Source organism: Phyllostomus hastatus, unplaced genomic scaffold (genome assembly GCF_019186645.2).
Source record: "Phyllostomus hastatus isolate PE091 unplaced genomic scaffold, TTU_PhHast_1.1 phas_scaffold_1066, whole genome shotgun sequence".
Taxonomy (NCBI): domain Eukaryota; kingdom Metazoa; phylum Chordata; class Mammalia; order Chiroptera; family Phyllostomidae; genus Phyllostomus; species Phyllostomus hastatus.
In genome coordinates, this window is record NW_025334004.1 from 28,028,682 (window position 1) to 28,171,469 (window position 142,788).

Sequence of the window (142,788 nt, forward strand, 5' to 3'; positions counted from 1 at the left end):
GAAAAGCTTAATGGGTATTATAAAGCAGTTCATAACACTTCAAGTGACACAGAGCAAATGCATGCAGAAGAACGAAGGCTTGTGTTGAAGAATTTATTCACGTTTATGCTCTGCAGCCAACATAAATCTGAAAAAGACCCTAAATATTTCTGCCACATTTGGCAAAAGTGAGTAAGAGAGGACAGGCCTCCAGTGCATTTGCGTTGTGCTTCTTGCTACGCAGGTGGGCGGGAGCAGCATGGAGTTACGGCAAATAAAAATTATAGGGGAAGCGACCAGTTAAAGAGTGTGTACGAATGACCCATGGACACGGGCAGCAGTGTGGGGAGGGACTGTGGGAGTGGGGGTGGGATGGACCGAGAGGGCAAAGGGGGAAATATTGGGACAACTGTAGTAGGATAGCAATAAAAAAACTTTTAAAAAATTTGCAGGCAGCTATGATGCGAACGTGATTTGCATTAAGGAGATTTGCTCTTGTCATTAGCTCCAATAGCTCCATAGCTGCCACGTCAACCAGCAGATCTTTTGTAAAAATATTAAATGTGTATTAATCTTCTCTAAGCCATTATCCAACACTGCACTTTATGTGGCCATATGGACTCAGCAGAAAAATTCTAGGGGCGCCTTTGTGTTTTTAAATTGACATTTGGGAGCCATTTTTTAAAGTTTTTAAAAGTTTAATTTTACAAGTAATCTATGTTCACTAGAAAAGTTGGAACTTATAACTAACAAAAGATAACAAAAAGCTCTTCTGCTGACACACAGATTTAACTGTTTTACGAAAATGAAGTTAAATCCTTTTGTCACTTGCTTTCTATCACCTAACAATATATTGTCAGTATTTTGTCATTGTCAGGAAACAATTCTTCATGAGTCTCTCATGTTTTTGCACTTTTTACCTTAGTCTCAGGTTATCTGTTCAAGAAAGTTTATAAACAGCCTCGGAGGATAGAAAGAGAGTGTCTCCCTTTGGAGCAAAGAGCAGGAGTGCTTATTGTCCGTTATAAAAGATTTGGGTTCCCTAAGTCCAGAATTTCCCTCCTAAAATGCGGTCCACTTTTGATGGCAATGAGGTGTCTTCTGGGCCTTTTCCTGTCATCCTGCGGAAACTGGGGCTTCGGAAACCGGCAGGGGAATAAAAGTCCTGGTGTTCTGGCTCCTGCTACTGCCGTGAATAAGAATGTCCTCGGTCTCTGAGCCAGGAGCCTTGTATCTTCTGCTGGTGTCCATGAAAACGTGGCTGGCTTGTTAACTTACAAAGGGCATAAAATCTCAAACTCTTTATGATTCTCGACAGTTATACTGCTAAACCATTACTCAAGGTTATCATTTTGATAGTTGCATTTTAATGAATGTACCATGATGTCTTTATTCATTCCCTTATTATTGGATTCTTAAGCTGAATATAATATTTGAATGTAATACTTGTGTATAATACATTGAATATAGTGTTTGTATATAATACTTGAATATACTTGAATACAATACATTTATGTACCCATCATTATAAATAACTATATTTTGGGTGCAGATTCCATAACCTTTTACTTCTGATGAAATGAAGACACAGTGGCATTGGAGATTTTCTGAGCACTGAATAGTTCACTTCTACTGAGTGCTCATCTCTCACGGGCCCGAGAGGTCAGGCTACAAGGGAAGACAGCTGGATGCCAGAGCAACCGACAGTCCAAGAGCACCAGGAAAGGGGGACAACCCAGGGTCAGAGAGCACTCGGGCAGCCTGGGGCTTGGATGGCGGAGTGCAGGTGGAGATGCTGAGAACTGCAGTGTGGACTCAGAGCTCACGTCTGGGAGGGAGGGTTTGGGATGGAAGGAGCAGCATCAGCAGGGTGGGGGATCCTCCTAACTCCCCCACCTCTCCCTTCTCCCCCTCCCCCGGCATGTTTTCAGTCTGGTGCTTTCAGTCCCCCTCATGCCATCCTTTCGGCCTGGCTGGGACCTGTCACTGGTTTCCGTCTTCCCTAGGCAGACCCTGGGTCTGTTCTCCTTTCTGAGTCAACTGTGAGGGGACCGGGTTGACCGAGCCAAGGCCATTGTCTATTGAAAGTCTCCACGGTGGCTCTGAAAACAAACACCGTCTTTTGCGAGAACAAAATGGCATCGGTGGTGGAATTTGAGACAATCGCTGTCATTTTGCTTCGAGTTCCTCTTCTGCAGATGGCAGCAGGATGTTTTCCTGATTATCAAAAGTGACAGCCTGCCTGTGGGTCCTCCCCAGTATCGTATTGGGTTGGTAGAAGATGGGGGAGACAGTAAATCACCCCTCTCCTCTCCCACCTGCCCCAAAGATTTCACCGTGCAGACACAACGTGGCATGGGAACTTGAGATTCTCCCACGGAGAATTTGGAGTTGGGCGGATGAGTGGTTATGAGCCGTAACTCTTCCTCTGCAGTAGCTTTTATAACCTTGGCCTTTTAGTACCTCTGTGTCCTCATGAACAAATGGGGATAATAAGGGGGACCTGCCTCCCAGGGCCATGGGACAGATTTAATGCAACAATGTACCCAGAGAGTTTATTAGCATGAGGCCCATAGCAGGAAGTCATGGTGGCTGCTTTCATTCCCGTTTTTAAATCTGCGGTCCACACATACGCCCTGCTAATACTGGGCAGGCTGTGACAACGGCTATTGTGCAATAAAGGTATGGTTACCATTATTATTTTTGGGGCAGGCTTTGCCCTTGGGGAACCCAGCTTGTATCCACATCTCCAGCATTAAAAGGGCCACTCCTGTGATGGAGAGCAGTAATACTGAGAACTTTATGTTTTCACGCCCCGGGATCATGGTTAAGGATATGCGATGGTTCTTTACCGCTGGCAATAAGCTTTAAAAATGAATGAGCTGAATCTATGGACCGAGGAATGAGAACTCTCTGTCTTTGCCTGTAACCTGCACAAGGATGACACCCAGACCTCTAGATCTGAGCCTTATGCCGGGATAAAGAGGACTCAACAACGGTAATGACCCCAGAGAAGCTCACGTAGACAGCGACCGACAAAGTCACAACCCTCGTACCTTCTCCCAGGGTAGCCTGTGCCGCTCCAAACCCAGAGACCGAGCTCTGGGCGGCATCGATTTTGCTCCCTCGGCCCCCACGCGAATACCCTGAAACCCTGGGATTCACTGAACGGCTAAACTGAATGGAGTTATATACACCAGCTAATTCTCCAATGGTCCGCGTGACCTTGTGTAAAAGCGTCTGTTCAGCATTTGAAAGTGTACGTTTCCCAACAACACCTCACAACAAAATACATATCAGGAAGCAACACTTTCCGCTGTGTTTCCTTTTGTGCTGACAGACGGAGAGGTGTGAGCTGTTCATGGGCCCCCAAGTCAGAGAAAGCACAGCGGATGGTGAAGTCTGAGCATATCCGAATGGACTTACAACAGCCAACGGTCATGCCTATATAATCCCATTTAGCTGGCTACTCAGCTCTTTTGGAAAGGCGTTATTAAGCTTGTTAGAGAATCTCAGAGGGAATTGGTTTCATTAAGCAGCTAAACAATTAGACCTCGGAGTGCTGGAGAAGATTACAGGCAGATGGATCGCGCTGCAAAGTAGCCTGGAATGCATCTGAGAACTCAACAGGCAGAAATAAATGCTCATTTAAAGTCCCTCCCCAGGTTGTATTCTTCCTCCCATCAGACATTCACTGTATAAATATATTATATGCGTATATAATTTTTACAATACATAGTGCAGATAAGCTAAAAGAAGACAAGGACTGATTTCAAAAGGTAACCAATCTGAATCTTGCTGTAAACTTTCCATAGGTTTATACCTATGTGCAGCCTGGGGGCCGCGAGCACAGGGGTCCAGAGTCACGTGGCTGGACTTACAGCCTGCCTCTGTCGCCCAGTGGCTGTGTTTGACGTTCAGTGTAACGGTGTCATTTTCCCATCCGTGTAATCGGGGGAAAAGGGGTACCTTCCTTACAGTGTTTAAGGAGGAACAAATGAGATAATATGTATAAAGCCTTAAGTTGGTGCCTGGTACCTTAGTAAACATTCAGCACATTTTAGCTATTTTACATACCTTATATAGACAGCACACAATTAAAATGGCATTTTATTGTAAATACTGTTTTATTGCCAGCTTTTTACTTAAAAGCATATTGCAACTATTTTTTCTATATAAATGCATGCATGCACTCCATCACTTTTAATGGCCATATAGTATTCCGTCACGAGTGTTTGATACATTACTGGGGGGAGCTAAGCATTCAACTGCCTGATAACCGCCAGTTGGATCTGGGGGCTGTCTTTCTACATCAGTGTGTACTTATACCAGTTATTGTATTTTAAAATTCTTACACAGCCCTGGTTGGGTAGCTCAGCTGGTTAGAGCATCAGCCTGATACGCCAAGGTTGTGGGTTCCGTTCCTGGTCAGGGCGCGTACAAGACTCAACCAATGAATAAATAAATGAGTGGAATAACAAATTGATGTCTCTCTCTCTCTCTCTCTCCCCTTCCCTACCCTCTTCTCTCTCTTGCTCTAAAATCAATAAATTAAATTTCAATTGTTATATAAAAATAAGTATAAATAAATGACTAAAGGTCTGACATTAATGGTAAGACTTATTGATCTTATAAGTGTATACACTGAACAAAGAGAATTTGAAGAGCATGTACAAAGTGGAGGGAAAATATTGTCAGTATTTTTCTATGCCTAAAAGGCAAGTCTAGGTAGAGGTTGCATCGTTCATTTTCCTCTCCTGGGGACCAGGAGCCATCTTCCAGAACGAAAGTGTCCTCAGCTTTCACGCATTTCTCTGACGTCCAAGAGGAAGTTCCCGAGCACAGGCACCCCAACAGCTTCTGGAGGAAGCGTGCTCTGCGTGCAGAGGGCTCGGCTCCTGGGGCTGCCTTGACGCTGAGGTTCTGTGGCTCTAAGGACTCAGCGACCCAGAGCCTGTCGCCACCAAATACCAAGGGACTGTTCCCTGAGGACCCACAGAGCGGGCACACGGTGGGGGACTGGAGTGAGATCTGGGGCGGAAGCACAGACTAGGAGTTTGAGAAGAGACCCCTTGAAGCCAGCGGCATGCTCGTGGGTGTGGATAGCTTTTTGTTTTCATTCTGCAATGAGGACACAGGGGGAAAGGGTGTAAAAAGCCCTACTCTGCAGAAATGAGATGGAAATACTTATTGTGGGCCCAGCATGCCTAGAACACAGCAAGTGTTCACCGAATTCTGTTCAAAATTCAATGTCAAGAAAAGGCAGCCGAAGAGTAGCACTTACTGCCTTAACACGTCGATGCTGGTTGTATCACTGTATCTCTTACTTTCTCTCATTTAGAGGAAAGGGGGACAAAAGGACTGACCTTTGGGGGTGAAGCTCCTGTAGATGATGCTGCAGAGACTGTGCGGGGGGCACCCCTAGCACTGCACGGTGGCGTTCCACAGCGGTGCCTCTGCAGAAAGTGGGGGGGGAGGGTGCCAGCTGAGGCCATCTGCGACTCCCAGAGAGTGACCCGGAGACAGAGAGAGATCAGAGACAAGTGGAAGGGTCGAGGAGTGAGTGAGCGGCGGACAAGCAGATGCAGCGCGTGTGGCCTGTCCGCGTCAGCCTGGCCCGCCTCCTCGGACTTCGGAGACGGTACTCCATCCCCACTCGCCGTCGCTCGTTCCGGTGGGTGCTCTCCCCCAGTGCCACACCCGGCCGTCCGCAGCCTCTTCCTCCCCACGGTTCAAGGCTTTGACCAGGGGGCAAAAAAAAGGAGGCATCTCAGTTGGGATCTTCTTTATAAATTTTCATCAAGAAGAGAAAGACAGCCAAACTGCTGAGTTTATTCCAAGTGCTGTGGCGAAGGGTCCAGTCATGAAAATGCGCCCTGGCTGGGTCGCTGGTGGCCGAGGGAGAGATGCGGCTTTGGTCCCTCAGTGTGAGGCTCTCCCCAGGTTTGCAGGGTGGACGGTGACCCGCTGGTGTCCACCCCCACCCCCCACCCCGACGGCTGCACTCTTTCCTGAGCACTGCAAAGAATGATCGTCTTCTTTCCTTCGCATCGTTTCCTTTCCCCAGTGCCGCTCCTGGAGAGATGCCGCCCCAACACCTTACTCACTACCGTAGGCTGGGACAGAGCAGTCCAGAGGGGTGGCGGGACTGACCGGCAGCCCCAGCCTAGGGCCCCAGCAGCCTTGGGCTGCTCCAGGAAGCGAGTGTGTCAGGGACACCGACGCAGGCCCATTTGTGTGAGCTACCTTCCCTTCACGGGTGTGTCCTGCACAGCTAATCCCATCTTGCCGTCTGCTTTTGGAGGAACTGAACTAACACCAACATTTGGTAGAAGTGAAGAATTAGCCCTTAGAAGTCAGGGTGATATTTCAGGAGAGCAACCCTAGGAGAAGAATAATAGGTTTAGAGTCACAGACCCTGGACTAAACCACCGACCAGCGGCACAAACCTGAGCCGATGAAGTGGAGAGGAAAACGGCAACACTAACAGGTACTTATAACACAACCACCGAGCCTTACCAGCAGCAGACGACATTGCCTGTTTAGATACACGTCGTACACAATAAAAAAACTTTACAGTTGCTGCTTGTTCATCATGACACATGATGAGGATGGTAACACTGTTGTTGGAAACTCTGGACTATCCTGACCCACAAACAGGCAAGACAACTGACATGCAAGACACGTGTGTCCTGCGAGTGAGTTCAGCTCCCACACTCCCTCCCCGGAGTGAGCGAGGAGCCCGCGGGCGGGGCCAGGCTCCAGTCCCCCACAGGGCCCTCCCTTCACACGGCAGCTGCAAAGTCCGGGCCTTCTCTGCCCTGACCAAACGGCTCTAAATCGGGGGGGTTCCCCCAACTCCTTCGTGGGGTTTGGTGCTTTTCTTGAGCAGCTCATAGAATTCAGGAACGTGGTTTATGGGAAGGGAGGTAACTCGGGAACTGCCACAGGGAAGAGATGCACAGGCCAAAGCAGGGGTGGGGGGTGGGGGGGGCGCTGGGGCTCCCAGGCCCTCTGTGGGTGCACCACCCTGCCCGCACCTCAGTGTGCTCACCAGCCTGGAAGCTCTCCAAACCCCGTAATCCAACAAGTCTTTTAGATATATATGCAAGGTCTGTCTGGAAAGTATCCAGCCACACACTATGCAAAACAGAGACATTTACTGAAGAAGATACAAGATGCAAGAAACATTGTACATGGGACAAGGACACCTCAGTCCCCTTCCAAGTAAGCACCTTGGGACCTCACACAGTTCTCCCAAACGCCATCAGCTGCCCTGTCATGTTTTTCTGAATCTTGTCGATGGGCTGAAATCTCTTCCCTTTCCAAGGTGATGTTAGTTTTGGGAAAAGCCAGATGTTGCAGGGCACCAAATCTGGACTGTGAGGGGCTGAGTCACCTGGGTGATTCGTTGTTTCACCAAAAATCTCTGCATGAGACGTGATGCATGAGTGGGTGCACTGTCGTGATGAAGCTGCCAACCACCGGTTGCCCACAGCTGCAGCCTTCTGAATCATCCGAATAGTTTCCAAAAAGGAATGTTTGAGTTTAACACAAAATTTGATGCAGATTCATTGCTCTGCTTGCCCAGTCATTTTGAATGTGACGGCCACACAGGACACGTGCTCACTCAATGGCATCTGTTGTCCCCACTGAGTAGTACAGTGAGGTCGCCATGGTTCACAGATGTGCATTCCAGCCCTTGGCTGCCAGGTTACATTGATGTTGCACAAACCGTCCTCGTCATATTAACAATGGCTGGGCTCTTTTTGGACAGAGAGAGAGAGAGGGGTAAGCATGATTAATTGAGTCTTTGGTGATTAAACTCCATCAGCCTCCAGCCCTTCCCCTCTCTCCAGTGTAACACTCTGGTGGAGTGAAACTCGTGCAGGTGAGCATTGGTCACACGTGTGTGACAGCTGTAACACCACTGAGGACCGAGTCCCACTCAGGCTCCAAAGGCCCTGCAGCTCCCTGTCCCCCCACCCATCCCTCTGTAGAGGCCCCAGCCCCGCTGCACACCCGGGCGTCCCCCTCCCGTGCAGCCGCCTCCTCCCGTCTCACCACACGGCTGCCTGCGGCCTCTGCTCAGCCTGCGGCTCCGCGCTGCCTCCCAGAAGCCTCTGCTGGGCCCTCGCGCTGGGTCCATCGCTCTCGGCTCCTTTCCCGAGAGGAAGTGGCAGGTTCTTGGCCGAAGAACCCTGGGCTCCTTCTGATCTTCAGTCTGGAGCTTTTAGAGGACAAATCAATTTACCTGCTCGACTCTAATGTGCTTTTATGCTGCCTGCTCCACCCCCACCAAAAAAAAAATAAGTTTTTGCTCTTTTCATTATCTTGCCAAAGACCCCCGGAGCTGTGCCAGGGGCGATGGAGGTGCGCAGGAAAGGGCCGGGGAGGGAGGCAAACCCGTCTCACCACATGTAGAAAGTTCTAAGCACTGGCGGATAATGAACTCATGTTACAGAATTTATTTAAGCGTTTCTTCATCTGAGAGAGAGCCTAAAACCCCCAAGAGGCTGCTCTGACCGGCACGGGGTGGGGGGGTGGGATGAAGGATGTTCTGATTTAATTCCTGCATTATAATGGAAGCCACTGTTCTGTGTGTGCCATCATTTTTCCATTATCTTAATGCCTCGGTTAATGAAGATCTTCAGAGCCCACTCACGCGGCTCCGGGAGCCGAGCCGTTAGATTGTATCGTCCACCCTGCAGATACGGACGCAGCCCCACCGCACACGCGACTGTCCGCTCCTTCCCACGTCACGGTCTCGCCGGTGCTGGCCGTGGATGGGGCTGCACACGCGAGCCTGAGAGGGGACAGAGCAACCTCCCTGTCATCCGTGTGGGGGCGTGTCCCTGCGTCCCTTCCGTGTGCCCTGTCGCTGCACAGCAGAAGGCACCCGCTGTGCTGACGACGGCAGATGGGCAGCTCCTGGGTCCCGGGCCGCTCAGGGCTGCTCGACCGTTCACCCTGGATGCGGGACAACGGGCAGCACTGCCCTCCGTGGGAGAGGACGCCGCGTGTGGAACGTGCGCACGTTTCAGACTTGGTTCCTCCCCTGCACACAGCAGTGTCAGGACTGCCCGCTCGGCTCTGTCTCTTCTCACCCCCCCCCCCGCCCCGATTCCTGACAGCAGGAGGGCAACGTCTCTGCAAACCCTCTTGGGCAAAGAGGCCAGACAGGACACGCTCCCCGGGCGGCTGCGTGGGGAAGGAGGAGAGGTAGCTGGCCAGGCGGCCCCTGAGCGGGGCAGGGGTGCATTATGGGGGAGGGGGAGGCACCCAGCGAACAGCAGAGGGAGCGAGCCCCCAGCGTTTGGGGGCAGCAGGGGAGAGGGCAAGGCAGGGTGGGAAGAGCTGGGATGGGCCCTGCCCTCGGAGCCCTGCAGATGGTTGGAGGAGATCTAAATAGAATTCGGTCCTACGTGGGTTGCTGCAGTTTGGGTGGCCCAGATGCGACACTCCTCTGAAACTGGGCTGCCCGGCTCCCGGCTGTGTCAGCAGAACAGCTTGTTTCTAGGCGACACCCCGCCCATCTGGCACCCCTGCCCCAGGACTAATTAGGAGGGGTGAGACCATGGAATTGCAGGTTTTCAGGGGAGGAAGGCCCATTAGAGGTCATCGCGTCTGACCTCCCACATAATTCGAGAAACCTCCCTCTGCCCCCTGGCCTGGCCTCTGCTGCAGGGGTCGCACTCACAGAGCCACGGGCTCCATCAGGAGCCGCTCTCATGATCGCAAAGCTCCGACGTGTACAATCGATGAATGATTGCTCCCCGAGTTCAAGGTCCCTCTTCTGCAGAGGTCACAACATCCCTCTCCCAGAGTGTCTGGGAGGGGACTGGATGGCACCGTGGGTGGGCGTGGGTGGGCTCCAGAGAGGGCAACGCAGGTCCCGATTCTGAGCATCCCCTCGGGACTCGGGGCGCCTGGATCGAGTGTTGACCAGACACCCTGCCAGTTCCACGGGGGAAAGAGGCCCAGTGTGGGGATAGAAACAAAATAAGGGACCTAATGGAGTCTGGCTTTTAAAATACGTTCCGGCGACATGCTAATACCCAGCTTTGTGTCATTGATTCGGGGAAAGCGTTTTCAAAAGAGTCCACCAGGTAGAGAGAGAGCCTGGGGAGTCCAGTGTTATCCCCATCAAAGCCAATCTGTTTACAGCCCTTCTTAGTACCTACTCTAGGCACCCTTATATTTAATGAGCTTGGAACCTGAGTACGAATATATTGAAGGAATTGGGAATCTTAGAACATCTGAGAGCGAACATAGAAAAAAAGAATTGCAAAAACAAATCCAAAGTAATGACTTAGGGATGGAGCAATTAAAGGGAGTTTATCTTTCTTTTTTCTACACGTCAACATTCCCTACAGTCCAGTTATGACGTCTTGACAGCAACAGTTGCGCCACGACAGGGGGACAGTTGGACTTCCGGCTCTGAGTGTGTTCCCACATGAGTGGGTTCACCTCTCCCTGCCTCGGTGTCGGCCCCTGCAGAGCAAGGCCACTCAGACGGGTGCCGCCCACGGCCCTCTCTCAGGACACGCTCTTCCTCCAGCAGGTGAAAACCACTTCCGAGCAGAAGGTTGCCCCCCATTCGAAAAAGCTATCAGCTTCACAGCCAGACGATTACCCACAGGGGGGACGAATCACACCTTGTGTTAACAGCTGTGTGCGTCTTGCCTCGGAGGTCGGAAAAGAGTGGCGGAGAGATGTGCCGAGTCTCGGGCATCTGGGACGGAGGGGAGAGCTGTCAGACTGGGACGTGGCCACGAGAGGATGGGTGTTCCGCACCGCACGCGCACCCCTGCCGGCCGAGGGAGGACGGGCGCGTCTCGGAGGAGTTAGCGTCCTTGGAGTCTGTCCCCGGTGCGGGCACCAGACTCACCGCCGTTCCTTGGACACACAACCTGCGGGTTCGTTCGCCCCAAGGTGCTGCCGTCGCTGGAGCCTGACCCAACCATCCAGAAAGCCGTTGTGGGGCCGGAGACGCAGTTTCCAAGCCCTACAGTGCCCTTGCAAATTGCCTACTCCATAAACATCAGACTGCACCTCACACACAGAACATGAGAGAATAAAGAGAAATCCATGTGAAAGTACAACCATAAAATCCAATATTCCCTATTCGCTTGAAGAACTGAAAGGAAATCCGTATTCATTCCTAGAGTGCTGGGTTTTTGTTGGGGGATGCGATAAAAATGCATTACGTGGAGCCAGACAGCCCAGCTCGCTCGCTGGCTCTGCGGCTACACATCCCTCTCTCTGCATTTCGGGTAGTTAGTTCGCCGGTGAAACAGGCATGCCACAGGGTCCTTGCTCCTCCCGTGCACATCCTTAGGTGTGTTTGATTCGGTGGTGCGGTTTATCGAATCTCGGAAACAGTTTCTGTCCTTTAGCTATTTCTCTGTTTCCTTTCAAACATTCTCTGGGGCACATGATGACGGCCGGTTTCCCTCACAAACTGTGCTCCCTGCCGGATGGAAAAAGGAACTGGGGAGGGACACCAGGCTTTCTCACCACTCTGATGGCTGATTTGCTAAAGCGTTTACATGAGGAGCCGATCCCAGGCCCGATCCCTGGATTCCATAAAGGGATAAAGGCATTTATGTTCTTGTGATTCATGCCATTACCTTGTTGCATCTTTGAAGATGAAGCTCATTCTGGTTCTTCCATGTGAGTGTAGCCTGCACTGGACACAGAATTTTCAGACGTGCACAGGCAGACTGTGCCTCATGGTTAAAGACACACCATCCCTAGTGGGGGACAGGCAGTCTGCGTGTGTCCCTGCTGGTGGAGCCGGGACCGATGACACAGAGAGACCGGAAAGGCCAGACACTCACTGTGCAGCTGCCCTTCGTCCCCCCACCAGCAGCTCTGGGACCCGGTCCGGCCCGGAGACGTCAGGGGAAGTACATTGAGGGTCCTCCCGGGAAGAGCGTCCTCCCTGAGAGACGGGGGACGACGCCTCCCACTTCCTTTCAGATTTTGGGACTCACCAAAGAGCAGAGGCACCAGTGGTTGCACTGAGTGGTCCCGACACCGCTGAGTTGCTGAGCAGCCCAATAAGCGATTCTTTTCAGAATTTTTGTGTGGGAAAGAAGTGGCCCTTGCTGTTTAGAGTTCCGTCGCTCTGTTCCCCTTAGGCAAAGCATCTCCCAGAGCAGGAAATGGGGCCCGTAAAGTTGCGATTACGTTGTACAGTGGCAGATGGTAACTAGACACACTGTGGAGGTCGTTTCGTAATGTCCGTCAATATCGAATCCCGAGGATATACACCTGAAACTAACAGGGTACTGTATGCCAATCATACTGCAGTTAAAACGAGAAGCATCCTTTTAGGGCCCCCCCCCCAACCCTTCCACTCCTGCTTTGAGCCTTCCTGCTCCTCCCCCTTTGTCCTGGTGTAATCCCGACACTTCCCAGAATACTGTCAAGAAAAATGATAAAAAGGTGACCTTTTCTCAGACCTCCCGAGTGAACTGCTCCCACGTGACCTACCAGGGTACATGAGGGCAGGAGGTCAAATCCCCCTGGGACCCCAGGAGGGGAGAGGTGGAGGAGGGGCGTCCTGACCAAGTCGGTGTGGCTTCGGGGCAGAGCAAGAAGGCATGGCAGGTACCAGTGGGTTGCAGACTCCATAGAGCTGCCTAGAGAGCGATCCAGTTCCTTGAAGGAGCTGTGGGGTCCCCTGACCCTCAGCAAGAACCCTGTGGTGAGCAGAGGTGGCCAGAGCAAGGCTGAGCTGTCCGGTGGTCTGAACCCCGAGAGACGGCAGCAGAGAGAAATGCCATCAATGACCGCTGTTCACGGTGGCTGTCATGGAGGGTAGTAATGGCTGCAAAAAAGCAAGCCTGCAGCCTTTGCCTTGATGAGTCTGCAGCCTTTGCCTTGACGAGTGAGGCTCTCTCTGCAGGGCCCCTCGGAGACATGGGAGCCACTCCAGGAGCTGCTGAGCTGCCCGCTGGGACACCCTGTGGCTCATGTCCCCAGCTCTCTAACATTCCCCCTTGTGATTCACCCTGACACCTGTGCAGCAGAGAAGGAATTTGTTTCTCTGTTTTATTCACCCCTCACCGTGCAAGGAACACAGCTTTCTCTCACTGGGAGATGAGACAAGAGGGAGGCACCAAAATCTAGAGTCGATCAGGCTACAAAGGACCAAGATCCCAGCCCAGCCTGCAGAGAGTGGGCAGTGCCTGCTGCCCGGCGTGGATGCTTACCCTGCATCGACCCGCAGACGGCCCCTGGCCGAGGACGTCACTGACCGGCTGCTTTTGCCAAGAAGTGGAACTCTTCAAATGCTGGGCATCCTTTGCGGACACTGGCAATCACAGGTTTTCTGAAAGGCTTGGGACCACGTTCAGACATTGAACAAGTCACAGCCTTCCCAGCTCTGTGTGCGAAAGTGCATCTATGCAGCACGGAGTAAAGTGGACATTGGGCGAGAGAGGGTCAAGTTGAGTACAAACCAGTTGAATTGGCCAACGTGCCTGTGGACGTTGCTAAGATCGGGCCGTGGCTACGGAGCCGTGCCCACGTAAACGTCACGGCTTTATTGATGGTGATAACAGCCAACGCGGTGAAATGTGCCAGACGCTAAGAACCGGTGCCACTTACTCCTCACTACCCTGTAAGGTAGGTACTTCCTATCTGTGCAGCTTTGGACGAGCTAAGCCCTCCAAGGTGGTCCACAGCGGGAGCCGGGCCTCCAGCAAAATCTGTCAGACTCCACGCAGGGCCTGGGTGTGAGGCCACCGTACCACCCATCCCACAAGCCAGACAAGTCACCCAAAGACCTGGTCTTTGCTGGGGCTCCCAAGCCAGCAAACAAACATGAGGAACTCTCCAAAATAACCCTGGAATCCAACCTAACTTTCTAGGCTCTGAAGGAAGGAGGGGTGTGTGTGTGTGTGTGTGTGTGTGTGTGTGTGTGTGAACCTAACAAGGACACTCCAGGCTATTAGGCCAGAAAAATATCTTTTAATGACTTTAATTTTGTTTTGGGTACTGCGTCAAAGAGAAGAGCCAACTACTCACGTAAACTCTAAAAGAGCCTGCAAGGCCAAACCTTAGTAACTCAATAATTTGGATAGAAATTTCTATTCCTTCTGCAGTTGAGCACCACAAGCCAATAATTTATCATAAAATGTCCTAGGTTGTTAGCAATGCAGAGGTTGAGAAGTGTGTTTTAAACACACATGCATGCCCGAAGCCTAAAAAACATAAATAAATCCCACCTTATTTCGCCTTGCCTTTTGGCTGAATGTCACCAATGCGATTTCATGTTATTTAATCTAAAGTAAAAGATGTACGAACTCCATTCACTAAGTGAGGGAGCGACCAGCTCTAAATCGTTGGTGATTATGAAGACGACACGTTCCACTGCGCGGGACTGCCTGTGAATCTGCGTTTCGTTCGGCCCATCCATCAGTGAGAAGTACTGGCTGTGCGTCGCTGTGGCTGCGTCCAACAAATGATTCATAGTTAAAAACTCATTTTCGCTTCTCAGCAGCACATTGGAAGTGATGGTTTTGTTTATGCCGAAAACCGCTGATGGCTTGTGCGCCTGTGAATGCTCCAGGCGGATGCACCGGGCTGGGCTGTTGTGTGGGCCCATGCCTCGTGTGCACTTCGGGGAGCCCCGGCTTTGTCCCTGCACAGGCGGTACAAGCCACTGTAGTGACAGGAGAGTGGAAAACAGAACTCAGCCCTTGTGGGCTCATTGCGTCCCCCTAAGATTCGCATGTTGATGTCCCGACTTCCCAGACCTCGGCATGTGACTGCACGTGACGATCGGATCCTTCAAGAGGTGATGGAGTCAAAATGAGGCCCTCAGGCTGGGCCCTGGTCCCATCTGACTGGTGTCTTTATAGGAAGAGATTAGGTCACAGCCTGTACTCACTCAGGGGAAAGACCAGACAGGGCACGGGTCGGGGTGGGGGGCGTCTCTAGGCCAAAGAGAGGGGCCTTGGGAGTAGCCAAACCGGTGGGCACCTTGATCTTGGATGTGTAGCTCCAGAGCTGTTAGCAAACTCAGTTCTGTTGTTCAGGCCTGTGGTGTTTTTATAGAGCAGCCCCAGCAGACTAAGGCATCAGCCCATCACCCCTTAGGTGCGAAGTTAAGCTGGACCTAGATTGGATCCAGAGTGAAGCTGATGTCCCTGAAAACATGGTGAGCGGAGAGGTCAGTGTCCGCTGCGTCGTGGAGAGTCCCCTTTTGTGAGCAGTGACCTCAATGAGCACTTCCCTTAGTGTTTGGGGAGAGGGAGGATGGACTAGGGAGCAGCCGATCTGCCCTCGGTCAGCAGTGACAGCAGTGGCCATCGGCAGCATCTCTCAGGGGCTCTGTACGTTCCGGGCCCTGAACTGCACGCTCCGTGGGTGTCACCGGTCACATCACCGCCGTCAGCGTGGGCAGGTCTCGTTGGTCTTCCCCGGTCCCAGAACCGGGAAGCCCAATTTGGGCGCAGGTGGCTCGTCCCAGAAGCTTGTGCCCTTCGCCTGTGAGCTTCCTTCACAGGTCATGTCTGTGGCCTTAAAGCACGTGAGTCGGAAGGTGAAGGGACACCTCTATTCTTCTTTATTCCAAATGAATGACTGTGGTGATGGGGGGTCCCTTCTCCTCTGAGCAGCGCCTGCCCTCTCCTCTCCACTTCGCCTCCTCCAGGAAGCCTTCCAGGCCCCGCCCATCCCTCCAGGCTCGGTGTCTTCTTGACCCCTACCTTGCTGATTAGTGAAACCCTTTTCTGGCACTCGGTATAAACAATCTGACTGTACTGAGTCTGTTCTCATGAGCGTTATCGTATTTTACCCACTTCCATCCCAGACGTGGGGTGTAGCAGGCACCCTCTGTGGCTTTCACTTCTTCACGCAGGACAGCGTGGGGCGACAAGCTACTTTGTCTGAAAACACCCACAGGCGCGCCTCTGGGGCTGCCCAGACTAGGAGCCAGCGGGACCAGGGGCTCCCCCTTTTCTGTGATGGGCTGCCTGTCACGATTGTTCTGTGTGAACGGTCCCCACGTTGCGGTGTCAGTCAGGCAAATCCTCTCTGTCACACGCCAACTGGACTGACTCACAGAGTTTTGCATCGAGAAACATAGAGGTCTGGTTTGACATCCTGGAAAACCGTACCCAGGGTCACTCGGGAGCAGTTCTTAAAAATAAGAATGTTTCACTGCGCATGCTGGACTGATGGCATCAGAAGCTCCTGGGAAGAAGATGTTGGAATTGTTGTGTTTAAGAGCTCCCCAGGTAGCTCTAGCATCCAGGCAGGAGGCTGGCTAGCGGACGGGAGAGAGCCACCCTGTCTGTGAATCACGGGCCATGAGGCAGGCTGCCCAGATGCCGCCCCCGCCCCCTGCTGTGCACAACCCCCACCCCCACCCCGTTTTCCACCACAAGCATAAGAGGGCCCAGCAAACGCTGCTGGGGGGTGGGGCGTCAGTCCAAACGAGAGGGAAGAGCTTCACCAAGAGGGACGGATGGGAGGCCCTCAGAGAACAGAGGGACCAACTCGTCCTGTTCATGTTTCCTCAACCCCACGGAGACCAGGACAGTCAGTCACTCTACTGGGGAGCAGGGGACGTTTCAGCAGCCACTGCACCTCCAGCCTAGAGTGCTGGTTCCAAATTGGCGGCCCTGGCCCTTCTCCCCATGGCAGTCAGAGCTAGGAATGGGGGGCGCTGCCCACCTTTCCAGTTGACACTGCACTGTGACCTGGAGTGTCCACCCCAGGAGAACGCTCTGTCCCTCCAGCGGTGGGCGGAGTTGGATGGCAGTACCAGCTACAGTAGGTAGAAGCCCAGGCGGAAATCCGCCGCTGGGTCTTAAGTGTTGTTTAGTCTATGCATGCGGCATGCAGAGCCACCGCCTGATTGTAGGTTTGTTTGTCCTGCATGTGGCGATGCGCTTTGGTTTTATTCTGTTTGGGCGATGGAGCTTTCGTTGCGGTCCCCCAAGGCTCCTCTGAGCTCCCACGTGGGGATGTGCCCCCTACAGGCCAGTGTGCAGACACAACCAGCCATGTCCTCCCGTGGACAGGAATCCAAAAGAGAACTCCATCAGCTCTAACAGACGTTTCTGGGCTAACAGGGGGCATGTGACTACAGACAGGCTGTCAGATGGCACTCGTTGTGGTAGGTGTGACCGTGGGGTGCGCTCAGAGAGGAGAATGCCCTGGTTTTTCAGGGGTAGGTACTGAAATATGTAGGGATACTTATCACGTTATCTGTAATTTATAATAATTCTGCAGAAATCGATAAAATAATGTAGAGGCAAAAGTGTTCAAAGGCGTAACCATCAGAACTCTGTGTGTCGAAGGGGGTCCCCCCGCCTGCACACGTGAAGGACGATGAAGGTTTGGCATGATCATCTGGGAACATGAAGAAATGGTTCGTGTTTGGCCTGTTCACAATGAAGGGCCAGGAAAGTGTCTGATTTTTAATGTTCCAAAACTTTCATCCAAAAGGCAGTTTAAATGTTAAAGTTTTTACAATTGTTTGAAGCCCAAAGGCTTCTAAAACTTACCTACGCGCAGTACCTTTTAGGGAGCGCAGACCTGGGAGTGGGTGGGGGCTGGGAGCCCGGTGCCATCACGCACCGGCCGTGTGACCTTGAGCAGGCCACGGACCCTCGTGGAGACTCGGGCTTCCCCCCGCCGGTGAAGTGGAGTTAATAACACCTCCTTGCAAAGCTGTGATGGGGAGACGCTATGAACAGGGAGCTTGCCTGGACATGTTATGACCAATAAATGGAACAGCCTCTTGTGGAGAAGGAGGAAGGAAATTTGATTGTGTTCAATGTCCAAAACTTCCAAACAGAGAGCCCCCAGAGAGACCTGACAAGCAAGTTTAGTACTGACCTGCCGTGCCCATGCACTTGGGGTACACGCGTCGACACGTGGAACTGACAGCTAGGGAAACCCAGAGCTGGCCTGGGGGCTCCGTGTCATGGGAAACAGTTCAGGGACATTCACCTTAGGAAAAACATGGTGTTTAAGGGGAAATCAATATAAGCAGGTTTCCATTGTTCAGTTCGTCCAACTCGTGTTTATATACAAAGGAAATTAAACCTAATGTAAGTTGACATTCATGTTTCTCCCATTCTAATCTTTAGCCTAATAAAAGTGACTCCATTTATCAAACAGATACTATAGGCCAAGCATGACAGATGTAACTAATTTTTATCTTCAGCACAGGCTAACGAAGTAGCTATTATTATTGAATCACCCCCACTTAACAAAAAATAATAGGCGCCAGAGGGGAAGTCTCGTGCCTGGAGGTTGTAGTCGCAAAGGCAACACCGCCTTCGATGAGCAGCCCTACAGTCTCGCCGTGACCAGCTTGTTCCGCTGCCCCCCATGGCCCCACACGCCACAGGGACAGGGACCCCAGTCTTCCTGGTCACGTGGGAGGGATGATGGGAACGAGCTCACTGGATCCCGAGGATTACATGAGCGAATGCACGAATACGCGCAAAACATTCAGAACAGCTTCCGGCCAGTATGACGTGACGTAAGGGTGGCATGTTCAACTAGTTCGACCTAGCCGGCTGACACTTCAGTAGCGTCCCTTTAGTAGTGTCACTAGTGCCACTGCCTCACTAGTGAATACACTCAGCCAGTGGACCCTCTCCTTGCTCACCAGATGCCACTCTCAAGAGAGGGCTGGACATGGGCTGCTGGCCCCAGAGGCCGCCTCTCGGCCCCAGCGTGCCCCCCGGGTGGCCTCATGGCAGGCCGGTCTCCGCACACCGGGATGCTCGGGACCTGCCGCGTCCCTCTGTCTGTGCGCCAGCTGCCGGCTCCTCAGCTCCACGGTGCTCGTCAGGCCAGGAGTTGCAAACGCTGACTTTTGGGATTGATCGTGTTTTGTGATCCAGAGAGTGGACTTCATTACCTGTGAGGAGGGAATTTCCGTGGCTGAGAGTACTTTGCAAGGTGGAGTTCAGCCAGAAACTCCTAAGGATAAACCAGGGTTGAAATGTGACGTCGTAGGCACATAAACACACATCAGTCCCCTCCCACACACATGCCGGACATGCCTCGCTGGATGGACTTCTGTTGGCCTAGGATCTGTGTGTTTTTTAATGCTTGTTTATTTGTGCACGGCACCAATATTTCCGGCTGGGTTGGAATGCAGGGTGTGAGGGCGGTTGTGCGTTGCAATGTCACAAAATGCAGAGGAAACACAAAGAGAAAACGATTTCTAAAGTAGAAAGGGGGGCTTTCTTCTAACACAGACGTAAGAACACAGCTCATTCAGTTATTCATTCATTCATTCACTTGCTCCTCTGTGTATTCAGCAAAGGGTCACGGGCTCCTACACTGCACCGGGCTCTGTGGGATGCATGAGGATGGACGGATGAGCAAGACAGGGTCCCTGCACTCCATGGGTGGGGACGGTTGACCAGAGATCGTGCTTGACCTTGGGTGGGTGCCACCTCCATGTTCTGGACTTGCTTCCAGCCCTGGGTGGATGGAACGGGGGCCTGCCCCCAGGGCTGGTGGTTATACATCCCTTGGAGCTGGTGAGGCAGTTGAGACCTTCCTGAGAGCAGAATGTCTCCCCGACCGACTCCCGCGGTTCTGCAACGCCCCCTCCCAGCTCCTCCTTGCTGATGGATGCTCCGGGGAGTGGCAAGACCATGCACTCCTAGACATTCACAGTCTCACTCCTATCCTCTCTCTCTCTGCCCCCTCTCCCACTAAAGAATGAATGATATATCCCACAGGCACATAGAATTACAGAAAGAAAATTAAACCTAATCCATCCTCGCTCTGTTACGTTTGTGCTTATTTACTCCCTGTGCTCATGGTTCGCTATTAACACTGTTATTCATTATCGCTCATACCATGAAGAAGGGGGAGAAATGTGAGTTGCTGCTGCTGAGGGAAACGTGGCCCTTTTCCTTAGCTTGCCACGCGATCACGTAACGAGCATCCGTGGTGCGCCTGCTCCTCCCGCTCTCACCCAGTGCTGGGAAGGGCACAGATCAGAGTCAGCCCTGTGCTCTGGTCGCGCTGGCTGGCGGAGCACCAGCCAACTGCCCTGGGCTGAGGGATAAGCTAGCCCTCAGTCAGAGCAGGTCCCCAGCGCTCTCCGCACCCACCCTTTCTGTCCCCATCTATCCCCCTGTCCCATCTCACCTGCGCTTTCTGCTCAGTCCCTGGCCCAAAGCTGAACCTTGTAACACAGCCGCGTGGGGCGGCTATTTTGCCTTGGCGTGTGTGTGTGTGTGTGTGTGTGTGAGAGAGAGAGAGAGAGACGTGGCTGTATCAGTGACCCCGTCAACATGGAAAGCGATTGCTGTGCACTACCCAGGATTATGCACAGCACCCATTTCCAGTCTTTATTTCTTGTCCATGCCCCGCCCCCTTCTGCTTCATCCCCCTTCATCAGGAGGACAGCGTAGTTTTTTTTTTTTCTTTTCTGTCTTGTCTAAACTGCTTTGAAAGTATGCTCTTTTATGGAGTGGGTTTTCTGCCAATCTATTAGAGCGGGGTTTGTCTCTGCAGATGTGTTCTCTGCTTCAGGAAAGCCATTCTAAAGTAGGTTAGCACCATTAAACGTGATCTCTGTGCTGTACACTACCCGGTACTGAGAGGACGACCGGGAACTCATCTCGGGCGTCCCTCTGCAGCTGGAGAGGAGAGGGTGAGTGGGACTGCTGGGGCGGGGCGAGCTGCTCCCGTCTGGCGGGTGGGGGGTGGGGGAATGGTTTTTACTTTAGGCGGTCTGAGTTTGTAGGATGGCAGAAGTTTCCAGCACTTACTGAGGTGTGGCCCTAACTTCTCTGAGCCTCGGTTTTCTTATCTGTAGACTGAGTGTGGCTATTCTTGTTACAACCAGGAGACCTTAGCAGACAGTGGGCAGGACACCAAGGCCTGTTTAAACCTGAGTGAGAAGAGCCTGCAAAGCAATTGGACTGAACTGGGCCCAGCCTCACCTCTCCTGGGTGGACAGTGTCCCACTGCGGTATCACTCGAGGCCGGATAACGGAGACGGGAGCATGCATCATGTGGGAACATTGTCCGAGAGTCTCCAGGCGGCCATGGGATCGGGCCTGCACCCCCTGGGGGTGGGGCTGAGGTTCCTCCCACTGTCAGTCGTTTTAAAAAGAGGCCGGTTCAGATCAGTCCAGGTTGGTCCAGGAAATGAACAGTCAGGAAAGGAGGCTTAGACACGGCTAAAAGAAGGAAGGAAACCCCAACTTTTCATCTCCATCCATCCAGGGCCCACTTTGGGACATCGGGGAGCTTCCAGGTTGTCAGAGGGTTAGGGGTCACCATGGAGGGGCAGACTGATGAGAGCTATTCTCTGTGCTGTGACCACGCCCCGCCCCTCCATTGACCACAAGCCTCCCCTGCGTCTCCTGCCTGGTGCAAACAAGGAGTGTAATTGCGGGGAATCGCAGGGAAGAGTTTTCTCCAAGGACCGTCCCCCTGTGCCTCACTGAGCGCCCCCTTCCCTGCTCACTGTCAGCCACTTCCTTTTCTTCATTCATGGTTATAATGGAATCCATTCATAGCCCTGGCTGGCGCAGCTCAGTGGATTGAGAGCAGACTGCGAACCAAAGTGTCACAGGTTCGATTCCCAGCCAGGGCACATGCCTGGGTTGCAGGCCATGACCCCCAGCAACCACACATCGATGTTTCTCTCTCTCTCTCTTTCTCCCTCCCTTCCCTCTCTAAAAATAAAATAATAATGTAATCCACTCTTGAAAGGTAGTGTCCGTCACTTTCATTTAAAATGCCTCTCCCTGCCCACGTTTGAAGGTCAGTCTCCTCCTCCTATGAGAACCCTTGAAGCTGCTGGAGCAGAAGGAGGGAGGACTCCCGGATTTCTTCCTTGTGCACAACACTCCTCCTTGCCCTAGTGTGGGGGTGGGGTGGGGTGGGCATGAGGGGGGGTTCGGGAGACTGGAGAAAGGACACCCCCCTAAAGTGACTGTCCCTGGGGTGGTGGCTCCCTCCTTCCCTCAGTCATTTCTGCTGATTCTGCCTGTGTCCCTTTACCCCTAAATACTTTCCTGCGCATTCCCTCAGAACTGACACATCCCCGGCTTGGCCAAAATGCCGTGATCAAACTCCAGACATTTAACGGGGACCCGATATCGTTACCTAACTCTAGTCCACGTTCAGATTTCACCCACCGTCTCCACGGCGCCTTTTCTCCTTCGGTCTGCAACTACCCTTCAGCTTTGTGTGCTACTGGACGTTGACATTCTTGAAGAACACAGGCCGGTTATTTAGGAGAACGTCGCTCGGGGTGGTTGGGTATTCCCTCGTGATTAGATTCAGGTGGTGCACGTTCAGCAGGACACCACGGAACGGCCCCGGCCTCTCAGCACATACTCGCCAGCTGTTTGCAAATGCTGTCTATACGAATTTGGCCAAATGTGCTAAGCGTATATAAGCAATAAGTGTTTCAAAAATACCTCCAGACTTCAAATCGACCCCAACACCTATTCTGAAAACTGAGCGTAAACCTTAGATGCAAAGCAGTGCAGATATAAATGCAGAGTGGAGTAATCATCGTGATAATGGTCATTTCAATTTCCGTTACTTGTCTAAGGCAAGAATTTTCATTCGGTCTAGTAATTTGAGAGGTTAGAACGTTCACACTGGTGGCAGACAGGAGAAGAGTAGGAGAACATAATGTCCTTTAAGTGCTCAAGACGCTGGTTTCAAGGCCCTCGCCGCCTGGAGCGGAGGAGTCACCGTGATCTTCAACCTCTGTCTGCTCATCTCGGTTCCCAGGGCGAGTGTTCCGGCGAGCGTCCTGAGCTGCCACCGGCCGGCCCCCTGGGAGGCAGGGGGCTTGTTCGGGCTTAGCAGCAGACCGTCACGACCTCTTTCAACGAAAGGATGTTCCTGTGGCAAGACGTGACACCGGAAACCCAATCCGTCTCTGACATTCTCGCGCTTCTCTCGCAGAAGGAACAGCTGTCCACAGGATCCGGGGCGGCTGAGCAACGGACGCATTGTGAGCAACTACGCTTTTCATCCATCACTGGCCTCAAGCATGAAAGCTATTATTTGGTTTGTAGTTACCCAGACATAACACCGTTTAGAAGTCTGCTTTCATCCCAGGCATCTAGTAATGTGTACGTTTTTTCTTCTTATGTATAGTACAAAAAATGTCTAAAAATGATTCACTTTAAATATAGATTCCCAGACAGGCTTGAAGAAAAAGGATAGAAAAAGATAATCAGGCAACGCACGAGCCTAAGAAAGCAGGTGTGGCTACATTAACACCAGTCAAAATAAATTTCAAGGGGAAGCCCTTAAGCAGAGATAAAAATAATAATAAAGGGGCATTTTATAGTGATAAACGTGTCAAATGATCTGGATGAATAACAACACAAAATGAATATGGTCTTCAAAATCAAATCAAAATATTTAGAGAATTTCAAAGTTTATGAAGAAAAAAAGCAACAGTGTTCAAGAGAGAACGACAGAGCTGTTGAAGATTTTCAACACCTTTCTTTCAGTAACTGACAAAAAAGTAGGCCAAAAGTATCACGAAGATGTCGAAGATCTGACTAACATTCTCCACAAACCTGACCTCCTTGGCATGTGCTGGTCAATGGTGGACGACACACCCACTTTTCAAGAACACGTGGGGCATTCACCAAGAGAGACAATACGCTAAGCCACAAAGTATATCAGTAAATTTCAAAATGTTGAAATCTTTAAAAATGTGTCATTGAATCACAGCAAGGTTAACTTGGAACAATAAGATATCTAGAAAGACTCCAAGTGTTTAGAAATCAAACAACACACTTATTTTTTTAATCCTCACCCAAGGATTATATTTATTGATTTATAGAGAGAGAGAGGAAGGGGAGGGAGAGAGCAAGAAGAGAGGAACATCAGTGTGAGAGAGACACATCAATTGGTTACCTCCCGTATATGCCCAGACGGGGGATTGAACTCGCAACCCAAGTATACTCCCTGACTGGGATCACACCCACAACTTTTCTGGTGTACAGGACAGCGCTACAACCTACTGAGCCACCAGCCAGGACAACAACTGGTTCTAAATGGCGTGTATGTCAGAGAAGAAGTCATGAGCGATAGGAAAACACTTGCACAGAAAACTAGCAACAAAAACACAGCAATGACAAGAGAAATTTATCACTGTAAATCTCAGATCGTTGACTTAAAATCTTCTCGTTGAACACAAGTTTGCACATTATGAGACTAGAAAAATGTGGGTAAGTTAAAGCCAAAATATATAGATAAGAGGAAAGAAACCAAGATCAGAGCCCAAATCGAAGAAATAGAAAGCAGAGGGATGATGGGGAAGATGAACAAGGGCAATAGCCCATTCTTTGAAGAAATTGGTAACACTGAATCCCTTAGCAATAGTGATTTTATCAGTGGAGGGTGGATCAGAGAATCCGATCCAATAGGAGTGACATGGAATATGGGGTACAGAAATTTGACCGCATGCCGTTGCAGGGTTTGGTTAAACAGTCCGTGTGAAGCAGTTGCTTCAGCGATGGGGCCCTCCGTCGGGAACGATCGGGGGGGAACAAAATGGGAGAAACCAGGACGCACGAGAAGGGCCAGCGGGGATGCAGGAGGCCGGTCTGGAACCTGTGCTGGTCTTTCACCGCCACTAAGCACCCAACCTCAGAGTCTCAAAAGTTACCTGCCGGTGCACTTGCCAAGGAGCCACAAAAAAACTTGGACCTGCAGGCCTGGCCGCTGCCCCCTCCCATAAGGGCAGCCCGCAGAGCATGAGGGTGTTTATCGTGCTCTCAGGCTCTTCGGGCAATGCCTGCCCACCCCCAAGCTGGGCACCACTTCCTTCGTCCAACTCTCCTGTTCTGGTCTGTTGGGCCCAACCAACAGAGAAGGGACTGCTGGGAAATGTAGTTTTGCTTGGGCAGGAAGCTGCAGTACATGTCCTCACCCACTGAGAAAACAGAGAAGACACAAATTACCAGTACAGGATTGAAGGAGGGGCTATCCCTACAGATTTAACAGGCATGTTTTAAACAGCCCAGGTCTCTTTGTTGCTTACCCTCGCATTTCTTGGCTGTGTGTACTCCCAGGAAAAAGAGGTACGTTAAAAAAGAAAAAAAAAAGACATAATATTATCCACCCTTCCCATTTCCTTGCTGAGTGAAATACGTCAATGTATTAAAGCAAAAAGTTACGCTCTGGATCAGTGAGAGCCCCAGGATTGACTTTGCAAAGGAATTATTCAGGCAGCAGAACATGGACTTGTTTCATGGAAGATCATTTCATCGACAAGTTCAAGGATGAGCACAAAGCAAGTGGAAATCGTTAGTGGCTACACAGTAAAGATGTGTGAGAAGTGGAGAGAAGTTTTCTGAAAGGAAAACGGATAAGCAGAGCTGCGCGTCCCCTGAAGACCCATTTACTGCCCACAGTGGGCATCTTCGTACATGTTCCAGCTCCTTCGTTTTCCTGCCGTGCTGGCTCTAGGCTGTTCATGGTCAGGAGTGCATGACAGGACATTAGTCACTATCAGCTTTTTGCGAACAGCAATGGTGAAACGGGGCCCACGAACTGGGTTTCTGCTTCCTCTCCCGCACAGGGAGGACAGAGCCCGCAGAGGCTGGCTTTCCCAGAAGCAGAGGAGAAGCCCATCGGGACGTGGTTCGCCCACTACTCAGCATGTGCTGGAAGGCCGGAAGGAGAAGGGCGAACAAAGGCTCGATTGGGGTCCCACTGCCTCTGCCTCTGCCTCTGCTGCAGGCGAGAACCTGCATCTGGTCAATTAATTCACACTGGACTATGGAGGTGCCTTCTCCAAGTTCTCACCTTTTAAAATAGATACCTGGATTTGTGAGGAAATTCCATACTGTTTTCCACAGCCGCTGCACCACCCTGCATTCCCACCAGCAGTGCACGAGGGTTCCCTTTTCTCCACAACCTCACTAGCACTTGTTGTTTGTTGATTTGTTTGTTGATAGTTTTATGATGGCCATTCTGACCAATGAGAAGGGGTATCTCATTGTGGTTTTATTTTGCATCTCTCTGATGGCTAGTGATGCTGTGGACAGCATGGATGGATCTGGAGAGCATTATGCTAAGTGAAATAAGCCAGGCACTGAAAGACAAATACCTTATGATCTCACCTATAAGTGGAACCTAATCAACAAAACAAACAAGCTAACAAAATATAATCAGAGGCACTGAAATAAAGAACAAAGTAACCAGTAACCGGACAGTAACCAGAGGGGAGGTAGGAGGGGATTGTGGGGGGAAAAGGGGGAAGGGTCATCAAGGAACATGTATGAAGGACACATGGACAAAGCCAAAGGGGGGTAGGATTGAGGGTGGGAGTTGGGGATGACTGGGGTGGTGGGGAAATGGAGGTAACTGTAGTTGAACCACAATAAAAGAAAAGAGAGAGAAAATACAATACAATACAATGTAATACAAAATAATAATTGGTGATAACTGCAACAAAAAAAATGAAAAAATGCCTGGAGAAATCAACCACAGTACGACTTTGTAATGGAGAGATTTCAGACCCTGGGGAGGCTGGGTTGGGAGAGATCTGGGCACTGCGGGGAGAATTTCCAGACTGAACCCTTACCGTCTCCCTCCAGATTAGTGGAGTGAGTCTACTGAGTGCCAACTCTCTCGTGGGCAGGTGGGTTAATACCTGTCCCGACTGGAAGCTTGGTATCGTTGGCTGCCTGGTTGTCAGCTGATTTTTTCATAATTTCCAACAAAGCCCTGGCTGCTGAGCCCAGAGAGACCCGGATGCTAGCCACCAGCCCGACCTCGGCTGCTGGTGCATCCCCCGGCCTCCGGCAGAACTCACGGGAGGGCACTGTTCACAGAGAGAGTTCTGAGGATGTGTCCAGAGGGAGGAGCTTCCTTGCGGCCACTGTGGCCTCAGGTCATCATCCTGAGAAGAGAGTTCATCACAGATCTAAAGACGCCGGAGAGATGCCCCAGAAGGACCAGCAGGGAGAGACGGGCGAGGGTGCGGACACTACCGAGAACGCCGCAGACAGGACCTGCAGTTTTCAAGCCTGGCAGCGTGATTTTCGGTTGAGACTTTATGCAGTGAAATCTGCATTTTTGGGGTCTTTCTTCATGTCATTCCAGTCATTGGTTGTAGCGCCTACTTGGGCCAATTGCTACCACTATACTGTAGAAGAAAAAAAAGGCTGTTCTACTAAAAGGATTGTATAATGTAGACGTATCTTATCTCATATTGTCTCTTCATTCCTTCTGGGGAGATGGGCGCCGGGAAGGAGGGTGAAGCAACTAGTTGGCGGAACCCAGCGATGCCCAGGCCGGGAGCGGATTTGAGCAGTGAGCTGGGGAGCATTATCCAGCCGTCTATACTCACGCGGCCAGCGCGCATGCTCAGCAGCCTCCAAGTGCCGCCCCTTCTAGACGCTCCACAGCCTAAGCCGGATCTCCCGCGTGTCCAGGAGAGCAGCCCCCAGCTTCCCAAAGACAGCAGAGCCGCCAACTCACTCAAAACTCTGTGCTTCTGCGGCTTTTCCCAGACAGTCACAGTCACGACAGCCTCAGGTGAACCATTATTTCCCGAAGTTCTTTCCGTAAATGCTGGTAACTATTATCATCTCCTCCACGGCATTCTATTTTGAAAATAATGGTCAAAGAAAAGCATCAGATGCAAAATAAAGCAAAACTGTTCTCATTAAATGTGATTAAAGGACTCGGGTGAAGAGCAAAGACTGTGTATGCTCAGGTGGTTCTGCAGACCAAGCTGGCAGGGAAGCGCCTCCTATTTCTTGGGGTGCACCGGGGCGAGTCCAAGGTGTGCAGGCAAGGGCTGTTCAAACAAGAAAGGGATTTGAAATGGCTGTGCCCACTGGTGACCCATCTGGATTTTTAGGCCTCCAAGCCACTAGGTGGGGCTGTGTTGGGAGGCCCAGGGGGCGGACAGACCCCAGAGCTCCAGTTCCCCACACTAACTTCAACTAAATGGGGCTTCTGTTTCATTTGTGTTACGAATCTGTACCCCCCTGGGAAATACTTTGTGTGGAAAGGGCTCCATAACTTTGAAAGTAATTGCGAACCCCTCGCCTGGCTGATGGAGTATTTTCTTTGGGGACAAAACAGTTTGAAATAGCAAACATTTTGATGAATAGCAAAGTAAGACCTAGGTTGCGAACAACGCTATTATTTTATGTTGGCCCCTTTTTTAAAAAAAAATCCTCACCTGAGGATAGGTTTATTGATGAGAGAGAGGGAGATAGAGGGGGAGAGACATTGATGTGAGACAGAAGCAACAATTGGTCGCCTCCCATACACACCTCAACCGGGGATCGGACCACAACCTAGGTATGTGCCCGGAGTGGGGGACTTAACCCGCACCCTTTTGGTGTAAGGGACGATGCTCCAACCACATGAGCCACCCGGTCAGGGCTATGTTGGTTCCTTTGTTAGGGCACCTGGTGCCGCTTCTCAGCCCTGAAGGGTTGTGCAGAGGTGACAGGCCCCAACAATGGTTGGGGGAAGGGCATTTTCTCCTTGCCTGCCATTCCTCACCCTCCCCCACCTGGCATCCCGTGCTGGGGGAGCGGAGCCAGCGACGCCTCGCCTGGAGAGACTCTCAGACACTCGAGGCCGCATTTCCATGCAGGTCCGTAAGCTTAGCTTACTGAAAAACAGGCACTCCTCTGGTTGGGTAGCGCACTGCTTTTATTGTTGCCATAAACCAGGATTCTGTGGATGGAGGCTCTTAACAATTTTTGTTCTCATTCTTTTTCTCAATTCATGAAACAGGAAAGGATAGTTTAGGGAAAAGCTGGTAAGAATATGCATCGAATGGATATTGCAAGATATTTTCTTTATGAATAGATAAGGCCATTTTGGAGCACATAGCCACGGTGCCTGGGTGTCTACCAGGATGGGGCGATGCCTAGGATTGAGAGACGGAGCTGCCCAACCCTCCAGAAGACGCCGGGGCCTATGCAGAAATTAGGGACAAGCTGCCATTTACTGAATATTTAGCAAAAGATAGGGCTTCTGTAAATGGCATCTCTAATTCTCAAAAGAATCTTTTGTGTTAAGTATTCTCATTTTATACATAGGAGGCTGAGGCTCAGTGAAGTTAATTTCCAAGCTACTAAGCTTTCAAATCCAGTTCTGCCTGACCCGCTCTTTTCCTACTTTCCATACAGCTCTGTTTGCATACCTCCAGTGACAGGGAACTCACTGCCTCCCTTCCACACAGCTGTGCACTGGGCGGCACTGACAAGTAAGAAGCACTTGAGCTGTTCTGCCCTCCCTTTCCTATTTATGCCTCTTTACCCAGAGCCTTACCTCCCTATTTCCCCACCATAAATGATTCCTTTATTTCAAAGTATATAAAAGAAAATTAGTAGAATGATCAAAATTTCAGAGTAATCGGGCTGATGTATATCAAACACACTTATTACACAACCAAAGATGCCAACCCTGGTTTGTTTGCTCACTTCCCAGTTCTAAGACCTCTCAAAGAAACCTCTCTGGAAGAAAACATGTTTTATAGCTAAGACGGATGCCACTGTGGTTGGTATTGATTCTGGAAAGGCAACCAGGTAAGAGCATCTTTAATTACCTGGTCCCAGGAGTTATGTTTGAATTAACTAGGGTTTTGGTTTCTCTTCTGGGACACGTTCTCAGCTGATTTCTACTGATGATATGAGGCTCAATAGACAAATGTGCTTCTAAATAATTACTAACGCATCTTCAGTGTAGAGGGTTCGATCAGAAGAGAACAAAATGTTTCTGTGGCCTGTAGCTTTGACAGCAGTGGTTCCCAGAAAGGATGGCTGTGTCGCAGGGGATATTTGGCAATTTGTGGAGACATTTTTGGACATTTTTGGCTGTCACAGTTGGGAAGGTGGGGCGCTCTTGGCATCTAATAGGTAAGAGGCCAGGGATGATGCTAAATGTCCATAGTCCTCAGAACAGAGCAACATCTGCTTCGATATGGTAGTAGTGCCGAGGTTGGAAACCCCCAATGTATAACAATACCCCCCAAAATGCAAACAGTAAGAGGCAAAACATGGTTATTGCTTTTGCAACACAGAAAACAATTTATAGTAATTTCACAGTGGCGCCCGCCATAATGTCAAGAATCACTTGAAATGAACGGGTCATAACTTAGTCAAAAGCCACAACTTCCACAATATAGTTAGTATTCACTGGAAACATTTCCAGCCCTCCTTTTCCTGTAGAAACTGCTGAACAGTAACCAACTGTGCCATGTTTCTGGGAGGCAGAGAGCTTCATTCGCAGATTTCTCGAAGGCAAATGGAGAAACAAATTCGGGGATAACATGGTTCCTGTCGTCTTGGCATCCCCATGACAACAGTGGAAGGAGACTTGACCTCTGACCCGGAAGCCAGGTGGAGCCACCCACTGCTGGCAAGCTCTGCGCAGGGCATTCAAGTCTCAGGCTCCAGCTCCCATTTCTCCAACCTTCAAGTGAAAACAATGCAAAAGCATCTGAAACATTGAGGTGACTATATCAAATAAAACATGCCAGCCCCTGTCAAGTGTAAAAGGCTATCCTGTTCGAGGGTTTTGCAAGGAGATTCGTTATTGTAAGTGAAAACAGACACCTCAAACAGACCTCAGAAAGTGCCCAATTATATTTAAACCCTTAATAACAAGCCCTAAAATAGTTATGCCCCAGTCAATCCAACCCCGGATTTAGTCATTCTTTTCTAATCAAACACAATTATGTGAATGAAACGCTCTTAATAATATCCCCAAATTAGACTGCGGTATTGCACCTGGAGCTTTCTCTCTTACCAGCAGAAGAGCAACTCCGAGAAGCAGAATCGTTGAGTGAGTTCTGAAATGAGACTAGAGAGAATGAAAATAGGCGTGGAGGAAAGAAAAATGGACCAAACAGTCTTCAATGAAGTAAAACCAAGTGGGAGAAAAGAGACGTGGAGATCAAAATCTAGGGCAGGGAGGTCTCCTCCCTTCCGGTTTTGACTCGAGACAACTTTTTCAGAGTTCAAAAGGACAGCAAGGTGACTTTGCTAAAAATTAACCTCCATTGAATAATTAGAGATAAGGAGGGCAAGTAATTTTTTTTAAAAAGGCAGGCGCAATGTCCCCAAGAATTTCTCTGATAGATTTATTTTTCTGAGGCACATGGACGCAAGACCAGCTAGAACTCCATGCCTCTGTAAAACTAAGTTAAAAATTATACACACACACACACACACACACACACACACACACGCGTTTCGGGAGCAAAGGACCTCTCTGAGTTTACAGTGTAAGGAGATGCACTTTAAGAATTGAATACAATGCTGGTCCAAGAGTGATTTTCCACATCGAATAAAATGAAATTCAAGGGGAAATGATACCAAATTAATCTTCTTAAAGCACACATCTGATTTACTCCCTTCCTGCATCACCACAAATTCAAAAGCCAGCACAGACTCCCCATGAAGCAAAGGTCCGCCCTCCTGTCCCTCCCTGCCTGTCCCCTCCCCACCTCTCATCCGCTGGCCTGTAGGTGCTCTCCCACAAAACTGTATCCCTGGACTGTGGCCACGCTTGCTCTGGTCCTGTGCTTTCCTCTCTTGATAGATGCTCTTGAGGTTCTTCCGTCTAGATGGCCAGGAGGGCCATCTACAGGTCCTTCGAGCACCCCTAAAACACCACCCGAGGCTACTGGGTAAACCCAGGCTGGACAGCAGTCCCCACAGCACCCGAGTCCCCTCGCAGAAATGGACTCGCTCTCTCCCACTGAGCCCAGGCCCCGGGCCAACGGACAACATCTTGCTACACGCCTGGCCTCTGAACTCTCTCGGAAATGAAACATGGCAAAGACAGCTAAACCCCACGGGCGCCTCTCACTTCTTTCTTCCCCACCCTTCCTTCAAGGGACCCACTGTTCCGAAGTCAGGAAGAACGATCTAGAACCTGGTTTTCCCTCGCTTACCCTGGGCTTTAACGTCTCCCTCTTTCTGGGCTCTTAATGGATAGTGGCAGTGGACCCTATCAGCACGGACTTAGTAGCAAAATACCCAAATCCACGGAGACAGAACGTTGATTAATGGTTTTCAGGGATCGGGGGAAGGCGGTAGTGCAGAGTGACTGCTAATGGGGATGGAGTTCCTTCGGGAGGATGAAAATGTCCCGGAACTAGCGGCAATGCTGGCACGTCTCCACAAACACACTAAAACCCGCTGAACTGTACGCTTTAAAGGGCTGGATCTTATGGCATGAAAATTATCTTTTAATAAAAATAGAAATAGAAGTTAGGTATAGATGGTAGATAGAGAAATGGCAGGTGGGTAGGTGGGTAGGTAGGTAAATAGACACAGATGATAGGCGGGCAGTTAGATGATAATAGATGGATGGATAGATGGATGGATGGATAGAGAGATGAAAAGCCCAGCGCCCAAGTGGCTTTATATGATGCAGCAGAACCAAAGAGTAATGTGATGCCTCCAAGTCGACTGTGTTCCTTCTCACATGCGGCTCTTAGCTGTCTCTGCTCCTGGCCCTTCTCAGAGTTCCCTCAGTGACTCTCTCCTCCATGGAGGAGAGGAAAGTGAACAGGGAGACGGGGAGAGATGCGTCACCTGGAGAATGTGGTGGAGGTGTTTCTGCCGGGTTGACTTCCAACAGAGGGTGGCGGTCGCTAACGGGAAAGAAAGGCGTGTGGTAGTGGTTTCGAAAGCAGAGAATGCCAAGGCGAACATTTGTTAACAATCGCTCACCGCGTGCAGCTGGTGCAGGGTGATATCTCTGAAGACTCCCGCCAGGGGGTGAACGTGAAGGCCCCACAGAAAATGCCTGATGGGACACCCCTTTAAATATCCACAGACAGATGTGGCTGGGGTCCCCAGAACTCAGGAGCTGAGTTCAGAGCTGACTTCGCGTCTGCCTGGTTCTCTAATCCCGCCTCCACAAGGCACCACAGACCTCAGTTTTTCCACCCATGCATTAAGCTTCTTGGCTGCCACAGACCGATTCTGATGTTCTCATTAAAACCAGAGAGATTGTCATTAAGGACTGGGCTTGAATTTCCCACCAGTGGAGCTGGTGGGAGCTCAGAGCTGACTACAGTTGATATAGAAAAACAAACCACTGTGGCGTCCCTTACGCGCACGCATGCAGGGTAACACTCATATCCACCACGGCACATGCCTGGATTCAGACACCATGTGCTTTCAGCTCCTGCACGCTGAGGCCCAGCAGGCTGGTGTCCGGGCCCCCTCCTTCCTCAGCTTCCATGTCTCTGCCGACCAGCAGGTCCTGTGGGGAGGTCCATAAACCACGCACAAGTCACTTTGGAGGATGCCTACCGTGTTACACGTATGCTCTGAATCAGAGGGACAGCGCCTCCTGGGGCAGGGGACAAAGATGAAAAGGAGACAGAGTTGCCCCAAGAAGGGGCGACAAAGGGAAGAAAGCTGCCTTGCACACCAGCCCTCCAGGGTCCTCCAGGGCCTCTCTAGCACTCCGGGAGGCCAGCTCAGCTCCATGGTTTCCGTTTCTGCCCCAGCCGTTTCTGGCTGCACCGCAGACCAGCGTGCCCATCAGATGGGGTTATAGCCCCCCCCCCGCCCCCTCCCCCATCGCTGCGCTGTCCCAGGTGCCATCCGCGCACAGGAGTGAGTGCGTTTCCGCGGGGGAGAGGGGGAGCTCAGCATCCGTGGCCGGAGAAATGGAAGGCAGCGGAGGAGAAAACTCCATTACAGACTCTCGGAGGAGCGGGGCTCATCCATCTTCCTGTTCTGGCTGCCCAGGAGCGGCGCTGGCGCACCGCCCCCACCTTCTCCGAAGGCGGAACAGACACAGGGCACGCATTTCCCTCTTTTAATCACAGGAGTAAGGGGATGGGTGGCAAAGCGCTACATCCGTCCGTCCGGCTCACGACCTAACTTTTCTCACTTTATCAGCGTCATGCCCTCCGGGCTGGGGGCTGGGGGCGGCACGATTCCTCCCCGAGGCCTCACCCCTGGTTGCAGCCCCTGTCCCTCTCGGGAGCGTGTTCGATCCCCCTGGCCGTCTTTCCATCATCAGTCTAAACACTTGAGTGCTTCGGACTGCTCCACCGCCCACAGGCCGGCCATCGTCATCCTGAAGCCCACGAGCTTTAAGCAGGGGATTTGATTCTGAGGTCAAGTGAGGAAGCAAGAAGCACAATCCCGAGACGAGAACCAAGCCAGTGACAGCGTCTGGTTTTACGGCGGGCCGTTGGTGTTTATTTCCCCGGAGAGCGAGCGCTGCGCGGCGACCCCCTTAGGCACGCTGCGCGGTCCGCTGGTGAGTCGCGGTGGATGGCGAGAGGGGTCACAGGCAATTACTGCCACTAATTAAAGTCTGTGAGTAAATCTCTTTTCTATTAAAATAGGGTGTATCCAAGGCACACTTATAAGGATATTACTTTCACTCACTCACATTCCCACATGCTCTCTCTCGGGTGGAAGAAAAAGAGGGTGAAAAGCGGACAGGACTCCCAGAACCCACCCACCGCCTTGACCCCATCTCTGCCCAGGGCGCCCCTGGACCGGTGCCCTGCTCAGCGTTTCGACAGTTAGACATGGTTGTAGTGAAGACGTTCTTTAGGGGTTCCTGGATATCTGGTTACCCCCACGGGGCTGTATTTAGAGTGTGACACCACCTGTCTCCTGTCTTAGGGGCAGAAAGAGTCGGGCTCTAATTCCCTATAGACGCAGATTCCAGGCCTCCTGACTGGCTTTGCTCCCCAGAGACACCCGCCTCTCTGTCTCAATTTACACCCCCAAAGCGACAGGACACGGGGCCTCCCTCACGGGGTGCTCGCCAAATGAAATGAACTATAGGAGCGTCCCAACTTGCCAGAGTTCAATTGATGGACGCTCAAAACCAGCCTGAAATCCGGCTGCGGAGCGGAAGGTTTTTAGTTCTACCCCACACCAACAGATGGCGCTAGGTGCCCCTGGCGTGGAGGACAGAGGGGCCAGGAACAGCCCCCGGTAACCTAAATGTCTGGAGCTCTTGGAGGACAGTGCCCCTCTGCCTGGGGCGAGTTCAAAGCCATGGCCAAGACGTATGCAGCAGCCTGTCACCTGTCACCTGCGCTGGCCACTGGCGTGAGCACGTTTTTGCCAGTGAACTCACTAGTAGGGGTACTGTTCATCCAAGGTTTATGCTTGTTGTGGTATAATAATTGTCTCCTTTCACAGGGTCTTGGTTTGTAGAAAAAAAAATATCTGGGCACCCTACTCAGTGGGACCCTGGAGAAGCCATTCACTTCGGAGTCCGCATGTGATGGCTGGTGCCAGGACCGCACTTGGCATTCTTGGCCAACGCCACGCTGTGTCACAAGGGAGCAGAACAGCATGATCGCTCTGTCCTGACCCAGAATCTGAGTAGCAGTTTGTGCAGTGCAGGGGATCTCACACTCAGCACTGCTGACATCCGGGGCTGAGAGTTTTTTGTCAGGTAGATGCTCAGCAGCATCCCTGGCCTCTGTGCCCTAGATGCCCACAGCAACCTCCCCCTGCCCCTCTGCCCGATTTCTGACAGCCACAACCATCTCCAGAGATTGTCAAATGTCTTCGGGAGGTAAAATTGCTTCTGTTTGGGAGCCACTGACATGGTCCTTCTTGCAGAAGGATTTAGTATACAAATATAGATAGATTCAGCCTCTGGCAGTGCGGGTACCTGAAATAGCACCTGAAATCAAGGGGGTGAGAAACACTTACCTTTAGGGGTTGGAAGAACACGGTGGTGGTCATGAACTCAAAATTTAGAGTCAGAAAGATTTGGATTCACATGTGGCTCTGTCACTTCTTTGCGTAGCCTTGTGCGAGCTACTCCACCTTTCTGAGCCTCAGTTTTCTCATCTGTAAAATGGGTAAAAAAATTATTCCTACCTCCCAAGGCAGTTATGAGTATTGAGACAAGACATAGAAAGCATTTTAACGTGGTTGGAGCATGCAATAGGTACCCAGTAATAGTGTAACAATGATGATGGTGGTTGATGGTGTCGTTGTTCGTTAGACTTCAGGCAGAACCACGTGATGGCTGAATGGGCCGCTATGTTTTGAAAGTTACTCTGGGCAAGTCGAGTTGCTCCAGAACAGGACTATTGAAAAATCATGGTGCATTGCCTATAAACATTTGGAGCTGTCCTATGGTTCTACTGGAAGTCTGCCTCCCTGGTATCTGATTTGGTAAACAAGTGGGCACACGTTTACCATATTACAGATCCTTGAGATCCGTGGTGCTGGTGGTTTTTATGGCGCCAGAGAGCCTGGCCTCTGTGGCACAACCCGCCTCTCCCAGTGTCTAACCTAGGCTCCGCCCAGGGGGATAGATGGTCACGGCCTGACTCAGGAGCCCAGGACTAAAATGGGTCAACATGTTGTCACCACACACGATGCTGACCCATGCTCCAACTGATGGTCCCTTGGTGTCAAAGTCTCCTCCAGACTGAAATGCCAAGGGGACATGAGCCATCATGGTCCTGGGCTGTTCCCTGAAACTCGGCTTATAAGGATTAAGCAAGAGCTAAACTTTTCTTCAAGAGGAGATGGAAGTAGTCTGTTGGGGCTGTGTGGGGAGGGGCCGGGGGGCTTGGAGATGTGGAAGGGGAGGAGATGGCCAGAGAGAGGCGTGGAGACCAGGGCAGGGAGGGAAGGCAGGGAGAGGGCGTGGGGCTGGGGACGACGAGTGAAGGTGGAGCCTGAGGACGGCCCCTGGTGGAGTGACCGCTTTAGGGAAGCTTGATGTCAACTTTCGAGTTACTCTCCTTGTCAGCCCCTGACTTTATCAGTCAAGTTGATTCTAGTAAATTCCGTGCAAGTGGAGTTCGAGTGGAAGAATAAAATAAAACAGGAACCGCTGTGTTGCAAGTGGACCCACGTGGGAAGATCGGTGCGCTGTCAGCAGGAGCCCAGGGCAGCGTGGCAGCCCGGGCCCCCAAGCCCATCACTGATTCGCGGTGATCGTGGGAAAGACTTTGAATTTGGGGACTCAGGGATGATCTCATCTCGACCACAAGGAGTGGCAAGGTCCCACTGGCCATCAGAGGCACATGTCACAGCCACCCTGTCACCCTACACCTCTTTACTGTCACTTTCACAGTGGACTCTCTGATTCCTTTGTTTACATGTAACAGAGAAGGCCCCTGGGTGTGAACTGTCTTCAGTGGATGCCCTCCATGATCTTCCCGACATCCAGCCATCTCCCGGAGCAGAGCCGGGCAGACGCCCGGGAGAGGACGCACTGACACCTGAGTGGGCGGTGATTTGTCTCAGGTCGTGGGAACCGCAGCACTGAAGTGTAGTTGCCAAGGCTGCTGGGAGAGGGGAGATTGGAGGGAGACTAATGAGTTTTGGGGGGAGGAGGGCTGATGACATTCTTCTGGAAAGAGAAGATCTTTTTTTCTTAACCATGCACAGAAGTTTTCAGCTTGGCTGTGTCCATGGCCGCACCTGACCCTGACACTGTGGCCAGGAGGTGGAGTGTGCTGATTGGCCGAGGCCTGAGTCACATACCCACCCACCCCAGTCACTCTGGGGGTTACAGGCAGAGGGGGCTGGCAACCTCAGGCAAGCCACAGCAGTGAGATTGGGAGGGGGTGGGGTGTGGGGGTTCCCAAGGAGGAGAAATAAGAAGCTGGAATGGTTATCAACGAAGCAAAAACCACACAGATTGGGTTAACTAGCTCGAGTAAGTCTCTGTGCCTTAATTTCCTCATCTGTCAAATGAGAGTAACATTCATATACATTTTCATCTTCTTTAGTTTCAGTTACCTGCCATCACCTGAGGTCAGAATATATTGAATAGAAAATTCCAGAAAGAAACAATTCACAAATTTTAAATTGCACGCCATTCTGAGTAGCGTGACGGAATCATGTGCCGCCCAGCTCCATCCCACCCGGGACATGAACCGTCCCTGTGACCAGCATCTCCGGGCTCTGCCCACTCCCTGCTCTTAGTCACTTAGTAGCCGTTTCACACCGCTTGAGTTCAAACAACCCTTCGGTTACTTAATAATGCCCCGAAGCAGAAACGCTGATGCTGGCAATTCAGATACACCAAAGAGGAGCCATACAGTGCTTCCTTTATGTGAAAAGGTGTGTGTGTATAGGAAATGAGATGGTATAGGTGGGGTTTGGTGCTCTCCGCCGTTTCAGGCACCCACCCACAGGGGGTCTGGGAACAAGCCCTCTGTGGATGAGGAGCACTACCCCCGCCTTCCCAGGTGGTCGCAAGGCTGATGTGAGCTACAAGATATCAACCACTTACAACCTAGCAAGCACAGCGCGGCATTGACCACCATTATTATCATTTGCAGCAGCACCTGTGCTTCGATTTCTCCATTAGCCTCTTCGGCCATGCACCTCCTCACCCGAGTGAGCCCTTCTTTCATCGGCAGCGATTCTTGAACGCTCGTTGGCAGCCGTCCGTCAGCTCCTGCTTTGCTGCCCAACGGGACGGTAGAGCACTTTGTAAATTTCTACAGATGACTGAAGTAATAATAACAGCAGCCCCAGTCATTGCTATAAGATCACTAGAACGGAGCGATACTCCCAGCCAGCCTTTCTCCTAAGTCTAAATGTCAGGCGTTCTTGCTGTTGAAGCGTTCTTGACACCAGAATCCAGAACCACCCAGAAGGGAATGTTTCTGATGGGGCATCGAAGGGCCTGGATGGAGAGGATGCACGGTCTGGCCGTCCCCGCCGTCTCCTGGAGATTTGTACCGTCCCTGAGAACAGGGGTCGTTGGCGGTTCTCTCAGACGCCAAAGCCCCTTTTCCGCAGTGGGGGCTTGTGCCGGAGAGAAAAGGCAGAGCCCCAGGTGTATACATGTCGCATTGTGTTAGTGCTCATTTCCGGAGACAAATGGCTCCGTTAAACACCCGGAAAGCCTTCTGATACCGAGACAGCCAGCCGAAAACATGTAAATTGAATTTCACATTCATAGCAGAAATCCATCTTTATAATGCTGTCCCAGAGGGATCCAGGTGATTGTGCGTGAATAGTCTCTGAGCCATGATTATGATTGCTTTGGCGGAAGGGGCGACGGGGAGGACGGTTTTATTAGCTTTGTCAGCTTGGGCGCAGGTGAGGTGGTGACGGAAATTAGCCACCCTGTGGACTATTAAGGGAATAAGTAAATAATGTAATATAATATGGAAGCCCTTTCAATAAGACCCAGCGTGAATAATCCACTACTTTCATTATGATGTGCTTATGGTTGCAAGTCAAATCTCTGAAAAAAAAATAGCCCTACGTATTATTAAGAGAGAAAAACCTATGTATCAAATTTCCAAAGTCTGGTGTGTGCAGGTGCTGCTCACCTCAAGACCCAGGCTGTGTGGTGGGCTTCGTTAGAGCCTTCTCAGGCAGATTCTGGGGGCTGGGGCAGAAGTGGCTTCCAGTTCCCTAGGCAACGAGAGAGGAAGCCCCAGTACTTACCCTCTGCCCAGATCCGCTGTCTCTCCTAGTGGTGCAGGGAGGGCAGGAGGCAAGAGACTCCCAGTCTGTAAATATACCCTCATAGACCCGTTAGGAAGCCACGGCAGGGTTTGCAGAAAGGAGTGTGTTTGCACCACATCAGGGCTGAGCGGGTTCTCAGCCCGCTACCCCCATCACCCCCCACATGCAGGGAGAGGGTCTCTAACCTGCTGCCAGCCAGCAAGCTCCGTTTCTTGTCCCTTGCCTACTAGGGGATGTTAGGCAAGTGATGTTATTTTAACATAACAACCGAGCCTCAGTTGCCTGTTCTGTAAAACCGGGATGCCTGCTCTCATGCGCTGTGAGGATCAAATGGAGTGACAAGCTGGAGGCACGGAGTACGGCACCTCGCTCCTGAGAACTGGCCTCCACCCCTCTCCTCCCTTCTTCTCACATAGAAGGAGGAGATTCTCGGTTCCTCTTTAAACAGCAGTAACAAACTGCCAAACACTACAAATTCCTATTTGTTGAGGGATGTATAAAATGCTGAGAAGAACAATCCTTTTTCAAGAGAACCACACTCCATTTTCCTTACCTCTGATTTTCTGTGTGACCTTCCGTAAGCCTCTCAGCTGGTCTGGTTCGAGGTTATCTGGACAAGTTGGTCCTCGCAGTGGCTTCGAACTCTGTGGTTTGCTGAGTGATTTTCCCACACAGCTGAGGCCATGGGGAGTGGATCTTTCAGGGATTGCTTGCCTGAACCCCTTCTTTTTTTCCAGAAATATCTCCCTTACCCACATTACTACACAGCCTGGCTACCACTGGCCAGAGGCAATTTTTCCAGGTGCTTGACCCGAATGACTGAATCAGAGTTCTTCTCCGTGAGTAGTTTTGGGATTGGGAAACAGTGAAGAATAGGTCCCAAAAGCTTCTGCCAGGTGTCTCACCAGCCGTGTGGTGGCGGACAGGCTATCAGGGGAGAGAGAAAGCCAACACACACACACACACACACACAGAGAAGCAGAGAACAAAGATTCAGGGAGAGTCGGGAGTCCAGTCTGTACTTTCTAATTTCAGTTGTCTCCGGTGCCCGCACCCGTCTCCCCCTGCAGCGTGGATGTCTCATTCCTTGGACTCCGTGAGCCAACGAATCTTCTTTTGGCCAAAGCTGGCTGGAGCTGTGTTTCTGTCACTTGCGACCAAGAATCCTGACTTGGCGTACAATTTTTATTTAGTCCAAACATCCCTCATGTTTATTTGGAATGACATGGCTGTCTGTATTATTATTGTTGTTATTAATATTAATTAATATAATTATTAATTATTAATATTAATAACAATATTAATATATTATTGATTTAATTTAATTATTATTTATTTAATTATTAATTTAATTATTATTGATATAATATTAATACACAATATTAATTAATAATATTAATTATTAATATAATTATTGATTATTATTATCAGAACATTTAACATGCTATCTGTCCGCTGAACAAATTTTAAGCACACAATGCAGTTAACTGTAGACAGAATGTTGTACAACAGATCTCTAGAACTTATCTTGCATAATGAAAACCTCATGCAACTCCCCTTTTTCCTCAACCCCCAGTCCCTGACAATCAGCATTCCACCCTTGGGTTCTATGAGTCTGACTACGTTAGATTCCTCATAAAAGTAGAATCACGCAGTATTTGTCCTCCTGTGACTCTAGTAAAGTTTCAGGATACAAAATTAACTCACAAAAAACAGTTGCATTTCTATACACTAACAATAAACAATCTGAAAAGAAAATGAGAAAAGAAATCACATTTATAATAGCACCAAAAAGAAGGAAATCCTGAGGAATAAATTTAACTAAGGATGTGAAAGTTTTGGTATACTGAACACTACAAAATATTGCTAAAAAAATGAAAGAAGACACAAACAAATGGGAAGACATCCCATATTCATGGATTGGAAGAATTAATACAGCTAAAATGTTCATACTACTTAAAGTGATCTACAGAGTTAATGTAATTCCTACCATAGTATTAATAGCATTTTTTACAGAAATAGAAAAAAAATCTAAATTTCATATGGAACCATAAAGGATCCCGAATAGCCAAATCGGTCCTGAGAAAGAACAAAAATGGATCATCACACTTCCTGATTTCAAAATCTATTGCAAAGCTACAGTAATTATAACAGTATAGCACAGGAGTAAAGACATAGTTAGACAAGTAGGACAGAATAGAGAGGCCCAGAAGTAAACCCACATGTATACAGCCAACTGATCTTTGACAGGTTTGCCAAGAATACACAATGGATAGTCTCCTCAGTAAGTGCTGTTGGGAAAACTGGATATCCACGTGCAAAGCAATGAAACTGTACTCTTATCTTATACCATACATAAATATTAATTCAAAATAGATGAGAGATTTAGATGGAAGGCCTGAAACTATAAAAATCTTAGAAAAAACACGGGGAGAAACCTTCATAACATTGGTCTTGGCGATTATTTTATGGATATGATACCAAAGCATAGGTAACGGAAGTTAAAATAGCCAAATGGAACTATGTCAAACTAAAGATCTTCTGCACAGCAAAAGAAACAAACAGCAGAGTGGAAAAAAAAAACACTTATGGAATGGGAGAAAATATTTGAAAACTGTATATCTAATAAAGGGTTAAATTCCAAAATATGTAAGGATCTCTTATAACTCAATAACAACAATATTAATAACCTGATTTCAAAAATGGGCTAAAGACTCAACTAGACATTTTGCCAAAGAAAGCATCCAATGGCCAACATGTGTATGAAAATATGGTCCACATTATAAATCACTGCAAATCAAAACCACAATGAGATATCATCTCACACATGGTAGGATGACTTAATAGTCATTTTTATTTTACTAAATAACATAGTCATTTTTAATTTTACTACAATTAAAAGAAAAGACAACTAGTGTGGCTGAGGGTGTGCAGCAATCAGGATCCTTGGAAACCTTTGTAACACTGCTGGTGGGACGGCATAGTTCTGAATATTTCATTGAACATATGATTTTGCTACCCTTGAAATCCAGCTTCTGTTGCAACATGCTGTTGCCCCGGGAGGGAAACTAGGAGTTCCTCGATAGTATGTAATCCGGAAATTTCAGGCCCAGGAGACGTTCTGTCCATGAGGGTCTGAAAGAGAAGACCGCCTTAGAGAGCAAGTCATCACCGGCGCAGCAGGGCGGAGAGACGGACTGCCTGGAGTCCCTCGGAATTTGTTGTTCTCCGTCGTTGTCCATAAGCGTACAGTTTATTAGAGGGCAGCGTGAAAAGCTGGTGCTGACTTCGGGCTCTGGAGTTCTGCATTTCAGCATGGCCAGGCAGGGGTGGCTCAGCCCTGAGATGAAAATCGAGTGTTTTGTGAAGCATGGAAGACTCGACATTTCTCAAAAAAAAAAAAATACCAAGAGGAGTCTTGTTTCCCAGGCAACAGCTTTGAAATTGCTGTCTTCCAGCTGGCTCCTCACAAATTAACCACGAATATAAATAAATGAAAGTGCTTCTCAAGGTAAGTGTGGCTGTCCTGTGCTGCCCATTGGGACAACCGTAGAGAAATCAAAAACAGAATGACGTCTTAAGAAAATCAATGGCACAACTCGATGCTAAGTGTCCAGACTGTGGCTGAGTGGTGGTCATTCCGGTCAAAACTGAGTCTGCCAAGCCGGCTCTGCAGAAACACAAACCACCTACATGGGAGCCTGGTGCTTTCTGATAGGGGTCAGTGTGTGGCTCCCGCGTTGGATGCGATCCTGACAGGGAGCCTGGACTGAGGCTCACTGGCTCTTAACAAAGAATACCTTCAGACGCTGCTTGAACAATATTTGTTATGCTGTTGAAGTGTGTATTATGTTCAGTGTTGAAGCAAATCAATTTGCACGCTCTAGGCTGCAGTAATAGAAAACCAACTCAAATTGGATGAAACAAGAAGCCCGTTGCTCACAAAAGCGGAAGTCCAGGGACACGGTGGGCTTTGGGCTGGTTGATGTCATCGGGCTCTTGCTATGATTGAGGTTCAGGCTCTTTCCCTGACTCTGCTCTGCTGTTCAGAGCCAACTGCATTCTCAATCTGGTTTTCCTCCTGGCCATGTTGGGCGGGGGGGGACTCTAGCAGCAATCGGGGGCTATATTCTCCCTTGTTCCCACACAGCGGGAGAAAGGGAGAGTTACTTCTGGAGGGCTTGCAGAGCAAGGGAAGACGTTCCCAGAAATTTTCAGCAACACACTTCTCATGTTTCATTAGCCAGAAGCGTATCTCATGTCAATTCCTGAACCAACCCCTGGCGAAGAGGAAAGGACCTCACCTGGACCAATTAAGGTCATGCCTAGAGCCAAGGGTGGTAAAGACAACTTCTGCTGAGGTCTAAGAGTTATTTGGGAAGAGGGAGTTAGCAGAGTCAAGCCTGAGCTTGAGACACAGGGAAAGACACAGGGAAATCCATGGCTAAGCAGACAAGTATGTAGCTAATGGTACCCAGCTAAAAGTTTGAATAGCCCCCTTTCCTTTCTAGGTTGCATTTTCAACACGAATACTCTTTCTGATTCAATTCTTCAACTTCCACATCTCTAACTACTGTAGATGAAATGTTTGCATCCCCTCAAAATTCGTATGTGCAACCCTAACCCCCAAATTGTTGGTGTTAGGAGGTCGGGTCTTTGGGACGTGATTGGGTCACGAGGGTGGGGCCCTCACAAATGGGATTAGTGCCCACGTGAGAAGAGACACAAGAGCGCTTGCCCACTTTCTGCTCTCAGCCCCGTGAGCACACAGCGAGACAGCTACAACCCAGGACTTCTTCTCTCTAGAGATGACCTTGGCACTGCCCTTGCTGACTGCACAATTGGATAGCAGCAGCAACCGAACCTAAAACCCCCATAAGGGTCTAATAATCTGGCAGTAGGTTGACTACACCACACTCTTCCCAGCATGGAAGGGCAGAGATGTTTCCTTCCCTGGAATAGACCTCTTCCTGGGTTTGGGCTTGCACTCCCTGCCTGTCCTGCTTCTGTCCGCACCAGCTTCCATGACTGGCCAGATGCCTCGGGTGGCCCCCAGAGCATCACTTCTATTCCAGGAGCTTCCTTCCTGGTGAGGTAAGTGTCCCTTGGAGACACGGCTCTTAAGAGCCTGTCATCCCGTTACAACCCAGGGTTCCGCTAGTTTAGAGAGATCGCAGCGGGGAACGATATCAGGCTGAAACATATGAAAATTATGATGCCCAGCCACTTTTGACCTACCTAAATGGCAATTTCACATGGTTCAACCCAGCAACTGGTGGGCTTTTGGTGTGCCTTTTCTGCAAGCGTGCAGTACTGCCTTTTTTTTTTTTTTTTTTTTTTTCATCATGAGAGGGACTAGAAGTGTTAGGCAGGAGCTATTCTTTTATGTGGAAGCAGGGGAGAAGCATGCAGGGGCACCCAAAGAACAGATCCTAGTAGATAGTCACCATTGTTTCCCGTCTAGCACCCAAACACACTTTGTGTTGGGAATACCAAGCTCACGACCAAGGACAGCCAAGCGGATGTTTCTATCTGGGACTTTGAACCTTGACAGAGTTAGGCATTCAGAGAATTTTTTTCATGGTGGTTGTTGGGGGGCCCACGGGTGAGTCTAGAGCAGGGGCCAGGATGTCCAGAGGTGGCGGGGCCAGAAGCAAGGAGGGTCCGGCTGGGAGCAGTGCAGGGCTGAGCAGGTTCCTGGCGTCATCCTGGGGAAGCTTCACGTCACTTTCGTTCCTGCGCCATCGTGGCTTTCCACTCTCCCCACTGAGTGTCAGTTTCCAGGCAGCATTAGCGCAAACCCCTTTTCTGGTTAAGTTAACCAGAGTAGGGCCTGTTGTTTGCACCTCAAAATGTTAGTAAGGACATTGTCTTTGGCCAAAGGCCTTTCAGTGGCTTCTAGATAATAGTATTTGTCAGGTTCGTGGTTTTTTGGATAGTAAAAGACTTTACCTATAAAATAGTCCAGGTCAGCAGTGGGCAAGAAGGTAAAGAAGGGCATATGTATTTCTTTGATAGAGTCCTCCTTCGTTATTTGTGTTTTTAGATTATGTTTAAATGTATTGTGGTATCAATGTATATGTTTCAGAAAAAATCCATTTCATTTAGCCTTTCAAATTTATAATATACAAATAATGCTTTAAATTAAAAAAAATATTTTATTGCCATAACTCCATGTTTCTAATATTGTGGATTTAAAAAAGTATTTTTTTAAAAAAAGATTTACCAGGGGGGTAATCCATATGGCGGATTTGAAAAGAAGAGTGCTTTGATGTATTAACTGCACTCTTGTTTTCTGCTATTTTTCTTCTGCCTTCATTTACATCCCTTTACTTAGTGGGATGAATTTGTGTTTCTTTTCTAATGTCCTAAACAAAATGTTTGATTTGCTTGTTTTTCTTTTTTTTTGTATCAATAAAAGCTTTTAAGGGAATTAATCTGGTTCAGTTCAACGAACAGGCATTGAGGGCCTGCTGGGTGACAGGCTGGGTGACAGGCTGGGTGCTGGGCTGGGTGACAGGCAGAAGAGGGCACAAGGTGTGTGAGGCGTGGTTCTGTGTCCCCACAAAGTCTGGAGAAGCAGATGGGCACAGTTAGAGATACTTTTAAACAATATGAACGTCATAGTTATCTTTAGATGAAACTAATACTGACTGTTTGTCTCATACATTTTTGTATCTACACTATTTTAATGACATATATTCAATTTTACCCACAAACACATGTTATTTATATAATCAGAACACAGGAAATAAATGTTTTTTTAAGAAAAAATATGACATAATAGAAGTACTGCTTATTTAGCCTTGAATCTGGAGTTTCTAGAAAGACCTCCCAGAGCTGACACCAGATCTGACTTTGAATGGAGAGGAAGAGCCAGCCAAAGAAAGAAAGGAAAAAGAATCCAGGTAGAGGAAACAGCGTAAACAAAGGCCCAGCAGTGGGAGGAAAGAGCCATCCCCCGCTGACTGGTCTCCAGGAAGCCCGCCTGCGTCATTGCCGGAGTCTCAGAACCCCCCAGGCAGGTGGACTCGGGCGGAGTCCCCAGCACCAGCCTAGCTGGTGCTCTGTGAACGCGTGTGACATTGAATGAGGCTGAAGTCAGGGTCGAGGAGAAGGGCAGTCGTCGGGAGAGCACCGTCGCCTGGAAGACAGATTCGATCCAGGTGGTTTTAAAAGCATAAGGGAAATTTTTACTGCACCTGACATGCTCTGTTCTAGAAAAATAGGTACTGTTCAGGGACGGACAATTTCCCCATGGTTTAAAAATTGATGTGTTATTATCTCTTTCTTAAATCACTGACATTTGCAGTAAGGCACCCACTATTAGCTCCTGTTGTAGGTTAATGGGCCCTGATGCAAATTCTCCAGCACCAGTGAAGCCCTGACACAAAAATATCACCACGTGAAGACTGTTCTCACGGACTAAATAAAGCAGAGAAACAATGGACCCTGAAATCACAGACACCACAAAGGCCTTTGATAACGGCAGCTCCGCCGGCCCTCTCTGCCCTGGCTTTTAGCAGTGACACAGCTTCTACTTCCCGAGCCCCAGTGAGTGCTCAGCCGGGACACACAAGATGCAAAAGGGGAACATGTTAACACCGCTGCCATTTTACTGGATGGCAAGGTATGGTAGGAACTAAAGTACTTTTTATATACATTTTTTATTTGGGATGTGATATATTTATAGACACATATAAATCATATACATTGCATATATGATCAGAAATGTGAATTTCCATGTATTGCACTGTGTCTCAATGTGCAGCTTTGTTATTCAGCTCACCAAGTTCTACAGAAGGCCCCTTTCTGCAACTCTGCAAGGATCCAAGTTTCCCTTTTAAACTATTTAAAAGTGAGTCTTTCACTTAAGTGAAATCTAAGTCTGATCCCTTTAGGGAATTCACTTTTATAACCACTGTGTTCTGACATGAGGGAGATTAATGACATGTTTTCTTTCTCTACTTTCTATCGCAACCCTTCATGCAAATGAGACGGATGTGAGGAACTTGGCACATAGCGAAGTCAGGTATGACTTTCTTAATTAATTTGGCTGGAACACCCTGGGCATTAACTTCACCCTTAAAAGAGCATCCTTCAGAGGTAGGAGCCAAGTTCCCAGTAATCAGCTTATCTGGCAACTACAGACTGGATCTGGCTTGAACAGGGGCGTGAGTCTGGTTGCAGCCCCTGGCCACCCGGAACAGCCTCCCAGGCGTGGGACTGAATGAACTGCAATGGACCAGACAAGAGGGAGGCTGGGAAACCCAGGCTCCTTCCAGGGGCCATGTAGTCAGTGAGGACAGATTTTGTGAGGCAGCTGTTGCCGCAGCCCAGGCCCCTGTGGGAATGGGAGTAGGCCAGTGAGAGGAGGAGGAGGAGCAAAGGAAAGGGGGCATGAGGCCTCCCAGGCCTGGCACCTGGCTCAGCTCCAGATTTGGAATGACCTGGGGATTTCAGAAAGGGCTCCTTTTTTTCAGCTTCTGTGCCTGACATCCGGCCTAGAGGCAGATGTTGTCTGACTAATACAGGACGTCATGATGTTGGATGGTATTCTGGCAGGCAAGGGGTGAAAGATGCTTTTATTGTATGGAACGGGAATAGAGTGGGCAGTGCTTTTTAGTCCATTAAAAGTGTTAAATTTCTGTACTTCCAAAAATTCACAAAGTAAAGGGTATATTAAGTTAGGAGAATATTTGCAAATGCTTACATCTAATTACTGAGTGGGGAAGTGGAGAATAAAAATAGTTCTTATAGTATGACCTCGTTTATAAAAAAATAAAACAGATACATTTTTAAAAGGAAGACGGTCATTTGGAAGATGGTGGAGGAGTAAATGGAAGCTACACTGACCTCCTCCCAGGACCAATCTGGAATTACAACTAAATTGTAGGGAAGTCATCCTGAATAACCAACTGAGTGGTGCTCAAGCTGGGCTGCTGATTGCAGACTGAGGCTACATTACTGGTTAGTTTAACAACTAAGGCAGAAGATGCAAAGAGGCAGCCAAACTGGGAGGACAAAGGAATAGACCTCAACTGAAAGGACAAGAGAATTCTCCAGAAAAAGGAAGAAATAGATGAAATGGAGGCAAGCAACTTCTCAGAGAGAGGGTTTAGAGTAAAGACTATAAGGATACTCAGCAGCATGAAAAAAGACATAGAAATGACAAAAAAAAAACAAGTCAGACATAAAGAATGTGATATCTGCAATCAATAATACACTGAAAAAATACACAGTAGGTTAGATGAAGCAGAGGTCTGAATGAGTGATTTGGAAGACAAGGTAGAAAGAAACACTCCAGCAGAGCAGCAAAAAGAAAAAAAAAAGAATTTAAAAGATGAGGAGAGCTTAAGAAACGTTTTTGGACAACATGAAGTGTAACAACATCTGCATCATGGGAATACCAGAAGGAGAAAGGAGTGAGCAAGAAATCGAGAACCTATTTGAAGAAATAATGACTGAAAACTTCCCTAATCTGGTGAAGGAAAAAGGTACACAAGTCCAGGAAGCACAGAGAGTCCCAAACAAGTTGGACCCAAAGAGGCCCACAGCAAGACACATCATAATTAAAATGACAAGACTTGCTCTTGCTGGTGTGGCTCAGTCCACTGAGCACCGGCCTGCGGTTGCCAGTTCCATTCCCAATAAGGGCACATGCCTGAGTTGCGGTCCAGGTCCCCAGTGGGGGCCATGTGAGAGGCAACCATACATTGATGTTTCTCTCCTTCTCTTTCTCCCTCACTTCCCCCTCTCTAAAAATAATTAAATAAATGAGACCTTTTAAAAAATGACAAGACTTAATGACAAGGAGAAAATCCTGAAGCCACAAGAGAAAGCAGGGAGTTACCTACAAGGGGGCACCAATTAGACTGGCATCTGATTACTCAACAGAAACATTTCAGGCCAGAATGTAGTGGCATGAAGTATTCAAGGTGATGAAAAGCAAGGACCTATGGCCAAGGCTACTTTGCCCAACAAGGCTATCATTTAAAATCAAAGGAGAAATAAGAAGCTTCCCAGACAAGAAAAACCTGAAGGAGTTTGTTAACACCAAACCAGTACTGCAACAAGTGTTAAAGGGCTTGCTTGAAGGAAAAGAAGAAGAAAAAGAAGGGAAAAAAATCAGAGGAAAATAGTCTAAGAATAAAAGGGCACTAAATACGTATCTATCAATAATCACCTTAAATGTAAATGACTTAAATGCTCCAAACAAGAGACATAGGGCAGCTAAATGGATAAGAAAACAAGACCCATTTATATACTTCCCCCAAGAGACCCATCTCAGATCAAAAGATACACACAGACTAAAAGTAAAGGGATGGAAAAAAGTATTTTATGCAAATGGAAAGGAAAGAAAAGCTGGGGTAGCAGTATTTATATTTGACAAAATAGACGTTAAACCAAGGCTATAGTAAGAGACAAAGAAGGACCCTGCATAATGATAAAGGGAGTAATCCCAACAAGGTGATACAGCCCCAGTGAACATTTATGCACCCAACATAGCAGCACCTAAATATGTGAAGCAAATCTTGATGGACATACAGGGAGAGATCAACAGAAATACAGTCACAGTTGGGGATTTTAACACCACATTGACTTTAGTGGATAGATCTTCCAGACAGAGAATCAATAAGGAGACAGTGGCCTTAACCGACACACTGGATTAAATGGATTTAATTGATGTCTTCAGAGCATTTCATCCCAAAGCAACAGAACACACATACTTTTCAAGTGCACATGGGAGGTTTTATAGGAGAGACCTATGTTAGGACACAAAACAAATCTCAATAAATTTAAGAAGATTGAAATCATACCAAGCATCTTCTCCGACCACAATGCTATGATACTAGAAGTCAATCACAAGGCAAACACTGAAAAGCATGCAAAGACATGGAAGCTAAATAACATGTTATTAAACAATGAATGGATCAACAAGAAGAAAGAAATAGAAGAAGATACAAATGAGTGGAAGCACATACTGTGTTCATGGGTAGGAAGAACTAACCTCATTAAAATGTCCATGCTACCCAAGGCAATCTATAGATTCAATGCAATTCCTATCAAGATTCCAATAATGTATTTCACAGAACTAGAACAAATATTTCAAAAATTTACGTGGAACCACAAAAGGCCCTGCATAGCAACAGCGATCCTGAGAGATGAAGTTGGAGGAATCATGTTAATATCAAATTATACCATAATAATCAAACCAGCATGGTGCTGGCATAAAAGCAGACACATAGATCAATGTAACAGAATAGAGAGCCCAAAAATAAACCCACACCTTTATAGCCAATTAATATTTGATAGAGGAAGCAAGCACGTACAATGGGCTAAAGAGAGTTTATTCAATAAATGGTGTTGGGAAAATTGGACAGATATGTGCAGACAAATGAAACTTCTTACACCTTCTTACACCACACGGAAGAATAAATTCAAAATGGATCCAAGACTTAAATGTTAGACCCCAAACCATAAAAATCAGAGAAGAACATGTAGGCAGCAAAATCTTGGATATTGCTCGTAGCAACTTTTTATCGGATATATCTCCCCAGGCAAGGAAACAAAAATAAATAAATAAATAAGACTACATCAAACTAAAAATGCTTTTGCATAGCAAGGAAATCATCAACAAAATGAAGAGACAACCCACAGAGTGGGAGAACATATTCACTGGTACATCTGATAAGGGGTTAATATCCAAAATTTATAAGGAACTTATAAAACTCAACACCAAAACACCAAACCATCCAAATAAAAAATGGGCAAAGGACCTGAATAGACACTGCTCCAAAGAGGACATGCGGAGGGCCAATAGACATATGAAAAGATGCTCAATATCACTGATCATCAGAGAGATGCAAATTAAAACCACAGTGAGATATCATCTCACACCGGTCAGAATGGCCATCATCAATAAATCAACAAACAACAAGTGCTGGTGAGGATGTGGAGAAAGGGGAACACTCTTGCACTGTTGGTGGGAATGTAGACTGGTTCAGCCACTATAGAAAGCAGTATGGAGATACCTCAAAAAATTAAAAATGGATCTGCCTTTTGACCCAGAGGTCCTATTTCTGGGAGTATATCCAAAGGAACCCAAAACACTAATTCAAAAGAACATAAGCATCCCTATGTTCATTGCAGCATTGTTCACAATTGCCAAGATATGGAAACAACCCATGTTTATCAGTAGATGTTTATTTATCAGTAGATGAGTGGGTAAAACAACCATGGGATATTTACACAATGAAATACTACATGGCCATAAAAAATAAGAAAATTTTACCTTTTGTGACCTGGAGAACATCATGCTAAGTGAACTAGGCCAGTCAGAGAAGGACAAGCACCATATAATTTCAGTCATACGTGGAATCTAAGGAACAAACTGAACCAACAATTAAAACGAGGACAGACTCGTACGCAGAGAGCAGAATGACAGCTGGGAGGAGGGAAGGGGTAGAGGGATTGAACAAAAAGGAAAAAGGACTCGTGGGCCTGGACAACAGTGTGGTGATTGCTGGGGGGAAACGGGCATAAGGGGACTGAATGTTAATGGGAAAAAATGCAATAAAGATTATATTTGAAAAAATAAAAAGAAGACATTCATTTAAAAGAAGCCAATTTTACTAGTCATCATGTAATTACATTTTTCAATATTCATGCTTTTCTGAAACCTCCATATTTCTGCAATAAGTATTCATTTATTTTGTAATTTAAAAAATTAATAAAAGAGTTATACTCCTGCAAATTATTTCTAATAAATAACTTTACAGAATTAAAAACAACTATAAGCACAAGGATATTTACTATATAGCTTTATCTTTGTTATTTAAGAAAATTGAAATTAGCTTAAATATCAGGCAATAGTGGAATAGCTAAATAACTTATATATCTTCCCTCTACCAAACATCATGAAGTCATTCAAATGATAATTATGATGGCTATATAACTATTATAAATGTGATTATGACAGAATGTTCAAAGACAAGATGAACGAGATGTATGTGTGTTATGCAGCTATGTAAAATATATCTTCACTTGGCAAGAACTGGGAGAAATGTGTAACTATAAAAATAATTACATCAGCCAATGAAGAGTATGGATAGATTTTTAAAATTCTTATATTATTCTTCATATTTCTTTTTTTAAGCTTTTTTATTTTTTAATCCCCACCCAACTTTTTTTTTTATTGATTTTAGAGAGGAATGGGAGAGAGAGAGAGAGAGAGACAAACACCAATGTGAGAGAGAAACATTGATTGGTTCCTTCATATATGTACCCTGACTAGAGTTTGAACCCAAAACCTAGGTTTGTGCCCTGACCAGGAATCGAACCAGCAACCTTTTGGTGTATAGGACGATGCTCCAAACAACTGAGCCACCAGGCTGGGCTCTTCATATTTCAAAAAAGTCAAATGAGATGGTCCTGAGCATGCACTTGGAGCATAGGTCAAGGGCACTGTGAGCTCCCTGCTCTGTCTTATGCTGGTGTCTGGGCCTCTGGATTCAGTCCGTCCACACTCAAGCCTTGTTGTAGGGCAGGTCTGAATTACAGGTCAGTAATCTTGAGTTATGTCTTAAATTATGAGTCAGTCATCTACCCCGGGTGGAAACACCAGTATGGCACTCAGAGATTCAAAGTAACAGCGGAGAACTGGCATTTATTTTTAATCGCCACCACTGGAAGATCCCGTGAAAAACCAGACAGTGGAGTCTTTAAACCCATTAGAATGTCTCACAGTCTATTTCCATCAAAATCCAAGCTTGTTAAGAAAGAGAAATCAATAGAATCATTTCTCCCTAAGACATCCTGATCGTGTACCAGATATGACCTGGTTAGGTTCATCTAATTTATGAGGTGCTGTCCATGAGTGCAATATGAAGACACTGTTTATTTGGACGAATACAATTCTGAAGAAGGAACCAACTAAGAAAATCCTCTAGTTTATTCTTCCTTGAGAAAACGGTCATTGGAGAAGCACACGCTGACCGAAGCCAAGTGGCCCCGGGAATGAGATAGGCTGGCAGGCCAATCGTGGGGGCCATCTGGAAGGAGAGAAAGGACCAGAAGGGGAGACTGAGAGGTGAAGGAGCTGACCTGACTCCTCGTCCTTGACACCGAGGACAACGACTACATTGGAGAGTCTTACTACATACCATGGTTTTACCCCTAAATTTGTACAAAGTCACAGAGTTCGGGGCGGCAGAGCCAGAGCAGGACCCTTGCCTGCCTGTCCAACGGCAAAGCCCTCACCGTTTCTAGCAACACCTCACTGTCTCTCTGTGCACGGAGGGTGTAAGGGGGGCACATCCTCCACTTGCCCTGCTCCGGAGAAATCCATTTCATCGTGGCTACTTTTCTCAGAAACGTCCTTTAGCCTAACAGACCTCAATTACCATGTCATACTGTGCAGAGACTGAGCCATTGTAATATCATAATTACCTAAGATAAGGAGAGACATAAGAGTAGCCAATAGTAACTCTGGCTGATGGTTATCTACAAGGAATCAGGTGTGGGCGGAAGGTGCTTAAGGAAAAACCCAGGAAGGTTAAGTAGGTGCCGAGTCTAGGTCGTCCACCCAGGCCTCCTTCACCAGCCACCCCCTGCACTGCCGGCTTCGCCTTCCACGTTTCTGGGTGCATGTCCTTTACAGTGTTCTGACTCCACGAAGCGTGCATCCTGATCCCCGTTTCATCCTCTGTGGGGGCTCCCCAACCACTCCTCAGTCTCACGTGAGAGAAGCCTCTGTCCTGGACGGAGCCCTGGCTTTGGCGTGAGAAACCCCAGCGGAGGTTCCTCTCCGCCACTGGCTAGAAGTGTGACCTTGGCCAAGTCGCCGACCCCTTGTGAGGTTGAATTCCTTCACCTAGAACGTGGGTTTGGCAGCAACCCTCCACCTCGACAAAAAGAGGGTTGGTTTGAACTTCAAATGCTCCTGTTTACATCACTGAGGACTGACCCATTTAAAATACTGAGGTTATATGGAAACTAATCTAACAAATGAGGCAAATATCTTGGTACGTATCGATGCTGAAGGGGTGGGAGGCTGAGCAATCAGCATCAGGACAAGGTTTTGGGTGAAGACACAGCCTGAGAAGCAAGGCTCAGGGACCCAAGCCTGGGAGCAACAGGAGACCACACCGTCCTGGAAGGTGCACACACACACGCAGCAGCCCCTGTCCCTGAAACGCTGACCCCGCCGCCCCAGAGGGGAGCCCCACACCGCATCTGCTGACATAAGCAGGATGCGACCGGCAGGGTGGCAGAGCTTCCCCCCAGCTCCTGGTTGGGGCCTGCCTGGTTGGTAGTCAGACAGCCCGTGCTTTTGGCTGTGTGAGGGCAGCCTAACTTTTTAAAACATATATTTTCATGTTCCTTGCACAGTTAAAACAGATATTTAAGCACACAGATTGTTGTAACAGTTATGTTACACCTAACAAAATAGCAAGTCTCAGGAATAACATAATAACATCACTTCTATTCAGATGATAGGCTTTTACTGCCACGTCGAAACAAGCAGGCAAGTTTAGTCTCATCACAGTTAGTTCCTCTTCCGTTCACACTGCAGGATTCCTGTCTGGTATTGGCCCATCCCTCTGGCCACATAAGTCCTCTCAGGTTTCCTATTTCCTGTCAGAACCGCAGCAAAGGTGGATCCATGCACTGTCCCTCCTTCTGGTCGGAGAGACTGTGTTCCACAACAGGGACGGGGAACGCTACAGCCACTTCCTGGGTGGCTTCAGGGAGACTGGTTATTTCTGGCACGACTGGTAGCTCTAAGTTGCAGTAAAAACGCAGATAATTTCTCTAAGTCAGGCCTCTTATTTTTGGAGAAATCACTTTCATGGTTATTCTTTTTAGATTGTAGTTGACATACGATACTATGTTAGCTTCAGAGGTGCAGCATAGTGATTCAACATTTATATTATGACCCCTGGCTGGCGTAGCTCAGTGGATTGAGCGCGGGCTGCGAACCAAAGTGTCACAGGTTCGATTCCCAGTCAGGGCACATGCCTGGGTTGCAGGCCATGGCCCCCAGCAACCGCACATTGATGTTTCTCTCTCTTTCTCTTTCTCCCTCCCTTCCCTCTCTAAAAATAAATAAATAAAATTTAAAAAAAACACATTTATATTATGATGTGAGCATCCATATAATTCTAGTAACATCTGCCACCACACAAGGTTATTGTGATACTGTTGACTGCTTTCCCTAGGCCGTCCATCACATCCCTGTAAAGTGAAGGGCAATAAGAGCTACAAACCTCCAGTTATTTAAAAAAAGAAAAGTCAGCCTGACTTTTTAGAACGAGCCGAGTTAGCCTCTCCGGGACAAGCCCAGCACGGTGGGCCCAGAACTGTGATTCCCCAACCCTGCCTGGTCATCCTGGTTGTGGCCCTTCACTTAAGCCTTTGTTTTAAAGCTGGCGCTGCAGTTTTAGTATCCCGGTGACTGACGCAGCAAATGCAACTGCACTTTCACCCCAATCCTCACCACTTCTTCTCCTGTGGGCCACACCTCCAAGAGGGAAGGTCCTTCTTCATGTTCCAGGTGGGATAGCTTAGGGAGGCCAGTGCCGTTCATGAGCACAGGAGGTCTGGATTTATGCCTCAGTTCTGCTGCTGAATAATAAGGCCTTGTAGTACCAACCCAGGAAGCTGCTTAAGTGTTCATGGTACTCAAAACAAACAAACAAACAAACAAACAAAAAACAGCCCACCTGGTAGACTAGCTGATGTGGACATGCTATTTACTGTTCACATTACAGGAGAGTGCACCCATGGGGGTGGGATGGGTTGGTGAGAGAGAGAGAGAGAGATTGCATCTCCTTCAGTCTGAGGACCTTATAAGGGGGTCCCAGACAAAGGGGGCAAGTGTCTTATGTGTGACTCTAAGATACATACTTCGGCGTGTGCGTGCAGCAAGAAGCAGTCACAGGAGAAGAAGTTGCTCCCAAAAGGAGATAAGGAGGGAGTTACAATTCATCTCCAAAACAATACACGTTCCTTCTGGCCAGTGGCCATGTGCCTTGACCCCACAGGGGCTTAGGAATCTAAGCGCTGTGTTATGCTCTGCCTATATATTGTCTAATGTGATGCATTGAGTTGTCCAGATTGCTGTCCCAACCCCTGCTAGTCATCCCTCATTGCCTTGAACATTAAACATCCATGTCCTCAAGGTAGCTTGCAGATTTACGCTAATTAATCCTTCTTCCTCCAAGGGGGTTAGCTTCTGCCCTTCTGCTTCTGTGAGCTTCTGTGCTGACTCGTCATTGTCACCTTGTGCTTGGTTGAGCTTATTCGTATGGCCATTTAAAACTCCTACACCATCAATCATTTACTGAGGGTCAGAAGGGGTGCTAGATGTTGGGGAGAAAGGAAGATTGGCCTTTCCCCCCCCCAACAGGAGTTCTAAGCCTCCTACAGTATTTATTCTCCTATATCACAGCTGCCTAAAATGTGTTAGTTTCCCCTGCTAGACAGGAATATCTTCAGATAACATAATATCTGAACATAACAGATACTAAGGTAGGGTTTAAATATCAAAATAGCTCAGAACAGCACAGGCGAATGATTTCCCAGAGGTCACTACGCCACACTTCCACTTACATCTCGTCGGTCAGCATTTAGTCTCATGGCCTGATCTAGTTGGGAGGGAAACTGGGATATCTATTCATTTAATGATGTGACAATGTGCTCAGATACAAATCGTGGTTATGTTCTGATGAAGAAGGGGAGGATGAATTTTGGGAGCCAATTAGCAATTGTTGTCAAAAGAGACATCAAAGGTTTTTATTGAGTGAGAGATGAATTTAGACCTGTGGATACGCGCATCTCTGGTGGCCCCGAAAGCAACAGTTGGGAGGGACGCGGTGCAGGGAAGGTGGCACCACAGGGGCAGGGAAGCAACACCGTGTGTGGTTGCCAGAGAGCAAGTAAGAGCCAAAACATGCCCGTTGCCTTTAACAACTAGGTGGATGTTGCAAGTGATCGTTGAGAAAGCTGTTTCATAAGGGTGATAAGGTGGACACAAAGACCCGGGGTGACAAAATTACCAATATTTCGTCCCTTTTGTTGATAAAGGAACTGAATGTATTAGAGGAGAAACAGACACCTGCAGGAATCAGTGTTGGAAGGCACGGGGAGGGAGGGATTGAGTCTGACTGAGCAGAGCCGCAGAGGAGAAACTGCAAAAGAAAACGATTCCAACAGGCAAACGGGCCCTTGGCCTTGGGAATATCACTATTTTTCCCCAAGTATTTCCCAAACCGGATATGGAGTGTTCTCATACTGGAAAATCTTTATAGTCGCGCCATTAATCTCATTCGCTTTCTCATTTCATCCAATTAATCCCGTTTATTTATTTACTCTATGGAGTGAATGAGGGCAGAGACTTATGTCTTCTTCATTGCTACACCCCGATGCCAGCAAGGGTGCCTGGCATTGGTAGTTGCCCTAAGTTAATTGACTAAAGAGAGAAAGGCTAATAGAGACTTTTTAGCGCTTATTTTCAGGATTTCCAGCGAGGTACAGAGGCCTGCGCAGTCTCAGTCTGAAGGAAACAGACACGACTGGAGGGGAGCACGGGCCTGCAGACACCATAGCGGAGCCAACGGGGCGGCGGAACTCCGAAGGAGGCGGGACCGGGAGTGGCGGAACAAGGTCAGGGAACTCCTGGAGCGGTGGAACTTTGAATGCCGCGGAACCAAACGGCGGTGCGCACGGAGCCGCCCGGACTGTGTTTGGAACGGAAGTGCAGTGGCCGCTACTTCCGGTTTGCCCGTCGGTTTCAAGGGTCGGGTTTAGCCGCAGCGATGTTGCCTTTCACCGTGAATTTCAAGGTGTCGGCCCGCACCCTCACCGGGGCCCTGAACGCCCACAACAAGGCAGCGGTGGACTGGTGAGGGCGCCGGGCTGCGAGGCCGCCAGGCTCGGCCAGGAGTGTGCGAGGGGACGGGGGAACAAGAGGTTTCACCCCCTGATTAGTTTGGTCTCGCCAAGGCTGGGTGCCGCCCTCCCATTGTAGAGATGTTCTTTTAAATGCTGGGTTTTTGCTGTTGCTATAAAAGTAGCAAATACCCTGTGTGGGAACGTGCCGTGTGTCAATATATTTGCCCTCTTTCTTGGCATCTTTGCTTCTCTTTGCTCCTTTCCCCACACCTTCCCCAAACATCCTACTTCGACCTCTGCCTGTGCGGCAGTGTCCAGGCTTCTCTGCCTCCGCTGTCAGTGCCCGTGACCGCTCTGTCTTCCCCCTTCGGCCTTTCTCTTCGCTCTTACCTCTGTCCCTTACCATGACTCATTCAACAGTGTGCCGGCCTGGGCCAGGCACCTGTGCTCTCACCTTCATTTCACTTTCATCTCTTTACTGTAAAAAAAACACCACTGCAGCTTTGGAAATGAATAATTGGACTGATGGGGAGCAGAAATCTGTAGCTGTGGCTGCTGGGAGTTCTGGCAAGAGGACTGACGCCTCCTGTCCAGTGTTTGCCTTGTTGCCTGGTTGGAAGGACCAGGGCTGATCGTAGACGTTATGCAGCATGATCCCAGGCGCTTGGTGGATGCTCAGGAATCCAAGTGGAGCAACTCAAGGAGGAGGCCCTCAAAGACAAAGAGAGGACAGGAGATGCTTTATACTTTCTCACGGCCCTGTATGCGTATCTCTTACAACCTTTTTGACCCAAATGAAAAATGAATTTCAACAAGCATTTTCAAGCATAACTACACCCTTTATTATTTAAATGAGATCATGTAAAATGCTGATCTTTGGGCTTCAGGTTAATTTTACTAATGGTAGTACATATTAGGTAGACGTATCATTTATTTAGGATGCCTCTTGGCAAGAGGCCTCTTGCTTTGTTTTGCTTAAATTTTAACATTGCTGTTTTGCTAGGGGCTGGCAAGGTTTAATTGCTTATGGATGTCATTCGCTCGTGGTAGTGATTGATTCCAGTACTGCCCAAACTCTTCAAGTTTTAGAAAAGCATAAAGCTGATGTTGTCAAGGTAAGTCAGATTCCACTTTGGCCCAATAACATACTGTCTGTTCTAAAGTAGCCCTAGAATCTCATTAAGTCTTGTGTATAAATGTCGGATAGCTTATACATATAACAGTATCTCTTTGGGTTGACCTAGTATTTCTATGCACGTGACTTAACATAGATCCAGGACGAGTAGTTAAGTGTTAGTTCTTAGGTTAGTTTAAAGCTGATAGAAGAACACCGATGCTGTATTATTTGCTGGACCATTCATTCATTGTTCGTTTTGAGCACTTAGCATGTTCTGAGGAGAGAGAGTCGAAAGCCGTCAAGCAAGTCATTGTTTAGTGAGGAGACCGGAAACACAAATGCAGTGTGGGAAGTGGGACTTGCGTAATGTGCTGTGGGAAGTCAAAGGGGCTACCTGTCACCTAGTTGCAGGGATCTGGGGGGATCACAGAAGTTTTCGTTGTAGGGACCGGTCAACTGTGGGTAGCTAAATGAAAGACTGCAGGGAGCAGCCCGGGAGCAAGGAAGGATACACACAAAGGTGAGCGGTGTGTGTAAGGTGGCTAAAAGACAGGGTTCACCTGCAGGGCTGATAAAGAAGGAGGCAGCCAGAGACATTTACCTGCCCTGAAAGTTTTATAAGAGTATGAAAAAAGTGGGTTTTTAAGTAGGAGATTGATATGTATTTGCATTTTAGGAAAACTAGCAGCAGTGGAGGATGTGTTGGAGAAAGGCAGTTCTAGGCAGTGAGAACATTCAACAGACGTTTGCAGTCACTTTGGCAGGAAATTCTAAGGGCCCAAAATGAAGCTGAGGCTTGAAGGAGTCTTATTTAGGAGCTGCTTAAAGAGGTAAACCTGATAGCTTTATAGTAATCACTTTTAAGGGGAAGTCAGAGAATAGAATGAGTCCAGAGTTTCTGAGATAAGCTGAGTGTGTGTAAAATCAGTGAATTTAAATTTTTAACACAAAACCGGAGCTGCTTCCGGCAACTGAATTACAGTGATCTGAAAATTTTTTTTAAGATTTTATTTATTTATTTTTAGAGAGGGAAGGGGGAGAGAGAGAGAGAGAGAGAGAGAGAAAGAAAAACATCAATGTGCGATTGCTGGGGGCCATGGCCTGCAACCCAGGCATGTACCCTGACTGGGAATCGAACCTGCGACACTTTGGTTTGCAGCCTGCGCTCAATCCACTGAGCTACGCCAGCCAGGGCTTGTGATCTGAAATTTTAGGAGAGTGGAAACAGAGCTTTGGACTCTTCATTTATTTATTTTTGATGACGGCTTTGACAGATTCCTATCATAAAATCAACTCATTTAAAGGGTGGAATTCCATGGTTTTTAGTGTAGTCACAGAGCTGTGCAGCCACCACCGCAGTCTCCTGACCCCACAGAGAAACCTGTACCCTCGGACAGTTGTCGCCTGCCCCCGCCACCCCAGCCTTGCCCCGCCCCCTTCGTCCTTCGGCAGCCACCGGTCTACCTTCTGTCCAGTAGACTTGCTTGCTCGGCACATTTCATGGAAATAAAATCATGCAGTGTGTGCCCAGCTCGTCCAGCTGGTGTAATGTTTTCAGAGTTCAGCCACCATTGTGTCGTGTGTCAGTACTTTGTTACTTTGTATTGTTGAATAATATTCCACTTTATGGGTAAACCATGTTTCTTTATTGATGGACTTTTTAGGTATTATGAATAGTAGTGCTGTTTGGAAAAGGACACTTCTGTCCTTTTTTGTGTGTGAACCCGTGCTTTCATTTCTCTTGGGTATAGAATTGCTGACTCATGTGGAAACTGTGTCTAACTTTTGAGGAACTGCTGGACTGTTTTCCAAAGAGGCCTCACCATTTTACATCCCTGTTAGCTGTGTGTGAAGATTCCAGTTTGTCCGTACCCTCCCCAGCACTCGTCATGACCTGTCCTGTTGATTATAGCCATTCTGGTGGCTGTGAAGTGGTTCTCACTGTGCTCTGGTTTGCATTTTCCCGGTGGCTAACGATGTTGCACATCTTTTCATGTGCTTATTGGCCATTTGTATATCTTCTTTGGGAAATGTCTTGTCAGTCCTTTGCCTGTTTCTGAATTTCATTGTCTTTTTTATTATTGAGTTGTGAGGGTCCTTCATGTCTTCTAGATATAAGGTTCTTATCAGACACGTGGTTAGAAAATATTTTCTTTCATTCTGTGAGTTGTCTTTCACTTTTTTAAAGATGTCCTATGAAACACAAAAGTTTTAAATTTTGAATATATTTCATTTTATCTATTTTTTTCCTATATTCAAGGAACCATTGCTTTTTACAATGTCAGGAAGATTTATACCTTTGTTTTCCTCTAAGAATTTCATAGTTTTAGTACCTACATTTGGGTTCCTGATCCATTTTGAGGACACACACACACACACACACACACAGTGAACTAATGAACTAAGGAAAAATACTATTGATTTTTGCATGTGGACCTGTATCCTGTAATCTTGATAGACTGATTAGATCTAGTAGTTTGGGGAGGAGTTTTTATGTATACAATCATGTGATCTTCAGGTAACAGTTTCATTTTTTCATTGATAATCTGTGTCTTCTATTTTTCTTTTTCTTGCCTTAGTGCATTGTCTAGGACCTCTACTGCACAGACTAGGAGCGGTGACAGGATATTTGTGCCCTATTCCGGAGCCTAGGAGGAAAACATTCAGTCTTTTCCTGTTAAGTCTGATGTTAGGGTTAAGTTTTTTGTTTTTTAGAAAAATATCATATACTTTCTTTTTTGCTCTCCTCCTCCCTCCTTTATGTCTTTTTGGCATTTCTGGAGTTTTTATTTGTGTAGATCCAAGTTTTGGTCTGGTATTATATTCCCTTTTCGTGAAAAATATCCTTAAAGTTCTTGAGGTATATATCTAATAATGGTTGATTCTGTAAGCTTTTATGTGCCTGAGAATGTATTTCACTAGTTGTTTTCTATGTGCTACTTTAAAGATATGTTCTGCTGTCTTCCAGTTTGCATAATTTGTGGTGAGAGATTTTTTTCTTTATTCTCTGTATGTAGTGTATCTGTACTCAGCTGCTGCCTTTAGGATTTTCTCCTGATTTTTGGTTTTCAGCAGTTTGATTGTGATGTATCTAGGTGATTTTTTAAAAAATGTATACACTGCTTGGAGTTTAACACTATTCAAGCACTATATGATTATACACATATGTAAATATACATATGCAAAGGTATAACATTGAAGAAGGCAGTGGTTTCTTAAATACAGCAAAAAAGAAAAAAAATTGATAAATTGGAGTGCATCAAAATTTAAAACTTCCGTGCTTCACAGGACACCAAAAAAGTGAGGCATGGGGCGCCGAAGTGCGCCCAAGGCCTGCATGACCTTGCCCTGCGGAGCCTGTGATTCATGGCTTGGTGTTAGGTCAGCACAAAGTAAATAAAGTAATCACACATCCTGTGTGGTAAATGCTTTGGAGCAAACGATCAGGATGCTGAGCCAGGGGAGAGTGGAGGTCGTGGCCAGGGAAGGCCGTGGTCCAGGGTGTTTTATTCCTGACTCTGTCTTATTCCTGACTCCGTGTTTGGTGCTTAGGATTAACCTGATTTGCACTGGAATTTTTACGTTTTTTATTTTGAAGATTCTGTTCTTATGATGTTGCTGGAGGTATAAAGCATACTTTTTTTTAAGAGAAAAAAAACCTTAATATTGTTTCCAATTTTATGAAAGAGGGACAGCTAGAGTTTTTTGTTTGATTTTGTTTTTTCCTACTTTTCTCTCTGCAAGGTTTTTACAGCTCTTAGTTGTCTCCTGTAGAGAATAGAATACAGAAAACACTGTACTTAGCAACTTGGGACTTGAGATGTTCTGTCACAATTAGATTTCATTATTGTAACATTAGCATGATCAAGTGGTATACGGGTGATCATTACTATTTCATGATATGGTGCTCTGGGGTTTTTACCAGAATATTAAGGCTGTGCATCATTTTTCATACTTTAAAAGCAGGAACATGGTGATGTGTTAAAAATATTTTCATTGCAACTTTAAAATCATAAATAATAAACATGTCTAACTTTCAAGTTGGAAACCATTTTCCTGTTTTTTAAAAAAATATTTTTGTAATGTAAATATAGAATGTAGTATGGGTTCGGGTTGATGTTTTATGAAAATTATGTTCAGTTGCATTCAGTACAAGTAGTTACCTGATTTGATCTCTTCCTGTTACTAGGTTAAGTGGGCCAGAGAAAATTACCACCATAACCTTGGCTCCCCGTACTCCTTGCGCCTGGCCTCTGCCGACGTCAGTGGGAAGATCATTGTCTGGGACGTGGCCGCAGGAGTAGCTCAGTGTGAGATCCAGGAACATGCCAAGCCTATTCAGGGTGAGGGAAGCCTGTGCTCCATTGTTTATAGGAATACACACTCTCAGAGTGGGGTTTTCCCCATTCACTTAATTTCATTACTTCCCGGTTAACTCTCGATTCTGTTTAGCCTGTTCGACTGGTCTGAATCTAGTTTTTGTTTTTCAATCCTTATTAATATACTTCTGGGCATATTTCCTCATTTCTCAGCTGATTTGAGTTTTGGTAAAATGCATTAATTTCAACATCAGCCTTGGTGAAGCTTGATGAGAAAAATTAAGCTGCTATAAACAATCTTGTAAATTAAGCTAAAATATAAGTAAACCTGGCCAAACTGCTGTTTTGTATTAGGTCTCAGTGCTTACTTTCCATTAATAGAGATGATCAAAATTTTGTCTTGTTTTTATATGGATCACTTGTTTACATGTTTATTGACCTAAAACCAATACAGTATTTTTTTGGACTCAAAGCTTTGGCTGAATGGCTATTTTGAATTAGTGAAGTTTTAAAATGACTGTTTAAAAAGTATTTATTATTGCCTGGCTGGCGTAGCTCAGTGGATTGAGTGCGGGCTGTGAACCAAAGCATCACAGGTTCGATTCCCAGTCAGGGCACATGCCTGGGTTGCAGGCCACAGCCCCCAGCAACCGCACATTGATGTTTCTCTCTCTCTCTCTTTCTCCCTCCCTTCCCTCTCTAAAAATAAATTAAATAAATTAAAATTTTTAAAAAGTATTTATTATTTACTATGTACTAGGCACTGAACTAGATCTTTATCCTGTTTATTAAATGAAATAAAACGAAATTACAAAGTCCCATTAGGTAATTCCACAAAAACACTGGGATAGTCTTTGACATAAAATTTTAAGTATTGATTACTGCAAATAGCCTTGTATTTACTTTTCTTTTAAATTTTATTTATATATTTTTAGAGAGAGGGGGAGGGAAGGAGAGAGGGAGAGAAATATCCATGTGTGGTTGCCTCTTGAGCGCCCCCTGCTGGGGACCTGGCTCACAACCCAGGCATGTGCCCTGACTGGGAATTGAACACTTGACCCTTTGGTTTGCAGGCCGTATTCAGTCCACTGGGCCACACCAGTGCCACACTGTGCCTTGTATTTTCTTTGAAGTAATATTTTAGATTTCTTGCAAATTTTGACCTTGAGATTCTAATGTCTACAGAGCTCATTTTTATATAAAATTAACTTCCTCTGCAGTCGTGACACATATATGCAACTTTGAGGGGGAGAGGAACAGACTTTAAGGATTGTGTAAAAAGAAAAAAAAAGAAAAAGAAAAAACCCCAAACAACTAAATACCAAGGACATGTTATCCAAGCCGCTGTGACGTGGATGGTCTCTGAATTTTGTCGGTCTCTGGCCATGACAGATGTCCAGTGGCTGTGGAGTCAGGATGCTTCCCGGGACCTGCTGCTCGCCATCCACCCGCCAAACTACATCGTGCTCTGGAACGCGGACACCGGCACCAAGCTGTGGAAGAAGAGCTATGCCGACAACATCCTGTCTTTCTCCTTCGACCCTTTTGATCCCTCGCATCTAACCTGTGAGTCATGGTTTCTTGTGGAACGTGAGTTGAGGTATTTATAATGCAGTTAACGCTGTGTACGTAAGTCACATGTACAGCATACATCTATAATGCTAAAACAACTGAGCAGAGTGGAGAGGCACACCTTTAAGCTCCTAATTCAGCTTTTGCAGCTCCTCATACGGACAATAAATCATAACCTTCAGCTCCTAATGCAGACACTAAATCATAGCCCGTAGCGTTGGCAAGTATTTTGGTCCTTAGAAACTTGAATCAGCAAGCTGGACCTGCACGGAGTTGAGTTTGTGAGCAGAATTAGATTAGCAGGGGGAGAGCGTTGCTGTGCTATTCTAGCTCAGACTTAATTAAATTTGGCTTTCTGGAACATTCAGACACCCTCAGTTAAGGGTTTCATTCAATCTGGCCAGATTCAGTTTTTCCTTTTTAAAAGAAGACGCCCTAACCCGTGCCGCGTGGTCTGGGCGCCGCAGCCAGATGTGCGTGAGGAGCAGACGGGCCGAGGGGGCTTGTCCCGCAGAGGTCGTTCCCGCCGCTGCTCTGCTGAGCCGCTCCTCGAAAGCTCGTGTTGCCTTTACACAGGCATTTTTACGGCTGCGTTGTTCAGAAAACACCTTTGTTCAGTCATCCAGCAGATGCTTCTTGAACTGTTACTGCTGTACGTCAGGCGTGTCCGGGGGCCCAGCCTGGACCCATGAAACGGGACAGGGATCCCCGCCCTCGTCCCCTGTGCCTTCCCGTGACGGGGAGTCAGACCCTGCTCGGAGCTCAGTGAGCAGTGAGTTCTAGAGCAGGAGGGCGTCGTCAGGGGCCTGAGGGAGGTACAGCAGGGTGGAGAGACGGGGGAACGGGCGCGGGGGACAGCGGGCAGGTGGTGTGGCAGCAGGCGGCCGTGGGAGCGCTGGCGTGTGGCAGGGGGAGAGCGAGCGAGCAGACCCTGAGCGTCCGAGGGCCCGAGTGGGTGCTCGGGAGGGAACTGGAAGTGTGTTTGGACTGAGTGGCTCTTGATAGTCATAAAAAATTCATATCGTCAAATCCAATATTTGAACTTAGCTAAGTGTGATATGCAGAGCTTATGTATGTATGGGATTGTTTTTCTTCTGTGAACTTTATATTCGGTGAAGTATTTAGATTTTGAAGTTATGGGACATAACGAGGGAAGGTTTTTTTCGTGGAAGTCCGTGCACTGAATTATTTGGAAGAGCAAACATTTGTTCTTCCTGCCAGTACCCTTCTGGCATCTCTGTAATATTAAACATTAATTTAGAATGCTGAGCTTGAAGGCCTCTGATGAATTACAATGGACCACCTGTTTCGCTTCAGTTTGGAGAACATTCCCATTATGTCACTACCGCCTAACACCGCCAGTTTGATATTATCCTTAAAATCATCATTACCTTGCTGTCAAAATTGTATTGGAAGAAACTGCTAAACCTGATTAAACTTAATTAGCGGTTTGCTTCTCTCCACGCAGTGCTCACCAGCGAGGGCATCGTGTTCATCTCAGACTTCTCCCCGTCCAAGCCCCCCTCGGGCCCGGGGAAGAAGGTCTACATCTCCAGCCCGCACTCGAGCCCAGCCCACAGCAAGCTGGCCGCGGCCACGGGCGCGAAAAAGGCTCTCAATAAAGTCAGAGTCTTGATCACTCAGGAGAAACCGAGGTAAGTCCGAGTGTAACACTGACGACGTTCGACTGCTGATCGTGTGTTCTTGGGGAAAAAATCAGTTCTGAACGTGTGCTAAGGTTGATTTTCTCCTTCTTCTCACCCTTTCTCATCTCTGCTTTTGAATTTCTAAGAGGGAAACTGCCCTTTTGCCGCCTCCCGTGGAGGGAAACACAGCATTTACACGGCTCCTTCGTGTCCACTGACTGTGCCAAGGACCCCCCCCCCCCACCCCGCCACTGACTTCTGCAGATTAAAAATTTTGATTTTGGATTTTTACTTTTGAAAATATGAGATGACATTCTAATATTGCGGCTACTGGATATATTCAGAACTTGAGGACAGAATCTAGATTTTCATTTTAAATACGTACCTTTCCCTGACTTCAGTGCTGTACAGTCCCTCTACCTGTAAAATAGGGGTATTTTCCTTATGCACGTAAAGATGTTTCTCATACGGGTAAGGGCCAGCGCTGCAGGGGACATTGTAGCTGGGTGATTCAGAAAATTCTTTAATCTTGCTCAGATTTTACTCTCCCATAGTCTTTTTCAGTCCTCATATGGTTTTATACATTTTATTTACGCAGAAGAAAATACTACAGTAAATGAGCAAAGTACCCCCCTTTGTTCCGAAAGCGGTTCGGACAGCCTAGAGGGAAACGAAGGCGGGTGGGGGAGGTGCCTGCCGCAGTGCCACCCAGGTGGCCCCGTGGTTCCCCATCCGGGGCCCCACGCACCCTGGACGCGGGGGGTTAACCCGGAGGCCTGATGTCAGCAATCTGTGTAGCATCTCTAGTTGCAAAATAAGGGCAAAATTACTATCTTATGAATGTCTAGTGTATCATAGACTTGTCGTTCATTTTATCCTATCCATCGTCTCTTACTATTTTACTTTAAATTTCTCAGAAATTCAGAAACACCATCTCACTCAACCTATATGATTTGATTGTCGTACTTTAGGTTCGGGCGTGTAGAAGAGGCCCGAGTTTTAAACAGTAGCCCTTGTTGCTCAGTTCATAGACAGTTACACATTCTCACGGACTGTTTCTATGTGGGAGGTATAAAACTCAAGTCTTTATTAGCTTTTTCTGATATGAAGAAAATCTTTGTCTCACTTCTCAATACCTAAAGTAAATGTTTGCTTTTTTCCAGTGCTGAATTCATAACGCTCAATGATTGCCTTCAGTTGGCGTACCTGCCTTCCAAAAGGAATCACATGTTGTTGCTCTATCCTCGAGAGATTTTAATCCTTGACCTTGAGGTGAATCAGACAGTGGGTGTGATTGCAATAGAACGAACAGGAATTCCGTTTCTGCAGGTATCGGCAATTTATACGTGCCATCCCAGCAGTTAATTATGAATGTTATAGAGAGAAAGCTATAATCATGCAGAAGTCCTTAGTTTGACTTTCTCTTTTTTATTTATTTAAAAATTAACAATGTTATTTTATGTATATATGTATTTTTTTTCACACTCTTGTTTGGTTTAATTTACCCTAGAAATTCTTCTGACTGATCTGGATATATATACCAAACTACTTAAGTTACATGGATAAAGACAATTTTTTTTATTATAAATGGATTTTTTAAATGTTTATTTAGTTTTAAAACTTGGGTATTATGTGATATATTTTTGTGTTTTTTTGTTTTGTCTGTTTTGCTCATATTCTCTGAATAAGAGCTTATGAGTTTCACCGTATATACTCTTCAATCTATTGTGTTTTTAAAAATAAATGGATCATCTTTTTGAAGGTAATACCCTGCTTCCAGCGTGACGGTCTGTTCTGCCTGCATGAGAACGGGTGTATAACTTTGCGTGTTCGGAGATCTTATAATAGTGTTTTCAGCACTTCCAATGAGGAATTAGGTGAGTTTATGTCTCACAAAAATGCTAATTATATTTTCTTCAGAATTATCTTATAAAGCAAACACCAGCCAAATCATAGAGTCCGTGATAATCCAGGCCCTGAGAAAGTAGAATATGGTTGTAATATGGGGCATTAAAAACACGCACACACACAAGCCCAGGAATAATCTCTTGGTGTTACAGTAGTGCCCCTCTTATATACAGCAAAGGAAGTAATATGTTGTAATTCCTTCTTGATTGTTTCCAGGGGCTGAGTAGGTGCTATACCTTTTGTCAATTTTCTGCAGTGCAAGCCCGGCCTTATATGTGCATTCATTATTACTCCTGCTGGACTCTCCCTCTGCGTTAGGGGTTTCCACTGGAGAGTGACCTCGGTGAATGAGTCTCCGGGTCGCTCTGTCGTCAGTGTCGGTCTCACCCTGGAGAACAGAAACAGTGTTTTGTGAAATCAAATGTATTGGTGGAGTTGAAAGTGACTTTCACATCTTTTGTAAAGCACGTGTATTTTCGGGCTTACTGTAGACCACTGTAAACCGTGCTGTTCATTACTTAATCATGCATCGCTACTTGAAGCATTCATTTTAGAAATGTTAAAAAAACAGACTGTCTTGATTACATTCAATAGTTATTTTGGAAATTGAACTTGGTGTAGACAATCACTGAGGTAATTATATTCTGAAGAAGTTAGTAATAACTGTGGAAAGGGAAGCCATTCTTGGCAAATTTTCCGTTGCCGAAGGAATGATAACCTTTTCAGGGGAGGTTTTATTTAAAGTGAAGGGAATACCAGTGGTGCTGACGGGGTTGCTTTCCAACACTGAGAAGAAAACGATGCTATGTTAAGACCCAGACCCTGTCCAGGAGCTCACCTACGATTTACGGAGCCAGTGCGACGCCATCAGGGTGACGAAGACCGTGCGTCCCTTCAGCATGGTGTGCTGCCCCGTCAATGAGAACAAGGCCGCCCTGGTGGTGAGCGACGGAAGGGTCATGATCTGGGAGCTGAGGTCCGCCGTGTGTCATCGGGGCTCACGGAGCAGGTGCGTCGGGCAGGGGGATCGTTTCTGCGTGACAGTGAAGGCGTCAGTTGTTAGAGGGCTGTGTAAGGCTGCCGGAGCTGTCCCACCCGTGGGCGAGGGTCCCACCTGTGGGTGAGGGTCCCACCTGTGGGTGAGGGTCCCACCTGTGGGTGAGGGTCCCACCTGTGGGCGAGGGAGCAGCGTGCCATGAGCTGCAGTCAGTAGTTGGTCAGCTACTCTCGTGTGACGCGGATTTTAACACGTAAGCACCATGGACTTGTGCCTTCGCAGCAGCTCCGGGGTGTCGCCGCTGTACTCGCCCGTGTCCTTCTGCGGGATCCCGGGAGGAGCGCTGCAGAAGAGACTCCCGGACCTGTCCCTGGATAACATGATCGGTAAGCCGTCGCGTTTTCTCCGGCCTGCACGCTAGGTGTTCTCGTCGGAGGGCAAAGTCGGTAGAGTCACCGATTTGCAACTGTTACAAAGTCAGAGTTGATACTTGAGAAAGCTAAAGTGTAGACAGCACAGAGCCTTGGACACTCTAGGTACGCGGTAAGCACTTCCTGAAGGAATGGTACAGTCACTGAGCGGCGGTAGGAAGAACCGTTTTCACTTGTTGACACACATTATGCATTGTCTTGTTTACATGCTGGCAATTCTTCCTTTCAACAGATACTGATTTGCAGTCAAAATATTGCTGCCAACTGACTTAATTATTACAGGGCCAGTATATATTAAAGGAATAATGAAGATTTGCAGTTTCTAATATTATACAACTAGAAATTGTAAATATGCCAAGCAATTTTTTTCTCTAATTCTTTTGAAATTGTGGCTGTGGTTTATAAAGGATTGTTCTGAATCATTATTTGTTCTTCCATAAGGCAATTTAAAATTGATATTATTTAGTAAGTTGTTTCATTTAAAGGGTTGATAGATGATGCATAAGAAAGATATTAATCTCTTTAATCAGAGATGGCGTTTATTGAGTGCTTATTACTATGTTAAGTGCTGAGCTAAATGCTCTGCATATTACCTCAAACAATCCTGCAAGATATATCATACTGTTATTTCCACTTTATCTCTGTGGGAACCGAGACCCAGAGAGATTTAAAAAGTACTTGTCCAAATCACACAACCAGTAAATGGAAGAGCCAGAATGTGAACCCGTTCACCCACGTCTGGAGCCTGCCCTTGGCCGTGGCCTCCAGTCCTGGCTGCCCCCCTGGGAGCTGAGGCAAGACCTGACCTTGCCAGGCCGTGGTTTTCCCATGATCCCTGTGAGGTGTAAAATCCTTTTGCTCAGTGACACTAACTTTTACATTTAAAATTCTTTCTCTTTGCCTTCCAGACATAAGTCCATATAATGCAGTTTAGACACATACTTGTTCTGCAAAATGCACCTTATAAGTAACACAATTTTCTGAGTTAATTGACCTTGTCTGCACTTGATAAAAATATTAAATTGAAAAGAATTACAAACACACACAAGCACAGAACTAATCAGTAATATGAAATGTTGAAATTTTATGCTTTTTAGGTGTCTAAGTAAAATAAATTACATTTTTTAAAACATATTTTAAATTTATTTTTAGAGAGAGGACAAGGGAGGGAGAAAGGGAGACAAGTATCGATATGCGAGAGAAACACCAATCGAAACATTGATCGGCACGCCCCCAGCCAGTGAGCTGGCCTGCAGTCCAGGCATGTGCCCTGACCAGGCACTGAACCAGTGACCTTTTGGTTCACAGGCCAATGCTCAGTCCACTGAGCTACACCAGCCAGGGCTAAATTACATTGTAAAACAGTTCTTGACAATGTAGTTGACTTAAAAGTGTTATACAAATAGAGCTTTGTCACTTGAAAACATTTTAATTAAAACTTTTAATTAAACTTTTAATTTGAAATTCACTATGTACTTAGTGATAGTTGAAAGCAATTCAGTTAAATAAGAGTCCTTATTTATAACAGTATTCATTGGGCGAAGGCTGCTGCTTATTAAGGCCTAACCTGCCCTACTTGTGAATTGCCTCTACGGAAGATGCTTGAACAAAATACGGCAGTTCTCAGGAGTCAACTCTGGGACACTGAGGGTTGGTAAACGTGTACCTACCTGTTGAACCTCCCATTCCTTCAGACCCCATCTTTTGTAACCGAAGATTGATATTAATTGTAGGATTGATCCCGAGGGATCATTTTATTTGCATTAAATAGATGACCCTTTTTTTCTGTATATCTTAATGGATTTTAAAATAACTTTATAGCCTCAAAAGATTATAGTCAGAGTCCCATCACCCACTCTAGTAACTATTTATATTTTTCCCTTTGTATCTTTGTATGCATATACACTATATACACTCACATATACTTTATTATGTGTTTTTGACTATGCAGTCCCAGTAGTCAGTAGTGATTTATAGGAAGAAAAATTGTATGCCCTTATTAGTAAATGGTGTTGATTTTGTTGTACTTTTCATGTTTACATTTTGTTACATTGGTTTTTACTGGAGTCATCTTTTTAGTTTGAGACTCGATAACCTAAGTATGAATGTTGTATCTGAAAGTTATGCCATTTAATACTTAACTCTCAACAGTTACAGGTTGTATATGATATATAATTTTACGTATTTGCGTATAACACATTTAATTATAAACCTTAAATTTTATAATTTTATGGACACAGTAAGATTTCTTATTAGAAATTTAAATGAGTTCTTGAACCTGTTGTTTGTGATGGCCAATTCTGTGTGCACCTGACAGAGTGCACCGATTGAAAGTATGGCATCATGCTCTGACTGCTGTGGCTCAGTGGACTGAGTGCCAGCCTGTGAACCAAAGGGTCACTGGTTCGATTGGCAGTCAGGACGCATGCCTGGGTTGTGGGCCACGTTCGCAGTAGGGGGTGCGGAAGAGGCAACCACCCATCCATCTTTCTCTTCCTCTCTTTCTCCTTCCCTTCCCCTCTCAGTGAATGAATGAATGGATGAATGAATGAAAGTAACATTTTAGAAAGTGCTGCAACGTCCCACTCCATGGGCACTGCCCATTAACCCAAGTCCTCTTGGTCTGCCTTTGGTGCTTTCATACCAGGGACTTGGCTGAAACAGTGTGTCTCAGAAGACAAAGGGTAGCAGTTCTGGAGAGCACTATTCTGGAGTAATCTGACTTCTGAGATGTCAGACAATGCCTGTAAGCCCCACAGCCAAGGACAGAGCCACTGTGTAGCTGCGGCCCCACAGAGTTACACCTGCTTGACCTGAAATGCTTTTGCAGGCCTGGAAAGGATTTCCACCTAAAAGCTTTTTAGATTTTAAAGATCAGCATACATTATAATCAGTATATTGGTGTTTTTGCTTACCAATCAGGGCAGAGCGCCATTGCCGGGGAAGAGCACCCCCAGGGCTCCCTCCTGCAGGAAGTGCACCTCAAGTTCCTGCTCACGGGGCTGCTGTCGGGACTGCCCGCACCGCAGTTCACGGTGCGCATGTGCCCGCCGCTGACCACAAAGAACATCCGGATGTACCAGCCCCTGCTCGCTGTCGGTGAGTGTCGCGCCTGGCTTTCAAAAGACTCTTCAGGCGTGTCCTACATTTTGTAAGACTTGTAGCTTTGCTAGTTGCTAGACAATGCCTTTTATCTTTGAGAATAAAGAGGAAGAGGCCATGTTCAGTCATGTAATACCCACCTTAAAGTAGTCTTCCTTTTTCTTCTGTCCTTTGAGTCCACCCATCTTTTCGTTTATTTATTTTTAATCACAATGATAATTCGCCCACCGAGGCTGAACAGTGGAGACCCTGACGCCACGGTCCTTGTCTGAAACGTCGGGGGGACAGTCCTTGTGTGGTGCTGAACTGGACTCCTCGTCTTTCTTGGGCTGCCCGGGCTCTTTCTGCGCCTGCTACTTTGCACTGGGTTCTTGTTAACTGATGACACAGTCATAGTCGGTAGTTCAGTAACAGCAGTGGTCATTTGCTAAAATTGTGTGTCAGAAATCGTTTAAGGTGTCTAGGGTCTCTATCAACTGAAATTTGCCTCGTAGGTTGAAATGACATATTTTTATGTTGTAGATAGAAACATTAGTCTGGGGTTTAACTTGGCGTCACATTAATATTATAATAATATGAGTAACCTAATTTCCTTTGTAGAAAAAAATTTAATTTGCTATTATATATAAGGTTAAAACACATTTCTCAAAAATTTCAAAAAACTGTATATTGCTTGAAATTGTCAACATTTTTTAAAAGATGCTATTTGTTGGCTTCCGGCTTCCTCCCAAAGGTCCGTAAACATGTGACTTGTGATATCGTTTTTCTAAAATGAAAACACGACCACGCTTAGTTTGTTGTTGGAGTGTCTTGAGTTACACTAGTGTGTCAGCTCAGTGGCACACCTGTGGGCACCCACGACTCATTTGAACGATACTATACAGCAATATTCTTTTCCCCATTGTTTCATTACTATCTTCTGAAGGTGATTTGAATTTTAACACTTGATAGTCCAAGTGTACATATAGACTAAGATTTATATAAATCAAATAAATGTTTAATTTTTGCTATAGAATCTACTGATTCATGTTAAACCTCTTAAGGAGATTGTAATTAGGATTTGTCAATGTATAATATCTGTACAAGGTCAATGTACTTAATTTGTCTGTTAGGACTCTGCCAGTTTCTTGGAGAAAATTATTTCTTGGGCTAGCTAGATAATAAGAACTAAGTCAGGGTCTGATATTTCTATTGTAGAATAAGCTGTACTGTACTGCTATATCATGAATACCGAGCCATTTATTATATTTAGTATAATAACCAAGTACAACCTAGTGAGACAAAACACACGTCTGCAGAGTCACTAGGGAAGAGGAGCAGAGTCCATCCGCGGAACTGCTTCTCCTTGGGGTCCCCCTGGAGTGTTATGTTAGATCGTAGGCTCAGCGCCAGCAGAAACTGCAGAGTGTAGAAATTGTTTGATTATGAAGAAGATCGGTTAGCCGAAGAGTTTCAGTAATTCTTTAGATACTGTCTCAGTTCTAGAAAGTATTATTGTGACATAGATGATCAATGGAGACAAGTGTAATACTGTGTTTTCTCTAGACCAGTTTTACAAAGTATTTCTGAAGCCCTATTCAACATGTAAGCTAAAATAGAAATTTGCCTACCATTTTTACTTCCATTATTATTATCATTATATTTTATTGTTATTTCTACATTTATTGCTTTGTATGAACTCATTAATCACTTTACGTCATGTGCAGTGAGAAAGTGATTGTTCAATGTGTTATACTGGTCACTTTTCTTGCTTAAGTTACACAACAGTTTAAGGTTTGAAACATTACTTTCTCAAGTATGGCCATATCCCTTCTAATTAAAGTTTAGACACACTACCTGAGATCAGAAGTGTTAGGCAAAATAATAACTATAAGCCATGATTACAGTAATAACTGAAATAGTAATAATCACATACTTTGTGCCAGATGCTGTACTAAGAGTCTGTGTTCTCGTTTCCTCTCCAACAGACACGTTTTCTGTTACAGCCATGTCTAAAGGGTAGGGACCACAGATTCGGCCTGGTCAAGTCAGGGTTTAAAGGCAGAACCAGGGCTTGGACTCAGGCTTCTTTGACTGCAAAATCCAGCTAACCATCATACTTTACCGTCTCCTTGTGATTTATTTAATATAACAGACAAAACCAAACCACAGTCTTTGTAAAGAAAAGAAAAAAAAAAAACAGAAAAATCTGGTCAATGAGTTCTGCTAGGAGTCCCTTTTGAAGACTAGTTACAGTCAACATTCCAGATTTCAAAAAGTGTAAACTCCCCTGTGTGAAAAAGCTTAGGAAAGTGCTTCTTAAAATTGTGTGTGTTGAGTTAGGTTTTGAAGTTTTTCTGTGAAAATCTCTCCTTTGACGTACATACCATTGCAGAGCACATGAGATCAGGCCCATTTTTGGTAAAAGGGAAGACAGAGAATTTGGTCTTTTTTATCACACAGCTTTGGTCTCTTTTGTAAGAGACAAATGTTGTAAAATGATTACAATCTCGAGAACAGACTTGTGTGGGGACGACCTGGAACTCCCGCCAACACACACTCTTACGCCGTTTTTCTAGGCACGAGCAACGGCTCCGTCCTGGTGTACCACCTGGCCAGCGGGCTGCTGCACAAGGAGCTCAGCGTCCACTCGTGTGAAGTCAAGTGAGTATGTCACCGTGTCACTGACCTCAGCGTCGCAAACCCACGCGGTGCCAGGAAGGCGTTTGCACAGGCCTTCCTGCACTGAATACTCCACGGTGCTGATTATTCTACTGAAAACAGAATAATAAACATTCACGTCCGACTAATGGCTGTGCTAATCGAGGATGAGCACTGATTGTCTGCTTTTCGTACAGGGCATTATGCAGTGGAGAATTTTCCCCTCGCTTTTATTGCTGCATCTTAATTGGTTTCTCCGAAGATTCAGGCTGTTTTCTTACTGGAAATCATTGTGTTTCCTCGTTCAGGTTTATTTAGTTTGTTTTTCATTTCCGTAAAGATCCCTCAGTAGGACTGCTTATCAAAGTTGAATACAGTCATTTTAATAATTAATCTCATTTATTTCTTTGTTTAAGCACCATCAGGAAAGGGCCAAAGCTGTCCAGCATCCATTTTTCCGTTTTCAGATGTGATCTGTGTTAGGAATGTGCAGACGCGGGCGAGGGAGGGCTAGGGCGACGGAGGAGCGCCTCCTCCTCCCCACTGTCAAGTGCGTTCGTGTCTTCCTGGGGGCCTCGTGTTGCTGACTGTGTGGCTCTTTCCGTTTTGTGCCCGAGCAGGGATGGACCGTGAAGTTACACATGTGGAATGTAAAGTTATTAAATGGCCAGTATTTTCGATGATAGGCCGTTTTCTCGTCTGTACATTATATAAGGACAGGCCCCATGTGTATGTTAGAATTCTTAGCAAACCCTTACAGACCACCTCCCCCTTGAGTAAATGCATGGTCTGAACGGGCAGGGGTTGACCCCCTAAGTACCACAGCTCCTGATTGGGGTGGGAGTCTCGGAGGAGTTACCTGGCCTCGTGCTTTGCGGTGCGTCGTCGTGCATGCAGCCTGGGTCACCGCCCATCCCCTCCCAGCGCTGTGCCCCGCAGTGGCAGTGTCTCCCTGATCGCGTGGACGTGGAGGAGCGTTCTCCAAAGCCGTGGGCTTCTGAGGCACGGCGGCGCAGCCGGCTCGTTTTAACTTCTCTGTCAGCAGCCCTGCTGCTGCCGCTGCTGCTGCCACTACCGCTGCTGGTGCCGCCTCTCCCCCTCTCTCTCCGGCCTGCCGTTTCTTCTCCTGCCGTTTCCCCGAGCCCTGGCCATTGTTGTGTGGTGTTTGCCCTTCTGGCCGACACCAGCCAGTCGGAACTCTCCGCTGAGTCGGCCCTCGTCCTCAGGGTCGTGCCAAGTACTTACACTTCGCACGCATCATCGCGTCGACTCCGCTGCAGCTCCGCGCAGGGGGCTGCAGGGGGTGCCATGAGTGACTGTTGCCAGTTTAGCGGAGGAGAAGCTGAGCAGGGTGGACTAATCTGAAAAGTTGATGGGACTCCGTCCAGGCCTGTTAGGCTTTAGAATGGAGTTCTTGTACTTACGGCAGATGCACGTGGGTTAGTAGGAAACACTTTGACAATAAGATACACATCTGACTGAACTGGATTCATGTTAGCCATGCATACATGCTTTTGGAAAGTCAAGCGCATTTACATTTTTTTCTGAACGCTGAAATTTTCAATAAAGACTTAGGATCTAGTTTATCAGTGAGTTATTCATTCGTTTGTTTTTTTAAATTGGGGTGCCATTGGTTATTAGGATCATGTAGGTTTAAAGTGTACAATTCTGTGATACATGATCTGAACGTTACATTGTGTTCCCACCACCCAAAGTCAAATCTTAAATTTCTTAAAGTAAGATTTCTTACCCTGACTCACTTAGGTCACAGGTGTCACTGAACAGGTGACTCACACGTGTTGTGATGGTGTTTGTTATTGAGTAACACTGGATGTCTCTGTAAATTGTTACCTAGGAAACCAAGTAACTCTGAGGGACCACTCCTGAGACAGGCTGGTGTGAGTGATCATACAAATGTGCTCCCTTTTTGATATGAATCTTCCCTCTTAATTGCCATTTTTGAGGATAATTTACCTTTTATATTCAGAGATGGTACCTAAGAAGATGCTAAAATCCTGCTGTCTTTGTATTTCAATTAATGCAGTTGTGACATAATTAAAAGTCATTGTGAAATTTCACAGATGTGTTATAAAAACTGCTGAGCTCATTAGCAGTAAACCCAGTACCTTCTAGATACTCGCATGCACATTAAAGGCCAACTTTCAGAAAGTTGTTTTCCTGCCTCGTACTAAATGTGTTGTTTAAAAACCACTTAATTTTAAATACTGGAATTTTATGCATGCACATGGTCAGGGACTGCCGGCTGCAAACGGCTGCATCTGCTGTGGGTTTTTGAAACCATCATGTTTTAACCATTTATGCTTTACGAGTAAGAACCGAGCTGCTTCTGCATACCTGCATACAGACGTCTTTACCTCTTGTAGCCTGTTGGAAGATACCTAGAAGCAGATGAAGTAGAGTGATACGTGTAGGTTTTCTTAGATTGTTAGTTGGTGTCTGCGTCCAGTAGACTAGATTTAATACTATAACCCAATACTATTTTAAATACTGGAAATTATTAGAAAAGTAGTTTGTATGGTATGAGAACATTGATTGTCTCGGTATTGCTTTGAGTAAATGGAGTGATTTGTGGAAAGAAAATGATCTCTATTTTGTCTGTCCATAAATTTGCAGAAGTTAGTTTTACGCAACCCTAGAACTTCAAGGCCTTTCAGGAAGTGTGTGCCCCCCAACCCCCCAGCACTGAGCATGCCCAGGGGAGGCCGGTAGGCCCAGCTTGGGAACCTGTACGAGTCAGACCCCCAGATACCCACTGGTAAGGTGGCAGTTGTTCAATAGTTAGAAATCCTGCAGAACAAATCTAGATTGAGTCAGAAAATGAGCTGCTGTTCTTCTGAGTTTTTTTGTAGAGCTCAGTGCATTGTTTAAACCTAAACAACAGTTTTCTAATCCTTAGAGCACTGTGGTGCTTAGCTGTGTTTGACAAGAGTTTTCCTTCTTTCTTTGGAGAGATAATCCCCTCCTTATCGAATCTACTTTGAAGTCCACCCTGATCTTTGTTTCTTGGGTTAATCGGGAGGCCTCTGACAGACGTTCCAGCTGCTGCTGGGACCCGCTCAGGACGACCTGCTCTTGGAGCTGGGATGCAGAGAAGCAGATAAGCAGCCACCCCCTGCTCTGCTACGTTCTGGATGCCGGGACATCTTATGGACAGTGGGAAAGGCACTTCTGGACTGCGTGTGGCCCTAGTAAACCTAGGAGAGAATGCTAGGCTTTTCTCAAACGTCGTTTCTCTAACCCGACAGAACCCGCTGGTGCCTGTCACGCGCCTGCGGAGACTCGACACAGCGCCTCCCTTCTCCAGGAGCACCGTCCGTCTGCCCGCCCCCCTTCTCTGGGAGCACTGTCCGTCTGTCCGCCCCCCCTTCTCTGGGAGCACCATCGGTCTGTCCGCCCCCCTTCTCTGGGAGCACCGTCGGTCTGTCCGCCCCCCTTCTCCGGGAGCACCGTCCGTCTGTCCGCCCCCCTTCTCCGGGAGCACCGTCGGTCTGTCCGCCCCCCTTCTCCGGGAGCACTGTCCGTCTGTCCGGCCGTCGGGTTCCCAGCCCGTCCCACCGCTCCCTTAGCTGCTCAGGCTCTCAGGCAAAACCCCGTTTGCCCTTTGGAGCCAGCTGTAGTGCTTCTCTTGGGAGCCTCGCCTGGCCCCGGAGATAAGACTTCACGGGGGCTTTCTCATGCACTCTTATCTCGGAAGCTCCCGTTGAACTCTGCACCGTGCTCTTTTGTAGTAGGTGATACAGATGCACTTGTATAATCTTTTCCCCTAGATCGTGAACTCCAGGAGGACGGCGATTACTTTCGTCTCATCCGCAGCTGTGTCCCCAGTGCCCCTAGCGCAGTCACTGGCATTGCTGGGTGCCCACGGGCGTGTCTCTAAAAGAAAGGGTTGAGAAGGGGGGCCAGAATTGTTAGGGTCGGGAGACAGCGGCTTCACCGCCACACGGGAGCAGTGTGCAGGGGGCAGTGCGCAGCTCGCGCGCCGGCCGCAGGGCTGGGGGCGGCGTGTCCTAAGATTTCTGTGGTGCTAAGGTTTCTTTTTCATTTTTTTAAAGATTTTATCTATTTTTAGAGAGAGAGAAAGGGGGGTAAGAGAGGGAGAGAAACATACTTTTGTATTGTTTTCTTGAAATTGGTTTCCTCTCATGCGCACCTGAACCTGCAACCCAAGCATGTCCCTGACTGGGAACTGAACCAGCGACCTTCTGCTTTGCAGGACGACGCCCACCCAACCGAGCCACACCAGTCGGGGCTGTGGTCTTAAGGTTTCTTAATGCCTGATTGAAACTCTCGGGTTTGTAGAAAGCGCAGAGTAAGTCTAACATGATTCTTCAGTCCTTTTGTTCACTCTGAGTAGGAAACTCCATGAGTTACATGTTAGGGGGAAAGAGAACCAGAAACCCCGGGACTTTTCCAGGGAATAATGAGCCAAACTGTGTTGTGTTCCCTGTAGGTGTGGCTTGAGTTTAGCAAATGGGGAGGTCTCATGAAGGAACGAGTTAGAGGCGGACAGAGAGCAGTCATGGTAATGATGAGAATCGCCACTGCATGCAGTGCCTGCGCCGTGACAGGCCGTCCGCAGTCACTCAGCGTTGTCCTTGCACGGCAGACGAGGAAGCGAGAAGGGAGACCCGCAGGAGCCGGGCCTTGCCCTCCGGTAGTAACTGGAGAGGGCAGAGAGAGGTCGTTGCAGGCTTGCGGGTTCTCAAGGCACTCAGTTTTAAGCAGCCTTATCTGAGTGTTTCGACAGTTTTACATTTAAAGAATTATAACCCTTGATAACTACGGCAGTTCTCTGCTATTGCAAATACTATTTTCAGTTTGCTTGGGGTTGCCTTTGCCGCTTTGAGAAAAGACACACCGGTGGATACGCAAGGGTCAGCAGGGAAAGCTACTGTGGGTAACATAGCAGACGGGGTTCAGCTGATTGGGAGGGAAGTTGGTCAGGTGGGAAGAGGCAGGTGGCCCTGAGGCCTCGAAGGTCGCACAGAGGAGTTTGGGCGTGACGCAGGAAGCCACTGTACCTTCTCGGCAGACGAGAGACACGTTCAGAACAGTATTTGAAGCTGAATCGAGCAGTTGCATTCAGATTGGAGAAGTAGATGAACTAGATCAGGGGTTAGAAAACATTTTCTGTAAAGGACTAGAGAGTAAATACTTCACACTTTGCAGGCCATAACATGTCTGTGCCAGCTGTTCAACTCTGCCGTTGTATCGTGAAAGCAGCCACAGACACTTGCCAATAGCTGTCCCATCAACGCTGACGAGCAGCTACACGTGGATTAGAGGCTTAGGTTTCCCTCCCAGCCAGCCTCTGTCACTTGTGAGGGGTGCAGGCTGGCAGTGCAGTGCTGCTCACTTGCCCTCATGATGCCGACGGCCCCCTGGTCCTCCGTGCCTTCCTCTCCCCTTCTCCACAAGCCATGGTGGGGACCGCTCTTCAGTTACGTCAGTGGGAGAACCGTGGGCTCACCTCCCACCGCTCCCATGCAGGGACCCCCGGGCACTGGGGTGATAGGGCACCGTCTTGTCATTGGTCTCTTCCTTTGAGACTTTTCTCTTGTGCTTTTCTCTCATCGAGATACCGTTTGAACTCTGGGCCACTTCCAATCTCACGGCCCAGTTTGTATTGTTTTCTTCAGGAATTTCTGCTTCCTAACTAAGAATTTTGATAAAGTTTGATGAAATTCCTAAGTGTACTCAACTTGAAGAAGTCTGCTTTGAATATTTCTATACCACTTGGTTGTAAGCAGTGGAATTCTCAGAAACTACTATGATGCCACCCTCCCCTTCGCCAGATTTTAAGTTGTTTGATGCTGCTGTGAATACTGATAACTAAACTGTCTTGTCATTGTTTGGAGGTAAAGTTGGAGATAAACTACAAGTAGTCTAGTTCATGTATGTTGGAAATGTGTGGCAATGTAGTCTCAAATAAAAGGTCATGTTAGTATGACTTAAGTAACTGGTGTATTTAGGTCTTAGGGAAAACTCAGTGTTCAAATACATTCTTCAAACTGAAAAGGTGCTCATCTTCGTTTAATTTCTCCCTGTAGGGGCATCGAATGGACAAGCTTGACTGGCTTCCTGTCTTTCGCCACCTCAACACCGAACAACGTGGGATTGGTGAGGAACGAACTCCAGCTGGTCGACCTCCCAACAGGTGCGTGTGTTTGGGTGATCGAAGGGTTCAGATAGTCTGTCGCATTGATCAGAGACGTTGTCACTTGTAAATACGTCCTACTTTCACCTTGGAGGGTTTGTTCTTGTGCTCTGTGTTTCTGTGCTTACGTCTTGTTGTGCATTAGCTGTCCTGGGAAAGGCTCATCCTCGTTTGTATGCAAATGTGCTGACAGGAGTGTGTGGTGAGTGGAGCACCATCGGCCTAGGCAGCCAGGTTCCTAAGTAAACACGGTAGCAGGTCTTCGCCCATGTGCATTGTTGTGGGTACCTGAAGTACGGTTTTAAAGTAACTCTTCGTGGTTCAACTTTAGGAGATTCTGTTTCAAGATACTGACTTTGTAGGGAACCCTTAAGAAACTTACAGGTAAGGGTTATTTTTTAAGTGCTCAAATTTAAAACCTTGACAGTCTCTGGGTGACTGAATAGGGAAAGTTAACTTGGCAGTGTAAAGATGTTACAGTAGGAAACTTCCAGTAAAGTAACTTGCTCAGAATTGTTAAAAACTGACAACCCAAAGAGTTTTGAAATGAAAAACTTGAAAATAGAATAAGGCAAAGAGCTCAAATTATGTCATAGCACATGCATTAACTTCAAATGAAATTTTTTTTTTACAAAATTATGGTTTCTTTAAAATGGTGTAGCAATATGAGTATATGTAGATGGTTTTAACCAATAAGGTGTGTGTGTGTGTGTGATAAATCAAATATATTATTGCTTCTTTATATTCTCAATATGTATCTACAAGACATAATTAAGAACAGCTACCATGCTTATCGAAGTATGTTATTAAACCTCTAGGAATCGGTTCCACCTTTACAGACCAGGGTTGCCCTAGTTCCACTGGACGTGACCTCTGTCCCAGAACCCGGATATGCCCGCACACCGGCCTGTCTGGTTGCAGGGCAGCCCAGGGATGAGATGCTGCCCTCTAGAGTCAGTCACAAAAAGAACCAAACAAAAAAAACCCTGTTCATTTTTTTTTTTTATCAGCTGAAGCTCAGGACTCTTAGATAAATCTGTCTTTTACAGTCCATTTTGGAGGCACAAATGTCTAAGTAATGGTTACTGACTTTTTAAAGTGTGACGGGAATTCATAGACTGCAGGCTTTATAGCTGTGTATCTTACGGAGGGCGGCGGACTAGCAGAGCGAGGCGGGAGGGGACGTGGAGTGTGGTGAGTGACAGCAGTGGGCTCTGTGTGACGGCAAGTACCGTAGATAACAAGTAGATACTTGAATATAAGTAATATATTATTGTTCTTTAACTTGTGATACTTTTGAGAATACTTTCTGAGGTTTGGTTATTAGAAACAGAAGCCAGCAAGAATGAATGGGGGAATGAAGAGCTGGCACTGATCCAACCACGTTGGTGTAGCTTCTTGTTTCTTACGTGATCTGCGTGCTGTTTTTTTCACGTTTCCTTTAATGTTTGCAATTGAAGGGAGGAGCATTGCTTTTCGAGGTGAACGAGGCAACGATGAATCACCCATCGAAATGATTAAAGTATCTCATCTGAAGTAAGTGTCAACCTAAAAAAAATCTGTGGTGTTATCACAGTGGGATCTCTGGATTTCTTTATTCATCTGTAAGAAAGTGAGAATATGCTAAAGTCCATATAGGATTTCTCAATGTTAACAAATAGTGATTTGCAGCCATGTCAAAGAAAATAATTTGCCCTGACCGGTGTGGCTCACTTGATTGAGCCTTATCCTGAAAAGCGGAAGTTCTCTGGTTTGATTCGCGGTCAGGGCACACACCTGGGCTGTGGGCCGGGTCCCCCAGTTGGGGACGCGCGAGGGGCAGCTGGTTGATGCTGCCTCTCCCTCTCTTTCTCCCTCCCTTCCCCTTTCTCTAAAAATAAATGAAGTCTTTTTTTTAAAAAGAAGAGAATTTGATCATAAAATTAAGTTCCTATCTCTTTTAATCCTCCACTTCTACAAAGATGAGGCCACTTTTGTATGGATCTTATCTCATTAGATTGGTAAAACCAGTAATCCTGTTCTGTTCTGTAGCTTATTGACATAAATCCTGTCACCCACTAAGAAAATGCTATTTGTTAAATGATGAAATTCTCAGATTCTTCCACCTAGGATGGGTTTATAAAGTGAAAGCATTTGTTTTATTGATTTATAATTAATGCTGATTATAAGTGCAGAAAGTTTCTGAGGTTTTGTTCCAAGGGAATATACATGTAAGACAGGATTATTAAAAATAAAGACTAAATGAAAACCAATCAGAAGATCAAAGAAAGATGTAGTAAGCTCTCTAAAATAGTTTCCAAAATTACTTTTTCTAGGATCCTTGCATTTCCATAGGAAATACAGTTTATCAGTTCAGCCAGGAAAGCTCCCTGTGGGGTTACGTTGAGTCTGTAGGTTGCTGTTGGGAAGAACTGACATCCTCAGTTTTGTGGTTCATGAAAACGGTGTATCTGTCTACTTAGGTCTTCTTTAATTTCTTTCAAAAATCCTTTGTAGTTTTCAGTGTATAGGTTTTACAAAATCATTTGTTGATTTTTTTCTATAATGCTATTATAAACGGTATTTTTCTTTCTTAACTTCAATTTTCAATTATTCATTACTTGTATACTGAAATAATTAATTTATTGATAATAATTACTTGCGAGTGTGCTAAACTTAATTCTAGTGGCATTTTTATTGATTCCTTAGAATTTTCTATGTAGAAAATTTTCCAGTTGTGTTGCTTGCCAGTGAAGATACTTCTGTGTCTTTTTGAGGGAGCTCCAGTAGGCCTTTTTCCCCTTGCTTTCCCACGCTGACTAGGCCCTGCAGTGCAGCGTGGGGCAGGAGCGATGAGAGCTGCTACCTTTGCTCTGTTCCTGGACCTTATGGAGAAAACATTTAGTCTTTCAACATGAAACGTAATGTTAACTATAGGGTTTTTTGTAGATGCCCTTTATTAGATTAAGGAAATTTTCTATTTTTAGTTTACTGAAATTTTGTGTCCTTGAATAGACATTGAATTTTGGCCGATTCTTTTTCTTTCTGCAAAATCTTATTTATTCATTTTTGTTGTTGTTCAAGTACAGTTGTCTCCATTTCTCCCATCACTCTCTCCACCCCACCCACCCCTACTTCCCATCCGGATCCGATCCACCTTTGGCTTTGTCCCTGTGTCCTTTATACATGTTCCTTGATGACCCTTCCCCTTTTCCCCCCGTTATCCCCTTCCCCTCTGGTTACTGTCCGTTTGTTCTTTATTTCAATGTCTCTGGTTTTATTTTGCTCACTTGTTCGTTTTGTTGGTTAGTTTCTACTTGCAGGTGAAATCATATGGTATTTGTCTTCTACTGCTGGGCATGTTTCACTTAGCACAGTGCTCTCTAGTTCCATCCGTGCCGTCACAAAGGGCAGGAGCTCCTCCTTTCTTTCTGCTGCATAGAATTCCATCCTGGAAATGTACCACAGTTTTTTGACCCACTCATTTACTGATGGGCACCTAGGTTGCTTCCAGCACTTGGCCATTGTAAATTGTGCTGCTGTGAACATCGGGGTGCAGAAGTTCTTTTGGTGTTTCAGGACTCTTAGGGTATAGTCCCAGCAGTAGAATTGTTGGGGCAGAAAGCAAGTTTTAGTTTTTAGTTTTCTGAGAAAATTCCATACTATTTTCCACAGGGGCTGCACCAGTCTGCATTCCCAACAGTGCACTAGGGTTCCCTTTCTCCACAACCTCACCGGCACTTTTGTTTGTTGGTTTGTTTATGACAGCCATTCAGACCGGTGAATTTTGGCAGATTCTTTTATGCATTTATGGTCATCATCGTATGGTGTTTTTGTTTTATTCTTTAAGTCAGGTGATATGGTGAATTCATTGATTGATTTTTTTTTCAAATGATAAACCACCTATATACTCCTGGGATAAACTCCACTTGGACACGATGTACTACTGGATTTGATTTGCTAAATATTTTATTATAGATTTTTGCATATGTGTTCATGAAGGATATTGGTCTAGCTTTGTGTAATATTCTTGCCTGGTTTTAGAATGAGGGATTATTGACCTTGAAATGCATTGTGAAGTATTTGTTCATCTTCTTTTTCCTGCACGAATTTGTGTAAAATTGACAATCATTTCTTTCTTAATTAGGAAATTCACCAGGGAACCCATCTGGTCCTAGAATTTCCTTTGTGCAAAAGTTTTTAAGTATCAATTCAGTTTCTTTCATGGATATTCAGCTCTTTAGGTTAGATATACCCTGAAGAGCTCTATTATTTATGAAGTAAATTGAATATAATTTAACTATAAAATTTTTTCAGTGAGCTTAGTAGTTGGTGTCTTTCAAGTAATCTGTTCCCTTCATTCAAGTTGTTGAATTTATAGATATAAACTTGTTCATAATATTCTCTTATTCTTTTAATGTCTGTAATCTGACCGATATCATTTTCATTCCTGTTATCAATAAATTGTGTTGATCAATTTTATCCACCTTTTCAAAGAAACCCCTTTGGTTTCTTTTTTCTGTGATTTTCTATTTCCTGTTTCATTGACTGCAGTGCTTATCTTTTGTTTCCTTTTGCTTACCTTGGATTTAATGCATTCTTGTTTTTCTTAAGGTGGAACCTTAGGTGGTTGAATTAAGGTCTTTCTTTAAAGAAAGCTTTAATATGAGAATTTAATGCTGTAGTAAGCACTATTTTTCCTGTACCTTACGTTTTTTGATATGGTGAGTTTTAATTTACTATATAATACTTTTAAATTTCCATAGAATCTTATAGATACATTGTTTAAGTTCAACATATTAGGAGGTTTTCCAGATATTTTCCTCTTACTTTCTAGTTCCTGTGAGCATCCAAGAGTATATTTTATATTACGTCAGTCCTTTTAAATTCCATGTCATTGTTACGTGGCCCAGAATGTGTGGTGTATCTTAATAAATGTTCCGTGTGCACTTGAAAAGGGTGCGTATTCTCCTGTTGTTGATTAGAATATTCTGTAAATGCTGGTTCGCTGTGGTTTATAGTTCTCTTTACAGATTTTCTATCTGCTTCCCTATCTGTTACTAAAAGATAAATGAGTGTTGCAATTTCAAACTTTGTGGATTTATTTCTCTTTTGAAGATCTCAAGTTCTTTGGGTATTTTAAAGCTCTGTTATTAGGTACATAATATTTAGTCCTGCTATATCCTTTTGATTAGTTGATTTATTGATCATTATGAAATGATCATTACCTCTTTGTTTTTGGTAACATTCTTTGTTCAGAAGTCGGTCTGGTTTGTCTGTTAAGTATAGCCACTCGAGCTTTCTGTAGCTTAGTGTTTACATAGTGTATCTTTTCCAGCCTTTTACTTGTAACTTACCTGTATGTTTTTATTTAAAGTTAATTTCTTGTAGGCAGCATATAATTGGGGCTTATTTTTCTATTTGTTCTGACCATCTCTCTTTCTAATTGCAGTATTTAAATTATTTATATTAATAAAGTTATCCATGTGGCTTATGTTTAAATAGACCATCTTGCTAGGTTTTTTTTTATTTTAAATGAAATAATGTAGTTTTCATTTATTAGGCTTAATTTCTAATATGCAAAATATCAGTTGTTATAATCCACATAAACAAAATTCTTTGCAGGAGGTCCACAATGATTTTTTTTAAATGCAAAGGAGCCCTGAGACTAAAAAAATTGAGAATTGCTCAAACTTTTTGGACTCTGGTCTTTTCTATTCCAGTCAGTCTTGCCTGCTAAATTAATAAATCTGAAACAGCTGATCACATTATCCCCCTGCTGTAAAACCTTCAGAGCTCCCCTGTTCTCTGCAGAACTAATTTCTGCACACCCTAGCCTGGCATCTCAGGGTGTTCTAGATCTTCTGTGAAGTGATCCAGAATTCTCATTTCAATCCTCGTTCTCACGCTGGTTGCTCTCACTCGGCATTTCAGATGGTGTGTGCCCCCCCCCCGCCCCGCCCACCAAACACCCTGTGTCCTTTCCTGTCTTTTGCCATTTGTCATATTTGTAACTGCCTAGAATGCCATTTTCCTGTTTTCAAAATAAATCTCCTGTAATGAATCTTTATAGCATGTACCAGATTCTGTCTGACATTGGTTATTTACACACAAGCTTTTAGATGCCTTTATATCAGTTATAATAAATATGTAGCATTGCATTCGGGTAATCCATCATGACTTACACAATTCTTTCATGTGCACCGTCCCTTTTATTTTCTCCTTACAGCATCCAGTGAGGTGGGTAAGATAGGTTTTACCACCATTTTAAAGATCGATAGCATGAAATTTGAAAAGGTCACATGGTTTGACTGAGGCCAGTAATTATTGAGTGGCAGACTTGGTCCTGAGCAGGAGGACCAAGGTCCTTTGATCCACTGAGTACCAGGATCTTCCTGCGGTCACATGTTCTTAACATCAGCGTGGTGGAGAGTTTACATAATTTTTCACTTCACTTTTACCCTCCCCTGCATGCGACCCATCGAGGTAGGCGGTGGTAATTCTCCTGTCCCGAATGGGAAGACAGCCTGGGGAGGGAACTGTAATTTGTGGCACTGGGATGCGAACTCACGCCGTTTCCGATCCTTCCGGGCTGGGCTTCTCGCCTGCGTGTGGCTGGATGGCTCTCCAAGGTCGTCTGAGAGCTTTGCCTTCTTAGGACTGTTGGTCCCGAGGGCTGCTGCAGGATGGTTCAAATTGTCTTTGTTCACAGTGTGTCCCCTGAGGCATTTGACTTGCTGAACTTTTTACTTGCACTACGTATGGTGGAAATTTTGCACAAAGGGGCTTATTTAGTCATTTTGTTTATTCTAGGCAGTATTTGGCAGTCGTGTTCAAAGATAAACCCCTGGAGTTGTGGGATGTTAGGACTTGTACCATTCTCAGAGAAATGTCCAAAAACTTCCCTGTAATCACTGCTTTGGTAAGTTACAATTTAAAAAGTAAACAGTTTAGTTGTATGTATATGTAGTGAACATGTTTCTTTACCTTGAATTGAAATCACTACTGCCTTGTATTTTCTTACTGAAAATGTGTGTTCAGAGAAGATGATCTAAATAGATGGAGATAACTCTTATTCTTGGATGTGTTAAGCTAATACTGCAGGAGTGCAATTCCAGTTATTTAGATGTTTTGAGGAATGTGATAAACATACTCTAAAACGTTTATTTAAGACTAAAGGTCATAATAGCTAAGTCAACCTTGGAAAAAAAGAAGAGTAAAGTGGGAGATGGGGGTTGGGTCCGTTCTGCCTGAGTAGTACAATCGACAAAAGCAGAGAAATGAAAACAATGTTGTATTGACCCAAGAACAGGAAGTGAATCAGTGTCATGAAGAGCTCGTTAACAGACCCCTGAATATTTAGGTTCTTAATACACAGTGAAGGAGCACATGTATCCGAGGGGTGGGGTGGGGAGGACTGTTGTGTGAGATAGTATTGGGAAAGCTCTTGCCATACAGAGAAAAATACTGGATCTCTACATAATGCATTCAGAGGTGGGCTCCACAGGATTAAAGACCTAAATGTAAAAAAATAAAGCTATAAACTTATGTAATCAAATGTAGAAGAATATTTGTGTTGTAGGGGCAGGAAAGGATATCAGAAAATCAACCCAAAAGGCAAAAAAAGAAATTAATGTTTAATTAGGTCAAGATTGGTACTTTCTTTCCAACGATGGACACCAATGTCAAAGTTGAATATGCAAGAGAAGTTGGAGATAGAAATTTCCCCGTACCCAAGACGGACAGGGGACTGACTGACCCCTCTAGGGGACTGGCACTGTGGGAACCCCTGCACGTGAATCGTGGAAAGACAGGAACCCAGATGGGCCACGTATGTGATCAGTTAGTGGATGCCAGGGAAACCTGACAGGCCAACCAGCAGATGGAGATATGTCCAGCTCATCAGTCTGTAGAGGTGTGCGATGTGAAATAAGCATGATGCGTCTTTTAGACTAACAGGAGTTGGAGGGCCAGCCAGATAGCATCAGATGTGGGGGTCGCGTGGGCCGTAGGAACCCTCGTGCACTGCCGGCAGGCGGGTGGGCCAGGGAGGCCGTCCGGACAGCTCCTGGGCAAACATGGCCCCTGCTGTGCTGCAGCCTTCACTTCAGCCCCTGGCCGGGAGGGGACTTCCGTCAGGGTGCCGGCTGCAGTGTCCTTTGTCGTGAGGGGAGTTTGGAGGCGATCTGGGCGTCCCTCGCTGAGAGGGCAGACAGGAAATTGGTGGGCGCACGCACGTGTGGACTGTGACGTCGCGCGCAGAAAGAGGGGATGGGACTTAGACACACTGTGCGGAGCAAAGAGAGCCCGAAACAGATGCAACAGACCACACAGTGCCGTTTGTGAAAGTTACCAACACGTGCGTGTAAAGTAAGGGCACGGTAAGAATGCACACGCCCGAGAGCGTGGTAGATTACCTGCACGGAAGCCGGTGGGCGTGTAAAGGGATCGATAGATGAAGTGAGAGGTTGGAGGTGGACCTGCGGGTGACAGTGGCAGGGACAGCAGAACGTGATCGTCTCGCCCTGTGCCCTGGCGGGTGGGGGGAGGGATAGGAGATGCCATCACCGAATGTGTTATTTTCATTTTGTAAAAACAATAAAGTACCAGAACGTTAGACTTTTTGGAAATTTGCCATGAAACTCTTCTACCTTAAGCTCTAACTGAAATGTATTCATTCAGCTTTTCCATGAACATAAATTCTAAGAACAAATGGTAAGTTCACGTGTGTTAATAGTAAGTGAAGCTGAGCAATGGCAAGTATGCCTGGACGTTCTAGAAGGGCTCTAGGCCGAAGGAGACGGGGCACTCTAGGTGTGTCTGTCTTCGCCTCACAGGAGTGGTCGCCGTCTCACAACCTGAAGAGCCTGCGAAAGAAGCAGCTGGCCACCCGCGAGGCCATGGCCCGCCAGACCGTGGTCTCGGACGCGGAGCTGAGCATCGCCGAGTCGTCCGTGATCAGGTGCGGTGCGCCCTCTCCTGCCGCCTCACGGGCACTGCCCAGGTGGTGTCACCGAAGGCGTCACCGAAGGCGTCCCTGGAAGCAGGTGGCACTCTGGTTTTGAACATGCCGTGGTGTGTTCGTGCACACCCGGATTACTGCAGAGCTCGTCTGACTGTCGAGTCGCTCAGCGCGGCCAGCACTCATGCCCGCGGTCTCCAGCCGGTGGGCCACAGGGGTTTGTGAAGCGTGTGACGCCTGGCTGTAGTCGGGGACTCTTCTCCTTCAGACCGTCAGAGAAAGCAGTGACAGCAGCCAACACACCAGCCCCCCTATGGGGTGAATGAACCAACACCGTACCTATTTCTTTTGACACATCGGCAAAAAATGTCATATATTTTTTGATGTGCTGCACAATTTTAGTCACTAGTTCCTGTGTGCCATGAGATAAAAAAGGTTGAAAACCACTGACTTATACAGTGACAGCCATTAGTGAAATGATCGCTCTGTTTCATAAACCGGAGCTTCTGAAGTTCAAAGAGACGTAACGTTGAACGTACAGAGAGAGCATACTGTCACTTACGTACACCAAAGAAAATATATTGGGAATTCTAAATTTACGTACTGTCCCCACCCGCACCAATTTTACAAACAAAAGCCGTCATCCGGGAGAGCGGCGGCGAAGGCGGGGCCTCCCTTCCGCCGAGGAGAGCAGAGAGCTAGTGGAGCCTGAGCACCGGGGTCCCCCGGGCGGGGCAGGGCGGGCGTGCGCCCCTGGGTGGTTTGGCCGTGACTGGTGTCTTCCTCTTGCTCGCTTCAGCCCTGTTTTCTATGGTTTGGGACCTCCCGGTAATGCCTCTGTATTTTGGGTGAGTTGACTGTGGGTGTCGTTCTAGGGAAACGAGGTATTTCTGTCTTGTTTCCGCCCCGAAGCTTGCTGCAGGAAGCGGAGAGTAAAGCGGAGCTCAGCCAGAACATCTCCGCGCGCGAGCACTTCGTGTTCACCGACGTCGACGGCCAGGTGTACCACTTCACCGTGGAGGGCACCTCCGTGCGGGACAGCGCCCGGATCCCGCCCGACGTGAGTCTGCCCCGGGTCGCCTGTCCGCTAGGGTTCTTGTCAGAGGCGGTGTCGGCTCCGTTTCCAGTGAAGCCGCGCTGGAGCTGGAGAGCTGCGTCAGGAAAGTCTGCTGTGGACAGGCAGGCCTTGGTGTTTGACGAGGTCGCGTCACTGGTGGAGCGTGCTCCACGCCGCTGCTGCAGCACTGCAGCCGCTTCCACTGAGCACTGACCGTGTGCTACGCCCTTTTATCCCCATGGTGACCCACGAGGAACTTTCTGCCTTTTCTCTATGGGAAAACCGAGCCCCCTCCCCCCAGCTTGGTGACATGGCGGCTTTAAACTCGGGTGTCTCTGAGACTCGGGATCTGTCCCCTCCCCATTCCAGGCATCGGGAATGGTTTTGGTTCTGAAGGGTCTGGTTTACAGTCTGGAGTCACCTGTGGATGATAGTGATCAGGTCGTGGGTGTGGTAGTGTCATTGACGTTCACCGATTCATGTTCATCCTCCTCGTGGCCTCGTGGAACCCTCTGCCTCAGGTTTCGCAGTGACCAGTTTGTGTCAGCGTGTACCTCGCAGGCTGTTTTTAGTGGATAGATTAAGAAAATTTTTGTTAACTAATGTTGCCATAGTGGTGAAGTGGAGGCAGGAGATGGTTTCTTAGGAGATATGTATGTATTTTAAATTGCCATCAAAAATGGCACGTTTCCGTCGCGTGCCGGCCCCCATGTTTCACAGGAGGCCGGGGGTCCCATGAGGTTGAGTCAGGATGTTGGCCGGGCCGGGGGCGGGGGTCCACCGCTACGGTGCTCACGTGCGTGGCCGGTGCACTTGAACGCTGACCTCAGGCCCTCCTCACGGGGCCCTCTCCACGGGACTGTCCCGGTGTCCTCACCACCCTGCAGCTGGCTGCATCCGGGGGCGCGGGTCAAGACGGAGTGCAGAGCAAGCTGCGCTGTCCTTCAGGACCTAGTTTTAGAAGTCGCTCTCCGCCATCTGCACAGCGAGCTGCCGGTTCGCAGGCCGCCTGTGCGCTGTGGGCGGCGACTACCAGGGGACACGGCAGGGCAGTGCACGGGGCCTCCCGAGGCGGCCCCCCACCCTCCTGACAGGTGCGGGAGAGCGGGAGGGGTGCGCACGGCCTTCACCCCTGAAAACAGAAGCGAGCCCGCGAACGCGCTCCTCGCGCTGCACCTCCCTTTCCACGGCCGTGTGGGACAAGTCCTGCCCGAGAGAGACGTCGTCCGTTGTGAGCCATCACTAGCGTTGCCGAAACCCTTGCTGGTTTGAAAGGCTGAAAATGAATAATGCGGGTGTGGAAGACTGACGTCCGTGGTGATCGTTAGTCTCGGGAAAGAACCTAACCTGCCAGCACGTGGACAGGAAGGCTCTGCTGAAGCGTGCGGACGGAGTGGCAGCGCGGCGGAGCTGCCCCTGGGGAAGTCAGCTTCCCTTCTCGCGCGCAGAGCCGCCCCTTCGGAACCCAGCGGGCCCGTCGGGCTCCTCCAGTGCCGCCCGGAACAGCTCGGTCCCTGTTCTCGTCGCTTCACCCTGCAGACAGGAGTGGAGACACAGTCCAGTGCCTTGTGAGGGGCCAGTCCCCTCCTTTACCTCCCAAAGAGTTTAACATTTTTGGACATTGACACGAGTTTTCCTTTTTGCGAGGGCGTCTTGCAGGATGATAGTTGTGCCGTGGAGCTTTTCAGGGTCTCCCCCTCTTCGTGGAGGTCTGGCGTCAGGGTCAGCGAGTCTGTGCCGCCTGCCCGGTCCTCTTATTCCGCAGCCGAAGCCCTCGTCCGCAGACAGTGACCAGCGCAGCCCAGCGAGGATAAGGAGGCAGCTCCGGTGAAGTTAGTGCGCGTTCTAGAGTAGGTCGTTTCAGAGAAACAGAGGCTTGAGCGTCTACTGAGTAATACGAGAGACGTTGGTTGTGGATTGTTATTTTCATTTCCCGTTGTTAACATATGTTCTAGGAATTATAATGTAGAATTTAGCCAGTGGTTCTGTTTGCTTATTTTTAATCCATTATTTATGTTATCTTCCTCTCCAGTGTAAACTATTGACCATTTGTTTGGAGTTGACACTTTCCCTTCGGATTCTGACCTCATGACTTACACAGTTAGTTATAGTATAGCTACACAGTATGTAAATCTATCTACAGTATATAAAACTGTGGAAAGGAGAGGAAGGCGTGGTATAGTTTACATTATGTCCCCATGGAGAGTCTCCAGTTGGCGGCCTTTACTCAGGAAACCGGAACAGTGGGCAAACGTGACTGTCTCTGCTCTGCACCAGCCCTAGTTCTGATATTTCAAACACCCTAGTTTACATGTGAGCAACACGTCAGTGTCAGCTAATGGTGTTCTTCTGTTGGGTTTTAATCTTGCATTAATGACTGTGGTTCCTTGGAGCCACATAGCATTTGTCATTCTAAGCTGATAGATAGCACTGATTTCTGGGTAAATTTAAACTTTAATATTATGATTTTTTTAGAAATTTGAAAGTAAGTTTATAAGATGTGGCCCTGGCTGGTGTGGCTCAGTGGATTGAGTGCCAGCCTGCTAACGAGTCGCCGGTTTGATTCCCAGTCGGGGCACATGCCTGGGTTGTGGGCCAGGTCCCCAGTAGGGGGCGCGTGAGCGGCAAGCCCACATTGATGTTTCTCTCCCTCTCTTTCTCCCTTCGCTGCTCTCTAAAAATAAATAAATAAAATCTTAAAAAAAATAAAATGTGGAAGTGTTCAAGACTAGTATATTTAAAGGCAAATTCTTAATATATTTAAAGGCAAATTCTTAATTAAACATTCTCTCTTTTTATATCTCTTACTTGTCTTTAAGGTATTTCTTTCTGAAAAGACATCTGTTCTGTGTTAATATGGTCAGAAGAACAGAAATAAGATTTTGGAGTGTTGCGTCATAGTATACAGAATTCTATTTATTTAACATTCTTTTTGTTACTGAATCTGTTAAAATACTCAGTTTTAGCCTAGTGTTTCTTGTGCTCCGTGACCGCGATTAGGGTTCCCGCAGTGTCCGGTGTGTGTGCGGGGGTGTGTGTGCCGGTGTGTGTGTGCCAGGGTGTGTGCCAGGGTGTGTGTGCGGGGGTGTGTGCCGGGGTGTGTGTGCTGGTGTGTGTGCGGGGGGGTGTGTGCCGGTGTGTTAACGGTCCGCTTGGCAGCCCTGGAGCTAGCCCGCACCTTCCTGCGGCTGCCGTGAGAACAAAATGGGATTTTTATACCATTCTGTAAATGCAAGAATAAGATTTTTTAATAAGTAGAGAAGTAATTGAGCAATAATACTATTTAATAGCTAACGTGTATTGACTCTGTACTGTGTGATAGGCATTGTGTTAAGGCCTTTACCTGTATAATTTTAGTAATGCTAATGGGAGCCCCTCAGGTTTCATGAGCTTACCCTGCTTTGTTGATGATAAAATCCAGGACGCAGAAAGATGAAGTAAACGTGCCCCAAGTCACACAACAAATTAAGTGGTCAAGTTCGGGTTCGAGCCCAGGCTCCTCAGCCTCTGTCGTGCAGCCTGTGCGTGTCCGTTTCAGCCGCGGGCCCCTCTCCGCCCACCTTGAGTTCACGCCACAGCGCCGTGGCCCTAGCTTTGCGTTTCCATAGGTCACCTCTTTGCAGAGCTTTCCGTGCGTTCAGAGTGTGCGGTGTCTCATGCAGAGGCATAGGGTCCCTTCGCCTCCGTTATTCCAGAAGGTGTCGCTGCAGCTCTGGACCCTCAGTTTCAGTAGGAAGAGCTGCACAGCTGTCACAGAACAGCCCCTGGAATAGGTGTGCTTATCCTATTCTGCAGCGGGAGATAAGCTGGAGACAGGAGCTCCTTGGTAAAGGCTTTCTTTCCCTCTCTCTCTCTCTCTTTGTATCTCTCACTTGTCTTTAAGGCATTTCTTTCTGAAAAGACATCTGTTCTGATAAATCTTGTTCAGAGAACTTAACGTCTGTTAGGCTGGAATCCCCCGTTTCTCCGTAGTTGAGACTGACGTGCCAGGCGGCTGTCGTAGTGTCCAGAGTGTGTTAGTGCTTGATTGCATTCATAGTGAAGCAAAACCATTTAAAGTTAAGTTTTATTTAAAATACCTTTATGATTTTCTCACAGTCATTAAGTACAAGTATTGCTCTGCTATGACAGGTTATAAATAGTGAAATTTATGTGTGTTTGTTGTTGTTCTTTTCCAGGGAAGTATGGGTAGTATTACCTGCATCGCTTGGAAAGGTGATATGCTAGTTCTTGGAGATACGGATGGAAACCTAAATTTTTGGGACTTGAAAGGCAGAGTATCCAGGTATGAGTTAAGGAAGCAGCCTTGTTATTTGGTGTTTTAAAAAGTAACCTCTTAACGTGCGTCTCTTGTCACTGAGCTCGAGAGCAAGGGCCTGGGCCTCAGTCCGAGCCCTGGATCACTCATACCTGCACGTGCGCCACACAGACAGAGGTGCTGGGACGTGCCCCAGCCGCTGTGAAAGGGCGGAGCCTGTGTCCGACGCGGCCCCGTCCCAGGGGGCGCAGCGGTTCCCCCTTCACCGGAGCCTGTCGGGAATGGGAGTGGAAAGAGACGTGGCACGTGGGTCCTGGTGACGAGAGCTTGCTCTGCCTCACGCCGCTGCTCCGGTTCCTGTCTGTCCGTCCCCAGGGGCATTCCTACGCACCGCAGCTGGGTGAGGAAGATCCGTTTCGCTCCCGGCAAAGGGAACCAGAAACTGATAGCGATGTACAGCGACGGAGCTGAAGTGTGGGACACGAAGGAGGTAGGCCGGTGCCCGCGTGCTCGCTGCGGGTGAGGCTGCCCCCTTCCGCTTCACCGGGGGAACTGGGTGGGGAGTGGGGGGGCGCTGCCCGACTTACAGCGGCTTTGTCCTGCTGAAGTTTTCTTATAGTGTCTTTGTTCTAAGCGTGACAGCTCAGTACGTGTTTTTAAACGTTACTACCATCTCTGGGCCTTTGCCATGGGCACTGTCCCTCTTTGACTACAACCCGGGAGGATGCATGTCTTCCTCTTCTTTCTGAATCTGACAACCACGCTCACCCTTGAAGGTGCAGATGGTGAGCAGTTTAAGAAGTGGGAGGAATGTGACCTTCCGGATACTGGACGTGGACTGGTGTACGTCCGATAAAGTGATCTTGGCCTCGGACGACGGGTGCATCCGAGTCCTGGAGATGTCCATGAAGTCCGCGTGCTTCAGAATGGACGAGCAGGAGCTGACGGGTATGGGCATCGGACGCAGGCGCTTCGGAGCCTGTCCTTATCGTGCACGAGGTGCTCCTTCCTGGGGAGAGAGCAGCTTCTGTCCCTTCAGTCCTGGCTTTCTCAGCCCCGAGGGCCTGGGTGTCCTTGCTGCCGAGGTGCTGGGCTCCTGCAGCTGCAGGGGCCAGTCACGCCCAGCTCCATCTTGGCAAGTGCCCTTTCTCTGACCCTTTCTGCGTGCTTTTGCAAAAGATCAGAGACGTTTACATTCATAAAGATGGCTGACTCAGAATTTAGAGCTCATCGGGGGACACGGATCTGGGAACAAGGTGCCGCTGGCTGTTTAGTAATGAGCCTTACACCGTGTGCAGCCGTCTGTCGCTGAGAGTCGCTCTGGGGAGCGTTCTGGGGAGTGTGAGTTTTGGTGCCTGTCTCATGACTTGTTAAATGGCCAGTCAGAACAGAATCAGGTGACTGTCCTATCTTAGCCTTTATTATCTATTTAAGGTTGTTGTTTACCAGAAGGTAAAGTGTTTTAGTGAAAATAATCTCATGTGTGACTTTAAGCAAAGAGTGACAAGATTGAATGTAGCCGTCACTCTATAGGTTCAAAGGCAGCTCTTGTCTGATGGGATTCAGTGTCTGTGCTTGCAAGATACCTTCGGAAAGAGGCGCATTCTGACCCTCCCTGGGGGAAGCAGGGGACACCCTGCACCGAGCAGTCTCCCAGCATGCCTTGGGCGCGCACCCAGGTTGTCTGGTCCGTAAAAGAACCTGTAAGAGACTCGTTTAGTCATGGCCTGCGCTGCAGCATGGACGGTCAGCTCCGGGGGTCGTCTGCACCTTTGTAGAGCCGATCGTGGGTGCGTTCAGAGACGGGGGCGTTTTGGAAACCTGCTCTCAGCGAGGTGTTCCTGCCTGAGGCACCTGCAGGCTGCTGCCTGATGTCGGCCGGGCTCCCTCCTGTCAGGTGTGCCTTGTCTCTGTCGCCGCCACCCCTGCCCCGGTGTCTGGGCACTCCCTACCGCGCAGCCGTGGTGCCACCGGGGAAGCCGGACGCTGAGTGTTGCGTGCAGCCTCATGTGATAAGGAAGCTGAGGTAACTTCCAGGATGATCTGTCTGTTAACCTAGTTACTGGTTCTAGGTGAGGAAGTGCGAGAATACAATCTTTGACCTTTAATTTAACATTTGATTCTAAAAACCTCCAAAGCCGAGGTAGCTCATTCTTGAGTTAACGGACTACAAAATTAGAGCCCACCATTAACCCTATTCAGTAACAGTTTAATAACACCGCACTGGGACCTCTACCCTGCAGCCAGACTCTAGATTGCATTTTTCTTTTAAAGTTTTCCTCATATTAAAATGATAATAATTTTTAATTGACCACTATTGGGACAGCCTTAGCCAGAAAGGGGAAAAAATTTAAGTAGTAATGGGAAAAGGTCAATAAAGTTGTGCGTACAGTGTACAAATTGAACTCAAAACTCGGAACAGCATTCGATAAATGTTAAAGAATAAAAACCGGTGGTGGTGTAAAGATGGAGTAGGAAAAACATGTCCGTGTATTTACCTCCAGGTATGCGCTTATTTTGTCCTGGAGAAATGTGTTTGATAGAATAATGTCTGTTGAGGGGAATTAGAAATGTAATTTGGACTCACTGGGGCCAGGGATAAAAGTAAAGTCACGTTAGGTCAGAGGCACCGATACATCACATTGAACGTATTTCTTCAGTTCTCCTTTATAGCAAGGGAGAACATCACAAATGATTGATGGTTCAAATCTGTTTCTTTTTTTTTAGGACAGCTTAGGTAGTCCCGTCCCTCCACACCCTCGTCATTTATGTTCGAGCCCCTCACCCCCAGTCAAGGGAGGGGTCAGACACATACAAGATCAGAATCCATGCTTCTGACTCAGAGAGTCCTTCTTGCCTGCTGCCTTGTTACCAGGGGCATAAATGGCATAAAAATTCTTAACCTTCTTTTTTGCAGCATCAGAAAGGGATCCAAGAGCATGAGACTTCTGTAGTAACATTCCAGTTTAATGACTTTCCGTGCACTTTCCATGCAACGTCCACACGGTCGGCGACTTTTCCGTCTGACCCCTCCCCGGCTGTGGGCCGCTGCCCAGCACACGGTTCCCACGTGAGCACGTGCGGACAGAAGCCTCCTGGAGCCGGGTTCCCGCCCAGACCTCCCTCCTCACCTGCCCCAGGTTCCGCGCCCTCTCTCGCAGTTTCCACTTGGGGCATGTGGGAAGTCGCGGCGCGGCGTGGAGTGGGAAGGTCCGGGGTGCTCAGGAGCTCGCGGTGTGTGGAGCCGTCTGGGTGGTGAGCAGGGTCCTGCCCAGAGTGTCAGTGATGTCGCCCGTCTCCCCCTGCCCCCTCCCCACCCCCGGCCCCTGAGTCCCAGTGAGCACCGTCACCGAAGCAGGGTCCTGTCACGCCTGGACTGCCTGCCCCCCGGGGCGTTTGCTGCCCCCAGGTGGTGGCGTAGTTTTTCTGCTGCGTTCTTCTCGCTCTTCAGTTCCTGGTTCCCTGCGTCACTGTCCCAAGGCAGCTACGGCCTGTGCGTGTCTCCTTGTGTGTGTCTCCCTGTGCGTGTCTCTGATCAGCCGGTCCGATGGCTGCGGCAGACCGGGCACACCACGTCTAAGGGAAGTAGAGAGGTGCGCCCTGCCTTTCCGTTCTCACATTCCCCCCGGTGGTTTCCGGAAGGGGGAAGGGAGCGAGCGCCTGCAGGGGAGCCCCTCCAGCTGTGCCGCCATCGCCGGTGTTTCGTGGCTGCTCTCTGCCCTCGAGGAGACGGGGCTGAATTCGCTTGGACATGGGGGGTGATCGAGTTTACTTTCAGCTTGTGTTCATGGGCTGCTGTCAACACTGTTTTGGTTTGGGCAAATAGCACTCTTGTTTTTAAAAATAGGACGTTTCCTTCCGTTCGCTCAGACTTCGTAGATGTTGTCTTGCTCGCCCTACGCGAACACTCCGCGGTGCCGCTTTCACCTGCGAAGAGCCCCGTGTCGTTTGGTTTGTCCACGGACTGAGAAGCTTCCTCGGAGTTTCCATGTACGGGTGGAGCCACTCCCTGAACCAGTCCCTGTTTAATTTGTGGTGGTGATTTTTTGTTCCCTGATATTCACTCTTTCCAAACATTCTGTGACTTGAAGCCAGCAGCCACCACTGTTGGGAAGCCACAGGGGCCGACTGGGAATCTGGGAGTCACCAGGTCGCCACCTCCAGGGACAGGCAGGAGGAGCACTGAGTGAACTGAGCCCTCGTCCCTCCAGGGCGGCTCCGACGGGTGGGTGGGCAGGGGGGTAAGTCTCGTTCCCCCGGTACACGCCTCCCCTATAACTAGGTATGAAAGAAACGGTAAATTCGAGTCAATGGAAAAGTTGTTTAAAACTTTCATAGCCAGAGAAACTATAAGCAAAGCAAAATACTAATGATGACCTGGTGACAGTATTTGCGAGTCATTAACAGGTTGTCCCCAGTGGGGAATAAAAGATAGGCAAGTGGTCCCTAACCGTATGAAATGACGCTCAACTTTATTCATAAGAAAAATATAAGTTAAAACTGCACTAAGAAACCTTTTCTCACCTATCAGGTTAGCAAAACTTCGACAGTTTAGGAACATCATCTGTGAGGACAGCCAGTGCTCCCTGGCGCTGCCCGCGGGGGCGACCCGGGCAGTCTGAGCGCCGCAGAGCAGGGCGGTGGCACCGATATCGGTGCTGCGTGAACAAGTCATCACTTCGCGTGGCACTGTTCGTAAAAAAATGGGAGTGGGCGAGAAGGGGAAGCTCGTGTTTACAGAAGAATGCCACTTGCTAGATGTAGACGGAATGATAGAAAACCACCAGCTGGCGACGACTCTTACAAAAGTCGGTGTGAGCCAGGATCATTAGGGGGTGTCCGGTCACTGGGTAGAAAGATTTTTGGACTGGGAAATTCAGTGCCACGGCATCTCCCCAGCATCTTACTAATTCTGGAGAGGAAAAGTATCTGGACTAGAGAGAGCTCTGGCGAGTCCCCCTTACCTAGGTGGGTGATCGGGTTAGTGTTACCGGAAGGGGACCGCCTAACACACTCCTTCCTTCTGGTGGGCCGCGGTGGGGGCCGCCATCCCCTCGCCATCCCCTGCGTGGTGGTCCTGCCCAGGATGTCGAACCGGAGTCCGATGCTCCACATACACAACTCGGAACGCCGGCTGTATCCTAAGTGGGCTGGGTCTTCGGACATGAAAGTGTCGTGGGAGGTCGGAAGCAAAGCGGGAGGCCGTCCGAGAGCAGAGGAGGCCAGAGGGACAGCGTGAGCCCGTGCGGGCCGGAGCCGGGCCTGGACCCCAGCTGTCTGGAGAGGGCGCAGCTCCCAGGATTCCAGCGGGTGACGGAGGGAGGGCTTTTGAACATGGACTGCACTTTAGGTGATGTTGTTGACTCAGTATTAAAACTCCGGGTTGTGAAAAAAGTAATAGGAGAAATATTCTTGACGGCTTTCCAACTTTGAAATTGAAAAGCCCACGTAAAACACTTTATCTGTGACTTAATTTACACTTAACTGTGTAGAGTGAAGTGTTCTAGGGCAGGCCTGTCCAATGGAAATACAACGTGAGCCATGAACGTAGTTTAAATTTTCTGGTACCGCAGTAAAAAGGCAAAGAGAAACAGGTGAAATCGATTTTAATAAAAATTCTACTTAAGCCAGTATATTCAAAATTTTACTATTTTAATATAAAATCAGTATTAAAAATTACTAAGGTGGTATTTTACATTTTTTAGTCCTCAAACCCCACCATGTATTTTCATTCAGCGGTATCTCAACTCAGGGGACAAATTTTCAGCAGAAATACTTGAATTGTGTCTTGATTTTGTAAAATCTACAACTGAGAAAGTAGTCACATATCAGGTTCTTCCAAATATTCTTCAACTTCATCCAAGTATTAGCTTTTAATTAAAATTAATTAAATAAGAGTTCATTTCTTTCAATGTTCCAGCCATGTGTCCTGGGCCCAGCAGCCACAGAGGACTAGCGGCCCTCCTATTGGGCAGCAGTGTGGCAGATCTCTGCGATTTCACGTAAATTACCTGTCCAAGGGGTCCTGGGAGGAAGCCACGGGGGGATGCGGGAGCAGGGTTGAGGCCGAGTCTGTCCAAGCCGGTGGGACCCAGAGAACCTCGGGGTCTGAGACCCCGAGTCTGGCGGAGTGGAGCCTGGCGGAGGGAGTGTGGTCGTGGGGAGTCAGCCCGGCGGTCTGGTGTCGGAGCCTTCGGTCTTCTGCTGTGTGCCCTGGAGCGTGCTGGGAAGCAGGCAGATCCTGTGTTGTGTCCTCAGTGAGCCAACTGCTCCGTGTGGGGGGCCCCGGGAAGATAGCGCTTTTGTTCAAGGGTGGCCCTTCTACGTGAGACCTAAGACGACGCTCGATGGTAGTCGAGTCGGCCTGATGCCTTTCGAGACGCTCAGGCCTGATGAGCCGTGGGAGTTTAATGGTCTCAGAAAAGCAGAGATGTCGAATGCTGTAAGATGGTGCTGGTGAGTGCGATTGTCATCATCACAGGGTACTTTGAAATGGTCAGCTGTGCTGGTGATCTGTTGAATTGTTGCACTGAGTCTCATGTTCAAGCAGGGTTGTTGGTGTTTACCACACAGGACACCTAGATCTTTACAAGGGGGAGGACAATGTATTGGTCCTTTTGAATGAAGAGAACCTCACCCCTCTTCAGTGTCTTAGTGGTGATGACATCGGCCACACACTCTCGCTCGCCACCAGATCTCTCCTTAGTGCTTTGCCGACTTCTCTGGAAACCGTCTGTAGCGGAAGCTTCAGAGAAGGTAAACATTTCCCTTTCCTCTAGAGCCGGTGTGGTGCCCGTATCTCCTCGTCCCGAGGGCCTCCCTCACCTTGAAAGCGTTCTTGCTGCACCAGCCGTGGGACGGGCAGTATTCTTTGGATATTTCCCATGTGTAAGTTTTTCCATTTCTGTTTTCCTTTTTTAATTTCCTTGGGGGTGGAGGACATCAGCAGGGGCCTGCACTCCAGGACCTAAAAGGACTGGACTGTTAAACCAAGCTGAGGCAGGGACTGCAGACGCGCTGAGAGAAGCGCCAGTCCGCCCCCCCCATCCCCAGCCCTCGGGGGGGCCCCCGTGGGGGTGTGAGCCGGGCAGCTGGGCACACGCGCTGCTCTCGGCCGGCCACGGGCTCCTCTTGCGGCCTGAGCGTGCAGCCTGAGCGTGCAGCCTGAGCGTGGCGGACGATGGTGAGTGTGCACAGGGGCCAGCGGAGGCCGAGAGGAGTTTGGGGGCAGGCTTAAATCTTTCTAAAAGCACCAAGAATGGGCCTGCTTCAGAGGTATTGCATGTTTCATAAACCTCAGAGCCTGCCTCATTGCAAAAATAAAGTCACAGAAGCTGTCACTAGCAGCCATTAGGCAAGCCCACAGGTGGTTGTGAACCCGCGCCATGCGGAGTGCACAGGTGGGCAGCAGGCGGGAGGATACGAGCTGACGCAGGCTGTGTCTGCCCGGCGGGGCATCTCCGCAGGGTGTGGAGGCGCACTGGGCGGAGCAGGAGGAACAGGTCCCTGCAGTCACCGCTGAACTCCACGCATTACCGTGACTCGGAGCCTGGTGGCTTTGGGAGCCCGCTGGTTTCCGGTTCCTCGAGAGTCAGAGACTCTCGACTCACTTCCTGTTACGGCCAATTAACAAAGAAGCAGGCGTTAGAGGTGGCTGGGAGGTGGCTGGTGGGCTCCCGAGTAGACCGTTGCTGTTCGGGTCTGCAGCTGGCTTTTCCACCAAGGGCCGCAAAGAGGTGACACTGAACACAGCTTGTTTTCTGCTGGAAAAATAAGGGGTTGTAAGTGAAGAGATAATGAACTCATTCAAAATCTTTCCTCTACAGTGATTATCCAGAAAATGAAGAAATAAAGAATCTCCTGCAAGAGCAGTTGAATTCGTTGTCTAAGTAAGCACTCCATTTATGTTTTATTAGAAGATAATATGAGAAAGGAAAAGGCAATAATTCGGGCTGTTTAAGATGAAAATAAGTTGTGCTTTAGACAACACCCATGGCCCAAGGAGAGCCCGTCGTCTCTCGCAGAGACGTGTGTCCCTGGAGAACCTGCAAGTCGGGGAAGCGGTCACCTCGTAGTTCTGTGGACAGAGCCTCTGTCGTCAGCCAGTGCCCGCAGGTCCAACTGCCTCCTCCTGGCCTCCTGTCTGGGCAGGAGCGGCGCGGGGGGGGGGGGTAGTGAGCGCCCTCCCAGCCCAGCCCACCTCCACCACAGACCCCCTGTGCGCCTGCACAAGGACACACACAGGCGGTCCCCGTGTGCTGGCCTCCTGCCTCCAGAGTGGGCGCCCCACACGGGGCCTGCGCGGTCCTGGCGAGGGGACCAGTGCGCCCCCTGAGCCCGGAGCGTTTGGAAGTGTACGTCAGGAAAGGCACTGCAAAGGAGTTCTGAGTGAAACATAACATAGTTCTGTGTTACACGTGATCTGTTACATGTGATAACAGTATTTCGTAAGTTATCCATAATAGAATGCTTTGTTGATGTCAGATTCAAAATAATTACTTGATTGTTTTCTCTATACAAAGGTTAACATTTGTGTTTAAATGAAAAAGAATAGATTTAAAGAATATCTCGCCTTCCCCTTCCCCCTAATTTATGAACATTCTCTATTTGGCTATTTTAGAAATACCAGTTTATAAAAACACTACCCTTTCTTCCTTAAATATTTTATCTCAGGGGTGACTTCAGGAGTACATTCTGAATGCAGCTTCTTTAAGGTGTATACTGTTCCTGACGATGAGCAGAGTCATTTTTTCAGCAGTGACAGTCTCGTTCCTGTGGTTAGTTAGGCAGCTGTCCGTATTTTCGAAAGTCTGAAATGCAGTGTGGTGAGACCGTCGGCCGCAGCCGGAGCCTCGCAGCCCCGGGGTAGCCGGCAGGCACCGCTTCTCCAACCGGCCGCACACGCCACGCTCTAGGAGCTGCTGTGGTGTCAGGGGCACAGCAAAGTGACTTCTCCTGTGAGCTCTAAGTGTGCCCTTCGAGTGGAGTGTTCCGTTTCTAGAGCATACTGATTTGTCTCCCTGCGCTGCTGGTCACCTAAAAATGCCTTTCTCGCCTTGTCGCAGTGACATAAAGAGCCTCTTGCTGGACCCGGAATTCACTCTGCTGCAGAGGTGCCTGCTTGTGTCCAGGTAACACTGTTTGGGGAGTCCTGTGTGAGAGACGGAGTTTCAGGTCAACTCGCTTCTCTTCTTACGGCTTGTTAGTCAAGATCAGACTCTTAGATTTTAGGAAAGTATTTCAGTTCATCCTTTAACATGACAATTTTGAAAGTAATAACAGAAACAGAAAAAAATTATAATTAATGTGAGACCTATGCCTTCTCAATTGAAAAGATTTCTTCCTAGGGACAGCTTTTTAAAATGTGTGTTTCAAAATATCAGCTACAAAGGCATGTCCTTCAATGTCCCAGTAAGTTGTATTTAGAATCAGTAACCTGTACTCTCACGGCACACACAGTTGTCACTTCTAAAACACATGTTTCCCTCCGCTCCCAGAGAATAAACTGCGAGCTGCCCCCACCCCTCACGGAGCCGCTTACCCAGAGCTGCTTCCCTGATGCGGGGCGGTGGTTCCGAATGGAGGTGTGCTGACGGCCCAGGCTGCCAGCCTGCGGCATTGCCCTCGCCACAGAATGGAGGGGCTTCCGGCCACAGGGCTCCCCCCCACCCCCACCCCATAGCCAGGCCCCTGGGCTGTCGGAGCCCCAGTAACAGGGCTGGGGGAGGGGCCACGTTACCGCTTTCCCCGGCTCAGCAGCAGCGCCGCGCCCCAGCGTTTCAGGCCCTCTGAGCAGCGCTGTGTGAGCCGGTGCGGTGGTGGCAGCCCCGGTCTCCCCTCCTCAGGCTGTACGGAGACGAGTCGGAGCTGCACTTCTGGACCGTGGCTGCGCACTACCTGCACAGCTTGTCCCCCAGCGCACGGGCGCCGGCGGGGAAGGAAGCTGCGCCGCAGGACAGAGTGCACGACCCGCTGGACATTTGCTACGACATCCTCTGCGAGAACGCCTACTTCCAGGTACCTGCCTCGCACACGGCAGCCTCGGAGCCCTGGTCCTGGTCGCCTTGTGTCTGTGAGTGCGTCCGACTCGGGGGCTCGGGCACTCAGTTAAGGTCCATGTGAGGGAGATGAGTCCCTTCGCACGTTTGCACAAGGAGGACCTGACCCAGGACTCGGAAAGTTTGTAAACGTTCGCTGAGCTTTGTAATGCACACTGACATTTTATGATTAACAGTCTTTTTATTTTCTTCTTTACCTAAAAGTTTTTAACTTAGCTTTATTTTAATTCTCTTTTATTATTTTCTATAAATAACAAGTATTTCTTTCACTTGGTTTGAATTTCCTATTTTATATATAAGGAGGTAGCTTCAAAACCTTTTAATCTATAGTCTGAGGGGGGACCCCCCCAAAAACCGGAGTTTACTTATAAAAAATGGTGTGCGTGTTCTTGCACGTTTCAACTCCAGTTGCCTTCAAAGTGCTCTGCATGCGATGCAGTGCGCCCGTGGAGACGCTTTTTCCACTGCTCCAAAGTTTTTGAACTCGTTTCTGCTGTTTTTTGTTTCACCTCTTCCACATCAGCAAAACGTTTCCCTTTGAGGACTCTTTTCACCTGGGAAAACAAAACAGAACAAGTTGCTTGGGGCAAGATCAAGTGAACAGGGAGGGTGGGGCCTAGGTCATGCTGTGTTGTTCAAAAACTGCTATTGTGAAATGGGCACATGCATTGAGAGAGTCTTCAAAAAAATTCACTGAAGCTGAACTCAGCCTCTCACAACAACGCCAGCTGGCACCCTGATCCACATGGGTTCCTAGAACCTCACCTAGCGGGGGAACCCTGTACTACAAGGGGCCCACCCTCTAGAAGATAATTCCATTGTTTTTGGTGGGTGGCCCCCTCATAACTTCTGGATATGGAGGGGTTTTCATCCAGCTCCAGGCGAGTTCCAGCTTCTGTAAGGGGGCAGATCTAACATACTTGAATCTTTTTTCTTCTCAAATTCTTACTAAACTGCTGGATTACTGCAAAGTTGGTTAATAACCTTATAAGTCAAAGTAATGTTTATTAAAATGACATTAAGTATAGTAAAATTTAAATAATTCAAAAGTCTTATAACCCAGGCTTAATTTTCTTTTTTTTTTTTCCTACTCTAGAAATTCCAGCTGGAAAGGGTTAATCTGCAGGAAGTAAAACGGACAACGTACGACCACACGCGGAAGTGTACAGACCAGCTACTTCTCTTGGGTCAAGTACGTCAACCTTTGTAACTAACAGAATTGCTGGTTGATTAGTATCTCAGAGCATCCCATCTCTCTCTCTCTCTCTCTCTCTCTCTCTCTCTCTCTCCTCTCTCTCACACACACACACACACACACCGGCACGCACGCAACATAATGTTTGTCCAGCAGTGTATGAATTCAGGTTTTCTCTCAGAATGAAACCGGCAGGTCTTCTGGGAGAGCAGAAGTACGTGGCACGGCTGGCCAGCCTGCCATTCTGGGCTCCGCGACGCTGAGCGAGGCCCCGTCTGGTTCTGTGCCCGCGGCTCTGAACCGGCAGGCGCGGCGCTGACACGGGCGGTCCCTGGAGCCCCTGCAGACCCGCCCGGGGCTGGAGGTCTGGGCCAAGGGCAGCGGGGTCCTTCCCTTCGGTTTCCTGTGGGTCAGCAGAGCGCTCGTGAGCGATTTCTGACAACGGGGGTCTCCCTTCAGCTGTAACTTCCAGGGCCCCGAGTGATGAAATGAAAAGGTTGTGCGTTGGAGGACAATAACGAGAAGAACTGTTTATTTTTCAGACAGACAGAGCAGTGCAGCTGCTGCTGGAAACCAGCGCAGATAACCAGCACTATTACTGCGACTCGCTGAAAGCCTGTTTGGTCACCACTGTCACCTCGTCAGGCCCCTCCCAGAGCACCATTAAGCTGGTGGCCACCAACATGATCGCCAACGGCAAGCTGGCAGGTGAGGCGCGCTTCGTGGTGAGCGTGTCGGCGCCGTGGGGGGCCGGCCGCTCCCGGCAGAGGGTTTGGCATTGGCAGTTGGGGTGCTGCTTCCCTTTCTGTATGTGCTGGGGAGAGCAGGAAGGTTATCGCTAGCTCTTTAGAAGGTAACTGTGTAATTTAATCCTCTAAACCAGAACACTTTTTTAAGAGTGAAAGGGGCACTATTAATAAATGCCAAGAAATAGGCATAATTTGGAAAAACCTGGGCAAACTGAAATGATGAAAACTAGGGAGTGAGATACGCTTTATCTGTTTATTTTCGGGACTGTGTTGTGCTTCCTGCTTGGCTACTTGAGTGGCAACGTTGTTGCCGAACTCGACCTTAGTGTGTTGTGTTGAACTGTGAGTCAGGAGTGAGTCAGGAGCGGGTCCGGCGGGTGCGGGCGCACGGCCAGAGGCGGTCCGGGCGATGCTGCGGGCGGCGGCCCGTCTGCGAGAGCGCCGCCGCGTCACGGGCCGCCGCCGTCCTGTCTTCCAGAGGGCGTGCAGCTGCTCTGCCTGATAGACAAGGCCGCGGACGCCTGCCGCTACCTGCAGACGTACGGCGAGTGGAGCCGCGCGGCGTGGCTGGCCAAAGTAGGTGACCCCAGCCAGGGCCCCCACATTCGGGGTCGGGGTTCCCGTCCTGAGCTTTTCACTCAGGATTTCGCGTTTGCGGCTGCAGAGCTGCTCTGCAGATACTTCCTCCTAACACTCGTCCTCCCGTTCCTTATGGGCATCAGTCGCACTGCTTCCGTGTGGCAGGTGCAAGTTCCATTGGTAGCGATGGCGCGAAAGCAGCTGCCTCCTCTCCCCGCTGGGTGCGAGCCCAGACTGCAGCCCAGGGGCGCCACCAGGCCCCCGCGTCCCTCAGGCCTGGGTCCTTCTCGCTCCTGGCCACGGTCAGTGGCGGCGTCCAGGCAGGGTGCTGGCAGAGCAAAGCCTGGCGTGCGCCTCCCAGGAGCAGGTCCCATCTGGGTGGGTTTTTCATACATGCTCAGTACAGATGCCTTCGTGTTTACACGGGCGTCTTTCTCAGGTCCGCCTGAGCTCGGAAGAGTGCGCCGATGTCCTCAGGCGGTGGGTTGACCACCTTTGCTCTCCGCAAGTCAACCAGAAGTCGAAGGCCCTCCTGGTCCTCCTCTCCCTGGGCTGCTTCTCCAGCGTAGCCGAGATGCTGCACAGGTACACGGCCGTGACCGGTCCCATCACGCTCCCATGCTCGGTGCCTGGAGGGAGAGAGGAGCATGCCTTCTAGGTTGACTGACACACCAGCGGGAGAGGAACAGTCCGTGTTCACCTCTCTGTGAGCTCGGGGGGCTGTGAGAGAGTCCTGCCTGCGCGCAGGGCAGACTGGACGGGTGCCGGCCTAGAAAGAGTGCGGCAGGGCCTTCAGGGAGGCGGGAGCGGCCCAGCTGAGAGGGCAGCCGCGCAGCGGCCGAGGGACAGGGGAGGGTGGCAGAGCGGGGCGACGACGGGGTCTTCCCCAGAAATCTCCAAGCGTGACGCCCATAGCCTGTTAGGGGACGTGTGGTTTATTGAAAAGTCAGGGAGGTGGACAGATTGAGGTGAGGACGGCAGAGATTACTTACTAAGTGTGGACGCCAGGTGCCTGCGTGCTCGTCCTGCCTCGGAAGCTTTCAGTGCATTCTGGCTGCCCCACACTCTTGAGGGTCAGTGAGGGAGAGCTTGGGCCTCGGCACCTGCGTGCGCTCCCGGCTCCCTGCTCAGGCCGGGGCGTGGGGAGGGGCTGGCGCAGCTCACGTGGCACTGGGTTTCCAGGGAAGGTGTGTGTCAGTGTTTGTGTAGAAATACACCCTCGGACGGTTCTCCCGCCAGATGCCCCCCATCACAGTGCCTACCTCTTCCTCCGTCCCCTCTCTCTCTGTCCAACAGCATGAGATACTTCGATCGCGCGGCCTTGTTTGTGGAAGCCTGCCTCGAGTACGGGGCCCTCGACGTCAGCGAGGACACAGATATCCTTTGCCAGGGAGTCATCCTGAGGGGAAGCAGGTGACCGAGTGGGTTCTGGAACCCCTCTTGGCCGAGCTGTCGGGGCAGAAGCTGCACGATATCGAGAAAGACCCCTGTCCCGGTCCCCCAAAGCCGAGGGGGGCGGGGAGATGGGAGGGGAAGACCGGGGAGAAGGGGTGGCATCGCCGCTTCGGCTCCCGGACGGACGCACAGGCAGGAAGGGGCCGTGAGGGGGAGGGTCCCAACCTCGGCAACGTCTTGTTGAGACTGACAAGAAGGTAAGTAATTCAGGGAAGGTACCGGAGCCTGCTGCTTTAACACAGCAGTGTCTCAGAACAGTGCACGCCAGGGACTAAAGGTTGACATGCTCATTTGGAAAATACCTTCAAGGATAAGAGGACTCGTCGTCACCTGTGGTGACAGTCTAACGTGGGACGAGACACGGCACTTCCAGGAGACGGGCCCTCCCGTGACCAGGAACCTCTCTCTCCCCCCGGGGTCCGCTGAGCCCCGTGCTTTTCTGTAAAGGGAATGGGCCTGAGATCACAGCCCCTGCTTCCTTCCCGTGCAGATCTGCCTGCTCTCCTTGCACTGTTCCTTCACTCGTTACATGGTGGTCTCAGTGCTCCATGTCAGATACTTGGTTTCCTGTACGATTTTGTACAGAAATTTAAACTAAACTAAACTCACGCAAGGCCGTGCCTCGGCACCGATCAGGCTGGCTCTGGCTCAGGGGAGCCGTTCTGGCTGTCGGAACAAGCCAGAGCCCCACTGTCTGGAGCTCCCACGTGGGGCAGGCGTTGTAGGTAGAATCTGTCACTGGGGCCAGACGCACCCGGAGCTGCCAGCCCCTCCGATGTGGAGAGGGCGCCGGGGCGTGCACCTTCCCCGCCTGCGGGCCGTGCAGGTCCTGCGGGACCCGGGAGGCGTCATGGGGTCCTCTAGGAGAAGGGGAAGCTCTGGGCTCAGCGGGCGCTAGTGTCGTGATGCCAAGGATGGGGGCGTCACCTCCCCCGAGCCAGGCACGGCCCCCAGCCCCCCCTGAGCAGGCAGTGGTGTGGGCCCTTCCCTCGCGCCTGGGGGAGCCTGGGTGGCGTGGAATCGGGCCCTCGCCGCCCCCCTGCTCCTTAACCGTGGCGCACAGAGACTCACCTCTGCCGTATACGCGGATTACGCCCGGAGTCTGAAGAGCCTTGGTTTCAGACAGGGAGCGGTTCTCTTCGCTTCAAAGGCGGGAGCGGCCGGCAGAGACCTGCTGAGCGAGCTGCAGTCCCCCAAACAGGAGCTGGCCGAAGAGTGACCCCAAACAGGAGCTGGCCGAGGAGTGACGGCGACCACGTGCCGGGAACTCTGACCTCCAGCCAGGCCAGGTGGCCGTCGGCCGGCCTGTGGTCCCGGTCGCCACAGCCCAGGCGGATGGGGACGCCGTCCCTTCCCGGGGGGGCCTTGAGCCGTCACCGTCCCCAAGCTGCAGAGGCCCCCGTGCAGACCCTCCATGGACGGCAGCTCGTTCCGTGTCCGTGTTCACCTCAGAGGAGACGTGAACGCTCCGCCCCGGGTTCCCACGGGGAAGGGCATTTTATACTTTCGGGGGGAGAATTTAAGCGTCTTTGGAAATTCTTCAGATTGTTTTTAAACTGAAAATTCGAGTGACTGAATTGTTTTTCTTACTGATGAAATAAAGGCGCTTGAAAAGTCTATAGCAGAAAAGTCCGTGAGACCTGTCCTCTGGTGTGTGCCGCGCCTGTGTCTGTTCGCAGTCGTGTCAGACGCAGACGGGCGGCGACACTGCGCGACAGCCGAGGTGACGACCAAAGCGTCCCTGTTTCCCGACCTGGGAGACGCACAGCCGTCCTCCCCGGGCCCGAGCCCGAGCCCTGGCCCCGTCGTAGTTCCAGGCTCGCGGGCTCGCGGGGAAGTGTTAAGCTCCATGCTTTGTTCCGGTACGTGGGGTCTCTGATCTTTGGGATTCTAATTCCCTCTGTGACGTATGACACTCACCTCCTTTTGAAATCTTTGTGCTTTAGTTTTCTGTCCGTTCTCACTGAGATGTGACCGTTACCAATTGTTGCTGAGAATTCACACATCTGTGACTCACAGAAATGGTGAATAAAAAGGAAATTCCTTCTGGGCCTCGTGTTCTCTGCTCCTCTGTGCATGGGACCGGTTGCTGTGGGGGCGGGGGGCCCTCACTGCCGCTGCCCGTCCCCCAAAGGCCAGGCCACTCGCCAGGTTGCTCGCTGAACCCAAGAGACCAGGCCATGGGAGTCCTGGGGGTGCGCACAGGGCAGGACCGGCCCGAGCAGATCCACCCATGCGTCCCGAGGGCAGGGCTCAGCCGTGGCTCTTACAGGTGAGACGGGAAGTGGCGTTCCGGTCACCACCCCCCCACCCCCAGGTGCCCGGGGTGACACCCGTCCGCCCGCCCGGTTGGCGGCGGGGTTTTCAGGCAGACGCATCGCCTCTACCTGCCTCCTTGGTGCCTAGCTGAGTCCACGGACGGGCTTGCCTGTTCCCTGGCCGGCGCCGCGACTGAGCGACCAAGAAGAGGAAACCCAGGTCCTTCCGTGGGAGCTGTAACTGGCTCAGTCCACTCGCCCTTTCTCTGCCTGCGCGGGTCGCAGCAGGCTTGCTCAAGGCCGTGGGCAAACACGGCTCTTCTTAACGTTACTTATTTAAGTGATTGTCCAGACACAGTTCACGTATTCACCAACTCGTTCAAGGAAACAAGAATGCCGGGCGGCCTCAGTAAGCAGAGAGGAAAACGAAATTGTAGCCCACGGTAGGGTAGTTTGAGGATCAGACCTACTTCGGGGTGGAGGGTGAGCTGTGCGCCGGCTGGCTGCGGGGCGAGGGAGCGCCCGCTGGGCGGAGAGGCCGGAGCCCCGGTTTCTGCCGCAGTCCAGCAGTCCAGCTGGGGGACCGGGGTCCTGGCTCCTCCCGGCTGGGCGGAGACCGGGCTGTGTCAGTTCCGAGGGCAAGTCCCATTCTCCGTGTGTCGCTGCCGGTCTTCCCGCGGCCGGGCGGGCGGTGGCAGGGCATCTGGGCTTTCCCAGTGGACGTCAGGGTGGCGTCCCCCGGAGCCGCCAGTCCCTCACAGGGGGGCCCGGTCGGCAGTCCTCGCCAGAACGGAGTGTCGCCGCAAACAGCCGCTCTCTCACGCTTCCTGCCCAGACGCCGCGTCCTGCAGGAGATCGGGGCTGCGGCTCAGGGGACCCCGGGCCCCGTGGTCGCCCGCGAACCGCACTCTCGGCGGCGGCGGCGGCTGGAGTACAGCGTCGGGGCACAAACCTGGAGCAGCGCGGCGGCAGTCGGGGAGCTCGGCGGCGAGGCCGGGACCAGAGCACCCCAGGGAACCAGCAGCGCTGCCGGTCGGGGAGCCTGCTTGCCGTGGGTCGGGCTCTCTCAGAATGGCGTGTGACGTCAGAGCTCGTCAACTGCAATGCAAATTCACGTTCAATTGATCACACCTGTGCCGGCCTCCCAGGCCTGGGAGAGAAGCGGCGGGGCGGGGGCATGGGGCTCTCCCGGGACGGCCCTGAGGGCCCCGGGGGAGGCTGCCCCTCGGCCTTGCCCCACCGTGGGGTCCCTCCCTGGGGTGCGCGGCCAGCCCCGCTGGCCCTACACACACAAAGCAACCCCACTCACGTCCCCCCTTCCCCTCCACACTTAGAGGATTTTCAGCAGCTCAGACTCTCAGGGGAGCCCCCTGAGTCCATTCTGGGCATTCTTCTCCGGTGTTTGTCTCTCAAGCACAGGCCCCCGCCCGTGGCCGTGAGCCTAGGAAACCTCACACAAGCGTCCGTGTGCCGCCCAGGCTGACCCTGTCTGGTTCCTGGCGGTCCTGAGGCCAAAGGCACCGACAGGCGGTAGAAAACCTTCAATCCCAGAGCTGTTTCCATCTTCAGAACGTTTCTAAGCACATCGAGATTTCAATCCACACATCTCCCAACGTTCTGCTGTAGTAACAAGGCCCTCACCTCATTTTAATCTTCCGACATCCTGCCGTCACTCGGGAGCCGTCATGCCTCAAGCAGCACAGGAGACGAGAACCGGCAACATCCCGAGCTGGTGGGAGGCACCGCTGTGGCTGAAGCGACTCCACGAAGATCCCGGTCGGGGGTCTCGGGGCCCGATGACACCGGCCGTGGCCAGTCCCACGTGGGGGGAGCGGGGAGTGGAGCAGCGACCAGGAGGGACGAGGGGGCAGGTCTGTGGTGGGATCGGGTGGAAGCGCCCCAGGAGGAGAGTGGCAGACCTTGTGTTTTCACGGGCGAGTTGTGGAGGTGACGAGGCTCAGGAAACCAGACGTCCTCCGGCCGATGTGGGGGGAAAGGACTCCGGGTGCCCACGGAGGAACCGCTTGCCTTTGACGACAACGTTGAGTTCTCCAGGCCCCTTCCCCGTGGTTCCCTGGAATGCCTGTCAGCGGGGCATCGAACGGAACGGCCTTTGCTTGTCTTAGATGAATTGCTCATCTTGGCCAGAAGGTGGCCAAGGAGAATGCACGGTGGCCCTTACAGAGCCAGCAACCGGCCTGGAGGACAGTGGCCCCGCTGAGACTCCAGGGCAGGTCATTCCAGGCTGTCAGGGATCGGGGCCACGCCCGTGCTTCCGGAAAGGCCGTCCGTCGCACGTGCTAGGGGCCTGCTGGGGCCGCCAGCAGCTGAGCCGGCAGCCACAGGCTCTGGGCCTCGCGCCCTGCCGCGGCGAACCCCCTCGGCGCGGAACTCCCGTGCCCCAGACGTGGGACCAAGGGTGGGAGTGGGGCTTGCGACAGCGCGTCACCCCTGCAGCTGCCTGACCTTGGGCCGGTTGTCCCCGGAGCCCCATTTACAAAACGATGAGGACATTGTCACCTCCTGCGGTGGCTGAGAGGAAAAGGTGACAGATGTCAGATGCAAGGGCTTGCTGTCACTCCAGAGGACTCCACGACCCTGAGTAGTTACTCGGGGACTTGCCTGGTCTGTCGACTTGGCTGCTCATTGGATAATGGACCAGAGTGTCGGCTTTCATTCTGGACAGCCTGGGTCACAGGCGGGAGCTGGAGTTAGAGCCGGGAGGGAGGGAGGGAGGGGGAGAGGGAGGGAGGGAGGGAGGGGCGTGAGAAGGTCGGCTCCTGACATCTCTCTGGAGTCACCCACCCCGTCCCTGCAGAAAACTGGTTTTTGCGCAAGAGCGTGATCGGGAGGCGGGTGGCTTGCCTCCTGGTCCTTTGGGGCATCTCCAGACACGTGCCCAGGCTGCCTCCAGCATCTGCCCAGGGAACCTCCCTCCCACGCAGCCTCTCCGCACCCCTGAAACCAAATCACCTTCCTGTAGCCCAGCCCGGGCCGCCTCCGCATCCCGAGCCACTTCCCTCCCTGTGGGGACCTTCTTCCAGGGACTTTGTGCCTGTGGGAAGCACGAGGGACGCTGGGCAGGAGGACAGCAGGCCGGGTTCATGGGTGAGGGGCCACTGCGGTGGAGACCGGACTTTGCATATGAAAACCAGGACAGTCCTGGGCAAACAGGAGCAGTCGGTCAGGTCACCCTCCTGGTAAGGGACAAGGAGGGGACGCAGGACAGGCCCGCGTGACACCTCAGCCCAGCTGCTCGGACTCACCTTCCCTGTTCCCTGGAGGAATCTCCCAGTGCAGGGGGTTCGACCCACAGCTGGGCCAGGCCCTGCTCCCTCCTCACCTGAGGGGCCGGGGCGGGGCTGAGTTCGGCAGGAGGCTGGGCCGGACTGGAGGGATCGCGGGTGCCAGCCCCTTTCGTTCAGCATTCCAGGAGCTCGGACTCTGCCCACAGATCTGTCTGCCGACCTGGAACGGGGCCACCCTTCGGAGTGGCGGTGGGGTGCGGTGGGGGGGTGTCTCCTTCCGTACGAAAAGCCTGGATGATCGCTATTGCTCATTTCTGTCCTTGTTTTCCTCTTAAACGGACAGCAGCCGCCTTGGGGGGACTGGAACAGGCCCGGCGGCTGGAAACTCGAATATGGGCCCACAGTGACCGCTCGTCCCTTGGTCCAGGACCCTGGAACTCGGCGCCTTCCTTTCCGGCTCCCTCCCTCCGAGGCGGCTCTGTCCCAGTTCCGAGGCCAGCAGACCACGGCGCGGCGGCCATGCCTCACGCCGACGGGGCCTCAGTGGCCACTGGCTGTGCAAATCCTGGCCCCTGCGATGCTTCTGCTGGGGCAGGGGGTTCGGTCTGTGGGCAAGTCCTGGGGGAGTAAATTGAATGAATAAACCTCTGACACCCCCGTGGGCCCCAGCGTTAGGAAGAACGATGAGCAGAAATTAGACCCAGTCAGGGCCTGTGGTTTCACTGGCGGTGGGACGCTGCCCGCACTCGGGGAGTGGGGTGAGGGGGCGGGCCGCAGAGGGTGAAGGGGCCCCCCGGAGAGGCTGCTCCCTTGGTTTGCATTGGCCTCCGGGCCCCCCTCCCCCCTCCCCTCCTCTTCCTCCCTTTCCTCTCGATCGCAGCAACCTGGCAGCTGGCCTCCCAGGTGTGCAGCGGCCGGTGGGGCCTCTGCCTCCCGAGGCCCGTGGGACACGAAGTGGAGAAGCAAGACGCAGCGAGCACGAGCGGCCTGAGCTCGCTGCTGGGTGCCCAGGAGGGGCGGGCACAGGCGGACCGTGAGTGGGGAGAGACCAGCTCCCGCGCGAAGACTCAGCAAGGGAGGGGCTTGCTCCCGCCCTCGGAGAATGCGCCCAGGAATCGGGGAAAACCTGGCCCAAGCCAGCGCCGCTTTCTCCCCTCGACCATCAGACCGGCGCCAGGTCCGCTGTGGTGTGCAGGCCTGGAACTGTAAGCGGTTGAGGCGACCTGCTTCTCATACACGAGTGGGAGTGGGGCTGTGAGTGTGGGGGTGAGAGGCCAGGGGCTTGTCACCAAGTGCCTGGACGCTCGGTGAGTCTCAGGGCTGCGTGGGCAGCCCGGCCCCCGAGATCCTGGACCCTCAGATGGGTCACAGTCAAACCCAGCTCGTCCCGGGAAGGAAAAGCCCCACGGCCACCCTCCCACAGCCTGTCGGGGACACGCACGTCCCCTGTGCCGAGGACCAGGGCACTGGATCTTGCTGGCATTGCTGACTGCCCCGTGGGGGTTGAATGGTATCCCCGTAACATGAATGTCCCATCGGAAAGCGCAGGTAGGACCTGATTTGGAAACGGGCTCTTTGTGGTGTACTTAGTAAGGACCTGGAGATGAAGCCACCAACCCAGTGACCGGTGTCTTTGTAAACGAAGGACAGGACACAGACACATGGAGAACAGAGGGCCATGGAGACAGAGGTTGGTATGACTCAGGGACACGCCGGGGACACCAAAGGCCCACGGCAGCCACCAGATGTTGGGGAGAGGAGAGGAAGGCGTGTTCCCTCGGGCCCGCGGAGAAGGGACGGCCCCGCCAGCCCTCCGAGTTTGGACGGCTGGCCGCCAGAGCCCAGCATGCATTTCTGCTGTTCTAAGCCACCGAGTTCGTGGGAAGTTGTCACCAGCAGCCTGAAGAGACTAATGCACCTCCAGGGGCCAAGAGTGAGGACCCGAGCATCCTCAGGGCCTTCGGGTGGTGGGGTGACGCCCCCTTCTCCGCCCAGGACACCAAGAAACCCGACTGGACTCTCCAGTGGGCTCCTGGCTGGGGGGCGGGGGGGGGGGGGTTGGGATGGGGAGCACCCTCACTCACGTCTGTTTCACTCCGTCCACCCTCTCCAGGAAGGATCCACTTTTCTAGAAGAAAGAGACGGCTTTCAGTGGCAACTTTGGACCCAGAAATTTCCATCTCAATCAGATTTGCACACCAGGCTCCTGGCCACCGGTCTCCATCACCCTGTTTCAGCACCCACGGGCCTCGCTGGGTCTCCTTGTGCCACCCTCTGCCGACGACAGAACCACGAGCACCAGCGCTTCCTATACCCACGGCCCAGGAACGTCCCGCTTGGCCGTCAGAGCCACCCGGACCCCCCACTGTGGGCTGGGGATCATGCCGGAGCCAGGGGTTCTGGGCGGCTTTAGCCTTTCAAGCTTCGGAAGCCAAGAATCCCTCTTCCCAATGCATCCTAATCTGTGTCCCTTGGAACTGCTGTGTTCGGTGAAATACCAATAAACATTTTTTAAAATGCATTATAGTCAGATACGCGTTGGAACTACCAAAACACACGGCGGTAAACGCAGACCTTCTCAGGGCCTTTGCCACGCCAGCCACGAGGCGCGCCGCTGCAAGCGCAGGGCACGGTGTAGGGGATTCCCGGACCTGCGGACTCGCAGGCTCCCCGTGTGCAGCCGGCTCCCAGCGGGCTGAGCTGTTCGGCCTCCAGCGCTGAAGACGTCCCTCCCTCCCTTCTCCCCTGCCAGGGCTCGCGTGCAGCATGGACCCCCCCAGACAGAACACGAAAACAACACTGTCCCATTCCTGCATTTTTTCATGTCTTACTTTAGTTTTAAAGCGGCACCATGTGATAAGAGAGTTCGTTCTTCTCCCGGGCTCCCGTTCCCAGTGAGAGAGCAAAGGGTCTCGCCTAGGGCGTGCGTAGGGCCTCAGGAGGACCTGGGGGGAGGGGGGCTGGGGAGCGTCCAAGCCTGAGCCCCGCCAGGCGGGCCCCGGGTAGCTGCCTTCCTAGCCAGTCCCCGGGGACATGCATGCTGCCGGCCCAGGCACCCTCCTTGTAGGGTGCATGAGCCACAAGACTTGCTGTGTGGCCCAGAGGAAATCACTGCCCGTTCTGAGTCTCAGGTTCCCTGCAGGTAAAGAGAAGCCCTTAGAACCCGGTTCTTCTGTGTGTGGCGCTGCACCAGGCCCGACAGCAGAGGGCAGCAGAGACTGGGACATGCAGTGCCCTCGGGCAGCTCAGCCCCAGCCCTGGAACTCTGTTCTCGGATTTTCAGTCTTCTGATTGAACAAGCAGCTTTCTGGCAACAGCGCTTCAAAGCCCTTCGTCCAAGGAGCAAGAAATCTCCGAACCCACTGTGCTCTCTTCCTTGACTAGGAGACGAGAACTGACGCCTGGCGTGGAAGTTGATTTGTTAGAGTCACAGACTTCTAAGTGGCCTTGACAGCCCTTCCGCACACAGGGAAACTGAGGCCTGCGGAGGGAAGCAGCAGCCCAGGGCCCCAGGTCGGCGGTAGGCTCAGCCCTTTCCCTCCAGAGGGCTAGCTTTCTTCCAGGGGTCTCTGGAGGGGGCGCGGTGCCCCGGGGCGGCCCAGGGGCTAGGGGAGGGACATGAGTGCTCCCAGCCAGCCCCCACGAGTTCAGAGCCCCCTCCCTGGAGTGCAGCTGGGAAAGGGAGTTCCCTCCAGATAGTTGACCCCAGGGTCCCTGAACTCCTCTTGAGAGCCCGCGGGTAATCCCCTGTCTGGGCCGCTCCGGGCTGTCTTCAGACAGAGAACCCCGCCCCTTCTCCAGTGATGTGTGGGCATGGAGGGTCCACAGGCCCCCACAGTGGTGGTTCCCACACTTCCAAGCCCCTCTGAGTCACCTGACGGTGACTTCCCCAAGCCCCACCCCCAGGACCCCATTCATCAGGTCTGGGGGGGCAGGTCTGGGTGAAGACAAGAAAAAGGGCGTGACCAACATTGGAAATCCCCCTCCAGCCTCTGTGCTAGGAACCGCCTCCCACCATGCCCCCCCCCCCGCCCCCCGGGGAGGAGGACTCCTGCGCCTGGCGACCCTCTGGCTGCCCCCTCGCTCTCTAACGTTCGGCAGGCCCAGAGCAAGAGCGGAAGTGGACGCTCCGTACTGTGTGTCCTCCACTAAAGTGTTATGCATCAAAGTAACAAGCCGCTCGGTAAAACATGGGTTATTTTTCTACCTTAGTAAACGCGCCTTCCCCCTCATCCGGAAGGCCAGGTCTGAGTTCGGAGACCTCGGAAGCGGCCGTCAGAGCACAGGCAGGGCAGAGGGACGGGCCGGGGCCCACCGCTCTGGAGGCGCACCCCCAACTTCACTGGGACCGTGTGCGCACGTGTGAGTGCACACGAGTGTGTGCCCCCAGCCCCACGTGTCCGAGTTCTCTGCACGCCCACAGCTCCAGCCTGCCGTCGCCCACAGGAGAGAGGCCACGCAGCCCCGCGTGGCTCAGGGACCCTGGCACTCAAGATGGACTCGGAGAGGGCTGGACACAGGACCCGGGGGCACGTCCCAGCCCCAGGGGGGCTCCCTCCTGCAGGCAGGGCCTGGCTCCAGGGCAGAGCGGGTCTCACCCCTCCTGCGGGGCCTCCTCCAGGACGGCCTCAGGGGCAGCAAAGCCGACTCCTCCGCCCCGTGCTGACCACCGTGCTCCTCCTCACCATGTGGCCCCCGCCCTGCGCTCCCTGGGACCCCTGTCAGGGCCTGTGGGCCCTCAGCAGGCCCAGGGTCGCCTGCTATGGAAGCAGACACTAAGATATGGCCGACTCAGGCAGGATTCTCAGTGCCTTCCAAGAGAACACAGATGCGGGGCCAGGACTGTTGGGGGCCCACGGGGCAGTAGGGAGTCTCTAGGAGGGGCTTCCGTGGGCAGGACCACGGATGCCACCCGCCTCTTCCCCCACTGCAGGAGGTTTTCAGAGGCCCCTTGGAGGGAAGACTGATCCTCCTGCCACTTCCAAGGGGACGTCTGGCCGGGCCTGGGAGCCCCAGTGGGCTCAGGGCACTTGGCCACGGAGGGCTTTCTCAAACCTTGGGGCAGCCTGACGGGATGGAGAAGGCAGCCATCCGGGACCGAGCAGGCTGCCTGGAGGTGGGGCTCCCGGAGGGCCCGGCGCTCAGCTCGAAGGTGCAGGCGGCTGCCGGGGCAGGCCCCGAGCCTCCGGGGCCGGTGGGCCAGCTGCGGCACCCTCTTCGGGGGGAGAGGGGTGTGTGAGAGGGAAGGCTGTCAGAATGCAGCTTTCTGGGCCTTCTGCCACCCCTTCTGAGTCATCGGAGCTTGGAATCTACCTTTGAGTACCCAGTTCATTCCAAAGAATTTAATTCACCCTGAAGTATAAAAAGCACCACTTTGAAACATTTCTCCATGTATCCAGTCAACAGATATTTGCAGACCATCCCCTCCCTTGGCATTGTCAGATTCCTGTCTCCTGTAGGGGGTGGGGGGAGTCCTTCTCTCCCCAGGCAGATTCCCACTTTTCTCTGTTCTCCCTGAAATCTCGCCTCCTCGGGACACCTTTTCCAAAACGGCTGCCACCTCCAGGCCCTCTCCACCACATCCCTCACTTGGCTCTTCTTGGCCTTTGCCACAGGCACACACTAGCTCGTTTGGGTATTTATTTCACTTGTCGCTGCGTCTCCCCCTCTAGAATATAAGCCCCCCACCCAAGACAAGGGCCTGATGTATGGAGATCGCCCCTCTATCCCCCGTGTTGCTGGCACACAGCAGGCTCCACGTACATTTGTTGAAAGATGCGTGAGGCCTCTCCTCATAACAGGACAGTGGGGCAGGAGTCTGCTGGAGAAAGGAGACATTTGAAATGAGGGAAGGCGTGGGTGGTGGGAAGACCCAGCACGGCTGGCTGCCTGCCAGCCTCTCTCGAGGGACCCTCACCCAGGAAAGGCGGAGAGGAGCTCACCAGCCGGCCTCCTCCCTCGCGAGGAAGGATCCGGGGCTCAGCACGCTTCCTGGGGCCGGGTCCATACAGGCAGGAGGAAGCGGCCGCTCGGCTCCCAGAGGCCCGGCGGTTTGCAGGAAGCCTCCCCCAGAGCCTGCTTGTAGGTACTTGCCCATCTGGCACGCCAAGAACTGCGTTTTGGCTGCCTTGTTAGAAGATTAAGCTTTCTTTTAAAAAGACGAAAGAAGGTCTTTACCAAAGGCTTGACGAGAGCTGACCCCTGAGGAGGCGGCAGCAGTAACTGATGGGCACTGTATTTGTCTAATTAATCTTCTTGTCAGCAGAGTTGTTCTTTGCTGGTGCCAGCTCTGACGTCACCCCACAAGCCTGCCACACTGGTTCGCACCCAACTACAAAGGCCACCTCTGACCCGGCTGCACCCGCCCCCAAACGCCGCCTGTGGGGCTGCGGCTGGGCTGGGAACCAGCGGTGGGAACGGAGGTGCCCCGTACCTGCTAGCGCGGGGCGGGGCCTCGGGGGACCACAGCTTGAATGGAAGGTGGGGAGAGACTTGGAAAGAGTCTCGTTCCCAGACAGGACCCAGAGATGCTGAGCGTTTTCTGCTGGTTAAACTGGGAGTTCCAGTCCACATGGACAGATTGCTGCTGTCACGGCTGGTTTGCCCCAAGTGACAACGAGTTCCTCCGGGACCCGAGCAGGCACGTCACTGAGTCTGGCTGGGTTTGGGAGCTGGGGGAGAGGGTGCTCGGACTGTGGTCCTGGGCGGGAGGCTCGAATCTTCAGACCGTGCGGGTCTGTGGGCTACATTCTGCCCCCTGGCAGCCACGCCTTACCTCTGCGTGTGGCTTCTTGAGATCAAATGTCGTATCCCAGACTGCCCCACGGAACTCGGGACTTCCCTCTGGTTTTATTGTCAGCACACATCACCCTACTGATTTTTTAAAAAAGATTTTTTAATAGAGAGAGAGAGAGAGAGAGAGAGAGAGAGGAAGGGAGAAAGACAAGAACATCGACCCGGCGTTCCGCCCATTCATGCGTTCATTGGTTGACTCTCGTATGGTTCTTGTATGTGCTCCGACCAGGGATGAGCCCCCAGCCAGGGATCCAGCCCCCAACCCCCAGCCTGTATCAGGACGATGCTCTAATCCACTGAGCTACCCGTCCAGGGCCACCCTGTTGATTTTTTTTTTTTTTTTGCAAGACCTTCAGTGCCATCATCCATGCTCATCCTGTTTATTTGTATTTATTTTCTGCTCGCTACCAGCTTCCGAACCAAGAGATCTGTGGACACAATCTAGGCGCGCCGTGACTTGGATGGGGAGGCGTTTATAACGTCATCTTCGCTGACTTCTAACAGAAATGAAACGTCTCCGTTACATATGTAGGCGACGCATCGCCGCACCGGTGACTCTGTCACTGACGGAAATCGCAGCTCTTTTTGTATCGCAAGGTGGCCGGTGCCGCCACTCGCCTGGGCGCATCACTGTTGGAGACGATGTGGTGAGCAATGCGCTGGTCCGTAGCCCTGTTGTATCGCACAGCAGCAAAGGGCGTGACTATTTCACAGCTTGAAAAGTATCTCGATGACTGTAATTGGTTGCTTTATAGCACCTATGCATCTTACTTTACGTGCTTTCACACACACTGCGGGCGAGGGCCCAGGAGCGCCACCTGACCGTCTTTTACCCACTCCCGCATTACCAGCACCTGCCTCGGGTCCCGGCACACAGCAGGCACGTATCACATTCCTGCTGACGGGCTGACTGAAGGGATGAACCATAAAGGGGATGAATGGCGGCATGAGCCTCAGTATGACCGACACTGCATGCCTGAAATGAATGTAACTGTGGTGTGTCAACTCTAATTGAAAGATGTATTTTTAAATTCCAGAAAATAACATGACCTTGCCCGGGTTCGGGAGCCTGTGTCTCCCCAAAGGAGCAGAAGGTCCTGGGACCCCCTGCCAGATGCGCTCCTTTCTCCACGACAAGCCCACGGGCCCACCAGGAGGGGCTGGGGGCCTGGCTCCCTCCTCTGAGAGTTCAGGGCTGCCCAAGGAGTCCCCGCCAAGCAGGGCCCCACCGGGCCATTCCCTTTTCCGTGGGGTTACACGCGCCCGCACCCTAAGCTAGAGACTAGGGATGTTCCCCAAAGGATCTGCAAGTCCTTTCACAGCCTTGCCTTTCGCCCAGTTCACTCGAGCAGTTGAGGTCAGAACCCACGGCCTCAGCTGCACTTCCCTAACTGGACACGTGATGGCGCTGTGTCCCTGACTGGGTAGGCTCCGCGCGTCTCGCCGTTGCTGCCCTGGCTGAGGTTCATCAGCAGCGGGTCAGTTACCCATCAGTTGCCCATCAGTTACTCAACTCCAGGGGCCTGGAAATCATCTCCCGCAGGAGAGGCGCGAGAGGCCGGGTCCTTGCAGCCGGCGGGGTGAAACCCCAGGAGCCCGTCTTTGAGAGCCTCTAACTCGAGGAGGCCATCACCTAGAGGCCAAGCGCCCCGTCCTCAGAACCAGAGGGACTTGAATTCTAACGCCATCATGGCCTTTCTGCCACCATGTTTCCCTTTTGCGAAACAAGGATAGGAATGGTCCCGCCAGTCAGTTGGGTTGAACCCGGCGATGCTGGAAACGGCTCCTTTAGCACAGTGCCCTGCGCGCAGGCGCACGGTGGGGCTCAGCACCGTCTTCCCTGCTGGTGGCGGCCGACCAGCATGCCATCGGCATCAGCAAAGGAGAGGCAGTGTCCGCCCCGCGTTGTTGCAGAAATGAAGAGCACGCACAGCGCGTACCAATCTCAGCACACTGGAAAAGCCAGGACAGTCAGTGGGCCCTCATATTGTTCCTGCGCGCAGCACGCGCACGCAGGCGCAAACCAAGGCAGCCTGCTGCCGCTATACAGACACGGTCAGCCTGGGGCCCAGGGGTTCAGGCCGGGAGACCGGGCCCCCACTACGCCTGGGTCTCGGGTTTTCTGGAGAGAGCTTAGGCAGTGGGGATTATTCCTTTTAGATGGTTTACTCTTGGAAAGTGGGATTACTCCTTTTAGATGGTTTACTCTTGGAAAACGGGTTCCTGGTCAGAAGAACGCAGCTTGGGAGATCCAAGAAGCTGCGCTGAAACCCAGGGAGGTGTTCTGGGGCAGAGTGAGACGCAGTCTTGCTTGCCCCTGTGGCTGTGCTGGGTTGGTCCCAGGGCCAGGGTCCTTCCCCCTACACCCCTCCCTCCCCGCCGCAGTGCCAGGGTGCAGGGCCCCTCCTGGCTGTCCCTGTGTGTGGTCACTGGGGCGTGCAGTCTCGAGCTGGCCCACTCGGAGTCAGCTGGGGCCCAGGGTGTCCGTAATGAAGAGACACAGGTCAAGAATGTGAATTCCTGTGGTTCCCAGCCCGGGAAGGTTTCGTGCGGTAACTCCGGACAATCGGAGGCTGAGTGAGTCTGAAAGGGCCAGTGTTCCCATTTCAAGTGTTATCAGTTTAATGAACTGCTTACGGAGTGTTAAATGCAGGCAAGTGTGAACGCCGCCGCATCTGGGCTTGCGTTTTATTTGTAGACTTCCAACTGGGCGCTGGGCGTTTTTAAAAACGCCAATTAATGGTGTAAAATCAGAATTTATTTTTTTTTAATCAGAATTTCTGATTCAAGGGAGGAAGGGTTTTTGTACTGCCTCCTTAAATGATCTCAAAAGGTATCCAAAACACCAAGGCCTTCACATAAAAACAACACAGCCACAAAGACTTAAAAGATCTTATTAAATAAATGAAAGAAGCGGTAATTTACTGCCCTGTTCTGCCTTGTTGCACGACTTGGTGTGTTTTTGCTGGAGGAAGGAATGAGGATCTTAGCATCAGAGGTATCAACAACACAGATTTCCCAGAAGCTGCTCTAGGAAATTTGTCATTTCTACCCATTTCTGGCAGGCCGGAGAACAGACGGTCCACGGGAATACTGAGTACACTTTCACGAGAAAAATTTGCTGGCTACCCTTTGAAGCAGTGAAGTTGGACTGGGAGCACATGGAAACATTGTGAAAGTGCTTACTTTCTTCCAACATTTGTATTTTTCTTCCCTATTTCCTGTTAAATCAGCACCGCTCATTAGCGACCATATTTCTGCATTATACACTCAGCAGAATTTTTGCTCTGTGACTGTATTCCAAATTAAACGTGTACGTTTCCAGGGAAAGTGCAACAAACGTTTAAATCCGTCAGAACTTAAACTAATGAGAGAAGGAGGAAAAAAAAAAACACACAACTTCCGTCTCCCGTACGTTCATTGCTTTTTATCTGCTTCACACTGTGGGAGCGCTTGTCTCCCCGGGATCCTGAAAGGGCTGTTCACAAAGCAAGACGTCTCGGGAAACGCCAAGATGTCTGAACCTAGAGCTGTTGAAAAGTTCTGCCCAACCCTGGTTCCGGGGAAAAACTCAGGCAGGGTGAGGCTTTCTTTGACGACCGGGATGGGCTGTCTGCAGCCAGTCGCACCGCGTCAGAGCTGGAAGGGTGTCTGGCCTGGAAGCCTTGTTGTGCAGATGGTGTAACAGCAGCGCCCCCAAGACACTGCAGCGATAAAGCTCAGAGCGAGCCCAACCACCCGTGCTGTGTGCTCTCTGGTGAGCGGCCTCTTGTCTCGTCCCGTGTAGGGGGTCTCTCTGTCCGGGTGCAACATAGCTCAACGCGAGCCATTGCTTTCTCGCCGAGAGCAAAGGACACCTCAATAAGAAGAGGGCGACCACACATCAATTCCCTGTCCTTGGGAGATTGGGCAAGGCCCAAGCTCTGTCTCCGTTCTGCCCTTGTTTGCTCCTCCATTCCAAAGCAAGGAGCCGGGATGAGCAGGGCAAAATCCAAACAGCACCCTCCTGGGGAGCAGCCGCACATCTGACTCTGACCCTGAGACGGCGGGGTGGCCGCTCGGATTGACACGAGTTGTGTTCTGGTGAGACGTGCAGTGCTCAGTGTCAGCTGTGCAAGCTCGAGCCTGCAATGCTCCTTCGAAGGGAATGTTGGCCCAGTCCAGAACACTTGGAGACAAGAAAAAGGTATATGAAAAATATTGTATCATCGAGGAAAAAAGACATAAAGTTTCAGTAGTCAAATGAAACCATCAGCGGGTGGATCGCCACACCAGGATGCCTGAAACGCACGCCCTGATAGAGCTGATACAGATGAAGCGTTAGTACGCGGTAAAGGTCCGCGAGGAAAGGGAGATTAGCCAGTAAATGATGTGAGGACCAGCCATGTGGAAAAAATTAAAGGTAATCCCTAGCTCTCCCCATATACCCAAATAAATTCCACATGCATTTAACAGTTATATGCAAAAAAAAAACATAAAAATAGAAGACATAAATACATTTCAGATCTCCAGAGGAGGACTGCGTAGATATAAATGCTTAGAAACAGGTTAATAAATAAAAGCTTGCTGGGGCTGACCACAGAAACAGGAGAAACTCTGGATATCAGCAACACTGGGGAGAGGTTTGTGGAAAACACCGCAAAGCATCAACCTTAGCTTCATGTGAAAGGCTCACGCGGAACCGTGAGAAGAGTGCTCGCCCAACAATACTCATATGGGCAAAGACGACCGGTGAGTGAGAAGAATACAAATATCCGACCCGCTCGTAAAAACAGTCACGCTTATGAATTAAAAATGGAAGTCGAGCATGTTCGATTCCCAGTCAGGGCACATGCCTGGGTTGCAGGCCATGACCCCCAGCAACCGCACACTGATGTTTCTCTCTCTCTCTCTCTTTCTCTCTCCCCTCCTGCTCTAAAAATAAATAAGTAAAATCTTTAAAAAAAAACCCAGAGACTTACTGAAAAGGTTTTCCACTTTCAGGGTTGCTTCAGCATCTTGGGAGCTAGCCCGTCGGCACGTCCAGGGGTTACAGTTGCTATCATCCACAGGGTAGACCGGTACACAGCCACTATCATTACTGTTGTATTAAGGTTTAAGGAGATGAGGAAATGACCATGATGCAATGCTAAGTGGACGCCTGTACATATTGCATATGTATTTTAAAAGACTGAAAAAAAAGATACCCAGAAGTTTTCAGTAGGAACAGTAGGCATTGGGTATAATTTTTTCTCCTTTCGTGTATTTTTTCCATAATAAAATAGACATTAATCTATGATAGGAAACAGGTGGTTGAAAATAACGTGGTCGTTTTTGTCGGGCCCGTCACAGAGCACTGGTCACCGGTGGGCAGAGATTTTCCCGGGCACTGGGCGGGGCCGGGGGGAGGGCCTGTTTGCCCACGGGCGCAGGACCGGGTCCTCATGAAGGAGGTCCGGCACGCCCAGGGCCTTGGATGGAAGTCTGCTGGGCATGTGTCAAACCCCTCAGGGCAGGGCTGCCCACACGCGTCAGGAATCCCAGGTCTTCCAAATCCCGAAGGGCTCTGGTGTCCCTCGCCCACCGCCTTCCGTGTCCCTACCTCTACGAGGCGGGGGTGGGGGGTGGGGGCGTGTGCCGTCGTTTTCCGTACCAGGGGACGGCACTGTGAGGCCAGAGGCTCTCAGACTTGCCCTCAGGGGCCATGGCACAGTTTCTACACGGTCCCTGGGCTACTCTTCCTCTCCTGAGCACCCATTTGGTTTCCGAGGTCGCACGGAGGGCAGTGTGAGCCAACTCCGGTACACGAAGCGGGTGACTCTGCAGGGGAACAGCAGCGGCAGAAAGAGAGATGTCACAATGGTGATGGGGCCCACTGTCACCTGGGACCCCACCCAGGGCCCGGACACACTTCCAAAGAAAGGAGGCCGGCGCCCTCCCAGCCACATCTCGGGAGTAGATGCACAGCCTTCGAAGGGGCTCCTCTGAAGGGCGCGGTCCTCTGGGCCCGGCATCACAGGTATGGCGTGTTTTCTCACAAGCCCGTCCCGTTGCCCCGTAGCACACGGAGCTCTTCTTTGCAGCCACCGAACTGTCGCAGGCAGAAGAAAAGACAGAGCACGTCTTGGAGTGAGTGATTTGTCACCCGGAGCTAAAACAAGGCAGCCCCTGGTTCAGCGAGGTCCTTAGGCGCTGGCTGGAATCGGCCAGCCGTGAAAAAGAGAGCTTGACCCTTTCTCTTCAAAAACCTCTTCAGCAAATTCAAATGTGTTTAGATGGGAGGACTCAGACACATGTCAGAAGGATGTCTTGTGTGTGTGTGTGTGAGCTCATCTCTATCCACGGCCCCTAATCTGTGCATCTCCCTCCTTGTATCCTTGGAGGTGATCACAGGGGGTGGGTAGACGAGTAGGTGGGAACCACAGATGCTGCTCCAGGCTTCTTCCGGGCCGGTAAGGCAGACGGACCCAGATGGACCGGTCAGCGTGTTTCTCCTGAGGCCACTGCATCTCACCTTTCAGGTCCCAGGCCCTGCCCGACAGTGCTCCTCAACCATCAACTAGGTACCAAACCCCTAACCCACTCCGACCCTGGGGCAGAGGTGCCCACGGAGTCCTTATGCGTTTGCAGTCTCCCATCAGCTGAAGTCTGCACCCCACCTGTCCTCCCCAAAGGCTGAGGAAGGAACTCAGCACACTCCTTAGTAGGAGTCACGACTGTGGACACGTGGGTGCTCACAGGGGACGGCAGAGATGCTTCCTGTTCATCTCACTGTGCATCCCGGGGCCAGCCCCTCGTGTTTTCCCACCCCTTTGCTGATAGGTGGGGCCACGTGACTGGCTCTGGCCAATGGAGGTGAGAGGAAGTGCTCTGTTTCTTCAGGGCTGAAGCGTAGAACAGTGGGGGTGGGGTGTACCAGTGACCATGGGGAGCCCTAACTCCCTTCAGCCATCCCTCAGCCCCCGGTCGCCCCATACTGGGCATGGAATAAACCCCTGTTCTGTTAAGGCACCGAAGTTTTAGGGCTAACTAGTTATTATAGTATAGTCCAGCCTTACCTGACGGATGCGATGGTCTGCAACAAAAGAACAGGCATGTTCCTACATAAGGGGCAGGTGGCTGAGCATGCCCGTCTGAGCAGGACACCATGTGGGGGCCCAGGTGTGAGGGGTTATTCTACCAGTGGGAAGACACGCCACCTGAAGTTCGATTTAGGGGAGATTAAAATGGGACTGGCCGTGGCCAACAAACGACGTTACCTTTGGACACCACGGAAGCACGATAAATATGTGGTGTTTGACACGGTTATTATGGGATGTATCTGCAACCAGTGTGCAGAGCACCTGACGAGCTAGGTGGACGCCAGGCATTCTGCCCTGAGATGGAGAAGTGGCCATCGGGGTGTGCACGTGTGTGCACCTGTGTCTACGCACCTGGAAGGCCACGGGAGTGGAGAATATAGCAGATGGGGTGCTGCGGCCCCATTTTGGAGTTGGCCATGCGGTGGCCGTATGCCAGAGGCCAATAGGAAATAGTGACCGAGTTCTATGGAAGAAGGCCAGTCATTTACCGAAATACTTGGCCGCAGAGTATAGCAGCTAAAAGTACAAGATTCGACTCTGACACCTGGGCTGGAACCTGGGTGTCCCCGCTTCAGGAGTACGGCCCGGGGCCGGTCCTCTACCCTCGAGGTGCCTCAGTTTCCTCATGTGGAAAAGACGTCGTATTGTTGGTGCAGGATTAAAAGTAACAACACTGAAAGGTCTGCGTTAGGGTTCTGTTTAGCTGTTTGTAACCGACAACAGTGACCTCAAACAAAAGGGAGTTCTTTCCTTCCGAAGACCAGAGCCAGGGGGTCCAGGTGGGTGTGCTGCCCAGAGTCAGGGACTGGGCCTCTTCTGCGGACTCGTCGGTCCGCCGTCCTCCAACGAGCGGCTCCCGCCCCACAGCCCACTGTGGACACTGGTGCCGCCACCGCCGTCCGACCCTCGCTGCACCCGGACGGAAGGGCGGGCAGGGAGACTCAACCTGCTCAGCTCACCCACCGAGTCCCAGCCCTGGGGCCACGCCCGGTGCAACGCTTTCTGCGAATCCACAAACGGGGATCCTCGGGGAACCAAGGTGGACTCCCACCCATGACTTGTCGGTGCCTGAAACGCTCTCGGGGGGGAAAGCTGGTGCGCTCCTTCTGGAGGGCAGGGGGGCAGGGGGGCTGGGCGTCCCTGAAGTCCAGCTTGGAGAGTCCGTCGTCCGAGAATTATCCGGAGAAAATCATCAGGCGAGGGAGAGAACACTTACGTGCAGGGGCGCTCACTGGAGAGTTGCCTCTCGGGTGACAGAATGCGATGCAGCTGTGAAAAACAAGGAACGATACAGACTGGTTAATGCAGGTTCCTGGGATGCGGCAAAGCGAAACCACAGCTACACAGTACATACAGCACGGTCCTGTGTGCGTGACTGGGTATGTTTTACTTGTGATGTGTGACGACGACTTTCCAGTTTATGATACAGATACCTTGAGTTTACAGGTAGAAAAACAACTGGAAGAAAAAATATATATATATCTCCACAAGGTACCATATCTGGGATTTGGATTATGGATGAACTTCATTGCATTCGTTGTGCTTCTCAGTGTTTTCTAAATTTCTTTACAACAAGAGCTTCCTTTATAGCCAGAAATGTACACTTTCTATAATGACCACGTTGGGGGAGGGGGCACTCTTACTTCATGCCAGGCGCTGAGCTAAATTCTTTAACTCTTTTTTGTTTCCTTCAAATCCTCACCTAAGAACACGTTTACTGATCTGTGGAGAGAGAGGAAGGGAGAGACAGAGAGAGAAACACTGACGCGAGAGAGAAACATCGCTCCGCTGCCTCCCGTACACACCGTCTGGGGATCAAACCTGCGGCCTCTCGGTGCACAGGATGACGCTCCAACCAGGGAAGCCACCCTCCAGGGCTAAGTCCCTTAACTCTTAGCTTTTTATTAAAATTCTACGAGGCCATGGTTGTTTATACTTCTTGTAATTTGTGATAAAAATTGAAAGAGTCTCAGGATCCCCTCGCTTCGTGCTACAGGTTGGGACAGCCCTGGCGGGCCGGCTCCCTCCGACACGCCTTGCCGCCACTCGGGGGGAACAGGCATCGTGGCTGGAGCCTCTGGCCCGCGTCCCCGCCGCTCAGAAAAGTGCTGAGGCCTGGCTCTTCCCAGCCAGGGCAGAATTCCTGGGGCTTGGCCACGGGGACGGACCGGGTGAACAGACTCAGGCAGGAATTTCGTCCGTCTCCGTCTTTGTTTTTAAAAGAAATAGCCACACGGCCTAACCCAGGTGGAGCCCGGTTTTTATCTGGGTTTCTTCAAAGGCTGAGCAAAGACGAGCCGCTGCTCCCTAGTTACGTGGGGCTGTCAGGGCACCGCTTCCTGGGAGAGCCCTTCCTGGGCCCGGACCAGAACCCATTGTCACAGGGCCCATTCCCGCCCAGGGATGAGCTTAGCAGTCGCAAGCTCATGGGTGTGCGAGTTTCTCCTTGGGATTCGCCCTTCGGGGCATGGCTGAATCCCCAGCCTGCGCCTTTCTGCAGTCAACACCTCAGGGAATGAGCAAAGGTGGCCATGGGAACCCCGTCTGGGCTCCAGCCCTCTGTGCGTGGCACCCTCGCCCAGTACCAGCCCGTGTGGGGCAGGCTTGACAAATCCTCAGCTTCTAGCTTTTTCCTGCTACTGCACGTCTTACAAACCGCAGAGGCTGCTGGGTCTGAGGCCAGAGAGCTTGGACGCAAGGCCCCCGCGGTGCCACATTTTGCCTGTGTGACCTTGAGTTAACTCTTTCTGGTCCTCCGTTTACCCATTTGAAAAATTAAGTTTAAGCACGAGGTCATATATTCTGATGTGTCGGCTGTGTGTGAGAAGTCCCGGTTGGAGACACGGGTCTCGTCCCGGAGACTGGCTCACCCTCAGCCTTCAACCCACGGAGGGCAGCATCCGCGAAGGCAAGCTCAGAGTGTGGATTTCTTCGATGCCAAAGCCCTGGGATCAAAGGGCTACTGGACTTTCAGCATCAGTGAGCTTAACCGCACTGCTTCTGTGGGCAGGAGCAAGGGGTGCTTTCCAAAGTCATACCACACAGGGGTCCCCTGACCTACATAAAGCAAGTCAGGACCCCCTGGGGCCGGCCGATTGGAGCTCCTCGGGTCATGTGGCAGAAGGAGGCCAAATTAGTCACGGTTTATGGGTTTTTTTCAGGGAATCGGAGTCTCCAGGACCCGTGTAAATGTCAGTTTCACGGAAATCCATTCTAAAGGTCCCGGTCCACTCCATCATCTGCTCCCCCTTTTCCTCCCAGCTCCCCCGGAGCGCCCCGAGGCGCTGCTGAGATCAGAGAGCATAATTACAAATGAACCGGGGCTCTGGTGGGAGGGGGGAGGGGGCGGCTTACAGCTTAATTAGCTCCCGTCTCTGCACTGTCTCTGCTTCTGGGCCTCACACTTGGCGCAGGGGTCCCGGGTGCCAAAGAATTCAGAGCAGGAGCCTCCTGGCTTGTTAGCACGCTCTCCTCGGTCCCTCCTGACACATGCAGGCTGCAATTAGGCCCAGCCGAGGAGGGGGGGGGCCTGTGCGCATCCGGAGCTGGCGGGGGGCCTGCCTGTCTGAGCCAGCCCGGAGGTGAGGCGCCCCGTGGAATGTGGAGTGGTGGCGGCCGCAGGAGCGTGCACCTGCCTGGCCCAGCCCGGGTCAGGAGGCTTCAGGCTGCAGGTGTGTTTCCGGGGGCGTCTGGCAGGGGCCCGCGTGGAAGACACCTGGGGTTAGATGGGCTCCTGCACTGAGTGCTGGGGAGGGAGACGGAGATCAGGGCGGGGACTGTGTCCGGGTAGGAGCCACAGTGCTGGGGAACAGAGCTCTCCTCTCAGCACAAGCCAGGACCCCCGGACAGCGCGTGCGGCTTGTCCAGTGTCACGAAGAAGCAAGTGCGCAGGCAGTCCCACCTGGAGGGCCCCTCTCAGGGGACAGTGCAAACCCCTGAGCTGATTTCTTGGTCCGAGTGACTTCCTGGTGGCTTAAGGGCTGGCCTGTCTCTGAGGTCCCACTCTGTCCTCCAGGGAACTCACGCCCCTCTCCCCTGGAGAGCCTGGAGCCCGGAGGAAGACCGCAGCTGGGAGGCAGGCAGGCGCAGCCAGGAGCTGAGCGTGGGGGCTATCCAAGGAGATAACGAAAGATGAGGAAAGCAGCACCTCCCCGCTGCCAGCCATCGCCCCTGCAGCAACCCCAGCCAGAAGGTCCGGAGGCACTGGGCTTCCTGAGGCCCCAGACCCCCTCCCTCAAAGGCGGGTTGGAGAAACAAAACCGAAATGAATAGATGTTCGCCTATACATCTACAAAGCGTCATATCACGCCTAAAAGCCAACCTTCACTCTACTTGAATATTTATTTAAAACTGTGTTCCAATGCTAGCCAGGGGTGAACTTTAATCTGTTTGATAGAACAGGGAACACCTTCCCCAAAAGCAAGTGCCCGGGGCACCACCGGCCCCATGGCCTTCGAGGGATGGCTGGACCGGGGCCTGACCCCAGCCTCCGGGGAAAACATTGTCGGGGGACCCTCCCCGCTCACACCTGACACCGGTGGCAGGTTTCCCTGCACCTGCCAGGTTCCGGGGGAGAACTGTGCTGCAGACCTGGGCTCTGTCCTTCCGGGAAGCAGGTGGAAGGGGAGTGCCGCCCCAGCGAGCGCTGGCTTTCCATCCGCCTCCCCTGCTCCCCCGGGTGGAGAACACCCTCTGCACCGCCTCCAGTTCTGAACCAGGCTGCGCTTGGGTTCCGCTGGGAGGGAAAGGTGGCCCTGGGCACAGGGGAAGCCAGGGTGACTCGACACTCCCTGTATTTGTATTTCAAACAAGCATCGACTAGATGCCGACCACGTGCCTGGCAGGTGCTTTTTTTTTTTTTTTGAGGAGCTCAGCAGCCGGCAGGGAGACAGTGATGGCACCCCGGGGAGAGGTCCGGAGCAGGGAATGCACGAAGGGCAACGAGGTTTGGGGAACCTGAGCGTCATTCTCGCTAAAGGTCGGGAACCACACAAAGGGGGTGACTGCCAGCTGCGCCTCCAATGACGGCGGGGTGTCCCTGGGTCAGGCTGCGAGGGGCTGTGAATGAGGGGTCAGGGCCTGGGATGGGGGCAGGGGGCTCGGGCTGGGGAGAAGGGACCCGGCAGGCAGCCCAGAGAAAGTGGGGAGGCCCCACCTAGTCCACAGGAACCACGGGAGGAATGAATGCAGCGAGGGAGTGTTTCTTGGTTTCTCTGTGGCTGAGTGGAGGCTGGAGGATGGAAGAACGAAGGGACCCCCTTCCACTGAACGCTCTGAGCGACATGGTCACCACTTGTCCGTCACAGCCACGAATGGGCCACACCGCTGGGCTGGCTGGCTGCATACCCCAGGGCTCCTGTGTAGTTTTTCTGCCCATAAACCAGAGATGTTTCCACTGAGGCTCTGGCTGGGTCTGGACAGAGATCGAGAGCCAGCCAGAAACCTCCAGGCCTTGCCCCCCAAGGCGTGCCCCAGGCACCGGCAGCCTCGGCATCCCCAGGGAGCTCGTCAGAAATGCAGAATCCCAGGCCCCGCTCCAGACCCACTGGATCAGATTTCCTAGCTCACCAGGGCCATGCATGCCCTTCCGCGGGGTTCCTGGACCCCGAGTGGCCCCTGCCTGGGGCACTGTGACCGGGAGGATGGACCCGTCCACCCTCAGGCTCCGGCCGTGGAATTCAGGGCGGGGGGCAAAACCAGGAATTCTCTCCAGGTGCTAAACAAGGCTTCAGCTTCGGGTTTCACTATTCCGGGCGGGAGGCCAGCCAGAAGGGGCTCAGTCACTCTCAGGCACACGGCGGCGTCAGGAATCAAAACAAGCCGGGAATGCAGGTGAGCTCATGCCGACGCCGAGCAGCCATAACTCATGCCACGACACGTTACATGTGTTGCGCCGAGGCGGCGGCTGCACAGGTGGAGTCTGCGCCCGTACCTGTCAGCACGTACATTATCCACGATTATCTGGATTTTCTTTCCGTTTGGCCCCGGAGGAGGAGCTGCCACACAGCGAGCAGCAGAGCCAAGTCGCTGGCCTCGCACCGGGATAGAACTGCACCCAGAGACGCAAAGAGCAGCCCACGTAACGTGCGGTGTGCGCGTGCGCGTGCGCAGGGGGTGGGGCCGCTGCCCTGCGAGCACCGCGTTAAAGGGGAGCCCACGGCCGGGAGAAGCGCTCTGCTTTTCCGCAGGTCACAGCGTGAGAAAAGCTTCTCGTCACGTGCACGGCCTTGAGCCTTTGAAAATAATAAAAAGGAAAAGTTTTGAATTAAAATTTATGGCCGAGCCGGCCTGTCTGGGAGAAGCGGGCTTAGTGGGCACCGCTGACGCCAGCTAGGCTGCAGGGGCTGGGAGAAATTGGACACCAGCGTCCCTGCAAGTGGGGCGGCGTCAACGACTCGTCCAGTGGCCAGCACGATGCTCCCTGCTCTAGCCGCACACTGGACCCCCTGGGGAGCACCGAAAATGCAGATGCCTGGGCCACGTTGCCCACCCAGCAGCTCTAGATCTCCGAAGGAGGGGGGGGGCCCACTCACCGAATAATTTGCGAAGCTCTCCGGGTGATTTTCATGTGACACCAGGGCGGGGAACCCCCTAGAGACTCCAGGGCTTAAGGATAGAGGAGGGGCTCCTCTCGCTGTCCCTCCGTCTTCCCCTCTGCTGGGAGGGACAGGAGACCTGACTCAGTGGGTGCTGGAGGGGTGGCTGCGCATCCAGAGCTTGGGAAGTTTTGTCTACCTGTGGGGGGCCCCAAATAGATAGGGAGTCAGGGACTGGCGTCAGTTCGGCAGCCGTCCCCAGCCCACCTGCCCCTGAGCAACCGAACACTTCCATCTCCATCTAGACAAAGAACCTGGGCGCCGCGGTCCCACTTTAACCTGCTGACGATGTAACTAATGATCCCAAACGGGGCAGCTTGAAACAACACCAAGTTTTTATTGTACGGTTCTGGGGCTAAGCAGTCAAGCATGGTCTTATGGGCTGAAGCCAGCTGTCACAGGGCCGCGTCTGCTCTGGAGGAGCGAGGGACAATGTTTCCCCGACTTTATTGGCTTCTGGAGCCGCCTGCACGTCCTGGCCCTTGGTCCCTCCCTCAGATAACTCTGACGTCTGCTCGTCTCCCGTCTCCTTCTCTGATCCGGCCGCCCTCTGGTCTCCATCATCGCAGACCTCCTTAGGGTGAACCGGGGGGGCCAGGCTCATCTTCCCACCTGAAGATCCGTGACCTAATCATATCTGCAGAACCCTTTTTGCCAGGGAAGGTCATAGTCATAGGTTCTGTGGATTCCGTGGTCCTCCACACCCTGACCACCCGCCACGTGAGTCAGATGTGCATTATACCCATTCAGCGGATGAGAAAACTGACACCCGGAGAGGAAGGGTGAAACTATATTCTTGCGGCTCCCTACCTTGTTGACACAGTGTCTAGCAGCTACCTCACAGGATCACCACCCATCTTGATCCTCCAGCCATGGGTCCCCCCCTTCCCTCCATAAAGCCCAAGGTGCCCCCTGCCCACCTTTGGGGCTGGTTACTCCCACACCTTTGTGTTGGCAGCTTCATGGGCACCCACCTGCTGGTACACAATGGTGTTACAGAGAAACCCACAGCCAGGTCGGGCGTGCATCGCCCCGCGGCTCAGGAGGCCAGTTCTCTCCAGGGTGGTGCCCGTGGCTCTGGGCCTCTCTGATCCCCTTGCCTAGGCCACTGCATGTACAGGTGACACCAGGCGCCTTTCCTCTGTGACATTCACCAGAATTCCACCGTTGTTCATATACCTCCATAATTAATCTCTTGGTCTTTCCATCTCAGCTGTACACTCCACAAGGACAGAGACTATGTTTATCTTAGCTCCCCAGGGCCTTGCAGAGTAAATTGCAGTTAGGGGATAGTTAATAAAAATCTGTTAAACAGAAGAATGTTTTCCAGCAGCACAAGGATTGCAGACTGTAACTGTGTCTTTGCCTTCTGGAAGCTCAGGTGAATTGCATGAATGTTCTCGTCTGCTGCCTTCCTCGTAGGAGGACTACGCATGCCCACACACTGACATGTGACCCCTAGGGGGCATTTGCAGGCCTGGCCGTGTGACATGCTTTGGCCAACAGACCACAAATAGATGTGACAGCAGCCACATCTGAGAAACTTCGAGAGCAGCCGATGGCATGGCTCTGCCTCTCATCCTTTTCGCTTTGCACAGAGAACATGACGTCCCGACTGGAGGCTTCTCCTTCAGGGCAAGTCCCCGGATGAGAAGATGTGAGGGGCGGAGCCACAAGGGCCACCTCATAGCAATCCACACCAACAAAAACAGAGCTGTCATTGCTGCAAGCCAATAAGATTTAGGGATCCTTTTTGTTACTACGGCATAACTTGAACCCTGACCGATACAGTGGTCTTCCTGACACCTCAGGTCACCTCCAGCTCTCTTCTTCTCGAATGGAGACCACGCTCTGCCACCTACAAGCTCTGTGATCTTGAGAAAGTCAGATAACACCTTTGGGCTTCAAATTTCTACACCGATAAAGATCAGTCGTTCTGAAGAACTAGCCTATCATTGGACACTTGACCTCTGTCCTTAATAAGATATCTTTGCATAAGGTCCCATGGTACCAGGGAAGTCACCCTTATTTTGTGTCCAAGAGCTATGTATTCTTAGTTAATGTTTTTAAATCTCACTTCCTTTTTTTTAGATTTTATTTATTTATTTTTAGAGAGGGAAGGGAGGGAGAAAGAGAGAGAGAGAGAGAGAGAGAGAGAGAGGAACATCAATGTGTGGTTGCTGGGGGCCGTGGCCTGCAACCCAGGCATGTGCCCTGACTGGGAATCGAACCTGCGATGCTTGGGTTTGCAGCCCGAGCTCAATCCATAAGTCTCACTTCTTATTTGTAAAAGTGTTCTTCTCTGTAAAAGGAAAATGTATCACACAGCACCGGGGTATGTCCTGCAGCTCACGGTAGACTCAATAAATCCAAGTGCCCTCCCCTCCGCCCACCGTCTTGACCCGACTGAGCCCTGTGAGCCGTGTGCCCCATTGCACGCTACACGCCCTGAAGCTGGTGCTTCTGCAGGGAGTGGGTAGTAAAATCCCTGATAAAACCCCACGGAGGTGTACGCAGATGCTCATGACTTGATTCACAGCAGTCCGGAAGTGGGAGCAGCCAGTGGTCCCTCGATGGCGACCAGGGAACGGAACGTGGTGTGTTCAGGCAGACCAGTGTTGTTCAGCCACAGGAAGGAACAAAACACTGATCCGCGCTGTGACACGGATGAACCTTGACAACGTCGTGCTGAATGAAAGAAGGGAGTCGCAAACAGCCACATACTGTGTGCTCCTATTTATATTAAACACCCCAAGGAGGCAAATCCATAGAGACAGAAAGTCAATTATTGGTCGACTAATCTACTGGGAGGAGGGAGTGGATGGAGGGGCTGGGCGGTGATGGCTAATGGATATGGGGTTTTTGGGAGAGTGATGCACATATTTTGAAAGTAGATAATGGTCATGGTTGAACAACTTTGTAAACATACTAAAGGGCACTGTAGACTTTAAAATGTGAATTGCATGGTATATGAATTATATATCAATATTAAAAAAAAAAAAAGAGCTTGCAGGGGTATGCGAACGGATGGGTAGCCGGACGTTGATGGCTCTGGAGGGGACATTGCCACACCCACCCCTGCCTCAGCCCTCTCCGTGTTATCTATCTCACCTGGGTCTCCTAAATCTCTCTCCTTTCCTGCGATGCCACATGCCCTGCAAAGGGAAAATTCTGCTTAGCTCAAAGGACATGGTTGAGATGTTTCAAATATCACTTTATTAAAAGTTTTGAAAGGAGGGGAGTGGGGGATAAACATGTAAATGCTCAAAATACGAAGGAATTAAAGACGGCGGTGTTCTGGAGTGCAGCTTCCTAGCTCTAAAAAAGCCGTGAGTACAGGTCAAGTCGTGGGTCTCAAGTGCTTCCCAGCCCTGGAGTGCCCTTCAGAAGCTCCGGACAGCCTCCTGCACCCCTCCTTCCCCTGCACCTTGGGCCTGAGCCCCAGCCCGTTGCTTGCACTCTGGCCAGAATAACTGGCAACTCGGTAGTGGGGCTCTCAGTGTAGAAAGCCTCTCCTTCCCCCCCAGACCCAGAGACCCAGAGACCCAGACACCGGTGGGTGGGAAGAGCATGCAGAGACCTCCGCACTCCCTTCCACACCCGCCCCCTGGCCCCAGGGGAGAGGGCTGCTTCCCCACAGTGCCCCACAAGCACGTGCCCATGGGCCCACCACCCAGGGCCCAGAAAACCATAGCTTCCCATTGCTTTGCAAGAGACTGTAGGTTTTCTTTAATCTTTAGATTCCAAGATGACCCATCTGATCGTTAGTGTATCCTAGCAAAACGAAGATGCGTAAGTAATGAACTCTCCCCTGCTTTTGCTCATGTATGTTTAGATTTTAAGATACAAGCCCCACCTCTGGGTGTGTTTCGGACTGGTCCGAGCCCCGCCGACCATCACCACGGGCCGACTGGAGCCGATGAACCGGAAGACGCCCACCCACAGAAGAGAGCGGGCCCGCCCAGGGGCAGTTACCCCGATACGCGTGTGGGTTTCTGTCCTTCGCCAGTCTCCACTCACCTCTGAGAGGGTGCTGGCGTCATCTAGAGAGAGTCTGGAACACGGGAACATGACTTGCCTCTTTGCGCAGAGCTTTAGAAGCTTATTTACAAAGTCCTCCAGTCTCCGAGTTGAAAGGCTCATCGAGAGACCTAAGCCGTGCTCAGAGTGATTCAGGCCCCCAGTCAATATTTATAACCCGGGGCTTCGGTTCAGGTGGCTTCATGAGACTGTTTGAGCTCCACTTAACGTCTCTGCCCATTGATCATCCGCGGGGGCCCTTTGACCCGCCGGCCCCTCTCTCTCCATTGCACCGCGCAATTAGGAATACACTTGACTTTCAAAGGCTCGGCCTGGGCCATTCCCAGAAAAAACGTCTACCTCATTTTTAAGCCCTATCTTGTTCCCTTGCAGTCTGAATAAACATCATTCAATACCCAAAGCTACTTAAGCATTAATCATTTCCACCTGAAGAAGGAGGCGAGGGGAACAGAGATGTTACGGCACAAGGAGGTTGAAATCTAACCTCCACTGCCGGGTGCCCTCCAGGCCTCTTCAGATTAGCTCTTCAAAGGGGCCCCAGGGCACTGACGCTACCTCTAGCTCACCGGCACTCTCTTTCTCCACCCGAACGTGAAGCAAGTCACCCCGGAGGCCCCACGTAGGCGGTGAACTTGGCTAGTATGTCTGAGTATTTGCTCTCTCTCTCTCTCCTCTGGAGTAACTTCCACAGACCTTTGATATTCCTGCTCTTGCTTCACCCTCCTTCGGATGGGTTTCTGACCCAGCCCGTCACCAGCGCTCCCTGCCATACGCCTCCCAGTTCCTGAGCTTCCTGTCTCTCTGCTTCTCCCCCCTCCCCTCCTCTCTACCCGACCTCAGAAAACCAAATCACTCTGCACAGAAAACTTGGCCTCTGCGACGTCCACTTTCTCTAGTATCACTGGCAGATGCCCACGCTGGGCTCCGAGATGCAGAGGTCCTACTAGGCAGAGCAGGGGGCAGCGGTTTTCCAGGTGTGGCCTCGGACCATTTGCGTCGGACTCACCCGGTCTTGTCGAGCAGGGAGGCTCCCCTAACCTCACCACGTCTGCTGCATTGGACTGTGGGGGGTGCGCCAGAAAATCTGCCTGTTTAATGAGCTCACCGGCGATCCATCTTCCAAGCGAAGTTGGGGACCCACTGTTACTGGGGGGGGTGGGGCACGGCGTTGGACTCAGAATAACTCTGCCTGCACTCTTGCTTTGCTCTTTACTAGTAGCAGCTTCATTGAGATACAAGTATATACCACGCAACTTGCCCACATACTTTGTACACACAGTTCAATGGTTTCCAGTAAAGTCACAGACTTGTGCAATCTTTACTCCAATCAACTGCAGAATAGTTTCGTCGCCCCAAAAGAGAAACCCTGTATCAATCAGCAGTCACTCCCACTTACCCCTCAGCCCTCAGCCCTAAGCAACCCCTCATCTGCTTTCCGTCTCTGGACGTGCCCTTTCTGGATGTTCCATATCAGTGCCGACATACAACGGGTAGCCGTTAAAACTACTAAACTCTTAGAACATACAATATGACCTTGGATTTATTAAATAATTCTTAGATGTGACCCAACATAGCACAGTCAACAGAACAATAGGTAAATTGAATTTCATCAAAAGTACAAACTTTTGTCTATCAAAGAACACATGTGAGAAAGCAAAAGACAACCAACAGAGTGGGAGAAAATGTTTGCAAATTGTATTCCTGATAAGAGTCTAATATCCAGAATACATACAAACCACCTACCAGCCACGTGCAGTTCAATAATAAAGAGACAAACAACCGATCAATAAACAGGCAAAGGACTCAACTGGGCATTTGTCCAAAGAAGACATACAAATGGCCAACAGGCACACCCAGACTCATTAGGGAAAAGCAAACCAAAACACAGGGAGACGCCACTTCACACCCACTAGGATGGTGAGAGTCAAAACCGGAGGAAAATAACAAGTATCGGTGCAGACGTACAGACAGCGGAACCTCCATACATCACTGACGTGAATATAAAATGGTGTAGCCATTCCATTACACAAAACACTTGGGCAATTCCTCGGTAAGTTAAACAAAGAATTACCATATGCCACAGCAATTATACTCCTAGGTATAGAACGAAAAGAATTGAATGCAGGTGTTCAGATACAAACTTGTACATGAATGCTCATAAGTAGCATAACTGACAATAGCCAAAAGGTGGAAACAACTCAAATGTACATCAACAGGTAAATGGATACGCCAAAGGCAGTATCTCCATACGGCGGAATATTACTTGGTGACAAA

General features: G+C 50.0%; 1 protein-coding gene across 2 annotated transcripts; it reads left to right on the forward strand.

Moving 5' to 3' along the window:
* Positions 1-58,193: 58,193 nt before the first annotated feature.
* On the forward strand, positions 58,194-112,566 carry WDR11 (WD repeat domain 11). Of its 2 annotated transcripts, none has more exons than XM_045854548.1 (29): positions 58,194-58,323; positions 59,317-59,428; positions 63,620-63,773; positions 65,142-65,315; positions 66,790-66,976; positions 68,131-68,296; positions 68,730-68,844; positions 69,689-69,884; positions 70,155-70,258; positions 73,226-73,402; positions 75,964-76,048; positions 82,117-82,223; positions 83,684-83,759; positions 89,016-89,124; positions 91,040-91,164; positions 92,077-92,224; positions 96,400-96,506; positions 96,855-96,969; positions 97,256-97,427; positions 103,259-103,367; positions 104,306-104,368; positions 105,545-105,610; positions 106,325-106,496; positions 107,634-107,729; positions 108,275-108,440; positions 108,960-109,057; positions 109,500-109,645; positions 110,357-110,436; positions 111,577-112,566. In XM_045854548.1, exons 1-29 carry the CDS (start codon positions 58,238-58,240, stop codon positions 111,732-111,734), a joined length of 3,669 nt encoding a protein of 1,222 aa, XP_045710504.1. In that variant the 5' UTR covers positions 58,194-58,237; the 3' UTR covers positions 111,735-112,566. The 2 variants fall into 2 exon arrangements, with proteins under 2 accessions (XP_045710504.1, XP_045710505.1); XM_045854549.1 differs by having other exon boundaries at positions 70,158-70,258.
* Positions 112,567-142,788: the final 30,222 nt, after the last annotated feature.

What these genes read in the sequence shown, in the direction of transcription:
- WDR11 (XM_045854548.1), top strand. Translation starts at nt 58,238, where the DNA reads ATGTTGCCTTTCACCGTGAATTTCAAGGTGTCGGCCCGCACCCTCACC. An exon ending in AGGTGCCTGCTTGTGTCCAG is followed by an intron (nt 105,611 to 106,324) that starts GTAACACTGTTT and finishes TCCCCTCCTCAG; the next exon opens with GCTGTACGGAGACGAGTCGG. An exon ending in GCGCGGCGTGGCTGGCCAAA is followed by an intron (nt 109,058 to 109,499) that starts GTAGGTGACCCC and finishes CGTCTTTCTCAG; the next exon opens with GTCCGCCTGAGCTCGGAAGA.